This window comes from Erithacus rubecula, assembly GCF_903797595.1.
Source record: "Erithacus rubecula genome assembly, chromosome: 20".
In the NCBI taxonomy this organism is placed as follows: domain Eukaryota; kingdom Metazoa; phylum Chordata; class Aves; order Passeriformes; family Muscicapidae; genus Erithacus; species Erithacus rubecula.
The window spans coordinates 4354951-4458547 of record NC_136672.1 but is presented as its reverse complement, the minus strand read 5'-3'; the positions used below and the strand labels follow the sequence as shown (position 1 = coordinate 4458547).

At 51.9% G+C, this 103597-nt stretch overlaps 1 protein-coding gene across 2 annotated transcripts; it reads left to right on the top strand.

Moving 5' to 3' along the window:
- Window positions 1-11163: 11163 nt before the first annotated feature.
- MGAT5B (alpha-1,6-mannosylglycoprotein 6-beta-N-acetylglucosaminyltransferase B) lies at window positions 11164-79983 on the top strand. Of its 2 annotated transcripts, XM_079323417.1 has the most exons (17): window positions 11164-11366; window positions 17415-17527; window positions 37399-37543; window positions 48387-48499; window positions 49585-49658; window positions 51036-51206; window positions 51945-52109; window positions 52644-52813; window positions 61755-61886; window positions 62668-62801; window positions 64433-64563; window positions 66784-66939; window positions 67863-68009; window positions 69896-70012; window positions 76276-76350; window positions 76781-77055; window positions 79453-79983. In XM_079323417.1, exons 1-17 carry the CDS (start codon window positions 11299-11301, stop codon window positions 79649-79651), a joined length of 2385 nt encoding a protein of 794 aa, XP_079179543.1. In that variant the 5' UTR covers window positions 11164-11298; the 3' UTR covers window positions 79652-79983. The 2 variants fall into 2 exon arrangements, with proteins under 2 accessions (XP_079179543.1, XP_079179544.1); XM_079323418.1 differs by lacking the exon at window positions 67863-68009 and having other exon boundaries at window positions 79453-79653.
- The last annotated feature ends 23614 nt before the right edge of the window (window positions 79984-103597 follow it).

Genomic DNA, 103597 nt, shown 5'->3' with positions numbered 1-103597 from the left:
CTGAGGTGTAATTCCCACTCCAGCTCCCAGCACCCCTCGCTGACAGAAATTTCTAGATGGGAGCAAATGGTTGAGAATATCCAAGACTTCCATAAAATATGAATGCATGACAACATCTGCATAAATTATTCAAGACAATCAGGATGGGGGATATTTTCCTGGCAATTTCACAGGGGCTCCTGGGGCTTGATTGTCCCACCTGCAGGGTGCTGCCAAGCCCCCTAAGGCAGAAAGGGAAAATCCTGAGCATCCCAGGTCTCCCAGCTCCTCCCCTTGCTCTCCTCAAATTACAAACTGCTCTCCCTCCTGCCTCCATGTGCTTTCCCCCAGCTCCCAGTGCTATTAACACCTCTAATTAGAGCTGCTTATTGATGTACTGCTGTTTATCTAAGAGCAGCTGATCAAGGCAGAGGAGCTGTGGAGCAGAAGCACATCACAGCCTCCTGCAGCCTGCACAGCCAGCACAGCCCTCCTGGGGCTGGGGGACAGGGAGACAAAAATCCAGACAGGGAAAAGCAGGGCAGAACAAGGGTGGGGCTGGGCCTGGTCCCTGTGCTAGTTGCTCCAGGTCATGCTGGCATTTTCCTACAGGAGAAGGGTGTCCCTTGTGTCCCTGCCTGTAATTAGTGTTGTTCCTGACTGCCTTGTGTCAGGAAAACCCCATTGATTCTCCAAGGAGGAGGGGTTTTCTTCTTCCTTAGGAGTCAACCAGAGCAGATCCAGCACAGATGGATGGATGGATGGATTGGGGATGGATGGATGGATGGATGGATGGATGGATGATGGGTGGATGGATGGATGATGGGTGGATGGATGGATGGATGGATGGATGGATGGATGGATGGATGGATGGATGGATGGATTGGGGATGGATGGATGGATAGATTGGGGGTGGATGGATGGATGGATGATGGGTGGATGGATGGATTGGGGATGGATGGATGCATGGATGGATGGATGGATGGATGGATGGATGATGGGTAGATGGATGGATGGATGGATGGATTGGGGATGGATGGATGGATGGATGGATGGATGGATGGATGGATGGGGGATGGATGGATGGATGGATGGATGGATGGATGGATGGATGGATGGATGGATGGATGGATGGATGCTCACCACAGGACACTCATGAGCACAGGGACCATGTGGGTTTGAGCATTGAGGCAGGATCCAAACCCCCCAAATCAGCTGGACACAGGGTTTTACCCCACACTGGGGTGCTGGGAGGCACAATCCTGCTCTCCCCTCCCAGGACAGGGACTTGGAGGGGGCTGTGTGTCTGCACTCAATATAGCCACCCCCAAAGAGAGCATTTCCCCAGGCAGCATTCAGGCTGCTCCTGGTGCAGCAGAGAGAGGAAGGATTAGCAGAGCTCTGTGAGCACACACCCTTGCACTCTGCCAGCTGCACACCAGGCTGGGCAGTGACCTGTGTGTGCTGAGCCAGCTTTCCTGACTCCCTCACTTGGTTTGAACTGACATTTCCTGGGCTGCCAGAACTGGCAGGGGATGGTGGCACTTGGCTGCAGGACACAGGATTTGGTGTCCCTAAAGCCTGGCAGCCCCCTGGAATATCTAACCAGCCATCCCAGCCACAAGGTGGAGAGGCTGATGTGCTCCAGGAGTGCTTCCCTTCCCCCTTGCCATCAGGGTTTATTAATTCCTTGCTTGGTGAAGTCTCTATTAATAATGGCTGCAGGATCTGGCAGGGAAGCTGCGTAATGAGATCCTCTGCTGGCTGTTCCTGTGCTGCTGTGATTGTATTTGGAGGACAAAATTCTATGTGGATTAATTAAAATGAAAAAACAAAAGGGAGGGGAAAAAAAGCAGGGTTGTTTGAATTATTTACTAGTTTCCAGGAGACAAAGCAGTAATTGCAAGTGTCTTATTGCAGGTGTTTGGAGAGAGGATGCTCCCACCTCTGGGCTAGGAGCAGTCTGGTTATTTACTGGTGTGGAGGAGATTTATCAATCCTCTTTAAGACAAGTGCAGCTCCAACTGCTCCTCAGTTTGCTGATTCTGATTTTCTCCTTTTCCTTTTGGAAATTCAGAAGACAGAGGCTCTGAGAGAGCTTTGATGTGGGTAAATGTGGGAACAAGCTCTGCCAGCAGTGTGCTCTTTTCTCCTGAGCAAGGAAATGGAGAGTGAAAAGCCAAAACCATCCAGGGAAAAGCCACCACGTGTGTCACAGCTGAGCCAGGGCACTGGGGTGGCTTTGGCAGCATGTCCCAGCCCTGGGAAGGAGGGATGGTACAAAACCAGCTGCTCAAATTCTGGCTTCCTTCACAGACCCTCTGGATCAGCAGGATTTCAGGGAATTGCTCCCTCAGGAGAAGGGTGTCCCTTGTGTCCCTGCCTGTAATTAGTGTTGTCCCTTCCAGACTGCCTTGTGTCAGGAAAACCCCGTTGGTTCTCCAAGGAGGAGGGGTTTTCTTCTTCCTGAGAGGTCAACCAGAACAGATCCAGCATGGATGGATGGATGGATGGGTGGATGGATAAATGGATGATGGATAGGTAAATGGATGGGTGGATGGATGGATGAATGATGGATAGATAAATGGATGGATGGATGGATGGATGGATGGATGGATGGATGGATGGATGGATGGATGGATGGGTGGATGGATGGATAAATGGATGGGTGGATGATGGATGGATGGATGGATGGATGGATGGATGGATGGATGGATGGATGATGGATGGATTGGGGTGGTGATGGGTGGATGGATGGATGGATGGATGGTGGATGGATGGATGATGGATGGATGGATGGATGGATGATGGATGATGGATGGATGGATGGATGGATGGATGATGGATGGATGGATGGATGGATGGGTGGATGGATGGATAAATGGATGGATAAATGGATGGATGGACAAATGGATGGGTGGATGGAAGGATGGATGGATGGATGGGTGGATGATGGATGGATGCTTTCACTGCTCCTTTACTCAAGTGCTGCTCCCTTTGATTGCCTCCTCCATCTCTTTTCAATCCAGGGCCTCGGGAGCTGCCTAATTGATTTTGAAGGGAACAGGACTTGCTGGAAATTGAGTTTTGCATTCCTCCCTGCCTCTGTGACAGAGCACTTAGCAGCTCCAGCCTCAGCTCCTGCAGCACCTTCACCTTCCTGGCTTGTCTGTAGGAGAACTATAGAAAAGAAAGAAAATGAAGGAAGAGGTACAAAATTCCATTTAGCATATAAGGTGTGATCAATATTCCTTTGTCTCCATATTCAAATTGTGATCCTGCTGAGCAGAAACAAGTGGAGCTGCCTTGTTGGAGATGAGAAGTTAATCTTTAAAGCCTATAAAGATTTAGGGCAGTGTAATTGCTTTAATATTTGATGCTTAAGACTATTCAAACTTTAAATTTTTAACCGAAGGACCTGGATCCTTGGCAATGGAGATAATTCCAGATGAGGAGCAGTGACACCTTGGGAGAGAACCCGTGGTGCTGGGATGGGGACCCTCAGGAGGGACAGGGGACAGCTGGATTCTGCCTGTCCCCAAAAGCACCAGCAGTGAGTGGAGAAGGTGGAAAGGGGTGGGGTGGGAAGAGGAGCTGGTCTCTAGGACAAGGGGACCAGCCCTAATGGGGATCACAAAGCACAGCACCCCTTTCCCTCCCCTGCTGGATGGAGGCCAAAATTAAACCCCAATCTTTTCCACTGCTGTGATTTTACAGTGTTGTTACAGGAAGGGAGCACATTAGGGATGAGGTAGATCATTATGTGCTTATATTATCAGCAGTAAAGCAAAGTCTCTTAATTCCTAATTCCACCATTGTCTGACACATTTCTTTGTGAGTTTCTTATTCATCCATATTTTTTTCCCCTCTGTCTCCACTAATAGAAATTGCTTTGTTGTTAAACTCAATTTCACTCTTGACTGGATTGAAATATGCTTATTTCCTTTCTAAAATAATAATAATAAAATCTAAAATTATTTCCACTCATTGTATGTGAAAACTGAACATTTTTCTTCATGTAGTCTCTCAGGTTTGAATGTCTGAGGGTTTCAGAGGTTTATTTTCTACCAGTCTAATTGTGTGATCCCAGCCCACAGCTGGGGGGCTTTCCATTTATTTCATCATGAATTTGAATAACTCAGGACAGTTGAGGATTTCCTGGATTAATTTTGAAATCTCTTGGCAGTGTTGGGGCTGCAAAATGAGACTTCTGCCACTTTCAGCCTCCTGAATTTTGGGGTGTTCCTGGGTCCCTGGGTGAGTCCTTGTGGACACGGGAACCTGTTGAGGGGGGTTCAGCTCGCCCCTCTCCCCTCTTCCCAGCCCTGTGTAAAGCACCTTCCACCCTGAGCTCCAGCATGTCTCCATCCTGTGCATGGTGATGCCACCAGGCTTGTTCCACAGGGGTGGAATCCATCCTCATCCTCCTGGATGGACTCCCCGGGCCAGGGAGGCAGCACTTGCTGCAGGAGCTCAGGATAATGTGCTAACAGGGCTGGGAGGCTCCTGCAGAGGATTTTTCTTGTCCTTTCAATGCTAATCCAATGACTGGGCAATGTATTGTCCTCCTGGGACTGCACCGGGCTGGGAAATGTGCTCAGCTGAGTGTGACAGAGGCACAGGGGAGGCAAACCTGAAGTGGCAGCCTGGAGAAATCTGCCTGCAGAGGGACAGCTCCAGCCCTCGGGGCTCACTCTTTCCCTGACTTTTCCTGGCCCCTTTCCCAGTGAGGGCTCTCTGGGCTGTCCAGCCTCAAATAACCTCACCCACAGGAGGAAGGATGCTCTCTCCCCTTCAGGAGCAGTGCTTCAGCATTTGCCACCCTGCCCTGCTGCTCTCCTTTACCCTGGGCTCCATCCCTCCTCTGTGGCTCCATCCCTTCTCTCCCTCACAGTGAGGGAGTGCAGGAGCTGCCCCTTAATGCACTGCAGCCATCCCAATGCACCTCCCCTCTCTGCTGCACTCATCTTCCCCTCTCTTTAATTTTTAATTGCTGCTCGTGTTTCCTCTGAGCATCTCCCTTTGCAGCTGGGGCAGCCAGGAGCCTTTGTGACCGACAAGGCTGGTTCAGGTTTTCCTTTCACCTTTTGTGTTTGCTGCCCGGTGAAGCCGGGGTCGTTGCTGGGTTTAATTAACATAATGAGAAAAATGCACGAGTTTATTTAAGCAGGAAGAGAAAGGGAAAATCAGCTTCCCTGCTGCTCTCAGAACACATAATCCTATTGGGAGCTGAGAGTGATCCCTACAATGATTATTTTCCTCTGCTGAATTAGAGAATTAGCAGCTAATGGAAGTGAAGGATTCACAGTGCTGACAGGCTGGAAGAGCAGGAGATTCCCAAATTCCCCGTGCTGACAGCCCTGACAGCCCTGTGCTGGAGAATCCCGTGTTTTACAGCTCACACCTCACCTGGCTGTGCAATCCAGCAGGAGCCTGAGTGTCCTGGGCTGTGCTGCCAGCACTGGGGGCTGCAGCATCCCTGGGGTCCAAGGGCTGGAATGCTCCTCCTGCTGCCCAGTGGATGCTCCTGTGGCTGAGAGCCCATCCTGACTGCTGAGAGCTGCATCCAGCCCCCAACCCTGCTGGATCTGCCCTGGGAATGCTGCTGGCTCTGCCTTTAGGCAGTGCAGAAGTGCTGAACATCACCACTGGGCTCCCAGCTGCTGTCCCAGGGCAGGAGGGGACAGAGAGCAGTGTCTGCCTTGCCTGCCTTGCACCCCACTGAGACCTCAGCCATGCAGGGAACAGAGAATAACTCCAGGAAAGAGCTGCAGGGAGCAGAGAACAGTCCCAGTGAACACATCCAGAGACCAGAGAAGAGCTCCAGTGAACAGCTCTGGGGATCAGAGAACATTGAGAACAGCTCCAGAGAGCAGAGAACAGCTCCAGTGAACAGCTCTGGGGACCAGAGAACAGTCCCAGGAACCAGAAAACCTTGAGAGCAGTTCCAGGGACTGGAAAGCAGCTCCAGAGAACAGCTCCAGGGGTCAGAGAACATCTCCAGGGACCAAAGAACAGCTCCAGGGGTCAGAGAACATCTCCAGGGATGAGAGAGCAGCCCTGTGAACTGCAGAACTGCCCCAGAGAACAGCCCTGGGGAACAGAGAGCAGCCCCATGGAGCAGAGAACAGATTCTGGGACCCTCATGGTTGGTAAATCCCCCCAGGGCAGTGTCAGGTGCTCTCTCACTGCTGCCTGTCAGCTGAGCAGTGTTTGTGGATTTCAGGTGTTGAAGGGAAATGTTGCATCTTCTGCAGGCTGCAGTCGCAGGGACTTTAAGCTGGTGGATGGATCCTCACACCCACATTTAGTGCTCTGCAGCAGCAAGGCCACCCCTGCCCAGGGTGTTTGCTGGCTCCTCTTGGTCCCTTTCAGCATCCTCGGGCAGCTGAAAGGGGATTCCAAGGTGGCTTTAGGACACTGCCACCCCCTCCCTGCTCTTTGCCCAACGTTCTCTCCAAACAGCACCAGAGGAGCAAATTCAGGGTTTGTTTTGCAGCCCCTGGCCGGTGATGCTGAGAGGCAGAGGGGGTCGGAGCCTTTCTGCCCTGTTGCTACAGAGATGGGCAGAGGTGTGAATGCAGCAATTGAGGCTGAGCCAGAGTTGTTCCATGTCAATAAAGGAGCTCCCTGCCCAGCAATGTCGCCTGCGGGGGACAGAGAAGTTACGGTGACTAAGTGATCCTAATGCCCAAAGCATTTGGGCATTGCAGCTCCTGCAATCAAATTATCCCTCTTATCTCAAGGGCAAGACTGTGCTGGGGAGAGCTTAAGGAAGTGGCTTGTCACAGCACATTTCAGCTCCTCTGTCTGCTGTCATTCTCCCCCTCGGGGATCATTATTTTTCCATGAAGACCCAGCAGCTTGAGGATCGAGATGAAACATGGGCAGATCCCACCCCCAGGCTCTGGGCAGCACTGAAGGAGGGTCCTGGGCTGGAGTGGGGAGTCTCTGGAGGGTCCTGGGCTGTTTTGGATTCCCAGCTCACTCACCAAGAGCCAGCACAAACCTGTCACTGTGGCTGGTCAGTGATGAGTGTGTCTGTGACCTTTGCAGGAATGTATTTTAAGCTTTATTTCTGGTGGGTTACAGCCCCCCTGCATTTATAACTCCTTTCCTGCAGCTGTGGTGACCCAAACCATGAGGTTCTGTGCAGCCATGGGTAGGGAGCTTCAGGGTTTCACAGTTACAAGGATCAGCTGAAAATCCCCAAGGTCTTTTGCTGGGTGTCCTTAGGGTGACTTTATGACACTTGTATCCCCAGTTACCTGCTCTGTTTATGCTGGATATTGAGTTCTGCACTTTAAGGCTGGTTCTGAGAGCAAAGGGGACAGAAGAAATGCACAGTTTGTTTCAGAAACTGCCCTTGCTCCCCCACATTCCTGCTCCTGGACTGTGCCATGTCCATGTCTGCAGCATGGACAGACAGCAGGACAGAGTTCTCCTTTGCTTTTAGTTAGTTTTTTCAGCTAGCTGAGGCAGAGAAGTTACCTAGACTGTGGTTTTTCTTTTTTTTTTTGGAACTGTTCAGCCCTACTCTGGACTGAAAACACTGGAACCTCACACCTGTAGCACACCTGGCCTGGGATGTGGCATTTTCCAGCAGGAGGGTCTGAGCTGAGCTACACCCCATGACAAGGACTTTCTGAATTTCCCATCCCTTCAGAGCAATGAGATCTTCCACTGTTTAATATTATTAATTTTCTATGTTTGTGAGTACTTTGCTTATTAAATAAACAGTTTTTTCCACTTCTCTATAAGGACAGAGTGGGGTTTATGTCTCCTGAACCGATGAGGGGGAGGGACTGCTTGAATCTGCTTTCTAGAGGGACCCCATTTGGATGACTCCTCCCAAATTTGCCCCAAACCAGGACACTGGGCCAGTGGTGCAGGGTGAGTCCCATCTTCCAGAGGATGCTCTGGTGTCAGAGCTGGAACTTTGGCCCTGCCCCATTACAGGCAGAGCTGTGAAGCCTGGAGCCTGCACTGGAGATGCTCCTCTGGGTGGGCAGGGGCTCTAACTGGTGCAAAACTGGTTTCTTTTGGGCCAGCTGGCTGCTGAGCTGATTCTTCCCATTCCCTGCTGCTGCTGAATTTGGAATAACAAAAAATGTGTGTGTGTGTGTGTGTGTGTGTGTGTGCAGTATAACTTCAGCATATTGATTTTTGGGGCTATTGCTTCTCAGCTGCCGAAGAAGATAATTCACTGCTTTATTACCATCCTTGGATTTCAGATTTATCCCTCTAAACAGACAGAGAGCTGGTAGTTAATTAAGCTTTTGTTTCAAGCAGCAGCACAGGGAAAGGACTGGCTCTGCAGAGTTTCTCCTGGGGATGAGGGCCCTGGGGGGTGGGGAATGCCACATTCCCATCCCTGGACTGCTGGATCCTGCATGGTTGATCCTGGTGGGAATTGGGAGTGGCAGAAGTAACTCTGGCTGACACTCCCTGCTGACCCCAGCACCCTGCCAGGATGGGCATGGAGATTGACAAGAGCAGATTTCTAGATTTTATTTTATTTTATTTTATTTTATTTTATTTTATTTTATTTTATTTTATTTTATTTTATTTTATTTTATTTTATTTTATTTTATTTTATTTTAATTTTTATTTCCTGATCAGTGCTGCAGGAGGCACCTGGAGGAAGCCAAGGTGGCTGAGCTGCCTTTTGCCAGACCCTTCAGGAGCATTTTCCAGCCCAGGATCAGCTCTGGAAGGAGGAATGGGAACACACCATCTCTTCCCGGTCCCTTCTCCCCTCAATGTCACTCACCATTAATTATTAAATAATTAATGTGTGGTGCCTTGCCACACCTCAGACTTTTCCTGCTGGGAAGCCTTTGCCACTGAACCTATGGAAGAGCTGGATTGGTACAATCCAGAGCTTGTGGGATGCTCAAAAGGACCTTGGTGTTATCCTTCTGGAGGTCAGAGGGTCCCATCCCACAGAATTCAGCCCTCACAGGAGCCCTGGTCCCCCTGCTCTGCACTCTGGGGTGGTTCCCTGTCCCTGCCAGGCTCTAGGGAAGGCACAGCTGGATCCTGCACACCCCAGGCAGTGGCTTGGCTGCTCCACCACCCCGTGCATGCAGGGTTTGTGTGCATTAGGAAGGTTTCCAGCCCCGTGGAGCTCAGCTGATCTCAGAAAGAAGTTTTTAGAATTAAGAATTAAGGGCTCTGCCTCCTGCTGCCAGCTGGAGCCAGGCTCTGGAGGGCAGCACCAGATTTTGAGGTGGATTTACAGCTCCAGTGAGGACTAAGAAATCCAGTCAGAGCAGCTGGGAATGGAATGAACAGGCAGGAAATGGGGGGTAGCAGGACCCCCAGAGCACCTTCACCAGCCTGCTGCTCCCCTCCTTGCCCAATGGCCAGCTGAAGAATGCCAGGTGGTTTTTCCAGATGTCTCCAGCTGCACCTAAACTAGCAGGGGCTGAGCACCCAGCTGGTGTCTGGGGTCTGTCCATGCACTGGGGTGCCTGGCTGTGTCCATAAGGTCCCCACTGGATGGTTTTGGGTTTTCAGAGAAGGGTGTCCTTGCCAAGATGACCTGAGGGTTTGGCTTGCCAGCACTGGCTGCTGCTCCTGAGCCACAGCTCCTGCAAATCCCCAGTCTGTGCATCTGTCTGCCACGTCCTATTGTGATCCTCCCCAGACCTGGCATGGCAATTACTCCTTCCCTGTCACCTGCCCATGAAAAGTGTGGATGAACACAAAAACCTCTCTGCATTTAAAAAGTCCTGGAGAATGTGGCTTTGCCTCTCACTTCTGCTTAGAGAAAAGTGTTGTTTTATGAGGAGAAATTCTGGTTTGGGGTAAATTTCCAGCTGCTGTCCCTGAGCTTGCTTGTGGCTGGTGCTGTTGCAGCTTGTGCTCCCTAGAACTTTGCTGACCAAGGCCACCCCTGGTTTCCAGTGTGGAGAAGGGAGAAGGCAGAAGTTTGAGTATCTGGGATGTGATGGAAATGCACAATCTCAGCAGCATTTCCTCCTCATCAGCCCCACGGGCAAACCCTGGGATTGTGCACAACCCAGGTTAGTTTGTAGAGGGTGGGTGGCTGGTGCTGGGAAGGAGCTGCAATTGCTCAGCACTTGAGGAGCAGATCACTGAGCCAAGCCAGGCAGGTGGATCTGGAGAGAGATTTCTCTCTCTGGAGGAAAATGGGATGGAGAAAGGCTGGGGAAGACCATGGAGGGAGAGCATCCCACTGTGGGGAAGGCAAGGGACAGCTGTGCCCCAGTGTCACCCTGTGTTCTAGGGTACCCATGGTGGTATCCAGCACAAAGAGGGACAGCCAGCCATGGGGACAGCATGGTGTGAGGGGCCCTGTTGGCACCACAGCCCCCAGACCACGGCCTGACCCTGTCCTGTAGCCTGGCCAAGAGTGCAAATGGGGACAGCATTGCCCTTCCATTCATTCTGTGCTCACCCTGGGCTGCTGCATCCCTTCCCTCACCCCCAGTGGGCTGCACCCATTCTGGCTGGGGTTGGAAATGGGGCATCTCTGGGCTCTGTGCACACTTGGCTCCTTTAAGTCCCAACTTTTGGGAGGCTTTTAGTGCTTGTCACCTTTGACAGAAGAGTGGGAAACACCTCTGCTGAGCTCAGCAGTGCTTCTCCTGCCTCACGGCCCTTTCTTTGTCTCTCCAAGGACACCGCCCTGGTCCCTTTGGCAGCACCCTGGAATAGCTGGGGACTTTGGGGAGCCACATCGTGAGTCGTGACTGTGCCCCCCGAGAGAAAGCAGAGTGATGGGTGCGCAGAGCTGCAGCCTGGTGCTGTCAAACACTCCTTTCCCCACAAAGGGAGGTTTGCCCTGCTCAGATCGCACAGCAGCCGGGAACAGCGCTGGGTGCATCCCTGGTCTGACTGTCCCCGCCAAAGGGCCACCCCTGTCCCCGAGGTCCCCACGCCGCGGCTGTCACCTGCGCGGGGACGCTGCCGCCCTGTCCGCCCTACCCCGGCCATCCTCGCCCCAAAACGCCACCCCGCACCCCGGGGGGCTGCCCCCTGCCCCGAGCCCCCCCCGCGGGCCGGGTCGCCGCTAGATGGCAGCGGGAGCCCGGCGGAGGCTGCGGGCGGCGCGGGGCGGAGCGGAGCCGCAGCGCGGGGTGCGCGGAGCGGAGCGCAGCGGAGCCCAGAGCCCGGCCATGGGCTCGGCCGGCAGCGGGCAGGGGCGAGGGTAGGGCAGGGTAGGGCAGGGGGGCCGGGCCGGGTCCCCCCGGTGCCCCCGCCATGCGCCCCGCCCGCTGAGCCCCGCTCGCTGCCGCCCTCGCTGCCGCCGGGGGGTGCGGGGCCGCCCCCTGCCCGCAACTTCGAACGATGATCACTGTCAACGCGGATGGCAAGATAATGGTCAGAAGATGCCTCGTCACCTTGAGACCCTTTAGGTAAAGTTGGTGTTTCCTCCCGGCTCCGGTGCGGGGGGCTGCGGCGGGCCGGGCTCGGCGTGGCTGTCCGGGGTGCGCGTGTGGATCGAGCCCGGCTGGGCAGGGATGCAGGCAGGATGCAGGCAGGGATCCGGGGAGAATCCAGGCAGGGATCCAGGCAGGATCCAAGTAGGATACAGATAGGGATGCAGGCAGGATGCAGGCAGGGATGCAGGCAGGATGCAGGCAGGATCCAGGCAGGATCAAGGTAGGATCTAGGCAGGGATGCAGGCAGGGATGCAGGCAGCATCCAGGTGGGATCCAGGCAGGATCCAGGCAGGGATCTAGACAGGATCCAGGCAGATCCAGGCGGGGCTGTCCGCGGGGCAGCGTGCGGCTCCTGCGGCTCTCGCTGGCTGCCGGCTGCCGGCTCCCGGCTCACCCACAGCCGCTGTCTCCGGGGTTATCGCAGGGCTGCTCCCGCTGGCTCTTTTGGGTACCGTTCTTGGAGATGTCGATACTCGGCGGGATTTGGTTTAAGCCTGGGGATTTCAAAGCCCGCCCTGAACTGGCGGTGGGGCTGGGGTGGGTGACCAAACCTGAACCCGTCCGGCTCCAGCACACCCGTACCCACATATTGCTTTGCCGCTCGCTGTAACTCCCCGTTTTCGCTTCCCCTCTCCCGCCCTGGCTCTCCGGCTTCTTTGATTCACTGGGGATGCGCTTGGCTTGCTCTCGAGACACACGGGAGGTGTTGGCACTTACTTGTTTTTTCCATGGGGAGAGGGACCAAACCCCCTTAGAGACAGAGGGGAACGAGCCGGGGACGGGGCTCAGGGCGGGGTGAGCCCAGCCCGGCGGTTCCAGCGCTCCCGCTCTGTTCGGAGCTCTGGGGTCTCCGGAGGGATCTGCTCGCTGCCTTTGCTCAGCCCGGCGTGGAGAAGGACAGGCTGGGCTCGCACCGCTCGCCTGCACTCACTTAGAGATGCTGTCTGTCTGTCTGTCCTCGGGAGCGGCTCGGCTCTGCTTGCCTGGAGCGATTCCTGCTGCTGGATCCCTGGTGCTGGGGAACTTGTCCAGGGGATGCCACGAAGCGGTGGCCGAGGTGTGAGGGTTCCCCCAGCTCAGGCTGGCTCCAGGTGGAGCAGGGAGAGACACGAGAAGGGCACACTCACCCCGGGGAATGCTCTTTGCCTGCCTGTATGCTTTCTCAACGGAGTTTGAATTCCACAGTGAGGAAGTGACAGGCTGGAGCATCCCTGTGCCCTGGGTGTCATCCCTGGGACAGGGGAACCCCATCTCCAGCAGCGACCTGGGGTCAGGGTGGAAGGGCACAGGGAGTGCAGTTCAGGGTGATCACAGTCCCGTTGGGGTGAGGTGTGTGTGGATGAGGGGTTTGTGATGACTGGATGGTCTCTGTGTCCAGGCGAAGAACTTGCACTGTCCTGGCTGTGTGCCCTGGGCTGGATTCTGCTCTCCAACCAGTACAGACCAGTATTGGTGCCACTGGAACCAGTGGGTAATGTTGTTAACAGTCAGTTAACAGTCCTGTGCAAGGGCAGGAATTCCCAAGGCCCTCTCCTCACTGTCCCACAGTGTCCAGGACCTCTCCATGCTGCTGTGACCCCCCACACCACAGTCCTGTGTCACCTTGCCGCCAGCCCAGTGTGGGTGAGTGTTGGCACTGTCCAGCTCCAGCTGTAACCTTCTGCAAACAGCTCTGCTCCCCTAACAGCAGCACCCCACATGCTCAGCTGCTGTGGGTCAGGGATAACCTCCAGGAGTGGGAGAAGATCCTGGCAATCAGGGTGGGTCCTGTAAATCGGTTTCCTGCTGCTGGCTGGGCAAAGTCTCCTGCTCCAGGGAATCCCCTGGTGCAATCCCCTGCCTGATGTGGATTGCTGCCATCAGAGAGGTGCCATCGGCAAACAGCACACAGGAAACCTGATCCTGTGCACCAAAACATTTCATTAACCACCCTCCAGACACGCTTAGCAAAGCAATGCAGAGCCCTGAGCCTGCAGAGAGGGAAGGGGAGAGGGAGCACATCAGTCTGGAAAACCACAGCAATGTCCAAGGGTGGCTCTGACTCCATCTCAGCAGAAAAGGGGGTCTCATTTGTGGTGCTGCCAGATCTGGGCAAGGACCCAGCGAGGAGCCCTGGTCCAGCTCACCCAGCTCTTGGCTCTGTAGCTCTGTTTGCCAGCTGGAAAGCAAAGCCAGGCTGTCTGTGGGATGTAACAGTGATCAGTGAGAGTTCACCCTGGCCCCCTGCATGGATTACAGTGTCCATGGCTGAGCATCAGTTTGACAGCACCACAACCCTGTCAGGCTCTGATTAAAAAGGGTTTGAGGGACAGAAATCCTTTATTAACCTGGCTTCTGCTGGTAGGAACCATGGCTCAGCTTTTGGGAGTTGAAAACTTGTCTAATAAAAGATGTTACCTGACTCTGTGGCCCTTGGCTTCCCCCTGCACCTGTGCAGGAGCTGTGGGTCCCAGCTGGGTGATGTGTCACCATGAGCACAGTCCCAGTGTCCCATTCCCAGTGTCACAGTCCATCCTGCTGGGTGCTGCTGGCTTTCCTCCCCCCAGCCCAGCTCAGCACTCAGACCCTCCTGGTCACATCCAGCTTTCCCTTCCTTGGACCAAAAATCCATAAACAGGGGCATCACTTCCAATTTTCATGTAAGACTTGAGGAATTTTGCTTTCTTCTCTTTTGGGCACTGAGCCAGAGCCCAGAACTGTGAACATTTCAGTTTGGGGAGGATGTGGAGAGGGACTTGGCACCAGAAGTGTGCCTGAGCGATGAATTAAATGTGACATTGGATGACAGGCAAAGCCAGCATGCAGAAGAGATGGTATTTGGTCCTTGGAACTCCACTGTCTTCAGGGAGTTATTCTTGATTTTGGGGAAAAGGATCCGGTGCATTTGGACCATTTGGGATCTGATATATTTTACCTATTTTGTGATAAATTTGTTTTCTGTATAAGGAGTTTCCATTCAGTTGAGGCTGGGCCAGGAATTTTTATTCACCTGGAGAACAAGAGCAAAATAAAGGAGTTGGGGTTCTCAGGGTGGGAGTCAGCCCTGGACCCTCACTGCTCCCTGGAGCACTGCTCTGGGCTGGATCCACTGATCTTCTGAGAACAGCAATTCCAGTAAGGCTCCAATTCCTTGTTTTCTTTTTCTTTTTTTTTTCCTTTTTCTTTTTCTTTTTTAGAAAAAATGCATCTTGTATCTCCCCTACTCTCTCTGTAATCCAGTCAAAATGAAAAAGGTTTAGTTTCCTAGGGAGGTGGTAGAGCACAGATTACCTTTTCTCTCTTCCCTTCCCCTTTTTCTTTCTGCTCAGTGTTTAAGGATTCCTCCTTGCCAGACTATAATTATGAAGATTAAAAAGCATCAACAAGGTCTTGCATAACGATGAAGATGTTGTTGATAGGAGGTGTGAGCAGCAGGATCAGGTCTGAGTGTTTATTCAGATGATGCTTTGTTAAAATGCCCCTTGGGGGAGGGGGCTCCAGGACAGGGCCATGGTGGGTTTTGTGCCAGGAAGGACCCTGGGGTGCAGGACTTGGCTGGGCTTTGACCCCTTCAGCTTGTTTCTCCTGTGCCATGGCAGGCAGCGTTCCCTAAGGGCAAATTCAGCCCTCCAAAGCCAAGCTGGGTGCAGCAATCCCCTCCAGTGTGTTCCTGAGAGCTTTTCCCAGACCCAGCACTGCACTGGGCTCAGGCTGTGATAATGGCAGTGCACTGATGTCCCCAGATCACCCTCTCTCCATGCTATTTATGGGACACCACGCTGCTTTGCAGCATCAGGGACGCTCTGCTGCCTCCACAATCACCTCCCTGCTGGAGCTGGACCACAGCTCTCTGGAAACCCTCCTCCCAGGTCTGCTTTGGGCAGGGGGCTGAGTCTGTTTGTGTCTGTGTGCAGATTCCAGAGCTCGATGGTTCATCAGCATTATCTGCTGGGGAGGGGGTGGCTCTGCTCATGGGGGTCACCAGCTGTTCCCACAGCCAGGACTTTAGGGTGGGAGCATGGATTAGTGAGTGCACAGTGGTTTATAGATCTTGTAGAGACTGCTTTCCACCCCTCCAGGGGCAGCTCATTTGGAAATTAAAGGGACCTGAGCTAGTCCATGCCTGCACGGGGATGTTGGGCAGTTTTAGTGATGCTCCCCTCTCCCAGGTGGGTCAGCTCTCCCAGGCCAGCTCTGGCCTGGCTGTCAGGGAGTGTTTGTGCTGGTGCTGAGTCTGCTGCTGGCAGAGCTCAAGCCCAGAGTGTTGCTTTTCCCCTGGGTTAGGTGGAGGTGAGAAGGGGTGGGGAGCTGAGCTGAGCTGTGCTGCTTGTCCAGACCCCACAGCCAGGTGCTCCTGATGCCCTGGGGATGGGGCAGGGCTGGACCTTGGGGATGGGCAGGAGTTAGGGGCCTGTCTGCTGTGAGTGACAGAGCTGCCTGGATAGAGGCAGGGAGCTCGTGGGATCCCCAGGAGTCTCTCCAGGCAAGGGAAGCTTGGCCATGCTGTGCTGGGACAGCAGGGATCTGCCCTGGGAGCTCCTCCACTAGAACCCCCAGGGGAAACCCAGCCCTTCTTGAGCTGCTTGACCTGGTACTTGAGCTCTCCACAACATCTCCAGTCACTAATGAGGGCTTTGAAGCAGGTCACTTTATTTGTTAGCCCTCTCCTGCAGCAGATAATTGCTGGTGTGCTGGAGCCCAGAGCTGAAGGCTGGCTCCTACTCCTCTGCCTTTCTGCTATGTGGGAATGCTTAGGTGGAGAGCTGTGCGCTCCTTTGCACCTGGAAAAGCCTGGGTGGCTGTGCTGTGTCTGTGTGCAGCTCTGAGCCCTTGGAGGATGCTGTGAGCTTGTAAAGGGAGTTGGAGGCTGCTGTCCTCTGAGGTTGGCTTCCCTGTGGCTCAGGGATGCTGAGAGGCAGCGATGCCCCCGGGGGCTTCCTCAGCTCCCTGTCCCTCACAGGATTTACTTGTTGGAAGACAAACCTGTTGTTTCATGAGGCTGGCTGGGGCTTGTCTTTCCTCTGTGTGCTCCTTGAGGTTTCCCCTGGGTTTGGAGGCTGAGATCTCGCTCTGCTCTGTCACTCTGACACCTGGCAGTGCCTCTGCCAGGGCTTTTCCCCTGTGCCTGCTGGAGGCTGCTGCAGCTCCACCGAGTCTCAGGGAGGATGGCAGAGTCTCTGAGCAGTGGAAGGAGGCCAGACATCCATCCCTTGGCACAGAGCACTCTGCTCTGCTCTCCCTGGTGCACAACCAGGCTGCACAGAGCTCTTCCACCCCCAAAGGAGTGACTGGCTGAGCTGAGCAGAGCAGTGCTGGGAGCTCCTGCCCCTCGCTGGAGGTGATGTGCAGGTGACATCCTGCCCTGTGTGTCCCCTGGGAGCCATTCCCTGCCAGCCCTGGGATGAGTGCTGCTGGGGCAGGTCCCTCCTTGTCCCCCTGTGCACAGGGGACACAATGACAATGCCGGTGGCCTAGTTACAGGGGAACAAAAGGCTTTATTTAAAAAACTAAAAGGGTTTTTTTTAGATCCTTTGGGAGGAAGGGAAGGTAAAGGTCTCTCTTTATTCCTCTCTCCCAGAGGAGCCCAGGTATTGTTTATTGTGGTTTCTGTAGTCTGGGTTGCTGTTGGAGCATCCTTTGGGCAGTTGTGGCCTGGCTCAGCTCCCCCACTGAGGATGCAAATCCACCCTTGAGTGCAGTGGAGGATTGCTCAAGGCCTGCCCACTGGAGCAGCTGCAGGGATTTCAGAGGGGGTTCTCAGGCAAACCCCCTGCTCAGTGCCAGGGTTTGGGCAGAAGCATCCTGGGTCTGGCTGGGCTGGGCTGAGCTGCTGCTGGGGCTGGGGCTGCACAGATGCTCTCTGCCAGGGCTGGGGGGGGTGAGCCACAGGGATGGAGCTGGATTATCCCAGACACCCAGAGCCAAAGCCTCTGCTGCTGTGCAAAGGGATCACCCCAGGGGCAGGGGGTGGAGGGGCTGGCCCAGGAGGGAGGAGCTGGCTCCTCATCACACCTTGCTCCAGCTCTGCTTTCTCTCCCACAGGATTTTCGTGCTGGGCATTGGATTTTTCACCCTGTGCTTCCTGATGACCTCCCTGGGAGGGCAGTTCTCAGCCAAGCGCCTGGGGGACTCTCCCTTCACCATCCGCACCGAAGGTGAGCGCAGCGTGCCAGCCTGAGCAGGGACAGATCTGTGCCAGCCTGAGCAGGGACAGCTCTGTGCCAGCCTGAGCAGGGACAGATCTGTGCCAGCCTGTCCTGGGACAGCACTGTGCCAGCCTGAGCAGGGACAGCTCTGTGCCAGCCTGAGCAGGGTTGCTCTGTGCCAGCCTGAGCAGGGACAGCACTGTGCCAGCCTGAGCAGGGACAGATCTGTGCCAGCCTGACCTGGGACAGCTCTGTGCCAGCCTGAGCAGAGACAGATCTGTGCCAGCCTGAGCAGGGACAGATCTGTCAGCCTGACCTGGGACAGCACTGTGCCAGCCTGAGCAGGGACAGCACTGTGCCAGCCTGAGCAGGGACAGATCTGTGCCAGCCTGACCTGGGACAGCACTGTGCCAGCCTGAGCAGGGACAGATCTGTGCCAGCCTGAGCAGGGACAGCACTGTGCCAGCCTGACCTGGGACAGCACTGTGCCAGCCTGAGCAGGGACAGCTCTGTGCCAACCTGAGCAGGGACAGCTCTGTGCCAGCCTGAGCAGGGACAGATCTGTGCCAGCCTGACCTGGGACAGCTCTGTGCCAGCCTGAGCAGGGACAGCACTGTGCCAGCCTGAGCAGGGACAGATCTGTGCCAGCCTGTCCTGGGACAGCACTGTGCCAGCCTGAGCAGGGACAGATCTGTGCCAGCCTGTCCAGGGCTGCTCTGTGCCAGCCTGAGCAGGGACAGATCTGTGCCAGCCTGTCCAGGGCTGCTCTGTGCCAGCCTGCCCCATTCCCACAGGTCCTTCCTGTCCCTTTTCTGGGATTATCCAATGACTCCTGCCCAGCCTGTCCCACAGGGTGCTGCTCCATGGCCCAGCTGAGCTGATGGTGTTCAGGAGGAGGATGGGGCTTGGATCTTCCATTCCCACAGGTCCCTCCTGGCCCTTTTTTGGGATTTTCAGGATGGCTCAGGATCCTGCTGGCCTCTCTTGCCATGGCAGGGAAGCTCTGTGTGTGGCTCAAACCTGGCTGTTCTTACATCCAGAGGTGTGATGGTGGGGATGGATGCTGGGGTGTGGATGCTGATCCTGGCTGACAGCAGAAAATGGTGAAACAGTGGGATCAGCCCCTCAGCTGGCAGCACTGTGGGTTGTGTGGGCTGCCCCTGCTCTGACATGTGGAGGTTTTGGCTCAGGTGCTTGGAGTTCTCAGTGGGTTGGACACTTGTGCTCTGCAGGGAGTGGAAATTGCTCCTTAGGGAAAGGAAAATAAAAAGCCTTTGTGGCTTTATGCAGGTTTGTAGAAATGTAGAAGAGAAATATTGTAATTTTTAGCAAGTGTGTGTTATGTTGCATTTAACACCTCTTTTGGTGAGACATGCAGTCAGCTCAGGAGACACTTCTGTGGTGGGACATATCCCGCCCTTGCTCTGGGAGGACACTTCTGCTCTGGATTGAGCTTCCCTTGGCTTTTTCTCTGAGATTCCAGTCACCTGAAATGCACAGAGGGACCTGCCCAGCTTGAACTCCCCTGAGCAGGGTGAGATGGGCTTGGCCAGGCCACTGTGGTCTCCTCCTCCTCCTTACCAAAACCAAGGAAGCATCTGAGCTCCACAGACACACATAGGATGTGATTTTGGAGCATTAAATCCTTTCCTTGGGGTGCTGGAAGAAGTGCCAGCTGCTTCCCTGCAGGAGGAGAGGGATAAAGTGGTGGTCCCAGGAGCTGGATGGTGTCAAACTGCTTCCTCTTTCCAAGAGATGGATTTGCAGCCTGTGGCAGCTGATTTGTGTTTTCCCTATGGATAGAGGATGTGGTGGCTGATGTTTTTCCCTTCTGCTCCCATCACCAGCTCCATTCAGCCCTTTTCCCAGGACTGGTGTTTTCCTGCTGAGCTCAGCCTGGAGCAGGCTCAGTGTTTTTCAGTGTTTCTGCACTTGGCCAGTGTTCCCATGGGGAAGGTGTGTTTTGTGTTCCTGCCCCAAGACAAGCACACATTCCAGGATGGCTGATGAGTGAAGTCTGGTTTTAGGGGATTTCTTCCTTCTTGGGATAAGAAACAGCACGAGGAGAGTAGGCAGAAGCCCCCAGAGCACCTCCTTCTCCAAAACTTTCCAGACCTGGCTTTTGGGGAGATGGGTTATGGAAATACTGCTGGGTTTGAAATTAAATGTGTCACTGTTACAGCTGCCCTCTGTCCCAGAGGAGCCCCAGTGCCCCTGAAAAGTTTATAGAGAAAGAAAGGCAGAGACACTGATCACAGCTGGGGTGTGGCACAGGCTGTGCTGCAAAGTGCAGCAAAGGTTTCCAAAAACCTGCAGAATCACTGGGAGTCACCCCAGAGGGCTCCAAATTTGGGGTGAAATAATAGCAAAAAGGCCATTATTCAGCTCTTTACCCCTTTCTGGGTCCCTTGGAGTGGCTCTTCCCATCCTTATCCTTGTCATCAATTCAACCCAGACCTTTGCATCCTTGCCTGTCTCATTTGCTGGGAGCAGTGACAGCACAGCCCTGGAGCTGGGTCAAAACAAATCTCCTTTTTCAGGCCCTCACACCTCAAACCCTCCCCACTTAGGGGTTCAGGTGATTAAATCAGGCTGTGTAAATGGGTTCAGCCTCCTGCCTGACCCTCTTTGGCTCTGCTGAAGGCAGAGCACCAGCCTTGCTGCTTTGCTCCAAGGTGGTGCAGGCTGAATGTTGCTTCTGGTAATGCCTGACTGGTCTCATTTAAAGAAGAAAAGAAGTAAATTATAACCTAGATCCTCTAATTTTTCAAGGTTTTGGCCTCTTAGCTTTCTAACTGGGTAAGGCAAGTCCTGTTTTGTTAGAAAGCTCAAAAACTCGATGCAAATCCAATTTTTTCCTCATATTCAGTAGCTTTGCCAAACAAACTATTGCTTCCAGATGAATTGCTGCACATTTGGCTGTTGCTGTGCTGCTTATTGGGGAAGATGAGCTTCATTCATGGCCTCACACACTGGTTTTAAACACAAAGCATCCTCTCTCCTGCCTCTGGAGGAAGATGCTGGAGGAAGGTTGTGTTCTTTGTCCCCAAATCTTGGCAGGCGCACCCTGAGAGGCTTTTTGTCACTCTTTAACACCTGGTTCAGGTTTTTGAGGTTCAACCTTTGCTGTCACACTGGTTTGTAGGGGCTGGCTGTGCCCCAGGGTGATGAAGCTGTTCCCAGGAGGGAGTAACCCCCAAAGCAGAGTGGGACCAAGGCCACAGAGAATGTGCTGGCCAGGACCTGGCAGGGTCACCACAGACCTCCCTCTGTCACCTGTGTCCTGGTTTGGAGGGCAGGTATCTGCCAATAAAGGCAGGAGCATCTCTTCAAAATGGAGAATGTAAACCCCCTCCCTCCAAATTATTATAATTTTGAAATTAAGGGGCTCTCAGGCAAAGATATGGGAATTAGGAATAACAGTTCTTTACTAGGAAAATTAAAATAGAAATACAGCATTACAAGGAACAATCCCAACCCTGCCAGAGTCAGAATCCAAGCTGACACCCATCAGTCAGTCAGGGTGTTGGCAGCAGTCCCATTCAATGGTGGCTGCATCCTCCTGCAGGGGCAGATGTGGTTCAGCTGGAGCAGTGCTCCTGGAGAAGGTGCAGTTTCCTCTGAAGGTCCAGGGATGATGTGGAAAGGTCTGGCTTTCCTCTGGAATCCAGTGGAAAGAAGGTCCCTTGGGTCCAAAATTTCAGTTTTTATCTGAGGTAGGAAAGGCTTGGCTCCTCCCCTGGCTGGAGCATCTCCCAGTGGGATGATGTAATTTTATCAGTCATGCACTGGGACTCAATGGCCATGAACAGGAGAGATCTCCTGGATGAAGGGTGGGTCATGGGAAAGATAAAGATGATTGCCCCAGCTGGTTTAAAGATGGCCCATTAGCAGATAATATGTGCCAGGAGATCAGGGTCACTGCCACACCTGGCTGTAGTAGATGGAGACAGAATACACATTGCTGGGCACATCAACCCAGCACACTGGGAAAGGCTGTGGCTGTTGTAGGGAGGATGTGATGGCTGGAAGAGCCAGGTATCCCACCCATGGGAACGGCAGGGAGGGTGATGACTCCTGGGCAGTGCTGGGATGGGGAATCACAGCTCTGGGGAGGGGGAAACTCCATCCCTGCACATCTGAGAGCACACCCAGCTGGTGGGAGGCTGTGGGCAGCTGTGACCCCTCTGTTTGGAGCAGGAGGCTGAGGAAGGCACCCCAGAGGTGTCTCCTGGCTGAGGAGAGGTGGAACTCACGTGGAGCAGTGTGGAATGAACATCCAAGTGTGAAGGGTGGGAGCAGGAATGGATGTGCTGCTTATTAGTGCTGTGAATTCTCCAAAGGTCTGTTTGAATAACAAACTGGCATTTAATTAACATGTGTTCTGGATCCCAGGGAAACCCAGGAAATATTCCTGGCAGTTCTAGCTGCTGTTAAGCACACAAGGCTGGGCTGGAGGCGAGCTCAGAGGAGCTGGTTAATTGTGCTGGGCTGGCGAGCTCTGGGTGTGATGAGGAATCTGCACAAAGCTGGACAGGCTCGTGGCCAGTGGCTTGGGAAGAGTTCCTCGGTGTGTGGCCTCAGGTTTGCCATGCCAGACCTGAGTGTTTCCTGGGAATGGGCTCCTGGTGGGAAGGAGCCTGCTCCCTGCTCCACCTGCACTCCTGGAAGTGCCCTTTGGAGAATTATTAATTGATGAATGTTGATGGATCCCTGTGCTCTGGGGTGGGCTGCTCTGCAGTGGAGCTGGAGAATGAATGGAATGGGCTTGTGTTGAGTGAGTGTCAGCTCCTGCAGTCCTTGCTGGGCTGATCCCAGCTCTTGTGGCTCTTTGTGCTGCTCCTTGCTCCCACATGTCCAGCCACACTCAGCTCAGGACAAGCTGCCTGTGCCCTTCAGTGCTTGCAGGGTTGGGGTGGCTGCAGATAGCTTGAGGTTGTAAAAAATAATTTATTTTAAAATCATCTCCATCCAAAAAATCCTTTGGGTTGTGGGTGAATGCTAAAGTTCGTGATCCCTGGTCCAGCTTAGGCTGGGGCTGTTCCTGTTTCTCCCTGAGTGACTTGCCCAGCCCAGCCTTGAGCCTCAGCTATTGCAATTCAAAGGGAGGCATGAAAATGCCCCAGCCCTGCCCAGAGCTTTCCTGACTCCTGAACTGTGCAAGCAGCCAGTCATAACCAAAATAAACACAGATGTGAGGCAGGAGCATGAAAAGGAGAAATGGGTAATGTCACAGTCCAGGAGTTAATACCATTTAGAATTTGATTTTTGTATGTGAATACTTTTCTTGGAGATTCTCTCCAAAAGCCAAGTTTCTCGGTGTGTGCCAGAAATCATTCCTCAGATGGATTCTCTGCTTGATGATTCCCTGCAGTAGAGGCTTTGCATCTTAACAATAAATAAAAAAAACCTTCTGAAATGCAAGTTATTTTATCCTAATCCGCTGCTGTCAAGTAAACACAGACAAAGGTTCCTTTGTTTTGAAATGACCACTGAGAGAATTTGTTCTGCAAACAAAGATGTAGATAAAAAAGGGAAACAGAGAAGTCTATAAATTTTGAATGTGGGAGATGCTTTGGGAAAAGCTCTAAACTCAAGAGATTGAGTTTTCTGTGCCCTCTTCCTTCCTCTTATTTAGAATTTAATATGTTTGATGATCCTTTTTTTTCCCCCCAAGCAGCTTTCTTGTGGTTGTTTCACTGCTGGAGTCAGCAGGCAGGAGGCTGATGCTCAAAAAATACCAAATTCTGTAATCATGGTGCTGGGAGGGATTTGTCTGTGGTCCCTCAGCCCGTGGCTGTGCCCCAGGCTGGATTTGGTGAGATGTACATCCCGCTGGTGGAGTTGCTGCTGCAGGGGATTAGCAGGGGAAAATAGGTTATTAAGTGTTAAAACGGGATTAGACGTGGCTGGAATATTGCCTGCAACTGCTGTAGCTGGTTCAAAGGATCAAAAGCCTTTGGATCCCTCTTGCTGGTGATTCCTGCAGGGTTGGGTGTGAGGTGCTAGAGGAATTTGCTGCAAACCCAGGGGAGGTGTAGGACAGATCCTGATGGCTCTGCCCTCGTGCTGGGATGCTGGTTCTTGCCAGAGGGGTCTGATTTGATGGCAGCTGACCTTGCTGGGACTCTGAGAGCAGCATCTGCAGTGGTTCACAGGTGTCTGTGTGCTTGGGGTCCCTGCTGCAGCAGCAGTTCTGCTGCTGAGGCCCCTGAACCTGCTGCCTTTGGGAAGTGGGGGTTTGCTGAGCAGCTGGAGTTGTGTGTTTGCTGTTCCTATAACTCTCTTTTCACCCTGTTTTCAAGAGTTTCCTGCAGAGCTCAGCACCTGCCTTTTCCCACCACAAAGTGAGCTCCCAGCTGGTTTCCTGTGGCTAGACACAGCTGAACTCCTGTGCTGTGTTTCCTCCTCTGCTTTGGGAGCAGGATCAGTGGGAATGGGATGGAGGAAGGACAAGGGTGGGGGAGAGCTGATTTCAGAGCACAAGCTGGAAAAGAGAAGCAAGGAAGGGTGAAGCTCAGCCTCTGCAAGGCTGTGTCACCTTGTCCTAGGTTGCTGAGATGTGTTTTGGGGTCTGGTCTCAGGGCTGCAGGATATGGACCCTGATGGGTTATAAGCAGTTTGTGGGCTAGGACAGAGGTTTTCCCAGTCCCACAGCACTGGGACGTTGCAGCTGGGCCATGGTAACTCAGCCTGGAATCTCTCTGGAGGTGGGCAGTGCACCAGCCCCTGCAGGGATTCCTGTGCTCTGTGAGCCAGCAGAATTGCAGGTCACACAGAACAGCTCCTGCTGCAAAAAGATTTGGTTATTTACGTTCATTTTGGAGGGAGTAAAAAAAGAAAAAAAAAAAGGAAGCTTTCCCTTGCTGGCTTGGGGTGTTTTGTCCCACTGCAGACCATGGGGGAGATGAGCACTGGGGCTTCCTTGGGGTGTCACAATGGCTCTGGTTTGTCATGTTGGGTTACAGGGCTCTGCAGCCAGGGCATGCTGTGCTAGGGATGGTGTTTAACAGGAATCCTGCCCCATTCTCCTCAAACCCTCTCAGTATTCCAGCTCCTGCAGTGCTCTGCCTCTCCTGCTGCTGTCTTTGCTCCAGTTCCTGTAGTCTCACCTGCTTAAAGGGATTTCTTCCATCAGTGAACACAGAAGAGGAGAGAGGGAGATGTTTAGGGCTGTGCAGCACAGCTGTAAGCTTTGGTATTTGTGGCTTCTGTTTGCCTGCAGAGCAGGGATGTTGAGGAGGGGTGGGAATGGGGCTGAGATGATAGTGCTGAAGGTTGCTCAGGGTTTTGTAGGGCATTTTCACCATTTCAGAGCCACAGCACCGTGAAGCAATGGGATCTCTTGTTATTTCCATGCCTTGGATTGCTCCCTGAGGAGAGGAACAGAGAGGCCAAATAGAAATGTGAGAACCTACATGATCTCCTCGGAGGGGTCTTTGCTCCTGCTCCCGGCTCTGCTGCTTTTCCTTCTGCTCCAGCAGTGCCCCAGCTGGGTTAGCACGGCCAGGTAACATCACCATTTGTTCTCACAAAGGATGCAGAAAGGTCAAGCTCGGATTTGCTAACGATCAGAGTGAGCTTGAGCAGCTCTGGCATCCCCCCTGGCAGTCAGCTGTGCTGGGAGGGGAGGAGGAGGAAGAGGAGGAGGAGGAGACCTGTGTCCATGATCCTGACCCTCTCTCCTTGTGAGGGCTGACAGCAGAGGAGGCACAGCTTGCTTCAGCTCTATCCTGGCTGCACTGAGATGCTGCTCAGCCCAAGAGAGCTTTAAAATAAAACACAGATGTGTTCACTCTCCCTCTCTTTTGGGAAAGGTAATATTCAGGACCCATTTGCAAATTTGGGTTGCTGCCACTTGTGATTGATCTCAGTCTGCTTCTGGGCAGAGCACACAGTTCTGACAGGAGCTTGGGTGGAGCAGAATTTGGGCCAAAAGTTGCTTTGTGGCTTTGGGAACCCCTTTTGTTCCCTGCTCTGGCTGGGGGGAGCACCTGGGAGGGAGGGCTTGGACTGCTGCCTGCTGGAGACACACCTGTGGGTCCAGGGATGCTCGGGCTCCCTTTGCTTTCCAGAAGTCATGTGAGTTATAAATTTATCTTGCTGCCTTTAACGCTCAGCAGAGGTGACAGGAGAACCAGTTGTGAAGACTCGTGTGAGCAAATGACAGTGACAGCGGAGGGAGGGAGGGAGCCAGGCGGGCTCTGCTCAGCAAACTGGGCGCTAATTATTCCCATTTCCTTCCTGGGTGAGTTCTAAGCCTCTCGCGGGCTGCTGGTGTCGTGTTGATGCTGTCTGAGCAGCCCTGGGTGGCTGCAGTGCTGCTGGGCAGCCTGTCACTGATGCTGGAGTGTCTCGGGATGCTGCTCCAGCAGGAGGGATGAGCCTCCTCTCAGGGTGTGCTTGTTTACAACGCCCTCAAAGCAGGAGGATCCCCTCTCCCCTGCCCTGTCCCCCGTGGGTTGTTATCCAGGCTGTTTGCCCAGGTGTGGGGCACAGTGTGGTGTCACCCCCTCGGCACCAGCTGGGACCTGCAGGTCCTGCACGTCCCAGAGCTGCTGGGTTAGATCCTCCTGCAGCCTGTGGGTGCCAGCCAGGGGGAAGCCCTGTGGAGGAGTGTGCTGGGCAGCTCTTCAGTGCCTGGGGCTCTCTTCCAGCCTCTCTCATCCCTCCCTTCCAAAGCCACTCCATGGATCTCGGAGCAGCCAGCTGATGCTGTAAGAAGTTGTCTCCTTGGTGCCAAGTGGAGCTGGCTGCTGCTGGGAGCATCTCCTTGGTGAAGAGCTTTGCTGGGAGCTGATGGGCTTTTGATTTCTCCTGGAGCAGCAGGCTTGGCTCTGGAGCTGCCCTGGGAAGGCCAAGCTCTGGCAGCTCCCTCTGTTCTCTTCCCTCCTTGTCCAAGCATTGCTGGGGAGAAAGAAGTTAAGGTAGAGCCCAGATACAGGGTGAGGACTTTCTGCCCCAAACATTGGCTTTTGGCAGCTCCTGCTGGATGCTCAGCTGCCCCAAGGGCTCTTTGAGGGAGGTGACACAACACCCACGAGTGCCATCAGCTCCACTGTGCTGGGATTGCACCCCATGGCCAACACGGGGCCACCTGCAGGATTTTGGGAGCAGACCAGTGTTTTGCTTGGGTGGAGAAAATTCAGTCTGACTAAAAGCATAGTGGACTCTCCTTCTTCTGCTGGTGTCCCCCCTTCAGCCCCAAGCTTGCATCCATTGCTGTGTGCACTGTGCTCCCATCCTCAACCCACCCATGGAAAGGGAGTTTAAAGTAGAGGATTAAAACTTGACTGCCCCCATTAAATTGGTGTAGCAGGCAGGGAAATGAGAGCTGCTGAAATAATGAAAATAAAGGCATCCCTGGGGTTCCACATGCCACTGGGGGCTCCTGCCCTCTTGTGTGGGGATGTGCTGGGGGAGCAAATGCAGATTGGTGCTTTGCAGGGCACAGAGGGGTAAAGGGAAGTGTCAGGGCTGCTGCTGTAGTGGTGAAGGTTTAATCCACCCTGGGAAAATGTCTCTTCTTGAAGAAGTGCCTGTTTCATGCAATTACTGCTCAGAATTGAATGCCTGCAGGCTTAAAGAGAAGAAAAAAAAATTATGCCACCAAACTTACTGGAAAATGGAAGTGTGAATTCACACATTTTGAACTGGAGCAGCAGTGATGAGAGCAGGGAGGTGTGCTGGCCCCTTCCCTGCTGGCCCTGAGTCAGAGGAGGCAGGAGCAGCATCCTGCTGCCCTGGCACTCTGTTATCTCCATAAGCAGGGACACCCAGGGAATGATTAAATCAATTAATTGATTTTCTATAGCTCATAAGGAAGTCAGATGGCATTTCCATCAACTCGTGATGAGCCTACACCCCACCATGGCCAGGAGGAATGTTAATGGCTCTTTATTCTTTTATTACCCCTTTTCACTCCTAAATCAAAATTCATCCTGAGCCCGGGAGGCAGCAGGTACTTCAGAAAATAAAACTAGCACAGTGGGAACCATAGCAGCCTCTGTAAAAGCTGGGTTTTGCCATTGATTTATTTGTTTCACTGGCTTAAAGGGGAGAGCAGGGCTCAGTTCAGCTTGAGCAGAGATTAGCTGAGGCTCATCCTGCAGCTCTGCCCTTGCCCCCCAGCTCTGGGGCCCTGCTTTGGGCTCTGCTGCTGCTTGCAGCATCCAGCCCCTGGACTCGCTGGAGATTGATGGCTTTCGAGGAAGGGGGTGATTTATTTGCCCCTGGAAGCAGAGTGGCAGGATGCCCAGCAGTGTTTGGCCAATCTTTTTGGCTGAAGGAGAAAGGGTGATCATTTTGGAAGTGCTCAGTGAGTGAGCTGTGCTGTTTCTGAGGCTGAGCCTTTTGTGGGGCTGTGAGTGTGGCTGTGGCTGGAGGGTTGGAGTTGGGGCTGAGCCTCCTGGAGCCCTCCACTGGCTGGTTTTGGGCTGTGCCAGTGCTGGGTGCCACCTTCCTTTCCTGCCATCCATGGGGAACTCCTGGTAGTACAATTTTCCCTGGATGAGCCGTGGGGAGCATTTGGAGACACCTCTTGTCAACACCAAGAACCCAAGGGAAGGTTGCTCCCTGGCTCGTGGGTCTGTGGGGTCACTCTGGGGCTGTCCCTGTCCTGAGGGACCTGTGTGTGCTCCTTTTCACCTGAAACTGCAAGTCCAGGGTCCAGTTTGCCCCAGTCCCAACAGCACCCACCCCAGTGTGGGGCCCAGCCATGCTCCAGGAGCTCTGGTGACCTCTGGGCTCTGCCACAGCAGCTGCCCCCCATCCATCCCTGTGCTGGAGCCCTTGTGTTTTAGGAAGCAATTTAAAATCGATCTTAATCTTGTAATTTGGAAGCCTGTCCTGCAGTGTGAGGTGTTTGAAGCACTGCAGAATAGCTTAAAATGCAATTTAAAATAGTGCTGGCTGGAAATAGAGAAGCAGCTAAAAACTCCCTGCTGCTGCTTTAAAAAGAGAAAAAAATGAAAAGGGGATGAGAATGAGGAAGAAAGCTGCATTAAAAATGCATATTAAAACAAATAAAAGCTGAACTGCAGCATGTGTTGGGGTTGTGTGTATTCTTCTTTCCTTCCCCAGCTCCCCCAGCCCATTTCTGGGGGCTGTGGGGGAGAGGAGATGATCCAGCTCCTTTTACCTGCACTGATGGCTCGTGGCAGGACTGGTGGGACTGTCCCCATGTCCCACAGGGGACATCATGTCTCTGATGTGTGTGTGTGATGGGATAAGAAGCAATAAAAGTTGGGGGGGACAGCCCTGGGCTCTCCCTTGCAGCAATGAAAAGCTCCTGACTGTGAGTGTGAGTGTATTGTTAATTTTCCTGCGTTTTTATTTGTATGGAAACAGGGAGAATAGGGATCAGACGAGTTTGGGTGGAGCTGCAGGCTGTTCTACAGGTTTCCTTTGGGATGGGAGGGGCAGGGGGAGCTGGGTGGCTGGAAAAGCATCAGGAGCATCTGCAGGCTGAGCTCAGGGTCCTGCAGCTGAGGGAGGGAGGAACGAGACCCCAGAGCCAGCAGGGCTGGGACAGGGACACCTCAGGGGGGTTCTGTAACCAGCCTCCCCCAGGAAACCTTTTGTGGGGCATGGTGCCAGCAGGAGAACCTGCAGTGTGCAGGGTCTGCAGGAGGGAAGCAGGGATGCAGCTCCTGCTCCTGAGGCTGCTGGTGATGGACCCCAGGGCTGTGACAGGCTGGGAGGGAGATGGGCAGAGCAGTGCCTGGCCCTAGGGGTGGTGGGAGGCCTCCAGGAGAGGTTTCTGGGGCTCAGTGGGGCTTTTCCCACCTGCTGGTGCTGCTTTGGGCACAGCTGGGTCTGGCTCTCAGCATCACCTTTGTCCCCCTGCCCCATGGGCCCCAGGCACTGCTGGTGTGAGGGGCTGCAGGGATTTCTCCTGAGCCCAGGGCCAGGCTGCAATTGCTGCTGTGACAGCAGCAGGTCCTGCCTGGGGGGACTGTGGCAGTGTTGGAGCCTGTCCTGCAGGGCACAGAGGGTCTGGCAGGCTCTGCCTGCCCACAGTGCAGAGAGAGTGAGGGACAAGACCCCTGAGGCTGCACATTTACACAGCAGAGCACCAGGGATGATAAATCCAGCAGCAGGTGATAGCAGGCAGGTGGGACATAATCTACTCTAGCTGGCAGTGACTTAAAGCTGCCTAATTTCACAGACTGGCAGGGAGCTGCTTTGCTGGCAGGGCACAGAGCAGATCCATGGGGCAGCTGGAGCTCTGCTGGAGTGCCCACTTCAGAGCACCCTCTGAGCTGCCCCAGGGCACCCCAGCTCCAGGGCAGCTCCCTCTGTGCCTCTCTTCCTTGGGGCCACTGGATAAGCAGCTCTGTGTTTTCTCTGTATGACTTGAATGAATCTGTAGAATTTCAGTGGCAGATGTGGGTGGGAGCCCATGCTGGGGAATGGGTGTCCTCAGGGGTGCAGCCACTCTGTGGGACCCTGTCCATCCCTGGAGCAGCTTCTCCAAAGGGATGGAGACAGGAGGTGGCCACTGCTGCCAACCTGAGCCTGGCCTTGGGCTCTCTTGTCTCCAGTTAGCACCAGGTCTCTGGGCTGTGATTGCAATGGATTATGTGTCAGAGTTAGTCCTTGGCTAGTTGGCTCTTTGGTCTTTAATCTACTTGAATCAAAATCAATAGTGAAAGTAAATAGAGGAACATCAGAGGGGCAGACAATCAAAGGGCTGGGGCTTTGCTCCCTGGGAAAGTGTGAGTGTGCCAGGGGAGGATGGCATCCCTAGGACAGCCCTGGGTACCACCCCAGGGAGCTGGGCACTGAGCTCTGGGGCTGCCTCAACCCCACTGCAGATCCTCTGCAATAAATCTTTCCAGATTGTGCTGCCCTTTCGAGGGGTTTAAGTAGCCTGGAGTCATCCTTTAAAGGAGAAAACCAAAGTAAATTGTGCTTTAGATTGAAATTAATTCAGCTGGTATTTTCAATGGACATAGGTAATATCTCCCTGTCTCTGAGCCCCAGCACCAGCAGGGGATTTGCTGCTGGGGGATGGCCAGGGCTGTGACAGCTCTGGGAAGGGAGGGGACCAGCAGCCAACCAGCCAGGGTGTGGATATTGAGAATACAGTGTGGGATTGTGTTTAAATGTCAGGGAGATGCTTTGGGGCTGCTCATGGGTCTGTGGAGATGTGGGTTGAGGCACAGCCTTGGTCTCCCCACAGGAGGGCAAGAGAGGCTTTTGTTCCCCTTGAAACAACTTGGGTTTGGGTGGAAATGTGTATTTTCCCCCATCTGCTGAGCAGTGTGAGGCCCTGAGCAGGATGGGGCTGTGACCCAGGGAGAGGAGCTGCCATCAGGGAGGTTCCAGTCCCTCCAAGGGCTAAAGGGATGTGGTGGTTTAAGCCCAGATGGAAATGAAGCACCACATGGACACCCTGTCAACCCTCCTCCCCCATCTCTGTGGGATAACTAGAGTAAAACCTGTATGCTGAGAAAATAAAAGTTTATTAATTGAAAATAAAGGAAAATACATTAATAATGGTAAATTATAATGACAACAAAAAGGAAACAAGAGATGCACAGTGCAATTGCTCACCACCCACTGACTGATGCCAGAACCCCTTCCTCCTTCTTCCCCCACTTTATACCCTTACCATGATGTCACAGGGTCTGGAATATCCCTTTGGTCACTCTGGGTCCCCTCTCCTGGCTGTGCCACCTCCCAAGCACCCCCAGCTTCCTCACCAGCCTGGCAGAGTGAAAACCAGCAGAGGCCTTGGCTCTGTGTGAGCCCAGCTCAGCAGCAACAAAAACATCTCTGTAAAATCAACCCTGTGCTCAGCACAATTCCAAAGCACAGCCCCACACCAGCCACTGGGAAAAAATTAACTGTATACCAGCTGGAGCCAGCACAAGGGGAGCACCCCAAAGTGCTGTTTTTATTTTCCTGAGGGGTTTAACTCCTTTTGAACACCTCAGCCCTGTGTGAGAGGGTGACATCCTTCACACTCCACTCCTGCTTGGGAGGTGCTGGGTGGAGAGGGCTCCCAATGTGAGCAGTGGTGGAGGATGCTTAGGATGCCAAAACACAAGGAAAGACCTTCCTGTTGCTCCTTTCCCTGTGGCACTACCTGGGCATTGCCAGCCCCACTTCACATCACCCTCACTGGTCCCACTGCTCCTTTCTCAGCTGCTCCCCACTCCTGCATGGTCAGGCAATGGTAGAAACACAGAATATCCTGAGCTGGGAGGGATCCACAAGGATCACTGAGTAACACTGAGCCTCACCTTTGAATTCAGGTTGGCACACGCAGCAAAAATTCCCCTGAATGCTCATCCTGGCTCCTGTTCTGGAGATTCCAGTGGCGGGTTCTGCAGGGGTGATGCCTGCTCACGGCTGCTTTCACTCCAAGGAGGGATTTTAAAGACAAGTGCATCATTAGTGAATTCCCTTGGGTTTCAACCCATCCAAATTTGAGCATATTTGCTGTTGACTATTCCACTGGTTTCACACAGAAACTATTCCTTCTTCCACAAGACATCACCCTTAGGGGCTGCTTTCCTTTTTTTCCCCTGATTTCATCCAATTACTTAGCTGTGTGCTCTTCAGAAGCCCCATAAATAATTCTCCTCCCTCTGCTGTGTTTACCAGCGTGTCTTATGAAATCCAGTAAGATATGATTGATTGCAATCATTATTTCCTAGTGCTGCTATGAAAACCTCTGTCAGTTCAGTGATTGCCTGGAAAGCGTGGCTGCCACTCAGGAAAACTGTCAAAACCCTTTTATACTTTAACCAACTCCAATTAATCTGTCGGTGTGGTTTACTTGTATTTGCTGTCCCATCATTGCTGATTATCAGGGGAAATTAGAATATTTTTCCTTTCTAATTAGCAGCTTGGTGGCTTGGTTTTTTAAAAGAAAGTGGTTTTCAGTGCTGTTTAATTTTTTCAGAGCTATTTTACTGGGTTTTGGTGCTGTTAAGGTGGGTTTGGGTTTATCCTGGCTGCCTGCAGTGCTGTGGGTAAAGGCTCCTTGGGGATTGCATCACTGCCTTTAGGGAGAAGCTTGAGGATCTCCTCCATCCTCTGGATCCCTGTGCCTGGCTCAGGCAGCTGAGCAGCCCTGGGTGGGAGGCTGAGCCTCCGTTTCAGGTTAACAAATTAATCCTGGCTCTTGCATTTTTAAAAGAGTCGCTTCAGCACTTTTCCTCCTTTCTTCTGGTTTTAATGAGACACACTTTCCAAGAGATGTAATAATCATTGCCAAAAATGTCAGGTTGTTGTTAGCTTCCTTAAGCTGTGGAAAAACAACAACAACAACAACAAAGACCAGGAACAGAAAGAGAGAGGTGTTGATGCGGAAGAGCTTCGACTTCATCTCCAGTGCCAGGGGAGGGCTGGGGGAGATGTGTCCTGCCACAGCTCTGCTTTCTGGCAGGCTGCCCCAAAAGATCATACAGGAAAAGCTGGGATTTTTTTTTTTTTTAATTACTATTTTTAGTTAGTAATTTGGGATTGTTTAAATTTCTTTATTTGAGAAGGAATATCTCAGCTCACTGTTGCATCTTGCAGTGGCTGGACACCAGCTGGGAATTGGATGGTGGCAGTGGCAGGACGGGAGATCTCAGGGAAATGCAGGGAAGCCAGTGGAATTTCAGGGGCCAGGCTGGTGGAGGGTGCAGAGCTGGAGCTTTTGGCTCCAGTTGCTGCTGGCTCCTCTGGAATCCACAGGGAAATGGATTTGTGCCCTGGTGGGAATATCTTCATCCCTCATCAGTGGTTTGCAAGCAGAGCTGTCGTGTCAGCTGTGCTTCTGTGATGAAATCTTGGAGCAGGGATCCTTGCCAGGACTGCCAGGAATTCTCCATCTCCAGGATTTCCTGCCAGGAAATCTCCATCTCCGTTGCCTTCCCAGACACAATCCCTGTGTATTCCTAGCAAACTGTCACAACCTGACTCCCCCAAACTAGCTGGGACCAAATCCCCAGGCCAGGATGGATTCCACCCAAGGGAATCTGGTGGTTGTGGTTTCAGCTTTTCTGGTCAGCTTTAGGGGTTGGGTCAGGTCCTTTTCCTGAGCTCCAGCCTCACCCACTGCAGCACAGGAGCATCCAAGAGGGATCAGTAATCACTCAAAAACTGAGTTTAAGGTCTGACCTGCTGGCCATGCTGGGGTGTCAGAGCTGGAGCCAATTCTGAGTAGAAATCCCCATTTGGGGGATGATCAGTCCTGGGATGGACAGAGGGTGCTGGGAGCTGCAACCCATGAACACAGCCCAGCTGTGGGAGGGATGTCACTGGAATGAGCTCAGTTTATGTACAGTGGATTTTCTGATTTAAACCCATGTCAGTCCAGTTATATTTCCCTTGGCTGTGCCTTTTCCTGATTTGCTCAGCTGTGTTTGGGGCAGCCCTTGTCAAAAACGGCTGCAAGATTCCACTTTTTTTAACATCTTTTAATTGCAGGCTCAATAGTGCTGCTGCTCTTCAGTGGGACAGGCTGTGACTTTTATATCACCCAGGGGACAGGGTGACCCTGCTGGTGGGATGGGCACGGGTGGCTCCTGTATTTCCAAACCCACCCAGGAAGGTCTGGGGCTGCACAGGACCTTGAGCACCTGCTGATTCAAGCAGAACTCACTGACTTCTTGCCATGGAACCGAGGGAATATTTGGGGAAGAGCCCAGTTTCAGTCTCTATGAATGGTGGTTTGTCCTCTATTTTTTTTGAGGAATTACATTTGCTCTCAATGTTTCTTCTGTTTTGTTAGATAGCGTCAGGAAAAATAATGTGCTGCTGATAATGTCAGCCAAGAGTGGAAGGCAGCCTTTGGGGAGGTCTGGCTGGCCCAGTGTCAGCTCCTTGGAGGGGATGAGGGCTGGCTCACAGCCCTGTGTCCGTGTGCTGTGCATTGACAGCTGCAGTGTCACCTCAGAGCCCTGGTGAGAGCCTGGCACAGGAGTGAGGGGCTGCAGCCTCCACCTCAGCTCAGTGCCAGGGCAGCCTTCCCAACCAACCCCTGGCAGCTGTGGCTGAACAGTGAGTGGGTGAATTCCTGGGGGAGTGGGGATGGAGCTGGGGCTGCAGCTGTGCAGCAGCAGGAGCTGTCACGGTGCCCCTGATGCAACCATGGCCATACCCTGCTCTCATCTGAGCACACAAACCACCCAGACCCCTGTCCTGGTTTGAAGGACAGGTGTCTGCCAATAAAGGCAGAAGCTTCTCTTTGAAATGGAGAATGTAAACCCCCTCCCTCCAAGTTATTATGATTTTGAAATTAAGGGGCTCTCAGGAAAAGATATGGGAATTAGGAATAACAGTTCTTCACTAGGAAAATTAAAATAGAAATGCAGTATTACAAAGAACAATCCCAAACCCTGCCAGAGTCAGAATCCAAGCTGACACCCGTCAGTCAGTCAGGGTGGTGGCAGCAGTCCCATTCAATGGGGACTGCATCCTCCTGCAGGGGCAGATGTGGTTCAGCTGGAGCAGTGCTCCTGGAGAAGGTGCAGTTTCCTCTGAAGGTGCAGGGATGATGTGGAAAGGTCTGGCTTTCCTCTGGAATCCAGTGGAAGAGGCTGTTTTAGTGTTCCAAATCTCAGTTTTTCTCTGGGTAGGAAAGGCTTGGCTCCTCCCCTGGCTGGAGCATCTCCCAGTGGGATGATGTAATTTTATCAGTCATGCACTGGGACTCACTGGCCATGAACAGGAGATATCTCCTGGAGGGAGGATGGGCTGTGGGAAGATAAAGATGATTGCCCATCTGGTTTAAAGATGGCCCATTAGCAGATAATATGTGCCAGGAGATCAGGGTCACTGCCACACCCAGTTTTAAACAATGGCCCAATAACAGGAGGGAATTCCCACAGAGATAAGAATTGCTGCCACACCCAGTTTTTAACAATGGCCCATTAACAGGTGATACCTCCTGGATGAAGGCTGGGTCATGGAAAGATAAAGATGATTGCCCCAGCTGGTTTAAAGATGGCCCATTAGCAGATAATATGTGCCAGGAGATCAGGGTCACTGCCACACCCGGTTGCAGCAGATGGGGACAGAATACACATTGCTGGCCACACCCTGGATTGAAACCCAAGACACCCCCACACTGAGGCCTCCGTGCTGTTTCACGTGCTCAGCCAGCTCCTGTGGTGAGGAGAAGCCCATGCCAGGGCTGAACCTGGCACACAATGCCGTGATCCATCCCACTGCCCAGCCTGTGCCAGGGTAGGGGATCCCAAACTCCCTCTGGCTTTGCATCTGTTTGGAGTCTGTCCCTAAGTCCTGATAGTCACCCAATGGCCACACAGGGCATCCAGCAGCCACTCACCTTCCTGGTGCCACCCCCTGGCTCCTGCTGCTCCTAAATTAAATATGTGCTGCCTCTTGGAAAGCACATGTGAGTGGAACGGCAGAGATAAGCTAAATGGAAGAGGTTTAGGGGATTATGCACTGATTAAGTTATTACCAACGTGAAATGAGCTGAGCTGAGATGAAACAGGAGTTTTATTTTCTGTTCCCTGGCTCTGGGCTCAGGCTGCCTGTCACTAGATGGCAAATCAAGCTCCTGGATTCCCCTGTGCTTTCCATGTTAGCAGGTCAGTGCCATGCAAACCCATAGAAACAGTGTTAAATAGAGCTGGGAACTGGGGGCTTCCCTGTAGGGAGGGGATTGAGATGCAGCACTTGAGCTATTTCCACTGTGGGGTCACCCCGCCCATTGCAGATTTGGGCAGAAATTTTCTTCTTTTCTGTAACAGGAAAACCTGGTGTTGCTGGGAGGATATGTTGGGGGAAGACCACATTTTGATTACTATCCCATATTTTTCCTTAAGCAGGCTGCTGTCAAAGGCAGGATGCTGGGCTGGGTGGAGAATAAAAAATAGTGGTTCCAAATGAAAGGCTGTTTGAATGGTGCTTGGGAATAAAGTCAGGTTGCCATAAGCCCTTGGGACAGGCTGCATCAGGTGGATAAGTCAGGAATTCATTCCTGATGAGGGGGGTGGTTGAGATAACCATTGGCTATCCTGAGCTGGTGGAGCCCAACTGGATATGGGCAGGGATTTACCCTGCTGGAGCAGGAGAGTGGGGCTGTGGGGCAGAGGCAGGGAGGGGACATCGGGGACAGCAGGGCTCTGAGATGGTCCATACAGCACTGAGCCCAGCTGTGGGGCTGGGAGCAAAGGAGCACAGGCAGCTCTGGGGCTGGAGATGGGGCAGGGGGTGCCATGGCTGGGGTCTGTCAGTGCCAGCCATGGCTGTGTCTCTGTGCCTCTGGTGTGTCAGTACCAGCCATGGCTGTGTCTCTGTGTCTCTGGTGTGTCAGTACCAGCCATGGCTGTGTCTCTGTGTCTCTGGTGTGTCAGTGCCAGCCATGGCTGTGTCTCTGTGTCTCTGGTGTGTCAGTACCAGCCATGGCTGTGTCTCTGTGTCTCTGGTCTGTCAGTGCCAGCCATGGCTGTGTCTGTGTCTCTGGTGTCTCAGTACCAGCCATGGCTGTGTCTCTGTGTCTCTGGTGTGTCAGTGCCAGCCATGGCTGTGTCTGTGTCTCTGGTGTCTCAGTACCAGCCATGGCTGTGTCTCTGTGTCTCTGGTCTGTCAGTGCCAGCCATGGCTGTGTCTGTGTCTCTGGTGTCTCAGTACCAGCCATGGCTGTGTCTGTGTCTCTGGTGTGTCAGTACCAGCCATGGCTGTGTCTGTGTCTCTGGTGTGTCAGTACCAGCCATGGCTGAGTCTCTGTGTCTTTGGTGTGTCAGTACCAGCCACGGCTGTGTCTCTGTGTCTCTGGTGTGTCAGTGCCAGCCATGGCTGTGTCTCTGTGTCTTTGGTGTGTCAATACCAGCCATGGCTGTGTCTCTGTGTCTCTGCTGTGTCAGTAGCAGCCATGGTGTGTATCCCTGCTCTCTGTCCTGCAGTGATGGGTGCACTCGAGTCCCGAGGGCTGCTGCGGAGGATGAGCGACATGCTGGAGATGCTGATGAAGAGGATGGACATCCTGGCCAGGCTGGAGAACAGCACTGACTTCCACAGAGGGGATGAAGCACGATTCCCTCTGGACAGGTCAGTCAGGCCCTGTGGAGCAGTGCTGGGTGTGGGGACTCTGCAGGAGCAGAACACCCCCATGTGCTGAGCTGCTCTGTGGGGGTGTGGGGCCCAATGGGACATGGGGTGGAGGAGATCCCTTTTAGTCCCATTTGCCATGTCTGGAATCTTTTATTTTGGGATTTCTGAACCGACTGTGAGTTTTAGGATTAGTGGTCACAGCCCCATGCTTGCCAGAGTTCAGGGAGCATTTGCACTGTGCTCTCAGGCACACTGTGATTTTTGAGGCTGTCCTGTGCAGGGCCAGTAGCTGGACTCGGTGATCCTTGTGGGTCTCTTCTAACTCGGGATATTCTATGATTCTATGAGTTCCTGAAGCAGATAGAAGTGTGGCAGTGTCTGCACTGCTGTGCTGTGGTGCAGCTGGAGGTGGGACTTGCTGAGGGCTGGAGCAGCACCTGGTGTGTGGGATGTGCTCCCTGAGCTCAGGACTGTGGAGCTGCTGGTTCTTTGGAATCCAGGGCTAGCCTTGGAGTTGAGCAAGGCTTAAAATGTGCAGAAGGGCACAAAAAGATGCCCTGACTCCCTGTGATGCACATCTCAGCTGGCAGTGTGGGAGATGCCATCAGACCTTCCTGTTGTGGTACACTGATTCACTAAAAAGACATTTCCCTGTGCTCTGGGAGCCTTTAAACATTCACTGAAACCAATTTGAGTGTCAGGCCAAGAGCTGCACAAATGGTTACTGGTGGAGGGGAAGCAGAGATGAAAAACCACAGGGGCAGCACTTGGGACAAACCTGGCAGTGTGGAAAAGATGCCAGTGTGGATTTTGCTCAGGTGGAGCCTCGGGTGACACAGGAGAGGGGGATGGCAGGGATGTGACATGCAGGGGTCACCCTGCCCTGTTCTGTGCTGACAGCACAGGGGCTGTGGTGATCCTGCTGGATCCCACATCCCCACCTCCACCTTCTGCCACCTCTGTGCTTTTCCCCACTAACATCAGCATTCCCATCCCTCTCCCTTGCCTTCCTCACAAGCCTCTTTTGTGCCTGTAATGGAAAACAGAGTAAGTGAGCCTGTAATTAAAGGCTGAGCTCTGCCACAGTACCTGCACACCTGAGTTAGAGCTGCACAGGCAGCCTTGGAATGTGTGCTCCTGCCTTTTATGTAGCATCATTTCCAGCACTGAGAAAATATAATTTGCCTCAGCCATGGTAGGTGCTGGGGATTTTGTCATTCTGAGGCTGGCTGGTACCCAAGTGAATGAGATCAGCAATAATCCCAGAGAGGAGTGGACAGGACTATTACAGCCAGCCACTGGAAGGCACTTGCTCACATTTAACGATTTTCTTGGCCAATCTTGTGTTAAAAGAACCAGTCATTTCAGGTGATGGTTCTTTCTCTACACCAGCAGCCAAGAGATAAACTTAAAAGCATTTCTGAGGGCTGGCAGCAGTGGCTGTAGGTGGGGATTTGGTGTTTCAGATCTGCTGTGTGAGTGATGACCAGAGAGGGTGGGAGCTGATGGACCCACATGAAAAGAGCCTCAAGTTCTGTGTGTGTGTTCAGAGGGTCGAGATTACAGCTGTCTTAATTTTCAGGAACAGAGAGTCAGGGGCAATGGGTTTATCACCTTTTGCTCCTTATAAATCACCCCTAAAGAGAAATCAATTCACTTCACTTGATTCTGCATCCAAAGCCATCTGTCTCCTCCCCTTGTTCTCACCTGGCCTCTGAAGATCCAGTTCTGGTCACAGGGCAGAGCAGGAGTTTCTTGTGGGTGGGATTTTGCTGTGACAGCCCCTAATGAAGCACTGGCAGCATTTTCCAAAGCTGGGGAGCATTTCCTGAGTGCTCTTTCCTTCCTGCAGCCCTGGGTCTGGCTGAGGGCTGTGGCCACAGCAGATGTGGATGTGTTGGAAGTGTTACAGCTCTTCTGGGTCTCAGCAGGTCTGAGTGGCTCCACCTCTGCTGCCTCATCCAGGGTGACCTTTCTTGGCTTGTCCTGGTCCCTGCTGCCCTCTGAGGGTGCATGGGGCAGCTGGAAAGGCACAGAGCTGTTCTGCTTCGAGCAGAGCCTGGCTCTGTGCTGATCCCAAGGCTTTGGGTGCCCTCTGGAGCTGAGCAGAGCATCCCAGGGCAATCCAAAAGCAGCTGGAGTCTGGGTGCTGAGTCCCTGTCCTTTGAGATTAACCAGCTGCAGTGCTGGGGCACTGGGTGGGGTTGGGCACCTCCAGCAATTGGGGACCCAGCAGTGAGTCCTGAACCCAGAGCAGCCCCACAGAGACACTGGGGGCTGTTCCTCGTCAGGATTCCACCAAGGGCTTGTCTCCTTCCCTCCCTGTCTCTGTCTCTTTGATCACCAGTGACCGACTTGAGGCTGTCAGGGAAAGATAATACAATTAAAGGGTGCTAATTTCAAAGGGATTTTACTCTTCAAAGCGTCCCTGCTTGGCACGGCTGCTGTCTTCCTGCTCAGCGTGGGCTTTGCAGTTCCAGCTGCCCAAAACTGGATTAATCCTTGTTTTTACAAAGTGCTCTCCTGCTTAAGGCTGGATCTCCAGTGGAATCAGGAAGGCTGGGCTTTGCAGAGCCCCAGCTGAGGGGAAGGCTTTCCTGAGCTTTATGGAATAACCTGTGAGCACTGTGCCACTCCAGCAGAGGCTTGGGGTGGCTTTGCCCCTTGGAAAGTGCAAGGAAAATCTGTATATACAGGGGGAAATTAATGGCCTGTCTTGGAAACCCTCCCAGCTTCCCAAAATCCAAACTCTTTCTTGCTCCCTAGGAGCTGCCTGATCAAATATTCCACAGGTGCCTCCATTTCTTCCCTTTCATCCCCTTTCAATGCTTTAGATAAAACTCTCGAAAAACCCAAATATCCCACTCTAATTTTCTTCCCCTTAGAAGAGCTGCCCGAAGGTTTTGTGGGATGTCAGGCTGAGATAAGGGCACAGGCTGCACCTGTGAACCCCAGGTGTTGCTGGATTCCTTCTCCAACCCTGCCTGGGCTCCTGGCTGCCTGCATCCTGCCCGTGCTGGGAAGGGAGGGATGGATTAAGGATGGATTCCCTAACGAGGGCCAGCAGCCTGCCAGTCAGCTGCAGGAAAATCAATACTGCTGTTAATTGAATGCAACCCTCGTAAATCATGCGAGGGGAAGGAAATTAGTAGGAGTACTTATGGAAGCCTCCTGGAGAGCTGTTTACTGGGCAAGGGAAACATTAGTTTGCAGGGGAAGTGTTGATCTCTCTGAAAAGTGCTTGGGAGGGAGGGGAGGGGGTGTGAAGTGCTGCCCCAACTATAACCCAGCAGTACCGGGGGCTCCTTTTCCAGGAGCTGGGCTGCCCCTGCCCTCCTCATCCCACAGGGCTGGGCTCTGCAGCTCTGCTATCCCTGGTCATCCCTCTCCCCCACACGGTGGTTAGACTGCAAAGGGTGTTATTTGCTAACGACTGATTAATCTTCAAGCTTAATTACTGCCAAGGCTCAGTTAATTTCCACACACTTTAAGTATTTGTTCTTGTAATCATTACATGACTCCATATTCCCCCAGTAATTAAAAGTCTCGCAATATGACACTAAATGGATGATGTTCCTGCATCCTGCCAGCCTGGCTCTATTAATTCCTGAATTGTTGCTGGTGGTGAGCTGGCTACGGTGAAATCACTGCCAGATGCTGAGTTCTCCTGCTGCCCAGGTGAGCCTGGAGCAGCCTTGGACCCCTCTGTGGATTTCCTCCCCATCTCCTCAGCAAACAGAGGGGCTGCAGCAAGGGGAGGGGGTCAAAGCTGTTCAGAGCAGCCCAGGGAGGTCAGACCCATCCTGTGCTCCAGCCTGGCTTTGCTGGGAGCTGTTCTGCTGAGCTGGGCTCTGCTGCAAGAGCAGGGGTGCATCAGGAGGCAGGAGCCTTCCTCCCCAGCACTCACCTTCCTCACAGCCCAGTCCACCCTGGCAGAAGTGATGATTGTTTCTTGCCAGCTCCTGGGGATGTCTCCTGGCCCTGGATGATTTCAGTGTTACCCCTGTTAGGTGTAGGGACTCACTGCCAGTCTGGAGTCCCCACCAGGATCAGTAGGGACACAAATGGGGGAATCTAGGGCAGCTGGGATAAATTGCTTTTCTCTCTAAGGCAGAGCAGGGAGGTGGCTGTGTGCTGCTAGCAGGTGGCAGGGTCCATCCATGCATCCCACATTTCCAGAAGGGCTGTGGCCTCATGGAAGAGCCCCACAGCCCAATGGTGCTGGGATCACAGCAGGGTGACAGGGCAGGGGCCAAGGTATGCCCAGGCTACTCACACCCTCCCCTCCTGCTCCCAGCACCCCCTGCTCAATTTCCTGAACCTAATTCACCAACTGGCTTTGCCTTCTGGTTATTTTGTGTCTTTTTTATTTACTTTTTATTTAGTATATTTAATTTTTTTATTTTATTTTGTGCCAAAGCATTGACACACCAGGGGCTCCTTTATTACAGGGCTGGCAAATGAGGCTCATGTTTGGTGAATGAGGGCAAGTGCAGCCACAGGTGTTTTTGTGCCATGGTTGGTTTTGCTTGGGTGGCTGCACAGGGGCAGTGCTGGGGTACTGGTGATGTGGGGCTGCCTTTACCCCACAGGGACAATCAGAGCCTGTTAACCTCCATCAGATTCCCTGATTTTGGAGCAGCTGGGAGCAAACAGAGGGTTGGACCAGGGGCTTCCCAGCTTGGTGGCATGGACATGATGGAGAAAGTGTCTGGGGAGGGTGTAGTGCTGGCAGTGGGAACAAAATACCAGATATGCCAAAATACCCCTGCTAAAATTAAACAGCATGACCACCAAACACACAGCTGGCTGAGGAAATGGGGGGCTGAGGAATGGATCTTTCCCCAAAGATTCTGATGAAAACCAAGGTTTTGGTCTCACTTTTAAGCAGGTCCCTCTTAGTCAAGACTGAGGCTGGCAATGCCTTCCCAGCTCACTGAAGGTGGTTTGTTTCTCCCAGCCTGCACCAGGCTACTCAAGCCTGTAGATAAATATATCTGATTTATGCCCCAGAAAAGTGGTGATGCCATAACCCTGGTTTTTGTGATCCCTTGTGTTCCCATAAATAACCCACAGCTGCCTGGGCCTGTGGCTCAGCCCAGTTCTGCTCTGAGGGTCAGGAGGACAATGAAGGCTTGGGCTAGAGGCTTCAGCTTAGTGTTCTGCTTGGGTAAGATCTCAAAGCACTTTATAGCATTGATGAAATATTTTAATTAATGGTGTTGGCTATACTTTGCTGGCTCTGCTGGTGAGCTACAGGGTTTGGCTGGAAATCTGGTTTTCATCATTTTTTTAATGAAGTTTATTGCCAGCTCACTGAAATGTCAGTGCCCTCCCCTGGGGTGTGCAGCCTGGGCTTTGGGTTAGCTCAGGGTCTCTTAGAAAAGTATTTGTGTGAGAAATATCACCTACAATCAGCTGAAATGAAAATAAATGGAAGCACTTTAGTGAGTTAAATGCTCCTGTATTTATTATGTGATTTATTATGTAACTTGGTGTTGGAGCAGCTCAATCAGGGCTCTGCCCATGCATCATCTGGTATTTGCTTTGAGTGAGTTTCCAAGGAATGCTCCCATCCCAAGCCATGCTCTGGGATATTTTCCCAGGGTGAATTCCCAGTGAGCACAATCATGGCCAGAGTGAACTCAGCTCTTTGTTCAGGTGTTCTTGGAGGGGAGACCAAGCTGTTTGCATCACCCTGAGGTGAAAAACATTGGGATGCACAAAGACCCCAGAGCAGCCTGAGCCTCAGGGTGACCTGAGCCCTTGGGGCTCATTTCTCCTGGACATATCCCAGCTGCTGTAACAGGCAGCACCTCACCAGCTGCAGCAGGAAAGATCCTTTTCCCTTGGCCATCAGTGCTGCCTGTGGGATTTCAGCTCCCTGTCCTGGAGACTGTTGTGGGGCTGGATGTGATTTGTGTCCCCAGAGCAGTGAAACAGCAAAAGTTCAGCACCAGCCCTGCTGTTTCTGCTCTGCCTCTTGGGGCAAAAACTTAAAAAAATATTTAAAGAGTCAAATGGCAGCACAGACACTGGATGTGAGCAAGTGGAAATCCTTTGGTAAACTGCTCTGTGCAAATGCTGAATTTGTTGGTGTATTATCTTCAGAACATCTGCTTTTCTCCATCTGTATTGGTCTTCCCAAAGCCATGGCTTTCACAAGTTAATAGCAAGAAATATCGGATGAGCAAGCAAATATGTTTAGGGCTTGTATTATGAAGACAACACACAAAGAGAAAGAGATTCATCTTTTCATAATGCCACTTTTATAAAAGGCAATAAAAATACAGTGGCTTGTAAAGGGATAAACAGGCTGAAACCAAGCTGGTGCTGTGGAGCAGGGGACAAGAGAAAAGTGAAGGGAACCAAATTAATGCATAAAAAAGTGACAGAAAACCCAACCTCTGGCTATATTCTATGGCAAATGATCTGTCAGTGGGGAAAGATACATCTTAATAGCAGTTTTTGAAAGGAGATGAATACTGTATACAGAGCATTAGAAGGCACAGTGTGATCTGAATCTTAATCAACAGGAGGAAATATAAATCTGAAAATAATAAAGACGAAATCTATATTGATGGTTAGGAGTAAAAGTACTGTATTTGCTGTAGTAAACGGTTTTAAGGTCCCAGGGAAAAAATTGTTCTAGAAAAGCTGTGGTAATTTAGTGTAGTTTCAATAGCTGGCTCAGTGCCAGCCCATTTTGGTGACATTTAGCATGTCGCTGTGGAAAAATTTAAATAGCAGGAAGGGAAAAGGCAAAAAGCTGCTCCCTGGGCAGTGGTGGTGCTGGAAGAAATGAGATTTTTTTTTAACTGAGCTGGCCATCCTGGCTTGGATACAGCCACGTGGTGGGATATTCTTGCTTTCTGAGTTATCAGTAAGCAAAATAAACCACTCACCTTGTCCTTCCTGGTGTCTCCAGTTACTAACAACAAGGCATCAGACTCCTGCCAGGCACACAGAACCTTTTCACGTTGGAGATGCACCTTTAAACACCTTATTTTCTTGTCCCCTGCCTGGGTGACAAATCTCTGTGCTGATAGTTGATGTAACTTATGCTTAACCTGCTTGTCACCTCCTTAATGCCTTACACAAAATTTGCTGCTCCTGTGATGGCCTTGTTCCCCAGCAGACACAAACACTGTCAGCTCTCTGCTGGGAGTGAAATCCCCTGCCCAGAGGGTTTGGAGGCAGCCAGTTTCACATGCAAGGGTGAGGAGCGTGGGAGATCTCAAAGATCTTGTTTCAAAGAGATTTTTCTGCCTTCATCCCTCTCCTTTCATATGTTCCAAGAGTCATAGTGGACATTTTTAGTGTCACCTTCCAGTAATACTCTGTTTTGGGGAAGCCTCGTGATGCTCATGTGATGCCTGGCTTGTTTGGAGGACTGGATGTGATGCTCAGAAATACATTTTGCATCTAAGGGCTTGGAGGTGAAATCTTTGTGTTTGGGGAGCAGTTGTAGCTTCTCCAGAGCTGGGCAAGCTGGCACAGAGGCTGGGCCAGCTCCCTCACCCAGCACTGTGGCTGCCTGGCAGGATCAGGCTGGCTGCAGGGCTGAGCTGGGAGGAAACCATTTATTTAGGATAAGGATCTTGATTTTTGCTGTAGCATTTTTGTGGCTGTCCAGTGCTCAGCCCTGGCTGAGCTGAGGTCTGGGGGTCATCAGTGAGGAGGTGGGACTGAGGTTGCTGTTGGTTTTTGAGGCTCACCTGGTTGCTTGGGTGTTTGGGAGCAAGTGAGGATTGGGATGGATTCTGGGAGGAGGCAGAAGCCAGACTGTGGGTTAATCTAAGTGCACTGAAGGGTGAGAGCACTGCTGCTGTGCCTGTGGTCATCCTCTCTCCTTGCCATGAGTGATGGAGAAACCTGGGGAGCACCTTCACCGAGCCCACATCCTTTTCCTGTGGAAAACAGGAATTTGGGCTCACTGGCTCTAAATTCACTGCATTCATATGATGTTTCCTCCTAAATTACCCATTCCAGGTGTTTGCTGAGTGCCTCTGCATCCCCTGCAGGGTCTGATGGCTGCTTGCTGGTGGAAAAAGGGTTGCAGAAATGGGGGTTTGCGAGCTTTCAGACCAGGACAATTTTATCTCCTCAGAGCCATGCTGACAAGCAGAGCTTATCTCTGGTTGTTTTTGTGCCTGTATTTTCCCAGGGCCTCACGAGCAGCCTGCCTGCTGCAGCAGTTACAGCAGGATACCTGGGGTTTACTCTCTGCAAAGGTTGGAAGTGACTCGGGGGCAATGGTGTCCTCTGCATTTAATTATTATTTCTTAAAAGCCCAAGATCAGTGGCTCCCCGTGGAGATATGCAGCCTGAATATTGATGGTCGTAAACCATGCCAGAAGGAAAAATGTGAGCTGCTCGCTGCTGGCAAATGGACTTTAAATCAACAGCCGAAGCAGTGTCGGTTCATAAAACCAGGATTTTTTTAGCCTTGAGGACAGAGGTACTTTAAATCCCAGCCCTCGGGTTCACTGATCTGCTGGAGAACAAACATAAAACTTCAGCACGAAGGCCCTGACATCAGCACATATTTTTTGTGCCACGAGTGTTCAAGGTAGCCCTTTTGGTTTTGCTCACTGTGTGTGACATTCCCTTGTATTGTAACGACCTCGGTGGCAGCAGGAGGGGGAAAAACTTACGACCCAAATGCTGCAGAAGGGGAAATTATTTACTGGGAAAACTCGTTGAGACGTAGTGGCTGTTTGTGGTGGAAGTGAGAGGAGAGGTGTTGGAGAAAGAGTGTCCTGGTTTGAAGGACAGGTGTCTGCCAATAAAGGCAGTAGCTTCTCTTTGAAAGGGAGAATGTAAACCTCCTCCCTCCAAATTATTATAATATTGAAGTTAAGGGGCTCTCAGGCAAAGATATGGGAATTAGGAATAACAGTTCTTTACTAGGGAAATTAAAATAGAAATGCAGTATTACAAAGAACAATCCCAAACCCTGCCAGAGTCAGAATCCAAGCTGACACCCGTCAGTCAGTCAGGGTGTTGGCAGCAGTCCCATTCAATGGTGGCTGCATCCTCCTGCAGTGGCAGATGTGGTTCAGCTGGAGCAGTGCTCCTGGAGAAGGTGCAGTTTCCTCTGAAGCTCCAGGGATGATGTGGGAAGGTCTGGCTTTCCTCTGGAATCCAGTGGAAAGAAGGTCCCTTGGTGTCCAAAATTTCAGTTTTTATCTGAGGTAGGAAAGGCTTGGCTCCTGCCCTGGCTGGAGCATCTCCCAGTGGGATGATGTAATTTTATCAGTCATGCACTGGGACTCAATGACCATGAACAGGAGATATCTCCTGGAGGGAGGATGGGCTGTGGGAAGATAAAGATGATTGCCCCAGCTGGTTTAAAGATGGCCCATTAGCAGATAATATGTGCCAGGAGATCAGGGACACTGCCACACCCAGTTTTAAACAATGTCCCATTAACAGGAGGGAATTCCCACAGAGATAAGAATTGCTGCCACACCCAGTTTTTAACAATGGCCCATTAACAGGTGATACCTCCTGGATGAAGGGTGGATCATGGGAAGATAAAGATGGTTGCCCAGCTGGTTTAAAGATGGCCCATTAGCAGATGATAATATATGCCAGGAGATCAGGGTCACTGTCCCACCCGGCTGCAGCAGGTGGGGACAGAATACACATTGCTGACCACATCAACCCAAAACACCTCGTCAAGCCTGGCAGGGCTCCAATGCTGATGGATGGAGTTCTCTTTGCCTTTTTCCTGGCGATTCCAGGTTTTAATTGAGCCCCAGCCTCTGTACAGGGCTGTTTTCCTGTTCACACAAGGTGCTCCTTGGGTGAGTTCGATGGGGCCGTTCAGCCAGGGCAGTGTTGATTCCAGGCTGGATTCCATGGAAGCACGTGCAGCTCTCCAAGCTGCTGGGAACCTGACCTCAAGCCGTGGTGGAAGATGCCTGTGGGCTTTGTTGGGGCTGCAATGCCCAGCTCAGCCCTGGCTCCCTGTCCCTGCACACCCCTGGTTGCTGCCTCTTCTGGGGTCCTGCACTCACCTGAATCTCAGAATCACTGAGGCTGAAAAACACCTCTGGTATCCTCGAGTCCAACCTTTAACCCTGCACTGCCAAGCCCATCACTAACCCCTGTCCCTAAGAGCCACACCTGGAGGCTTTTGGGACACTACCAGGGTTGATGATTCCACTGCTTCCCTGGGCAGGCTGTTCCAATGCCTGGTCTCACTTTCAGTAAGGAAACGTTTCCTGATATCCAGTCTAAATCTCCCCAGGTACAACTTGGGGCTATTTTTTCTTGTCCTGTCACTTGTTCCTTAAAAGGGGAAACTGATCCCCACCTTTGGCTGGCTCAGGCACACATGTCCTGTGTGTTTTTCATCACTCTGCTCAGAGCTCACAAAGTTCCTCAGCCCTCCTCAGTTTAATCTTCTTTTCTCTGCATTTTTATTATTTTCCACCCTTTCCCCCCACCTCCCCTTAGCACAGCTTCATACTGCAAGGCCAATAATCATAGCAGAGGATTTTAAACCACAGCACATTGGAAATAAGAAAAAAACATTTTTTGCCAGTCTGTTTAGTAGTTTCCCCACATAAAATGCACAGGTGGATCCATGTTTAACAGCACACTGCAAAAAACAGCAGAGTATGTATAAAATACTGATTTAAACAGGTTTTCAATCAAACCTCCTGGAAAGCAGTGAGTTCTTTGCCTGTTAAATGCTGCACCAGGCATTCCCATGTTTCATCCTGGAGCTAGCTCAGCCTGCTGGCAGCTTCCAAGGGCACGGATTTCACTCTGAGTGTCACCACTGGGAGACATCAGGTTCTCAGGGTTAATTTGGTTTCTTTCCCAGGTTCCAGCCAGCAGCTGGGCTGATGGAGAGGATCCAGGCCATAGCTCAGAACGTGTCAGATATTGCAATAAAGGTGGATCAGATTCTCCGGAACAGCCTCCTCAATGGGAAAGGTGAGTGACCCTGGGGGTCCCCATGCCCCAAAACCCCTGTGTGTGCTTTGCTGTGCCCATGGGAAGATCCAACCATGACAAATTTGGTAAAAGTCCCAGAAATGAAGGCTGATCTTGAGGAAACTCGTGCCTACCAGGGGGCTGAGTGGTGACAAATCTGAATGGAATAAATGCCAGGGAATTAAATGCAAAATTAAAGGTGAGGAGCAGTGCCAGCACGAGCACCTGGATAGAAAAATTTGGTGGTTTGGATCCAAATTCACAGGGGCTGGGATCCAACAACATGAGAGACATTCCCATCCCACTGTGGCCCTGCTGGGAGGGCAGCTGGGCTCTGCAGATGTTTCCCCACAGGCCTGTGTGGTTCTTGGGGTTTAGGCAGAAGATCCTTTCACTGCCTCTTGCACCTCATGCTTTTCAATTATGGGCAAAGCAGGGCTTTGAGGAGGGGTGGTGGCTTTTATTGACCCAACCATGGAGGCAGAAAAGATCCTGATGCCTTTTTAGCCACTTTATGGCTTATTCTGGAACTCACCCTGGGGGCTGAGTCTTCTTCCAGCAGCTCAGCAAGTCAGTTTTTATTGCAAGTTTAGGCTGTCACACTTCCTTAGATCCTGCAGCCTGCTTACAAGAGTGGGGATAGGTGGAATTTGGGGTCTGGACCAGGCAGAGGGCACAGGGAAGTGCTGGAAATGGACCTGCTGAGATTTAGGGAAAGAGAACATTCCCAGCATTGAAGCAGGGTGGTTTTCTCTGTTTCTTCCCTGATTGGGAAAGGATGCTGAAGATGCATCACATCTTCATGTCCTGCTCCATCCAATGGGATGGGGCTGTCTGCCAGCCCAGCTGTGGCACCCATGAACATGCTTGGGGGCTGCCAGCCCCATCCCATCCCATCCCATCCCATCCCATCCCATCCCATCCCATCCCATCCCATCCCATCCCATCCCATCCCATCCCATCCCATCCCATCCCATCCCATCCCATCCCATCCCATCCCATCCCATCCCAATCTCCTCACAGCATTTCTAGCTGCTCCTCTGTCATGCCCCAGCTCTCCCCATGCCCAAATTGTCTCTCTGCAGTGATGGAAGGCAGGAGGGATCAGTGTGAGGTGCCCAGGGACCCCAAGTACCCCGACTGTGCTGGGAAGGTGGAGGTGAGTGGGGCTCCCTGTCTGGGAGAGGGTCTCCAGTGGGGATGGAAGCTGCTGGGAGGGGAAGGGCTCAAGGCAGTGACCCTGGGGGTTAAACTGGGAAGGACAATGGGAATGGGATGTTTTCCAGAATAAAATGTTTATTAATATTGGAAAGGTGCAGCCCATTGAAGGAGGAGGAGCAGAGCCAAGGTGTGCAAAGCAAAGCAGGGCTGTGCTTTGAAGAGAAAACACAAGGGAGGTGTCCAACCTTCTCTGGCAGCCTTTGCTACAGAAATGGGATTGTTTTCCCCCAATAATATCCTCACCAAATGCACCTTTAGCTGGAGAGGTCCAAAGCACTGAAGCCACAGAACCAGCTGTGAGGCCACCTCTGCCTGCATTAGTGTGGTTAGTGCCAGAAGCACAGTGAGGAGGAAGCTCTGTCCCATCATCTCTGAGTACCTGGAGCACTCCCTGGTGCCTGGGGAATAAGCCCAGCACTGCCCAGAGCAGCTCCTCGTTCAGTTTTCAGCACCTCCATCTCAAATGGGATGTCCTGCCTGACCCAGCCTGCTCTTCACTCAGGAATGCAGCCTGGCACTTGGCCCAGAGCATGATGGCTTTGTCAGAGAGCATATTTACATCAGCTAATTAAAAGCATTGCCTTTTCCCTCCCCTTCCCAACCTACTTTGAGCTCAGGCTTCTGCAGGGCTGAGTCTCCCTGGAAAGATGTTGAAGGGTATAAGAAAATGCTATGAGGGGCTCGATTTTTCACTTTCACGGGTGTTAGCCATCCTTTCCTTCCACCATTTGAGTAAATTCAGGATGTAATGCAATTGTGGAAGGCTGTAATCCCATCTCCCCTCCTGGTGATTGCTGTGCTTTACAGATTGGGCACAGCAACCTGTCCCTGAGCAGATTTGTTTTTGTAGTTGAATTAGGGAGAGGCTGGCAAGAGCCTTTGTGGGGGATGATAAATTGCTGCTCTGGTCCCTGGTTATTCTCCTCTGTGTGAAATCATCCCTGGGGACTGCTGGCAGATCTGTCCCTGCCCTGCTGCTGCAGGGGCAATGAGATCAGAGCTCCCCAGCAAAGCCAGCCACAAGAAACCCCTGTGCTGCATCATTTCCTGGGGATTAATGGCCGTGCCCCCAGGGCAGGCTGGAACCAGTGCTAAAAACCCAAGGAGCTGCCAGCAAACCCTCCTGGCTCTTCCTCTGCCTTGCATTCCCTGGAGGTGCCGCGTGGGTGAACATCAGCCCTGTGCACTGTGCAGCCCTTTTCCCACCCTTCCTTTGTACCTCCCAGGCAGAGAAAGGGGATGGAGAGCAGAGGTTCCCCCAGCAGGGGCAGCTGGCAGGGCTGGCACACCTGCAGCTGTTTGTTTGCCCTTGCAGTGGATGAGGGCCCGCTGGACCTCTGACCCCTGCTACGCGTTTTTTGGCGTGGATGGCACCGAGTGCTCCTTCCTCATCTACCTCAGCGAGGTGGAGTGGTTCTGTCCCCCCCTGCCCTGGAGGAACAGGACAGTGGCCGTGCCCTCCCCACCACCCAAGCCACGGGCACAGGTAAGGTGGGCCCAGCCTGGCTCCAGGATGCTCCATTGGTGTCAAGGCTGCTGGAAATAAACATCCAGTGTCAGCAGGGCTGTGATTCCTCTCTCGAGTTCTCACAGAATCACAGGATGGTTGGGCTTGGGAGGGATCTTTATGGGATATTTATATTATCTTGCAGTAGAACAGGTTGTTCCAAGCCCTGCCCAACCTGGCCTTGAATGTTTCAAGGGATGGAGCATCCACCAGCAGCTCTCTGTTTTATCACCCTCACCATGAAAAGTTTCCTCTTTACATCTAGTCTGACTCAACTCTCTTAGTTTAAAGCCATCCCTCCTTGTCTTGTTGCAGCATGCCTTGCTAGAATTTCTGTCCCTGTCTTGTAAGTAGTGAAAGGTTGCAAGAAGATCTCTCTGCAGCCTTCTCTTGTCCAGGCTGGACATGCCCAGCTCCCTCAGTCTGTCTCCACAGCAGAGATGCTCCATCCCTCTGGTCATTTCTGTGCCTCCCTTCACCCACTCCAGCGTGTCTCTGCCTTTCCTCTGCTGAGGAATCTGGGCTCTCACCAGAACTGGGTGTAGTGGGATCCCTCTGGGATTTGGGGCATGCAGTGGAGGAGCTGTGACAGCTCCAGGGGAGCAGGAAGGGCTCGGATCAGCCCTGCTGAGATGGACAAACCTCCCCCATGTGGCGGGGGCTCCTCCGGCAGCTGCTTTCCCTACACCCACCGTGCAGAGCATGCTCCTTCCCTAGGCAGCCTTCAGGAGGGACCTGGCTCGCCTGCTGGAGCTCATTGGCACGGGGAAGGAGTCCCTGAGCTTCATGAAGAAGAGGATCAGACACCTGGCACAGCAGTGGCTGCGGGCGGCGCGGCGCCTCGAGCAGCGGCTGGCGGGACGGCAGCGCCAGCAGAAACACGTACGGGCTGGGGCAGAGAGGGGACACTGAGCCTGGGACAGCTGGGAGGAAAAGTCATAGGGCTGGTCTGTTGTCCATGGACATGACCCCACTGGCATTTGGGGTGTGGCAGGACTGGTGTTGCTGAGCAATGGGGTGGAATTTGGAAATGGGTCCTGGTGGGTGGAGATGGTGTCCAGCTCCCACTGGTCTCCTCTGAGGGTCCTGGCTCTCCTGTTGGTGCTTTTGTTGTGCCTTTTCCTGCCCCTGTGTGCTGGGAAATCCAGCTCCAGCCTGAGGTTCAGACTGTGATGGACACAGAGAACATGAGCCAGGCCCTGGGATCTGACTGGCAGTCAGAGGGAGCTGCCAGGCTCTGACCATTGGGTCTGTGCTAACTGGACATGGGTCATTTGTCTGCACACCTAACTGAGCTCCCTGAGTAACTACAGCCTGCAAAGGAGCTGGGGGGAATCAGGGACCCTGAGTCATTCTGGGCTGGAGAACCCAACCTGTCCCTTTCCCCAGAGCTGACCCCTCTCCTTGTCTCTGCAGATCTTGATCCACATTGGCTTCCTGACAGAGGAGTCAGGGGACGTTTTCAGCCCACGGGTGCTGAAGGGAGGCCCTCTGGGTGAGATGGTGCAGTGGGCTGACATCCTGGCTGCCCTCTTCATGCTGGGACACAGCCTGAGGGTCACAGTCTCCCTGAAGGAGCTGCAGAGGTGGGTGCTGGCTTGCATCGAGGTCCTGGGTGAAAACACCAGGTCTGAAAAGGCTGGGGATGCTCTTTGCCCACCTGCATCTCAGACAGTGCTGCTGCTCGTGGCTAGGAGAGATCCCACCCTCCCACATCCCAGCAAAGTGGGAAGGACTGGTGCAAAGTGATGGATCTGATGTGGACAGATCTGGAGCAGGGCTCTGCCCTGTGGCTGCAGTGCTGGATGTGAGCAGGATGGTTCCCTGCTGCCAGCACACAGCATCACCTGACACCTGGCTGGGGCTGGCCATGGGAGCCCCCCTTTCCCAGCCCATTGCCCAGGGTGCTCCCTGCTGGGCTGGTGGCCATGTGGCTGCAGGATGCAGGAGTCCTGCAGGTCACTGGCTCTTCCCACCATGCATGGCTGCACTCAGCCCCTGGGGCTGTGCTGGTGCTGTCTGAGCAGTGACTGTGCTCCCTCCCTCCCTCTCCACCACAGGGCAAGAGCTGGGGTGGCTGCCAAGTGGAAGCTGCATCCCTTATCCTTGGTGGCCCCCAAGTTGTCCCTCCTCAGGAGATGCTGGGGGTGACCTGGGGAGAGATTTGCTGCTGGAGGCACTTCCCACAGAGGAATAGTAGGGTAGAACACAGGGTGAGAGTCTCCAAGAGGCACCAATATTAGATGGGAAAAGAGGGAGAAGCTAACAGTGGGCCCTGTTCCTCTCTGCTGGTGCTGTTCTGTTGTTACTGGGCTGGCAGTGCTGCCTTCTGTCATCTCATAAGGTTTGCTCCCCTCCTCTGAGACATCCCAAGTGGAGGGTGAGTACCAGGGAAATTGCAAATTAGATGGGTTATAAATCAAGAAGAGCCTGAAGCTGCCTCGAGGTCTGGGCAGGCTTTGGGAGATGCTAAACCAGCATGGCCACATAATGAGCCAAGCTGGAAAGGGAGTGAAAAAACCAACAACCCTGGAGAAAAAACAACAAAAAAAACCCCCAACCCAGCCCCTGCAGCATTCAGAATTCATGAATGGAATTAGCCCCTAACTAATTAACTAAAAAATAAAATAAAAAAAAATCCCGGTTCTAATGCAAGAGGCAGCATCCCCTCCAAGGGGTGGGAATGATGTGCTAAATAATACCTGTGCATTCAAGGATGAAAGGAGTTAATGGCTGGGAGGGCTGTGTTGTTGTTGTTGGTGGTGTGTGGTTTTGTTTGTGTTTTTAAACACGAACCTCCTGGTGGTTGTTCAGTGAGGGGAAGGAGCTGTTCTGTCTCACAGGGTGTTCCTGCAGCCCCGTTTCCCTCTGTGAGTGACTCTGGCGAGTATTTTGCTGTATCCCTGCAGTGTTTTGCCTTTGCCAGAAGCCTGGGAGCTTCCATGTCACTTGGAAGTGATGAGAACTCCTCTTCTGATGAGAATTTGGATGTGTCCTTTGGGATGCCTGGGAAGAGCTCTGTGCACACACCTAGCCCTGCTCTGTGTCCCAAAAACTCCCCAGCACCTGTGCTGTGCCTGGCTTTGGGGGTGCTTTAAACACTGGACACCACCCCATGTGCTCAGTTCTAATGGGCTGGGGTGAGGGCAGGCAGGAGTGGGGGATGTCCCCACGTCCCCTCTGTCCCTTTGGCTGGTCAGCACTGGCACCTTGGTGCAGCCCAGCCAGAGATGGGTTAATGTGGTGTCACCAGGGGGGCAGAGGTGCTGTGCCTGGGGAGGACTGAGTGTTGCCAGTGTCAGGAAAATTAATCCACAAACACCAGAGATTTATGTCCAAAAAGGAGACAGAGGAGACCTTTTGGCTTTATTCTAATAAAGGGAGAGGCCATGGGGCATTCCCCTGGGATCTCAAATTTTTGGAGGATGCAGCCTCCTTTTTTATCCTATTTTCCCAGCCAATTTCCCTCTCTCTTTCCCCATGGGCTGAGGTACTTGAGAGGCACAGACTTCCCAAACACCTGACACTTGAGATTCCCCTCTAATGTATAACCCTCCCTTTTAATTTTAACTCTTATAGAATTCATGGTTTCCCCCCATTGCTTCTTTCATCTTCCAATATCCAGTTTCATTTATCAGCAAACCTACAGTTTGTTTGTAATGGCAAATATATTTTCCCATTTATCAATCAGTGGAATCCATCCCATTATTTCTTTTATTTCTCAGTGCTAGTCTTACTTACCAGCAGATCTACAGCTGGTTTGTAAAGACAAATCCAACATTCCTCTCACCAGCAATCTGGTCCTTGCCTAAATCCCTGTCCCTGGGGAAGGGGCAGCCCAGGCACTCTGATCCCTTATTCCTCCTGCATCCTCCTGAAGCAGCAAAGATCTGTCCCTCTGTAAACTGGGCATGAATTTGTCCTCTCCCACTCTGGGTGTCTCTTGCTGACCTTGCAGCAGGACAGGCAGCAGTGCTGGGGTGGGTTTGGGGATATTTTGCTCCAGCAGTGTGAATTGTTGAATCCATCCTTGTGTATTTTTCTTTGGCAACCCCAGCTCTTTTCATGGCTGGGAGCTGTAGCTGCTCCCACCCAGCAAAGCCTCTACTGGGGCCCATAAATTATTCAGCACAGATTAACCTCTCTCCTGATTTGTTATTTTGTTGGGGTTTTTTTGTCTCTTCAAATTTCTGAGCTGATTTTTCTGTGTGTATCGATCATTGGCAAGGGATCACTGGAAGGTTTGCCTGCACACACTTCAGCCAGTGGTTATCTGAGAGCTGTTCATGATTAGCATCTGTATTGATTGCAATGCAGCAGTGCCTGGATTTGCTCTGGATTGGGTCAGGAATGCTGAGGATCAGGAGAATGAAGGAGAAGTAAGGCCCTGGTCTAAAAATCTGGTGATGGAGGGCTGGGGGTGAAAACATGTTGGGAGTGTGCCAGTGTGTGCTGGGCTCCCCTCCCTGCCCAGCAGAGAGGGGCAGGGGTGTCAAATGGCTCTTCCTGTGGTTTAGGGACCAGTGCTAGTCTGGAACAAAGATAAGGAGCTCAGGGAACCTGCAGCCCAGGCTTCATCCCCAGCTCAGCTGGGCACTGCCCAAACATCCCTGTGAGGTCTGAGATCACAGCCATAGTTTATTATTACCCAGTTTATTTGGGTTATCTTTTGCCCACTACAGACTCTAAAGATCTGTGAATTCCACTGCTGAGTCCTACCAGGGGCTATTTTTCCTCCTGTAGTTGAGCTAAGTGCAGGTGTTTGCTCTCCTTTGAACTCTCAGTGAATTTTTGAGCTGCTTCTGGTGCCTCTGGAGAGACAAAGGGTGAAACACAGGGTTATCTGTTCCCTTCCAACCCAAACCATTCCATGTTTCTTTGTGCATCTTCCCAGGAGGAGAATGAATCCCCGAGCTGGAGCAGGGAGCCAGGAGCTGTTTTCTCACTGAGATTTGTGCTGGGTGGGCAGCCAGCAGCATTTTGAGCCTTGTCTTGAAGCAGGGAGGGAAGAAACATCCCAAATCTGAATGCCAACACTTGATTATTTGCTGAAGACCCCGGTGCTGTGTTGGTAGCCCAAAAGTGCTTCCAGGGAGGTGAGAATCCAGGCCAGTGTTGGTGTAGGGGAGGAGTGGGAAGTGCCTGAAAGCTCTGAGCTGGGTTGTTAATGAGGCAGCTCATGAGTAGATGCTGGAAAATTACAAGCAGCACTTTGGAGCAATGGCTGTGCCCACAAAAAAAAAACTTTTCATAAGTGGAGGCTTTTCCTCTGGAGCACCCATTCCCTAGGGTCAGTGGGCAGCCTTTTTCCTGGAGAAGCAGCACAAGGGGCACTCCTGGAAGCTCCAGCTCCCACCCTCACCCTTGAGCCATGGGAGTGGTCATTTTGGAATGTCCAGCTGCTTTTCTGGGTAAGGGAGAAGCTGGGAGAGAAGGGGCTGCAGAGCTGTGAGCTGCTGGGGAGTTCAGAAAAGCACTGAAAGGTGCTTTTCTCAACAGTCCCCTCGAAATTAACTGCTCATAAAGCAGGACAGAAAGTCGAAGAAAATGGGATTTGATGCCTCTCGGGGTCAGGGCTTTACAAAGTGTTCCCAGAGCTTAATTGCTCCTGTGTCAAGTTCTGGACTCTTAAGTCTAGTCCTGGCAAAGTGCTGGATTTGAAGCACGTGCCTGTATCAGGTGCTGGCAGCCCTGTCCCTGCTGTGGTTTGGGTGCTGAGCCACCCTCCCTGTGCTGGGGATGGAGCCTGTGGTGGGACAAGCTCTGCCCCCACTCTCCTCTCAGAGCCTGGCACACAGCAAGAGCTGCAATTTCCCTGTGCTTTCCATGCTCACCGAGGTGTGCTCAGGCTGCAAAAAGGGCTGCTCAGATGGAAACACCATGTCCAGAAAGCACATTCCTAATGGTCTCCTGGCAGATAAAAACCATCTTTCTGTTTTGCATCTGTTCACATGAAAACCTGCACCATGCCCAGGCTCTGGCTTCACTCCCCTTGCCAGCTGGCAAAGCCAGTCCTGCTGTTGTGTGGGAGAGGAAGGAACTGCTTGTGGAAACAGCCAGAAGTGGCTGTTTCTGTGTGATCCTGGTGGAGCTGCATGCACAGGCTGTGGATTGATCAGCTCTGCACTGGTGGGGAGGAACCTTCAGCCTTTAAAGGAGCACCTGGTACTCGAGTCCAACCTGGCCTTGGATGCTCCCAGGGATGGGGCAGCCACAGCTTCTCTGGGTATTCTCTGCCAGGGGCTTACCACCCTCATAGGAGAGAATTTCTTCTTGTTTTGGAGCTGATGGGACAACAGGAGAAGAGCCCATCTGTCCCAGGGTCTCTCCAGGCACCACCAGCACACGAGTGCTCAGTTTCTGCTGCTCCCTGCAGGAATCCAAGTATTGATTTCTCCTTTCCAGGGAAGTTCCTTCATATTTGCTGAATCTGTGACCAGAAAGAAATGTTTGTTCTGGCACCCTCCCGTGCATCTCCAGGTCTTGGAAATAAATAAATGGATTACTGAACTCCCTCCTGGATAGGTAGGGCTGTGTCATAAATGATCAATGATGAGCCAGAGAAACTGTCCAAAACTTTCAAAAGTGAAACCATTGCAGGTGCTGAAATTGCTTGGAAATCCTCATTTCCAGTGAATGCTTATTCCAGCAGGGGGAAGAGCTGGGGGCAGAGGGCAGGCAGTAGGAAATTCATCCTGTGGGCTTGGATTTGCACTTGTTGCTTGTGATGGGGTTGTCACAGACCCCTGGGAGCTGCTCAGGCCTGGCTCTGGCACGTTTCATCCCTGGCTAACATTCCAGAGCCTGCTGGGCTCTTGCAGCCATGCAGAAGGTGAGGGAGCAGCAAGGACACGATCCTTGCTCTGTTCTCAGCCTTGCTGATGGCAGCAGATGTGGGCAGAGAAGATGTAATTAAATATAATACACAATATTGGCCCAGGCTGCCAGGAGATGCCCACGAGATCCATTTAGGGCTGGACTTCTCAGCACCAGGAGTGATAAAGCAGAAAGAAACATTGGGTTAATGTGAAAATAGGTCAATGGGATGTAAAGATAACCCTGCAGTCATCTGACTCCAGAGTGCCTGCACTGGAGGGGAGGGAGGGGATGCTCCCCTGGCTGATTAAAGTACCTCTGAGAGGAAAATAGCAGGACAAGAAGCTGCTGGAGATTTATTCTGGAGTAGGCACAGCTGGTGGAGGCAGCTGGCACAGAGGCGAGCGCGGCGCCCACTTGGATCCAGAGAGGAGCCAGGGCCCAGCTGATGCTCTGCCCTGGGATTTGGGATGGGAAGAGCCCCTGGAGCACCACCCACGGCTGATCTGGGGTTTGGGAGGTTTCCCCAGGGGCTGGGGTCGGGTGGTTTGCTCAGCAGATCCCCGGGCTGCGCTGGCGGCGTTTGCGCTCATCAATTTTATTTGCGTAATTTCAGGCGCCATTAATAGCACATGGCACGAGGAAAAATCAGGGAAATTGCACTCCAACCATGAGTGAAATTGGGTTTAGTAGAAAATTAGTTGACTTAACTGGCAAATGATGAAAGCCTGAATAAAGAATGTTTAAATAAGGAGGAATAAAAAAAAAAAAAAAAATCTCCCCCCGCCCCCATCTCAGAGGTGCAGGCTGGATTTGCATGAGTGGAATATTAAAATCAGTGTTCAGGGAGGATAAGGGGGGTAAATGAAGAGATGTTCTGCTCAAAGCCACTGCTATTCCAGCCAGGCAGCCATGGCACAGGGAGCATAAATGGATGTGGCAAGTCCTGAGCACCTGGAGAGGGGATGTGTGGCAGATTGCAGTGCTGATGGGAGCTGGGGGAGTCAGGCCTGCTCTCCCCAGCTGGTGGAAACTTTTTTGGAGGCTTCAGGATGAGTTACACTAATTGCTACCTCCTGCAGCCCCTCGTCAAGCTTGGTTAGGGCTTCCTTAAATTACAGATTATTTTGTAGTGCAGTGGCTTGTGTGACACGTACCAGCTAGAGGATGCTGTGTGCTGCAAGCACAGTGTAATGGTTTGGGGATTTTTAGTTAAATACAAGGTTTATGGATTGGTTCCACCACAGTGCAGGTTGGTGTAAATCACTGTTTGTCTGATGACTGAGGAAAAAGCAGTGCTGTGTGAGCAAATGTGTTGTTTAGAATTCCATCTCTACAGAATCCTGCCTTAAAAATTCCCCTTCAGCCTTCCCAGGAGGTTGAGTCTCCTTGGTGCCCTATTTATTGTACCGGGTGACTGTGGGAGGTGAGAGCCTTTCTATTCCTGCCATCTTCCCAATCAGTCCTGTCGTGTAAAATTGGGCATAAAAGTGACAAAACTGCAACCTGTTCCCCTTGCGGCGCCCCCAGCAAGGCTGCCCTGAGCTGATGCTGAGATTCCTTGTGACAAGAGCGATCAAGCAGCTGCAGAAGCAGCTCTTCATCTTAAATTGAAATTCTCTAGTTTTTTTCTGGCTTTAGCCAGCGAGGCTGTTGCACATTTACACGTTTTCTGGAGTCCCTGTCATGGTCAGGACTTTGGGGTGACCCCCTTCAGGGGTGTCAGGTTGGGATGGGGCTGGAAGAGGGATCTTGGTGCTCAAGGATTTGGACCACATCAGAGTTATAGAAAAGTCTGAGTTTAGAGGCACCTTTTAAAAGTCTTCTGGCCCAGACCCTTGCAATGACCAGGGCATCTTCCACCAGATCAGGTTCAGAAGAAGGGGGAGGTGTGGCCAAGAGCCCTTTATCATATTTCTAATGGTCAACAAATGTCTGGCTCTGCATGGCCCTTTCTGATGCTAGTGAGAGTCTGGAGAGTAAATACTTGTGATAATTGTGTTCCTTGGCTTGTTTCCTCTGGGACTGATAGGTGAAATGCTGAAAGGTTCAGCAAGCTGAGGACCTTGTGGAAGTGCTTCTCAGAGGATGGACCCTGGGGCTGTGGGTCCATCTGAGCTTCAGCTGAGGAACAGATAAACCCCAGGTAGGGCTGGAAAGGGAATTCTCAGATTCAGAAGGGAAAATGCAGAGAAATTAAGAGAACCAGTAAGAGAGGTCACAGAGAATGAAAGATTCAAAGTCTGGAAGTGTAAAATCTGACCAGAACTTTTATTCCTTAAAGAAGAGAAAATACCTACAGGCATGGCTGGGATAAATTCCCATCTCCAGATAGGGGTTCAGAGTAAGTGAAGAGCCCAGAAGAAAACAAAGACAGACGTCCTGGCAGGCAGGAGCTAAGGGTGAGATTTCACAGTGTCTGAGCTCAGACTTGTGAAACAAAACAGGAATTCCTCAGCCTTGTTGGAAGGACTGAGAATGAAACGGGACAACTGCGTGGTGGGAGTGAGACAGTCTGGGTGGACCAAATCAGCTCAGCAGCCTGGTTTTCCATGAGGATGCTGCTGCTTTTTGGGGTGTGAGTGGAATTATGAGGATGAGGAATTATCATCTTTAGGAGGAAAAACAAAATACAAGAGCATTGAAACTGCAGAGTGAATCAGCCTCTGAGCAAACTGGCACTGGGAAATCACAAGTACAAGCAACATGTATTTTTGAGAAACCTGCTGAAGCTGGAAGGTGTCAAAGGGTTTTTTTTTTTTCCTGAGATGGAGGAAAAATGGTCCAGACAAGCAGATGGGCTGTCAGGCTGACATCAGTGGTACACTTGGTAGAACAGCTTTGGAGACAGGGATTCATCAGTTCATAGAGGTAATTGGAAATGGAAGGAGACACACCACAGGTTTACCAGCCCTGTATCTTGCTGGATTAATCACATCTCACCCTGGCAGCAAGGTAACTGATGGTCTTGATAAAGAGATTGCAGTCAGTAGAGTTTATCTAGATTTTCATAATGCATTTTATCCACTGGAGGAGGGAAGAGGGGCTGAGTGTGGCTGTTTGTAAGGAACTGGCTGGAAACCCCCTGAGTGAGACCTAGGGCCAAGCTGCCACTGTTTTATGGAATTATTTCATAAATGGGACAAAAGTGAGAAATACAAATTAAATGTGCCCAACATCCAAGGACGGGCATTGTCAGCAGAGTCAGGGAGAAGCTGAGAGTGCCCTGGGATGTGGTGGCTAAGGACAGGAATTAGAGAAACATTCCAGGGTGTGCTGCGAGGGATGTGGAGCTGGGAACAGGGAGCTTTAGGCTCAGCTGGGAGCCTTGCAGGCAGAGAGGAGAGGAAAGATGTGGCTTGACAAGTCTGTCACTGGTGTGACTGCAATGAAGGTAAATGAAATCTGGTGTCTTCAACAAGAGAGGTGCCAGGGAGGGTGTGTGGTGACTGGGATGCTGGTGATCCCTGGCTGGGGATGCTGTGCCTCACAGTCCATGTGGGAGAAGCAGGAACTCAGCTGGAGCAGTACAAAGATGGGGAGGGACCAGGACTCTCCAGATCTTTGGCCTGGAAAATAAAAACTGGGGTGAGAGGAACCATCTGCCTCCCCCTCCATCAGAGAGGAGCTGTTGGATGGCTCCTGCTCAGTGCCCAGCAGGGAAAGGAGTGATGGTGCTGCTGGGGGCTGATCCCTCCTGCTTCTCCCCAGTCACTTAGGGGTTCCTCCAGGACGGGGGAACTGCCCCCTGACCAGCCCTCTGCCCTTCGACCTGATTTACACAGACTACCATGGCCTCCAGCAGATGAAGCAGCACATGGGGCTCTCCTTTAAGAAATACAGGTAAGCAAAGCCACTGCCTGCTCTTGTTCTTCATTTCATTAATTAGCAAGCAAAGACTAAAGCTGCTGACCAATGTAGGAGCCAGACCCTTTGATTTTAGGTTTGATTTTTGCCTGGCTGGTGCCTTTCTGTGTCCCCTGCTGCCACTGCAAGAGGCATTTGAGCCTCATGTATTTAGGATGAAACCTCATTAAAAGAGAGACAGTTGGAGAAAGACCAAACCCTGCATGTGGCTGCAGTGTGTTGATGTGTGCCAGGGGTGGGCACAGCGTGGAGGGGAGTGTGAGCTTGGGAATTTGTAAGGAGCCTTGCCTCTGGCTCCTTGAGCATCAAGATAAATGTCATCATCCCCTGGTACATCACCAGCCAGGAAAATCTGTGATTTAATTTAGTGCTGATAGACCCGCTATTTATTATGTTTTTTCCCATCTCTCCCACTATCCTACACAATTTTATTAGAGAGAAAAATGACAAGCTGCGTTATTGCTTTTATTATAAATGCATTTGCTCTCGCATTCAGCTGGTTTTGCTCTTCCCTTGCTTGTTGCTGCTCTTCTCTCCTCAGCCTCGTGCTGGTAGTGCCTGTCTCAGCATTCCCAGGATATTGGGAAAGGCATTAATAAGCATTTGGGAGGTTCATCATCCTGGCAGCTGTCGGGGTCCTGCAGAGTGAAATTGTCCAGCGGTGTTGGGAAGGGCTGCTTGGGGTGTGCTGCAGAGGAGAGGTGCAGAGGAGGCTCCTGGGGACAGCAGAGGTCCTGAGGCAGTGTCTGCTCTGCAGGTGCCGTGTGAGGGTCATCGACACGTTCGGGACAGAGCCAGCCTACAACCACGAGGAGTACGCCACGCTGCGCGGCTACCGCACCAACTGGGGCTACTGGAACCTGCAGCCAGCCCAGTTCATGACCATGTTCCGTGAGTGGGCCTGCCTGGACACCCTTTCACCCTAAAACGGAGGCATTTCTCTCCCAGTTTGAATTTGCGGGCCTTAGTGTTGATATCCCAGATATTCCAGAGCAGAGGCTAGACAGAGAATAAAGTGGGGATTTATTTAAAGCCTTTAACAGATCCACCTGGGGAGTGCAAAGCCTCACAGAGGCTACACCCAAGATGGAAAGCAGTCATGAGTTTTTCAGACTGAAATAAGTTTGGTCTATTTGCATATCAGGGATTAATCCTCCAGTTGCATCTTCAGGTAATGAAGTCACATTCCACCAGTTTGCTCCCTCCCAATTCACTTCTGTTTATACTTTTCAGGGCCTGAGGCAGAGGGTGTCTTTGGTTCTCAGGCCTGGAAGGATTGTTTAGTCTGACCAAAATGTGAAGAGAGCTTGTTAACACTCTATCTGGAGTTCAGAGTTATACCTATAAAGGTTTTGGTATCAAAACCAGTGAAAGACTCCAAGTCAGAAGTTAATAGGAAAAAAGAGAAAAATAAAGTGCATGCAATAGTATGAAAGAAAAAACACTGCCAGAGACAGAATATAACCTGACAGCCCATAGTCAGGGTGGTGGTAGCAGTACAAATGAAGTGATCTTGTTGAAGCAGTGATCCTGTAGAAAGGTCTGGTAGCTCTTGACCTCTGGAAACCAGTGGGTAAGGACAGCTATGTTGTTCCACATCTCAGTTTTTATGTAGGTAGGAAAGGCTTGGCTCCTCCCCCTGAGTGGAGCATCTCCCAGTAGGATTATGTAATTTTATCAGTCATGCACTGGGACTCAATGGCCATTAACAGGAGATATCTCCTGGAGGAAGGGTGGATTTTTGGAAAGATAAAGAACATTCTCCCAGCTGGTTTAACAGCTGGCCCATGAGCAGATAATATGTCCCATGGAGATGAGAATCACTGCCCCACCTGGTTTCAGCAGATGCTGATAGAATACAAACTTTTGGGCACGTCTTTACATTGTAACCTAGGACATACCCTAATGCAGGATCAGAAAAATATAAAAGCTAAAAACTTAAGGCATCAGTGGGGGCCTGCCAGGGTGGTTCTGGGGCTCTGAGATCCTCCAAGGTGATGCTCAGTCAGTCAGTCAGTGTTGTCCTCCCTGGCTCTGCTCCTGCTTCCCTCTGCCTGCAAGGAGCTCCTGCTGGGCCACAGAAAGTTCCAGGGAGAGAAACCAGGCTGGTCCAGCACAGGGCACAGCCAGCGGCTTCCAGTTGGGGTGGTGGTTGCTTGGTTTGATTTCAGCTGGGATTCCAAAGGTGAGGGCAGCTCAGGGATTGGGATTTGCCTGTGGCATGGATGGGAGATGTGCATGTCTGGAAGGAGCCCAGTGTCCCACTGGCTGCTGGGTGACTCAAGTGTTCCTTTTTCCTGGCTGGATAAAGCCCCTCTACCAGCCTTAAAAACACCTCAGTGTGCAGAGCTGCTCGAGTGGGTTCTGAAGTGGGCATTTAATGAGCTGTTTGGATAGGGACTCAACCTCCATTTCCTCCAAGCTCCAGCAAGGCTGGGCTCATCTCAGGCTGCACCCCCAACCCTGGGGACATCCCAAAAAACATCTGTCCAGCCCCTGTCTCCTTCCCTTGGTGCCCACAGCTCACACCCCTGACAACTCCTTCATGGGCTTCGTGTCGGAGGAGCTGAACCAGACAGAGAGGCAGCTCATCAAGGCCAACAAAGTGAGCAGCATGGCCGTGGTGTATGGCAAGGAGGCCAGCATCTGGAAGGTGGGTGTCCCTGGGGACAAGGACAGGCAGGGCTGGGAGGCAGCCCCAGCCTCACCCCGAGCTGTTGAGGTGCAGATCTGGGTGTGTTTGTGCAGCATCATCCTTGTCCCGGTCCTGGGGGAGTGATGTGACACATCCAGAGCCTCCACCAAACAGGGAGAGGCTGGTGGATGCCATTCCCTGCTCCTTGCTCTGGGTGATGCTTCCTCCCAGCAGGCTCTGAGGCTGAGGGTTTCCTATCGATGGTTTTATGTAATTAATTATAATGATTGCCACTAATTAATTGCAGTGATTGCTGCATTATGATGGGGATAGTTTGTGTCTGCTTTCAAGCACTCTGTGAAAAGGGGTTGTGCTCCCTGAGCCTGGAGCACCTGGGGGAGAGGGGTGGGGACTGCATGGGGACAGCCCCCAAAACATCCCCCTGCATCTCCAGAGGGGCTGTGCATTCCCCCCATCTAATCCACAGCTAGCAAGCTGCTTTTCCTTCCAGGGCTATAAAAAGGAGCTAATTCTCATTATCTGTTGATTTATTTCTATTTTTCCCTCTGTGCACCGCCTGGGGCTGCTCCAGTTGCAGGTACTGTACCACACCAGCTGCTGCTGGGCTTTGCCTCTGTGCCTCTTCTTAGGAGAGAAAAGGTTTTTGTCAGAGTTAACTTTGCCTTGATGTGGGCTTGGTCCTCTGGAGCTGCTGGGATTGATGTGGGTTGATGCAGTGGGGGCTGTTCCTCCTCACCTTCCCAGATTTCCTAATTAGTAGCTGCTAATTAGCAGGGATGCTCTTGGTGAGCCAGGATCCAGCCATGCCATCTCCTCTTTACTGGTGTTTGTGGGGTTGCCATCACTCCCCAGGTCTGAGGACAAATCCCCCCTGCCTCTGCCTGGCTCGGGGGCTCCCTAAAAGCCCTACTGAAACACACTAAATCTCATTTTAGGAGAACTGCAACATCTTGTTGATTTTTCTACCATTCCCCTGCCCTTTCTTATCCAGAAGTTTCCTTGGAGCTTGGTTAAGGTAATTTGGGAAGGCACTGAAGAGAGTTCAAACCCCAGAATGGACATTTCCCTCCACCCCGAGTGCTATAGGCATTTGCTGTTTTGAGTCAGAACTCACAAACAGCATCAGTTTTCCCCAAACTGCACATTTGGGGTCATTTATTCCTGGGTGAAGAGGCTGAGGCTGGACCTTGCTGGTTCCTTGAGGCCAGGCTGCCTGGCCTTTTCTTCCCATCTTGTACCTCTTCATGGAATAAAAAAGGGACTAGAGGAATTTTTCCTTATTTTGAGCGGTTTTGAGGTCTAGAAAGGCAAAGCCCACCTCCATCTTTTGGAGCCAGGTGCTTATTTACCAGCCTTGGACCAAACAGCCTCTCCAGAGCAGGATATTTTTGACATTTAGAAACATTTCATTAAACCTCCCTTCCTTTTATTTCTCATTTCCTACCCCTCTGAACTTCTCGCCTCTGGCTCACAATAGGAGTGGAAGTTTTAATAAGCTGGGAAAGCCTCAGAGCCTTGGAGAATTCCAGGGATCCATGGCTGAGGGCAGAAATATAACATTTGAGGAGGCTTTAAGGCAACATACAGAGTTTTCTCAAATTCCCATTTATAATTCCTTATTCCCCCTGGTCTTTGCTCTTTTGGGGCTGCTGCAGCACTGGAAAATCCAGCATCCATAGGATAGGCCCTTTGTGGTTTTTTCAAGCAAAAAAAAAATCCTGCAGTAGAGAAACTGTTAAAACAAAATGTTGCTTTGGAGCAAAAGGAGAGAAGCCTCCAAGAGAAGAAAATTGATTACCCCCTTCATTTTCCAGGTAGTGAAACAGGATTAAATCTGAATGAGAAAACCCTTGGAACTTGTTACTTGGAATAAGAGGCTATTAGCAAGCTCTGGTCTTTGTAGACTTCCTTCTGAACTCTCTGAAGCTTTAATTCAGCAGCTCCAGAGTGCAAGATGCCCTTGGAGGGACAGGGAAGGCAGGATGATCAGAGTGATGGATCCTGCAGCCACTCGGGCTCTCCAGGAGCCTGGGGCAGTCCAGGATGTGTTTCCAAGGAATGAGGAGGGCCTGGTGGGGATTTTGCAGTGCTGTGGGTCTGCCTGAAGCATGGCAGGTGCTCTGGGACAGCAGTTTGAGAGTTAAACCCCCCCATAACCATGGTGGGGAGGTCAGACCCATCCTTTGGTGTAGCACATGTGTCTGCCCTCCTCCCCAGGGCAAGGAGAAGTTCCTGGCCATCCTCAACAAGTACATGGAGATCCATGGCACGGTTTATTACGAGACACAGAGGCCGCCCGAGGTGCCGGCATTCGTGAAGAACCACGGGCTGCTGCCCCAGCACGAGTTCCAGCAGCTGCTGAGGAAGGCAAAGGTGGGTGAGGGCACCCCAGGAGCCTGTCCCCCCTTACCTGTGCTCCTCCCAGGCTGGCAGGCACTCCCAGCTGGGATAATTAACTCTCAGCCAGAATAATTAGGCAGGAAGGGAGCAGAGCACATTGCAGATCAAGATGTGTCTGATGAGTTTCTCCTTGCAGACTGTCCACAGGCAGAGCACAAAGTTTGCTCGTTAATTCATTTATTGCTGAGTGGGATTGGCTGCATTTTTTTTTTTTTTTTCACCTTATAGCAGTGATAAAAATAAACGAGATTGTTGGAGTCTGTGGGTGTGGGCACATCCCTGTCGCCTTCAGCTGGTGCCTGGGGAAAATATTCCTGATTTACTAACCCAAACAGCTTTGGCAAAACAACGTTGCTCCATGCAGGCCCAAAGAGATGGTTGTGAGCACCAACTCCTGGACACTCCATGGCTGTGCAAAGTGGGCTGTGGTTGATGGGAAAGGGGGAATTTTGAGCTCAGTTTGTTGAACCCCTTAGAGGCTTGGTGTGCAGGAGCAGACAGCAGAGATGGGTGCTGGTGGGTTTATCTGGGAGGGTTCCTGTTGCATTTTAGGGAAAAAGATAATGCAGCATAGTTCCTCATGCAATAGAAAAGCAAAAGAGAAAGAGCTTTATTTACAGAAACACTACACTTATATAGGGTAGTATGTGCAAAACAGAATAGAAAAGGCTCATTGGTTCAAGAAGGCAACACCTCTTTGAAATCATGCTTTCTGCAAAACAACACCAGACACTCTCACGGCTCTCAGCACCCTGCAGGTGTTGAATCATTGTTATAATTTGTTATCCTTGTGAAGGCTGAGAAAGGCAAGGCTTCAAGGCTGCTCTTTCCCTGGTTCCCAGCAGCAGTTTCCCCGAGTGGGGGATCCCTGTGCAGCGCTGTGTTTGTGCTTGCAGCTCTTCATTGGCTTTGGGTTCCCCTACGAGGGCCCGGCCCCGCTGGAGGCCATCGCCAACGGCTGCGTGTTCCTGCAGGCGCGCTTCCAGCCTCCCCACAGCTCCCTCAACCACGAGTTCTTCCGCGGGAAACCCACCTCCAGAGAGGCAAGTGCTATAAATGACACAAAACTCTTGATATCCAGCAAAATTTCAATGGATTTATTTTATATAGACGGGGCAATGCAGTGCTGGGGAGGCAGAGGGGTCTATGCTCCGTCAAACTTCGGTTTGCAGCTCCTTTTTATAGGATGGTTTTCTTGTAGTAATCAATAATTGTTATGTTTTTTGCTGTCATAATTTTGCCAGGTAAGCAGTGGTGGTCAAAAAAACATCTGTGAGATCTCTAGATGATATGAACTCTCTGGGAATTGTGATGTCAAGTCTCACAGATAACCATCTGGTCTTGGTAGATAAGGAATGGCATTAGTTGGGAAGTCTGGTCTTAGTAGATAGGCTGCAATTGATTACACAAAGGCAGGAAATCTGATTTTGCAAAATCTGTCGGGCTGTGGAAAAGCCTTGTTTTGCAAACTGGTATTAGATACAATTTATTTAGAAAACATAATATTCATAACAGGGGGATTTAAAACAGAATAATTTAATCATATATTTTCCTTTCTCTAGTGTCATGCTTCATTTCAGACATAAGTATTCTGGTTTATACAAACCCCAATACTTTTATGATTAACACGAGTATTTTATCAGTTATCACACAAGTGTGTTCTGGGGCCAGCCTGGGGAGGAGCAACTGCCACTTTGGGGTTTGGTTATTTTTGGCAAGATTTTCTCTGTGGATGTCTGTAGATGGGGTTTGCCATGGATAGAAGGGGCTCTGCTGTAGGTTTGGGGTTTCCAGGGTGGTGCAGGAGCAGACCCCCAGCTCCTTCCCCAGCAGCCCAGATCCACACACTGCTCCCAGCCCAGGTGGTGCTCCCCTGCTCTTCCTTTTGTCCCCCCAGAGGGACAGCAGGACCTACACACAGTGGCTGGGCTGTGAAATCCCTCCCAGGCTTGCCCATCACTGGGAATTCAATCTAAGTAGAGCAGGAACTCTTTAAAAGTTAAAGGCTTGAGAAAATTGCCTCTTTTATTATTAATAAAGTGGATAATGCAGAGCAAGGCTCCCTTGCCGAGCAGGGAGTGAGCTGGGGGGTGCAGCTGGACTGGGCTGTCCTTGCAGCCCCCAAATTCGGTGTTCACACCCATTCGGGTGGGGCTGGGGCTGTTAGTCAGCCTGGAGCCAGGGTGGCAGCCAGGGCAGGGCTGTGAAATGCCTCAGGGTTTTTGTGTGCTGAGGGGAAAGGGGTGATCAATCTGCTGGGAAAGAAATGAGGATGGGCAGTGATGAGGAGGATAAACCACACAGTTTTCCTCCTCCAGCTGGCAAGGGTTCAGCCCCCCTATGATGTTTTGTGGTGCCCCCAAAACACCTCCTGGGCTCAGCAACCTCTCTCTTCCCTTCCCAGAGATCAGGGCTGGAAAGGCACCTCAGGGCTGAAACAAAAGATCCCCAAAAACCACCTGGGTGGGCAGCCCAGGGAAGAGCAGGGATGTCAGTAGCTGTGGAGTACCAGTGTGTGGGCTGCCTGTGGTGCCAGGGTGATGCAGCTCCCAGTGCCAGACTTCCCCAGCATTCAGTGGCAATGCATTTTCACCCTGCCTTGTTCCTAGAGCTGGCAAACCTGGAAGTGTGGTGCCTTCACACTCCTTTCCTGCCTTTTTACCATCCCACAGAATGGCTCAGGTCAAGGTTAAGTTGTCCCTGTGTTACAGGATGGAGATATTCCATTCAGTGTTGTTGGGAATGGGGCATCCCAACCCAGTGGGAATTACAGCACATCATCCTGGGGCTGGGGAGTGCCTGCATTCAGAGGAAACTATTTCCAGCAGTGTGCTAAACCCCAGTGTGTCTGTGGGGCTGCTGCTCCTCTCTGCCATCCCAGCCATTCCAACAGGGATTGCAGAGTCCAGCTGGCACTGCTGTGTTTCAGGTGTCCTCCCAACACCCATATGCTGAGGACTTCATTGGGAAGCCCCATGTGTGGACTGTTGACTACAACAACTCTGAGGAGTTCGAAGCTGCCATCAAAACCATCATGAGGACACAGGTACAGCTTGGAGCAGTTTTGGGGTCACCTCCCTGGGTTTGGACAAGCAGCAGCAGATGTTGGAGCCTGGCTCTCTTTTTCAAACATTAATTTCTTTTCCTTTCTCCTTTGGATTTTTTTCCTGCAGCCCCAGGGGCACACCTTGCTTTGGCACTGAGCAGTGTAGGTGTTTCCCCAGGGCAGAGCTGTGCCTTTGAGGGATCCCCTGGTTCCCTGTGGGAAGCCTGGAGCAAGGAGAGGCTGAGAGAAGGTTTGGGAGCAGGAGGCTGAGGTTGCTGGAGGTGTAGAGCAGTTCTGGGAGCTGTGATAACAAAGATGAACCCAGACAGCCACAGCCCTCTGCAGCTCCTTTCCCCCATTTCACTGATCATTACCTTTGGATGGAGCAAATCAATGGGAATAACTTCAAGAATTGTCTCTGTGAGGGATGTGAGGAAGAGGAGAACCCCAGGGAAGGCAGCACTCCTGCTGTGCCCACTCTGGAAACACTCCCTCATGAATATTTACCTCCCACCCTGTGGCAGGAGCCTTTTAAGTTGTCCAAATTATTAAAGCCAGTTTTCGTGGAGGGGAGGAAAGTGCTGACAACCATTTTGCTGGCAATTTGCTTCAGCTGGAGTGAGCCCTCCCCTCTGGTGGACAGGGATGTGCTGTGGAACCCAGGCTCAGGGTTCAGGTGTGATGCTGGTCAGAGAAGGGTCATCTTTGCATTTCCCTGCATTAGAGGCTGCACTGCTGGTGCCTGTGGCCATTACCTGATTCAGGTAATGCTGTCACCCTGTGTCTCACCTCCTCAAGGGTGATCACTGCAGCTCTTCACCTCACACTCATTTTCTCTGTGAGTTTGTAAAGACTGACCAAGCCTGACTTAAGGAAAACAGTTGTTGTTTTGCACATTCATTCCCTTATCTCAATTAGAATTAAATTAAAAATAATGACATCCCTGCTGCTGTGCTGCCAGGGCAGCTGTCAGAGCTTGACCCTCCACCATCTGGGCTGGAGGAATTGCTGTGTGTGGGAGGCTGGGAGCTGTTTTGGGAGAGAGAAGGAAATTTTCAGTTTTTCCAGAAGAGAAGAAAGAAAATAGTGAAGCCTGGTGCTGCTGTGCTGCTAAAATGATTGAAGAAGGGTGAGACTGAGGATGGAGGGAGGGCTGTGCTGGTTCCTGGGCAGCTGTTGTGCTGCAGTGTTGACTGGATGTGCACCAGGTCATTTAGGTGTTTAATGATCTGGTTAAAAATTAAAGGGTTTTAGGGAAGGGTTTGGTGGGGTGATGGGCTCTGGGCAGGAGGAGCTGGTGTCCAGGACTGGGCACTCACTGGAGTGTGCTGCTGCTGTGCCCATCCCTGTTTTGCCCCCAATCAAGCTCTGTCTCAGCTCTCCTCCTCATTCCCACTCTGGCATCAGGACCCCACTCTGCAGTGCCCTCAAAGCATCCCAGGATCACCCTCACCTGCTGGAAGTCCTAAATTTGCCTCAGATGAACAGCCCCAGCACTGAGGTTTGCATTGTGACACGAGGTCACTCTGGAGAGGAGGGATTCCTTCCCACCAAGGAGTTAATCCACAATTCACCTCTCTGGGGTTTTAAAGATGTATAAATCCTCCCAGAGCAGAGCAGGGAGTGAGTGTGAATAACTTACAGCAGCCTGTCCCCCTGCTTCCTTTTTATCTTTTAAATAGAAAGGTCTGCTTTATTAGAGATGCTGTCAAGGTAATTAAGCCTAAAAATTGACCTACCTTACAGGTTTAAAAGCCTTATTATGGGCTTTGGCTCCAGGAGTCCATGGGTATCTTGTCTTAAAATATTGTTTGTTACAGCAGGAATTGAAAACAAGGGCATCAGCAGGAGGAGCAGCAGAAAGATGGTAGCTGGGCAATTTAGTGTTCCTGTTCCCAGCCTGTTACTGGAGTTTGGAGAAATTATTTTACTTTTTTTTTTTTTTCCCCTGAAGGCAAAATGGGGTGTTCCGTTATTGGCATATCTAATAAATTTGTCTGTGTTTCAGAATAACCACCATCAATTTATTTTTTTTCTGTCAAAACATTTCATTTCAGAATTACTGGAATGAAATAGTATGGTTTTGTTTCCCATCTGCCTGCCTTTGTTTGGAAATACCCTGCCAATTTACTGAAAGGAATGCTGGATCTGAAATGATGCATTTCCCTTTGATTCACCAACTCAGACAGATTGAACCTGAAACACAACATTTTCCCCCTCCCTGATGGGTAAAAACATTGGAAATTGAGAACTGACCTGAAATTTATTCTATTGAGGGATTTTTTTGTTGTCATATGACTGAAAAAATCACATATCCCACAGATGTTTTACATCTTCTGGGCCAGAACTCACTAAGACATTTTTGGGGATATGGGATCTTGTGGGAAGACTGGCTCTGCCATTGGGTGGAAGCTGTGCTGGGGACCAGGGGCTGGGAGCTGGGAGCCTGGCAGGGAATTTGGGAGCTGGTTCATTACTTGGCTGTAATTCTGGTGTGGTTGAGCTGACAAGCAGCTCGCCCTGCTTTGGTCTGAGGTGGATTTGGTGATTCTCAGCAATATTCCAGTGTCTCTGCAGCACCCCAGTTTCTCCTGCTGAGCCCAGGGCTGCAGCCTGGGGCAGGCTGTGCCATCCCACAGCTCCTGCTGGGCTGGCAGAGCTCCCCAGGCACAGGGCTGCCTGCTGGCTTTGTGCAAACAGAGCAGTTGGGATGCAGCCCTCGTCCCTCCCAACCTAGTTCTGCCTGAAAGAAACTTCTTCCTTCTGCAGGCAGAGCTGAATCATGCCTGGGACGTGGCTTGAGTTTGCAATCTGTGTTTTCTCCCCCAAGAACAGCCCTTGTGCTGCCCTCTCTCATCCTTTTGGAGGTGACACCTGTTCCAGGTCACCCTCCAGCTGCTGGGCAAGGTTTTTGGCAGGCTGTGTCTCTGCTGTTCATCTCACTTGGAGCACTTTGGGTTTCCCTGATGGTTTGCATCCCTCACCTATTTATAAGGAAAATTAAAACTAGGGAAGCACCAAACCCGTGTAGCCCAGAGATCAAATCTCAGCAGAGGGACAGGGGGCAGAAAGACAAATGGTGTCCCTTGGGAAAGGTGATGATGCAGGCTTGTCCCAGAGATGGATTCTCTCTGTTCTCCTGGGGTTAGAGGCTGGAAAAGGAGATAGGTTTGCAAGCACCACCATTTTCTGGGCCTTCAGCTTTTCCCATTGTCAAAACCAGTCCTCACACAAGCAATTTAATAGACCCAATATTCTGGTGTAGTGAAGGGAGAAGGCTTCATTATATTAAAGTCAAACATACAGGACTATAATGGAAAATTATACATTTCAGACTATGCCTGAAAGAGTGGCACATTAAACATCACAGTGAAAATAGCTGGTTAAAATGTTCCAGCCTGCTGTTACGTGCCAGCACAGAATTGCATTATTTCTCTACTTATTTGCCTGATGACGTTCAGATTTTTTTCTGCCCTGCTCTCTTTTCCTTTTGAATGAAGGAGACTTCATTCTCCCTTCCAGCTGGAGGCTCTAAACTCAGGGCTCTCTTGGTGGCATCCCCACAGGACACCAGTAACTCCCTGCTTGGCTGATGGGGAGAGCACTGGGGCTGGGAAGCTCTGGAGGAGGAAGGAAAGGATGGCAAAAGCCATTTACCAACCCCTCCATTCCCTCCCATGCCATCATTCTGCAGTGGGATGCAGTGATCCCCACCTCAGAACACCCCTCCTTCCTCCTCCTCCTCCTTGCCAGAGCTCTGGGGACACCCTCAGCTCCTGATGTGAGGAGTGCCATTAACAACGTGGCTGTTGAGAAGAGGCCGAGCCTGCCAGGTTTTAATTAAACAATTATCTTCTCAAAATTGGCATTTTCTCAGTCCTGAGTGCACGAGCTGATCCTAACAAAACCGTGGAGAGGGGGACAGAGGGAAGTGAGAGAGGCTGGAGCAGCAGAGGCTGCAGTGGACTCCAGCCCATTCCTCATGCCCAGGGATCCCACAGGACCCCTGGGAGCCTGTGGAGAGGTGGGATTGCAGCTGGAGCATCACCTCTGGATACATCTGCAGCACAAGGAGGGTTTGTGTAAAGTGCTGCAGCGTTTTGGGGGATGAATCTGTTTCTGGAATTATGTTTGCACCATGCCTGGCAAAAAGGGGGTCCTGGGAAAAGCACCCCATGAAAACAGTGGAGAGATGAGGCTGAGCACTGGTGATGCTGAGCAAGGTTTGTCTCTTCCAAACTGGAGCCAGGCAGCCCCAGCCTGGCTCTGAAACCAAGACAGGCAATTTTGCTTCGAGAGGCTCTGCCCCAGTTAACTGAGAGCCCATCAGGAATTCAGAGGCAGGATTGGTGCCTGTCACTGTGTCAGCCCTGATTAGTGTGCACATCTGTAATTAGATGAAGCAGCTGTGATCCCAGCCTGACTGAGATTTCAGGTGGGATATTTATGGCAGGGAGATGCCTTAGAGGGCTTTCAGCAGACGGAGCCTTTGAGCTTGGTTTTGACAGGTACTTCAAAAGGAATAGCTATTTGGAGGTGCAGAGCTCAGAAAATAGAAGCAGCAATGTTTTCTGGATTAATTATCTTTGGGTGGTTTTGCTTATAATCTTTCTGAATAAAACTCTGCAAAGATACACAAGTGGGAAGGAGGTCCCAGGACTGGCCCCCTTCCATGCCCCAATCCTGCACCTCATGATGTTTCCTCTCTGGAAAAAATAAGGGAGTGTAGAAAAATATGTCTTCCCCAGGGCAGAATGTTCCTTAAAAAATAATTTGTTCCAGAGGGAAGAGAGGCAGATCAATCACAGCCCTTGTGGCCGTGCTCTTCCCATGGGGAAAATCACTACAGACCTGGGAACAATGATCAGGCACTGGTCCTGCTGAGGGAAGGGAGCCTGCCTGTTCCTGCCTGTTCCTGGCTGCTCCTGGCTGTTCCTGCCTGCTTCTGCCTGTTCCTGCCTATTCCTGGCTGTTTCTGCCTATTCCTGACTGTTCCTGCCTACTCCTGGCTGCTCCTACCTGCTCCTGGCTGTTCCTGCCTATTCCTGGCTGTTCCTGCCTATTCCTGGCTGCTCCTACCTGCTCCTGGCTGCTCCTGCCTACTCCCGGCTGCTCTTGCCTATTCCTGGCTGTTCCTGCCTGCTCCTGGCTGCTCCTGCCTGCTCCTGGCTGTTCCTTCCTGCACCTGGCTGTTCCTGCCTATTCCTGGCTGCTCCTGCCTGCTCCTGCCTGCTCCTGCCTGCTCCTGCCTGCTCCTGGCTGTTCCTTCCTGCACCTGGCTGTTCCTGCCTCTTCTGCCTGCCCTAGAACCTGTGCCACCACGGTGCCAGGGACAAGCTCATGTGGGGACACTGCTGAGCCACCATGCAGAGGAGAGAGTTTACCCTGCTGGACCTGAGGTGATCCCCAGAACAGGGAGGACAGGCAGAGTGTAACTCACACTGAAAATATGCCATGGTTTGAGCAGTGCTGACTCTGTAAGTAGCAGTTCTGGATGTGGAGGTGCAGGGACAGTACTGATGTCCTTGTGGGAAGCAGAGTTTGCTCCATCCCAGTGCTCACCCAGCTCCTGCCTCCCTGCTCCATCCCAGGATGACCAAGCCCCTGGGACTGGCAGAGACAATGGCTTCCACCCCATCACAGCCACCTGCACTGGGCAGCAAACCCTCAGTGACAAGGCAGTGGGGAAAGGGAGATGTTTTTCCCTGGATTGTGCACAGCCAGTCCCAGCCCTGTCCTTTCCTGGCCAATTTTGTGGTCAGAGCCTGGACCTTCCTGTCTGAGTGGTCAGAGATGTGCTGAGGTCAGGGGAGCAGAGGATGCCAGATCAGCCCTGGGGCAGCACCAAGATGCTCTTGCTCTGGATTAGTTGGCATCTTTTCCAATTCTACTTCCCTTTGCTCCTCCCTTGCCCACAGCTGCAGAGTGTTTCTTGGGTTGAACCAGCTCATGCTTTAGTCTGAAGTGACCTATTGGATGATTTGATTTATAACTTGCTAAAAGCAGAGAAAAGGGAGACTAAAGTGGAACAGGATAATCTCATTTTCACCAGCAGGTTGAACCCAAAGTACTCCTCTCTCTTTATCACTTTATGGCTTGTGAGCTTTCTCCAGCCCTAGGATTCTTCCCTGCTTGCTTTGGTGAACAGACACCAAAAGAGTCGTGGCCTTTGGAGGGTGGGAGAGCCATGCCCAAGGTTCTGTCTCAGAGCAGGGCAAGGCTGTCCCCACCTGCTGCCTGTGCTCTGCTCTTGCCCTTCACAGGTGGACCCTTACCTGCCTTATGAGTACACCTGCGAGGGGATGCTGGAGCGGATCCACGCCTACATTCAGCACCAGGTTGGGGAGAATCCCTGTCCTCTCTGGGCAACACATCTCTGTCCTTGTGGCCAAGTTTCCCTTTTCTCCCTGGGGAGCATCCCTGTTGTCCCCTGGGCATTGTGCAGCCAGTGCCCTGATTTCAGAGAGCAGCAGGAGATGGGGCTGGGGGAGGTTTGTCATGGACCAGAGGTGCTGGGGGTTGGGGGAGGAAACGTGGTGGTGCTGGGGTGGGTCAGGTCCTTTCTGCTGCACAGAATAATGCAGCACTGGGAGAAGAAGAGGTGAGAGAAGAGGTTCATCTCCCACAGCAGATGTCACCTATGCATGCAGGTGACCTCAACCTGACGAGCAAAGTCATCATCCCAAGTGTCCTCCTGTCCCACCAGCAGCCTCCCTCTCCCTCTGTTAACCTCTCAGGGCACTGACCCCTTATCTTCTCTGCCACCAGGACTTCTGCACCGCGCCACCTGCTCCTCCATCTCCCAAGACCAAGAGTCCTGCTATGCAAAGCTCTCCCAGCCCGCTGGCCCTGTCCCCCAACTCCACCCACCTGGTGTGGTCCCCGGGGGCGGGCGGGGCGCCCCAGGCGTGGCCCCCCGTGGGCTCTCTGCAGGTGTGGCTGTCGGAGCCCCAGCACACGTGCACCGAGACGTGCCGCCGGCGCGGGCTGGTCTGCGAGCCCACCTTCTTCAGGTTCCTCAACAAGGAGGAGGTGTTCCTGCAGTGAGTTGGGGCATTCTCAGCGAGCTTGTGGGGGGCCACCTGCCAGGCAATGTTCCCTTTGCTGCCCCCATCCCCTGCACTTGTTTTTGTTGTATTTGGGATATAGGAGACCAGCAAAACGACATTGCAACAAAGATTTTAGTGTAATGGAGAAGCAAAAGAGAGCCTTTATTTGAAGAAACACTACACTTATATAGGGTAGTTCGTGGTAGCAAGCATAGACATGATCCAATTGGTGCAAGGGAGGTGACACCCTTACAGGAGAGGTGGCACCCTTGGTCACATAGCTCATGCACCCTGCAGGTGCATAATCATTGTTATAATTTCTTTCTCTTACGTTTTTCTTGAGCAGCATGAGAAATCTCAATACTACTTCCCTGGTCCCAGCAGTATCCAATGACATGTCCACATTTTGAAAATAAAAAAAAAAAAAAAAAGAAAAAATGTGTCTGTACTCCCCAGCAGGACCTTTTGCTAGGGAGGACAAACACATGCAGAAGACCTAAGGATACTAGATAAGACTGCAAATTTGTTGACTTTCTTTGCAAGAAATCCACTACCAAAGCACCATTTATAATACAATAATAAAATCTGCTACAGTTCCCCAGAAGTAAAATCTATCACCATTCTTAATACATTTCAAAAAAATCTGGCAAAAACTTCTCATGGAATCTAAAACAGTTAACTAAAATCCATCTCTAATACAATTTACTAGAAGCAAAATTCATTGTTATTTTAATACATTGTAAAACCCTGTCTAAAAACCTGAGAAAAGGTAATACAATTCTCCAGAACTAAAATCAATACAATTCACCAGAACTAAAATTCAAAATTGCCCGTTGATTTTAATAAAATCCATTACCAATTACTTGGCTTAAAACCCAAACATTTTCCTCGTGTTGTCCCTCCCAAAATCCCAGTGATGAGCAGGGCAAGGCAGAGCCCAGCAGCAACAGCAGCATTTCCAGGCATGGTTCTGCCCCTTTCCTCTCCACCTCCTGCATGCTCTCTCCCTTCCTCTCCTTTTTAATGTTTCTCTCTATAAAACTACATTTTGAACACGCAGTGGTGAAGTTTTAACAGAGGATAATCTGCCACTAGGCTGCTTGTTGCTCTCTGGACTGTTTAAGCGCAATTGTCGCCGGCGCTGCACGTCTCGCTGACATTTTATCTGATAAATTACAGATTTGGGATCTTTCACTCTTTCCCCCTGCACATCCTCCTCCAGACCTTAAAGAGAGCTGGCTCAGGGACTCCTCAGTTGAGAAGGGTTGGTGGGAGGGCAGTGCTGGTGCTGCTGTTCTGTCTGGGAGGGGATGGGTGTTAAAATCCACACTGGGTGTTTCTGCCGCTCCTCGGGGCTGTTGCTGTTGCCTGCCCCAGTTTTCTGGCTAATCCCAGCTAGCAGGGAGCATCTGGGCATTCACTGATCCCCTGTCCCTTCCAGGAATGTTGTCTGCAGTAAGAGGTGTGGACAGAGCTGTTGGTCAGCAAGGGGCTGTAAGAGAGGCATTGGACATCATGAGCTGGAAGGGACCCACAAGGATCAATGAGTCCAACTCCTGAGATTTGGGTTTTGTGGGTGATTCTGTGGGTTGGGGCAATCTCTAGGCTGCAGGGTTGAGTTGCCAGGGTCTCCCCTCCCTGTGTTGGGCTGGTGAGCAGCACTCAGGTGTAGCCAAGGGGTGTCAAACAAAGACCAGCAAAGATCTGCCCCACCCTTAGCAAAGGAACCTCCCCAGGAACAACAAAAACCCTTCAGTGACCCCCCAGCAGGCCACTCACTGACCTTGATTTACCAAAATAAGAGTATTGGCCTAATACTGCTACTCAACTCTACAAAAGACTCTCTAACAATTTAAAGTTACAAAGTGTGTGTTTATTCAGTGTGAGGTAATCCTCTAATACGCACTGCAAAATCACAGGTGATCACAAATTGTATTTATTGGCAAAGGATTCAAACAAATACATATTCATAATAACAGCCCCTCCCACCCCCCGCTTCCTATGGTAATTAGCTGGAATAGCTATTAAGCATGAGTGATTGACTTCTTAAATTAAGTGTGGGGTCGTTTTAATGGGGATGGGTCTTAAAAGGAGGAAGTAAGGCGAATCTTCCTCACGCTAAACTCTTGACCTTTTCTATCAATGGCAATACAAATGATTTCTGGGGATAGTCCGATTTTCCAAAGAATGGGTTTCTGGTTGCACTGCCTATATTTTTTTGGATCCACCCACTAGTTTCCTCTTTCCCCACTGTCTGTTGACAGCCAACCAATTATTTAACTTTCAGATAACTACCCCCTTCTAACTCTTAACTCTTTCCAGCTAGCTAACTAAAACCCCTAATTTTCCGCGACGAGCGTTTCAACCTGCCCACCTTTCCTTGTCCCCCAGGCTCAGCGTGGCGTGCGACAGCACCGAGCTGGAGATGAACCACCTGTACCCGGCGGTGGCGCAGCACGTCCGCGAGTGCTACCTGCAGAAGGAGCCGCTGCTCTTCAGCTGCGCCGGCTACAACACCAAGTACCGGCGCCTCTGCCCCTGCCGCGATTTCCGCCCGGGACAGGTGGCTCTGTGCAGGGACTGCTTGTGACACGGCGTTTCCTCGGAGCTGGCAGACTCTGGGGGGGTGTTTTGTCCACCAGCCGGCTGGGAATGACCCGTGTTCTGAGCTTTTGGGGTTGTTTTCTTCCCGAGGAGCATCGTGCGAACCCACCTGGACCTGGTGGCACTGGGATGGGGTGGTGGGTAGAGAGGGGTTGGGGACATCCTTCACCTTCTCTGCCAAAGGGACAAGCCACCAGCAGACTGCAGTTTCAGGGTTTTCATCTTCTTCAAGCATCCTAAGTTGGTTTATTTATTGATTTTTTTTTTTTTTTAACCCTCACCCTGACAAGTGGTAAATTAAAGGGGAATCCACACCCAGCCCTTCTGTGGGAGTTCTTGGGCAGAGCTGCACTGGGGGGACAGGGGTGATGCTGGTGGCTGTTGTGGATGTGGAGCTGGGGGAGGACAAAGCACAAGGAGAGTGCCTGGGTGAGATGGAAACATTGGGGGTTTCACCCCTGGTACCCCCAGAAGAGCCAGTGTGGGCTGGACAGTGAAGGGTGGGATGGGGCTGGGGTGACCTCCTGGGAATGCTGCTGGTCCCTGGGCAGGGCAGAGGTGCCCAAAGTCGTCCCCCCAGGCCCCAGGCTGCTCTTCACCCTGCAGAGAGCTGAACATCCCCCCAGGGATGATTGGATGTGATGGGGAGGGCACAGGGGCTGCTCAGGATGAAGGTGAGTGGGCAGAGGGGAGGATGAGCTGCAGCACCCAAAAGAAATTCCTGGTGGGCACTGATTGAGGCAGAGCAGCTGAAGAGCAGCATCCTGACTCTGTGTGCCCCAGATGTGCCAGCACAGCAAGGGCTGAGCTCCAAGCTACCATCTTCCATAGAACTCTTTGCTTCTTCACCTTTTCCTAGGGCTGTTCCTCTTGCTTTGGGGATGCTTTCCCCCCTCCTGGCATGTCCCCTGGCTGGGTTGATGCTGGCTGAGTTGGCCTGGTTTGTTTTTCTAGGGTTGCTCACCAGGGCAAGGTGTTGCTGTAAGGTTGGTGCTCAGTCCTGCTGCTGCTTGCAAGATTGAATGGGGAGATTCCTGCATGCCATGAAACGTGTGGCTGGAAAATCAGGGGCTGGAAAATCAGGGGCTGGAAAATCCTTCTCAGCCCTTCCCTGTGTGGAATTGCCCCTGGCCTGGCTGGTGAGGGAGGCTGTGGGGCAGCAGCCTGACCTGGCACTGTCACTGCAGGATCCCTGGCAGGATTGTCCCCTCTGGCTCACAGTGGCTGATGGAGAGCAGTGGCAGGATGAGTGCATGAGGTCTGCCCTGTGGCCACTCACTGGAGCTGTGCCACCCCCTGGCACCTCCAGCCTGTCCTCCCTGACCCACATTTTGGGAGGAACTCCCATTCCTTCAGCTGTGCTGCCCTCACCATATCCCTGCTGTGTCACCACAGGGTGCTGTGTCCTCTGGGCACCCCCATGGCACCCCCTGGCCACATCCTGCCCTGGATGATCTGGAGTCATTATCCCAGAGCAATTCATCATCCTCAGCTCCAAACTGCGTGGGCAGCCTCCATCCTGCCTGTGACGCCAGCCCAGGGGAAGGATTGATTAAGTAATTTTTGTGTCTTGCAACCAGCATGTGTCTAAATAAAAGCAGCACGAGCCTCTCTGTGCAGAGCTGAGCAGCAGCACCTCTCCACAGCACCTTTCATCTCAGCCTCAGAGCATCCCCAACACACACTGCTGCCAGTGCTGGGAGAGGCAGGGGGGTCTGCCAGCAGGAACCACCAGCAGTTCACTTCCCAGGGTTGTAAAAAACAAATAAAAACGGATTTCATAGGAGATCTAAGCAAGTTTTAAAGACCAAGAGGCTCGGGATGCCTCGTGAGGCAGTGCTTGTTACACATCAGCTCCCTGGGCAGCTTTTTCCACTGTTTCTGCTCAGCTGCTTTTAAAATAGCCTTCACCTTTCAGCAGTGCAGCGCTGCCTCCCACTGCAGAGAGCCCCAATTATCCCCTGGCAGGAGCATTTTTCTCCAGGCTGAAATAAAAGGTGGCTGGCTCACCCTTGCTGCTGTCATGGGGAATAATGATCTGTCTGGAACCTTGCTGGATCTCAAGTCAGCCTGTAAATTTGGGTGATGGAGCTGAGTGAGGCTCTGCTATTGCCTGTCATGTTTCTGCCCCATTAGTGGGCACTGAGTCCTGCTCGGGGCTGCCAGGGGGAAAAGCTTCTCCCTTGGCCTGTTGGTGATGGATATTAGATGTATTAGGGAGCAGGGTGTGGGTGCTGGGGCAGCCCCTGCTGCCTCATCCCACTTGCCTTGCTCTGTAAAATACCATGCTGGGGCAAGCTGGGGGCTGGGCTGCTTTGGGAATGCCAGTGCTGGGTGTTAACATCATTTTTGGGTGCAGAATTGGCATAAAAATATTTGTTATGTGAGGGGTGTGTGTGTGCCAGGGGCATGGAAGGTCTCGAGGCTGCTCTCCATGGCCAGGACACATTTCCATTTGGAGGGGAGATCTGAGGACACAAATATCAAATTCACAATTTATTAAGCAGGACCATGAAAGAGATTTGAAGGGAAGCAGAGCCACTGCCATATGAAAGAGGTTCTAATTCCCACAGCTAATTGCAAAGAATAAATCCCCAGTCGAGAGGGGGAAAATAAAGGGAAATGGTGTCAAAACTATGAATAAACCCAAACAAAATGAAAGGAGGAGTTGTCAGCTGGTGCTGCTGGATGGGACAGTTTGTTTAACAGCCAGAGTGGGCACATGGGGAGCCCCTGGGGTCCCCTCAGGGTGGGGTTGGGCATTTGATGCCATCTCTGGTGGCATCCAGCCAGCACAGCCTCCTAGAACGTCTTGGATTTTTTTCCTAACCTGTTTTCTGGCAGCTGTGAAACCAGGACAGGCGTGTCAAAAGAATGATATTGTTCTGGAAATCCATTTTCCTTACCTAGAAATGAAGCCAGGGGCGATTTATGTTTCTGAGCCTCACTCTTTTTCTAAGCAATTCCACCCAGAACTTTCTTTATGGAGTTGATTGGGGTTTGTTTCCCCCCCGTTTTTCATGTTGCCGTTATCAAACCCTTTCCCTGCCGGTGCTGGGGGGAGGATGGTGGTCCTGCCCTGGTGTCCCCTCTCAGCATCCCGAGCATCTCTCCCTGCCCTGCGGAGCCAGCCCGGAGCAGCGCTCGGGGCTGGGAATCCCAGCCAGGGCAGCTCACGGAGCTGCTCCGCTCTTATCTCTCATCTTTATTAGCCAATGTGAAAGGAGCTTTTCCCTCCTGATCCTCCGCTTATCAGCGCCTGGGTGAAACGGCGAATCGCATCCCTGATGTGGACGGTCCGGGCAGGAGAAACCCATTTATTTCCCCTAAGGGGTTTATCAGCAGATCGAGGAGCTGCTGAAGATGTAAGCAGCGCGGTTATTTCCCCCGGTGATGGATCTTGCTGCCACACAGCCCCCGAGCCTGGCAGGGATGGCTGATGGACCCTGCTCGGTGCTGCTGCCTCATGTATTTCAAGGTCTTGCTTTAATTGAGTCCTGTCTCCCTCATGTCAGGGATTTTTCCTTCTTTTCTTTTTTATTTTTCTCTTTTTTAATATTATTCCCCCCCCCCCTTTAGGTTGACTTTCCCAAAATAAACGAATGCATTTAATCTCCTGTCCCCTTCCCTCATCTCTCCCTCCCTGTGGCAAATCCAGAGCTGTAAAGAAGGTGAACAAATTGAAAATCTGTCCTCAGACTTACTGGGTGAAGAGAGCAGCAAAACCTTCTGCCTTTTTTTTTTTTTTTCCTTTTTTTTTCTTTCTTTTTCATCCTTTATTTTATTTTATCTTGTAGAAGGGACGTGGATTGAGCTTTTCAGAGCTGTGGGGCTGAGCATTCCCGTTTTTATCAGTTCCAGCAGCAGTGCCCAGTGACACTCACCGTGCCTCGTTAGTGGAAAGCCATTAAAACTCGGGATCGATCTTTTCTCGGGAGAGATAAGGCCCATTCAATATGATTCCCCGAGGGAGGCAGAGAAATACCAAGAGCCATGCCCAAAGCAGAGCAGAAATGCTGAGGGAGCACTTTGTCCTGGCAGAGCCTGGGGAGGGGACAGATGTGACATCCCCCAGCCCAGGGAGTGTGGAGGCTGAGCCAGGACACAATCCAGGTCCTCTGGAGAGGGGGGAAATTAAATTTGGGGAGGATGGGAGAGAAGGGGATGTTTGGGGGGATTTGGTGGCTCTGTGGGGTTTGGCATCCAGCCAGGGCTTCTTGATGTCACTGCTGGCTGCAAAAGGCATCAGGAGGGCAAAAAGAAATGAATGAATGAAGTGTCCATTGCCAAGCCCTGGCTGCTGGCTCTGTAATGCCAGAGGAGAGGGGCTGTGGGTGTTCAGCCCATCCTCTTCATCTCTGAGGGCTCCCACCACCCTTCTGGAACTGAGGTTTAACAGAGACCTGTTTCTAACAGGAGAGAAGTTTGTTTTTAGTGTAGAGAGAGCTGCCAGAGGTATCAGCTTCTCTCCAAATATAAAGCAGAAAACAGGAAATAACGATCTGCCCTAATTTAGTGCCTTTCATCTAAGGATTCAAAGCATCTGACAGCATCACTAAGAAATAAGGGAAGACTTCACAACCTGCATGGAAATGCAGCCACTCCAGAGCTTTGTGTGCAGCTTCTGCTGAATGTTGCATTGCAACCCCTCACTCTGCAGCCTCAATTCCTCCCCAGATTCCCCCAGTTTGCCATCGCTGGGACCTGGAAATTCAGCCTGGGAATGAGTGATGTTCTTGCAGCTTGACACCCTGCACAGCTGGCTCAGAGCCACCGAGCGTGGAGGAGTGTTTATTTAATGAATTAATTGAATTAATTAATTTTCAGGAGAGTGCTGAGAAAAATAATGGGGAGCTCCAGCAGCTCTGCCAGCTGTCTGGCTGTGTGCAGCAGTGGGAGCAGGGCAGGATCCACAGGTGGAGCAGGGAGCACAGCAGCCTGGGCAGTCTGGGGCAGATGGGAGCCACACAATCATGGAATGCTTTGGGCTGAAGGGACCTTTAAAGCTCATCTCATTCCACCCTCTGCCATGGGCAGGACACCTTTCACTATCCCAGGTTGCTCCAAACCTTGTCCAACCTGGCCTTGAGCATTTCCAGGGGTGGGGCAGCCACAGCTTCTCTGGGAACTGTGCCAGGGCCTCACCACCCTCACTATAATTAAATTTTCCTTATATTCAGTCTGAAATTACCCTGTTTCAGTTTAAAACCATCACACCTTGTCTTGTCACAACAGCTCCTGCTAAAAAGTCTGTGCCCATCTTTCCTATCAGTTCATTTTAGGCTCTGGAAAAGCTCTGAGCTCTCCCTGGAGCCTTCTCCTCTCCAGATGAGCATCCCCAGCTCTGCCAGCCTGGCTGCAGAGCAGAGGGGCTCCAGCCCTGGAGCATCTCTGTGATCTCTGGACCTCAGGAACCCACCCATGTCCCCCTACAGAAGCTGTAGGTGGGGAGATCCTGGTCTGCACTTCCAGCAAAGCTTTCCTCAGGGAAAGGCACCCTGGGCTGCCCTGGCTGCTGCACAGAGCCTGGGCACTGCAGCTGCTGCTTCTCCCTTTCCTGGCATTCCCAATCCTGCCCATGGAGCCCCTGGGTCTGGTTTGCCCCGTGTCCCTCACTCTCACCAAGGCTGGCACACCAGGATTTCCTTGCATGGTCTGCCCTGGAAACAAAGGAGGATGTTCCACCAGATTTACCTGCGAGGTTCCTCAGCCACCAGACCCTCAGGGCATCAGCAGGAAGATGCTCCTTGGCTGTCCCCAGGCTCTTGTGACATTCCTGCCCCTCTGCAAAGGCTCCTTCAGGTTTGGCACTGAGGTGCTCATAAAAAAAAGTTTGTAAAAAAAAAAAAGCTGGGATGCAACAGATTTCCATACTTAATTAACTCACCAGATTAGTCCCAATTAGGAGTTGTAAATGGGGTTATAGTGGTTAGTCATCTTTCCCCCCAAGCCACGACTGTACTATCTCTCTTAACTGCATTATAAAGGGGACAGTGCAGTGTCCATGACACCAGAGCTGCCATCCAGGCATCCCCTGAGGGTGGGGATGGGGTCTGGGCCCCTCCACCTGCTCCTCCCAGGGTGGGGAATAGGTGAATGGACACCACTGTGTGACCCAGTGTCCCCCGATGAATTTCATCATCACCACCCTGTGAATTTGGCTGCTCCTGCTCCTGTTTGGGCAGGTTCCTACCAGAAAACCAAAGTGCAGGGACATTTCAGGGACTTCCCCACTGCTGCTTTGTGCTGCAAAGTTCCTGACTGAAAACATCTGCTTGTCCTTCATTTTCTGGCAGTGCCAGGTTGGCCTCAGCAGGGTATGGAGCAGCCCTTTCCTCCTGCTTTGTTCTGGATCACAGGAGGGGCTCTGGACCCAACAGATTCCAGGGCCAGCTCAGGATTGTGTCCAGCCCTGCTTCAAACCCTCCTTGCTTCACTCCTGCTCCCTAAATCTCTTCCCTGCACCCCTCTCCTGCTCATGAAACTCCTGTGGGAGCATCCCAGCTTTTGCTGTTACCTTGAGGGCTTTGCTTCCAGAACCATGGGGTGTAAAATCCCCACACCTGCCTGACTCCTTCCCAGGCACTGGGAAAGATGCTGCCAATGCTCTATGGAAAATCAGCCAGGAGGCTGAAAGATGAACTCCTGGAGAGGCTTCTCCCCAAATGGCTCCCAGCATGGCCAAAAGGGAATTTTGGATTCCCGGTGTCCTGGATGCATCAAAGCAGTCAGACAAAGCTCCATTAAATACCCCAGAAAGGACAAATTCACTGACAAGATCACAGTGCCAGTATTCAGCAGCACAGAAAATAGAGGATTATGCTCCTTACATTTGGCTCAGCATCATCCAAAGCTGCAGAGAATTGTGCACCACAGATCCCAGGGTTATCTTCCTTGGAAGCCTGTTCTGCTGCAGAGGAAGGGCAGTGCTCCTCCTCCTCCTCCTCCTCTGGCCACCCCCACACAGGCAGAGCCTTCTCACCTGCCCACCCCCAGCTCCTCCATCACCCACCAGGGGCTCAGCCAGTTTTGTAGCTGCTATTTTGGCTGGGTGTTTTTGTTGTAAGTGTTGTTGAACAGGAAAAATAAAAACTCGAGGCCCCTGGTGGTATTTTTAGCCCCATATCAGTGAGTTGCTCAAAAGCCTCAGCAGGACTGTAAAATAAAATTAATCTGCATCTGCTGTGCGTCACTTTTACAAAGCTTGTCTCCTTCTGCTGCCACGGGGATGGTTTGCAACCCTCAGCTTGGGAGGGAGCCAAGGAGCTGCCAGGCAGCCCCAGAACAGCAGGGATGGGGGTGAGGGGTGGGCAGAGGGAAGGAAAGTGGATTCTCATGAGGCTGTGCCTCATCCGGCTGCTCAGTCACCCCACAGGCACTGTGGGTTGGACTGGTTTGCTGGCTGGAGGAAACTGGGGGAAACTGGGAGCCCCTGGCATGCAGGATGGGGAGCAAGAAGAGTTATTGCCATGGAGACTGATGAGGGTTAGAAACTGGCTGCCAGGGAATCCAGTTTGGGAGTTTATGGGGGTTCCCACTGGATAGGACAGCCCAATGCTTCGGAGCAGGGCTGAGCCCCACTGCATACCCCCATGGGCTATCAGGGGCCAAACTGGAGCAACAAGTCCCCAAACTGGGGAACAGAGCAGCCCAAACTGGAGCACTGTGGTGGGGACAGAGCTGCTGGATATTTCTGGGCTCTCAGCCACAAAACCTGCCAGCAGCCAGGCTGGGAATGGCACAGGAACACTGAAACAACCCAGGGTGGAATTGCAGCACGAGGCATCTCCTGAGAGGAGGCTGGGAGGGAAGGGCAGGGATGGGGTGAGGGTCAGAGGGGGCTGGGAGGGAAGGGCAGGGCTGGGGTGAGGGTCAGAGGAGCAGCAGGAGGGATGGAGGATGCTCTTGGTGATGGGAACAGCTCTGAGCTGCTCTTCCTCCCCACTCAAAACCAGCAAAGCATCTCCTGTTTGGGTTTGTGTTTGTTTCGCTTCCTGAAATAAGACTTTGGGAACACAGGAGAGGCCACCACGCCCCCAGGCTGAGTCTCTGCATTTCAAGAGTGGTTTTTCACCCTTCCCACGGGCCATGCTCCCTGTGCCATGCAGTTCCAAGCACTCCAGGATGCCTCTGGCCCTTCCAGTTTGCTCCTGGCTGGCACAGGTGGGGTGGTCGGGTCTGAGTCCCCTGCTGGGGTCACCTGCCCAGCACCCCCAACCCAGGAGAAGAAGCTCTGGGTCCCTTCCCCTTTTTCCCCACATCCAGCTGTGGCTCCCTGCCTGCAGCTGGCACAGGGATCCAACATGTGCAGCTTTGAGCAGCAACCCAGGGCTGGTGATTCTCCAGCCTGTCCTCCCCATTCCATGGCCATGGAAACACCCTATAATTCCCAGCCCTTTATTCCCTGATGTGTTCCCTTGCTCTGGGATGGGGGAATTGCCCCATATCAGGGCATCCTCCCACCCCAGACATGCCCTGTGGGGCCAGCAGATGTTCTGGCTGTAAATCCCAAGACTATCTCCCCTTGGGATGGGATGAATTGATGGCAGAGGGATGGGAGCTCAGGAGATTTAGGGGAGGAGAGGAGGTTTCCTCACAGCTGTGGTACTAAAACCACCTTTCTGTCCCTGTTCCCTGTTCCCAGGGGTCTGGACACTGTAGGATGGGGCCAGCCTGGCCCCCAGTGAGCCCATTCCATGGTGCAGGCAGGGTGGGAGCAGTTGGAGCCCATGAAGTGTTGATAGAGGTGAGATTTGGGCTGTGCTGCTGCGGGGGGGGGGGGGGGGGGGGGAGGGCTCTGGGGTCACCCTGGGATGGTTTTGGGGCCTGAGGCTCCTCTGGGAGTTGGTATCCCCACCCTGTGCCCTGAGGGGAGGCTTGGGGGTGTTGGCAGCTACAGGTCTGGGGGCTCTCTTCTCAGGGAGGCAGGGCTGGCTCATGACCCAGAACCCCAAATCTGTCCCCAGGTGGATTGGGGGGCTGTGCCTCCCCCAGTGCTGGGCTGGTGCCCAAGAGCTCAGCTTGCCCTTGCTGGAGTCAAACACAGCTCTCATGTTCACTGTAACCTCAGGATGCCCTTTAATTTTTAATGCTTCAATAAAACAGTAATTACAAACACTGGAATTGGTGTTTTTTAAGCAGAAAGTATTAACTTCCCAGGGTTTAATTATTCAACAGAAATCAAGGAAAGTGGGGCTGGATCCTGCTGGCTCCCTTGGCTTCTCCTGGTCCCCATCTGTTCTGCAGGGAGGAGGGCTGGGGACAGGACAGAGCCCATCCTTGCTGCCCCAGGGCTCCCCAGTGCCCCAAAAATCCAGGGCAGAGGTGTAGGGGTGCACCAATGGGCTGGGCTGGGTCAGGGTGAGGAGAGCTCTGGGGGGCTGAAGGAATCCCCCCTAAGTGCCTCCTTCTCTATTCCCTGCAGGATTGCCAGTCAAGGATTTGCAGGATCACAGCTCTCTGGGAGGCTGATGCCACTGGGCTCTGTGCATTTACCCCAGTGGGGATCCCAGGGCAGGTGACAGCTCAGGAGGTGACACCCGAGCCTGCAGCCATCCCCTGGCCAGGGGGGACTCAGGAGCTCCCAGTCCTTGTTTTCTGCAGGTTTCTGCAGTTTTCTGCAGCCTGGGTTTTGCTCTGAGCTCCCCGGGAAGGTTTCAGGCTTGATTTTAATTACTCTGCCCCAGCAGGGTGTAGTTTAAACACCTGTGGTGGGGAATGGTCTGTGGAGGCCAGGGGAGCTCCCAGGATGCTGGAATGCTGCAAAGCAGCTGCAGCTTTGCAGAGTCTGTGGAATTGGGCTGATTTTGGACCCCACCCTGCATGGGGTCACAGTGGGGCTGGGAAAACCTCGATGGAGGAAGGCAAGGGGATAAAATATCCTAAAATATAGGAGTGTGGGGGTTTGGGGGTGCTTGTGCTGGGATAGGACCCGTTGGGGTTTTCCAGTTTCCTGCACCCACCTCAGCCCTTCTCCCACACCCACAAAGCCCCTTTTCTGTACAAGGCACCTTTTGTACCATCCCATCCCAAGCCATGGCTTCAGGAGCTGGGGCTGGATGGTGATTTAGGGAGCCACGTCTGCTGGAAAAGCAAGTTGTTCTTGTTAATATGAATAGTTAATAACCTCATTGGTGAGCAAACCTGACTGCAGTGAGGGGGTGAGAGGAGAGCCAGGGCTCCTCTGAGGTGGGAATGGCTTTGTCATTTTGGGGGATGAGTTGAAGTGAGTGGGGTGGGGATGATGGCTCTGCTGATGAGGTGCTGGGGGTGGGGAAGGAACGTGGGCTCATTTGCAAGGGAAATGAAATTATCACCTGCTCTGTCTGCTGTCCTCACAGCACAGAGCCTGATGAGCTCTGCAGGGAGGGGGCTGGGATGGCCACGAGAGCACCTGGGGTGGGGGCTCTCTGCAGGAGCAAAGCCTCACACAGGGAGCAGCTGCAGCCCCACGAGGGGTCTGGGGTGATCCCCTGCAGCTCCCTGAGGGGTCTGGGGTGACCCCCTGCCCACACTGAGAGATCTGGGGTGAGCCCCTGACCATCCTGAGGGGTCTGGGGTGATCCCTGCCCACACTGAGAGATCTGGGGTGGTCCCCTGCAGCTCCCTGAGGGGTCCGGGGTGACCCCCTGCCCATGGCCTCGTTGTCCCCTTTGCCTCACCTTGCCCTGCCCAGGCTGTATGCAGGGGAGGTCACAGCCCTGCAGGAGATGGTGCTGGTCCAGGTGGGATCTCCACTGAAGCACTGAACCCTGGTCACACAGATTCATGTCCCCAAGAGGGTCTCATCACATGGGATGGTGGCTTTGGCACCTGCTGGGAATGTGGGGGGCTTCTGCAGCAGAACCTGCCCTTGGGGCACAGGGCAGTGCCCCCTGCCAGGGACAGGGTGTAACCAGCTCCCTGCCCGAGCTGGGGGTGCTGCTCTTCCATAATGCAAATATTTTCTTATTGCCATCCCATAAAGAGGCCATCAGTGGTTCCCAGATGGGAGCACGACTCCCTGATCTCTGTTTCTCAGGGTGATCTCTTCTGGCCTGGAAAGAGAAGGGAATTGGGTTTAAAGAGGAGCAGGGGAGAGGGAAGGGGTGATTTATCTGTCTCACTCCATGAGTTGTGGCAGTGCTGGCCTGGTGAGAGACCTGGCTGCTCCCTGCCAGCTCCAGAGAGAGTTCACAGCTCTGTCACCCAGCACTTGGAGCCTTTTATTCAGGTCTAACTTTGATTTAACTTCACTAGATTATAAAGAACTAAAAGTCATTCCAAGGCGCTTCATTCAGAGGGGAAAAAAATATGCCAAAAATGGGGTAGTTTGATGTTGTCAGAATGATTTTCCACTCCTTCAAAATAATCTCACAAAACTGACCCAGATTTTACAAGGCACTCCAACTTTCAAAGTCCTGCCTGCCTGTGCTGGAGATGGGTCTGTAAAATATATATATATATATTTTTTTTTTTTTTCCATTCTCCATCAGTAATTCCACAGAACCTGTGCCTTGCCTCATTCCTGTGGGATCCCATGCTTTGTGGGAAGCACAATCCAGCCTCGTGGTTCATCCCATTGTGACAGCAATTCCCTGCCCCAGGTGGAAGAGCCTTGGTTTCAGGGAGGCTCAGGGTGGCTCAGTGTGGGTGGAGATGAGCAGGGGGTGAACAGTAATTGGTGATCTTGTGCTCTGGAGCAGCAGGAGGGCTGTGAGCTCCCGTTTGGGAGAGGCTGGTTAGCAGGCTGATGGAGAGGCTGGGTTAATTGCTGCTGCCTTGTTTATTCACTTGATTGCTTGGGTGCTGCAGAAGGAGGAAAAGGCAGCCCTGGGCTGAGTATCTGGAGAACAAGCAGGGCTGGCTGGCTCTGTGCTGGCCAATTTTCACAAGTTAATGATGGTTGTGGATGGTCTGGGTGATCATCCTGGGCTTCTGCAGCTGGGGGGTGCAGGAGGGGGGAGTTGTGGGGAGCTGTAAATGGGAATGGTGAAGGGCTGGGGCATGTCCAGGCTGCTCTGTGCTCCACTCCCCACCTGGGCTGTGTCCTGCTTGTGTGAGTCCAAGCACTGCCTCCCTAATGCAGATGGAGTACCAAGGGGACTTTTGACAATGCCATGGGGTGACAGGACAAGGGGGAATGGCTTCAGTTCCAGAGGGCAGGGAGGGATGGGATTTGGGAAGGAATTGTTCCTATGGGGTTGGGGACACCCTGGCACAGAGCAGCTGTGGCTGCCCCATCTCTGGAAGTGTCCAAGCCCAGTTGGACAGAGCTTGGAGCACCCTGGGACAGTGGGAGGTGTCCCTGCCCATGGCAGGGGGTGGAATGGGATGAGCTTTAGGCTCCCTTCCAACCCAAACCACTCTGTGACTCTGAAAGGATTCTGCCTTCAGCAGATAAACAGGCATGGATGTTTCCAAAGGAGATTGCTGTAGGCAGGTGCAAAGTAGGCAGCTACCTTCCAAAAACAGGGAAGAGAGAGGAAGATAAAGAGGAGCCAGATGAAAGCAGGGACTGTGCCAAAAGTGCCTTCTATTTATGATCACACAAGGCCAACAATAATCCCCACAGCTACGAGCACATAAAAATTGATTCTCTCCTGAAGAGATTGATGGATTCGTGGTCAGGACATTTTCTCTGATCCTGCTGCCCTCGACATAGCTGGAATTATGGAGATGGTGTCTGTTGCTCTGTAGAGGTCTAAACAGCTTCTCAGAAAGCAACACCTTTCAGTTCCGACCTGGGGTGCTGGAAAGCTGCTGTAAATAAGGGAAATGCCTCCTGCAGCTGCTGGGCTGTGCATGCACAGTGAGCAGCTGGGGCTCAGGCTCTTCACCCTGCCCCAAACCCCAGCCTGAGGTGAGCAGGTGAGCTCACCCCACACACCCCTCTGCCCCTGCTCAAACCTCAGAGAGGTGACACTGATGGGGTCACATTCCACCCGAGGCCAGCACAGAGTGTGTGATGCAGGCCCTGTGAGGCTGAAGGCTCTCTCACTCTCTCCCTGTGGGAGGGAAGAAGGGCTGAGCATTTCCAGAGCCTCCATCTCCCTCCCCAGCTCTTCCCAAGCTCATCCTGAGATGTCAGCTGGAAAACTCCTTCACTTCTTTATTTAAAAAAAACCCCCAGCTTTAAAAGCCACGGTGTTGGAAACCACTTTGTTTCCCACAAGTGGCAGGAAGCTACCAAACAAAGCCCATTTATTTTTCACAGCCTCATCCCTGCAGCTATTAGATCTCTGCACTCCTGAATTCCAGGGAAGTTTGCTGGGCAGTGCCAGGCCCTGTGAGCAAAGAGCAAATGCTGCAATATCCCTGTGAGCACTTTGTGCCCTGTGTCTCCCATCTGGGGAACAAGCAGCTTTAGGTGTGCTCACAAGGCCCTTCTGCACAGCTGTGATGCACAGGGTGTGTTACATAAATGCTGCAAAGGGATCCCAGTGCTGGGAGGGATGGGCTGGCAGGGATGTGCAAAGAGAATCGATGCCAGGCTTTCTAACAGCCACACAGGTATTGAGCAGAGCTTCTGAAGGGCCCTTCAGGCAGCAGTGGGCTCCCTCTGTGTGATGTGAGGGGTTTGCTGTGCTCAGAGCCTCTCTGGGGTTTGACTTGCTGTGCCCAGGGTGGTTCTGCCAGCTGCAGTGGGAGCTTGGGCTGGGCACTGGTGCAGATTCTGTGTCCTGCACTCCCTGGTGGGATTCCTTCACCTCTGGTGTTCGTGCTGCCTCCACCATCCCCTCGTGTTCCCCGGGAGAGAGCACCCCAGCACTGTGATGAAAGGGCAGGGAAGGCAGGAAACAGGGAGAGGAGCCCCCAGGGTCAGCTGGAAGCAGCTCAGAGCCAGGAGAGGTGCAAAATGAGGTAACCTGAGCATGGGCAGGGATTCACATTCAGAAATCCCAGTGGTACGTGTCCCTGTTGCTTTGAGTCCCTGCCAGCTCAGTGGGGGCTCTCCAGCTCTGCACAGTGGGTGGGATGGCACCATCCCATGCTGTCCCCACGCTGCCCTCAAGGATCCCTTCCTGTGCCCAGGGACCCTCCAAATCTGCCCTCAGGTGGGGGGAAGGCAGGCAGCCTTGATCTCCTCTTTGACCCAAATCCAGGCTCCTTGAGCAGTGCTGAGCTTGCTCTGTGAGCCATGCACACAGCCCCTTCCTTGGGGGTTCCTGTTGCCCTTGCCAAGATTTCCTGGCTGGAAAATGCTGCTGTTCTTCTGCTCCCTCCCTGCAGCAGTGGTGAGCAGTCCCTGCAGAACATCCCCACAGAGGGATCACATCCAGCTGCCCTTTGGCTCTGTGCTCTTGGGACCTGCTGGGAGGCACAAAGCAGCTGCAAGAGGGAAATGCCAGGGAGCCCCAGGCAGCCTTGGGCTTTAAAATGCTGTGTTTGCTCATCCCCTGGTATCCCCCTGCTCAGAGCAAGCCCTTCTGTTGCTGAGCAGAATCCCACACAAATCCTTTGGTATAAAGCTGCTTCCCAGAGGGGCTTTAGCAAACACTGGATGGAGTCTGGTGACGCCTGCCCTGGCTCCCAGTGCATCCCAGCTCCAAGGAGCCCTGTGTTTTCATCTGCCCTCCAGGAGCAGCTCTGTCAGGGGTGAGCAGAGGTCACCCTTGGCTCAGTGCTCCCTGCCAGGCTGGCAAACAGGCTCTTGCTCCCAGTTTAACCTCCCCCTCCTCCCTACAAACAGAGAAACTCTTTTCCCTTCACCTCCAGCCCCTCCCCAGCCCTGGCTGCCAGATGGCAGCAGGCAGAGGGGTTCTGCCCCTCTCTGTGCCAGTGGGACAGGACTGCACGGCTGCAGGGGAGGGGCAGCTTTTCCCAAACCTCTCTCCAGTGCCTTGCACCATCTGCAGCTCGAGCCCAGGGGCTGGGCCAGTTGCTCAAGGCTCTGCCTGAATGAGCAGCATCCTTCCCAAGTGTAAAATTGGAAGCAAAGGGGAACTGGATCAGAGGCAATGGGGTTGTGTGAACGTGCTGCCTCCCCTGCATGCAGCCAGGGCTCCTCTCCTGAGGACTGCCTCTCTTCTCCATCTCCTTTCCCTTTTCCCAATGTCTTTTGATGGGTGTTAAAAGCAGCCTGGCCTCAGAAGATGCTGCACAGATTAGCAGGTGCTGTAAGTTACCTGCTGCAGGAGCCCTGGCACGGATGTTTGCTGCCTGCAAAAGATGTTTTACTCATTTTCTTGGGGGCTGTTGCAGCTTCACAGGATTTTGATGGACCAGGGAAAGTTCAGCAGCTGTGAATCCTGGTGGGATGGCTGCTGGTCCCAACATCACTGCCCTCAGAAGGAAGGGGACACAGGGGGGTCCTGCCCATCACCTTCCCCTTGGGCTTGAGCTCATGGCTCACAGCTCTGGGGATGTTCCTGTGTGCTGTCACCCTGTGTCACATGAGGCCACCAGGTCAGGTCCACCCAGAGTGGGCAAATCTGGGATTGGGACAATCCCAACAAAGTCCCCCTTGTCTTATTTCCAGAAGGAAATAATCCAATTTGCCCCACTTGTTAAAATTGGATTAATTTTTGAACAGCCTTTTCAAACTGGAATATGAGGGAAAGCATCCTGAGCTTTCCCTGAGCAGGGAGTGCTCAGGAAATGTTGTGTGTAATGTGGTGAAAGCTGAGAGCTGCCCTCCCTGGAGCTCAGCTCCTCTCTGTGAGCAGCAGAGGGACCAGCCCCTGTGCTGCAGAGAGCATGGGGAGCCCTTCCCTGCTGTTCTCCCAGTTTTAAATGAAAGCTGGGATGCTGCAGGAGGCAGTGATGGTGCTCATGGCAGTGTGCAAAGTGCTGGTTTGGCAGCTCCCACAGGATCCCCTGCTTGAGGGTTGGGACCCATCACAGGAGGAAAAACAAAATCATGTCTGTGTCAAAAGCAAGAACTGAATCTGCTCTGCTGATTTCCCAGGTGAGATCTCTGCCAATGTTTAAAAAGGATAAATGAGACGACCTGGATAATTACAGACCTGTCAGCTCCACTTCGATCCCGGGCAAACTGATGGAGTGGCTGATGTGGGAATTGATTAATAAAGAATTAAAAGAGAATAACATCAGTAAATGAAAGGAAAGGCCTTGGTGTCTATCAGGTTGAAAGCAGTAGGATTTGCAGGAGCAGCTTCCTGTGGCAGAGCTGCCTGCCTTGGAGAGAGTGGGTTTGTGTGAGGTGTTTCACTTGGAGCACAGAGTGTGACCAGCCCAGCAGGGCCACAGCTGGATGTCACTGATCCCTGTGCCTGTATCTCCATGGGTTGGGTTGGTGTGGCCAGCAATGTGTATCTGTCCCCATCTGCTGCAGCCGGGTGTGGCAGTGACCCTGATCTCCTGGCACATATTATCTGCTAATGGGCCATCTTTAAACCAGCTGGGCAATCATCTTCATCTTTCTCATGACCTAGCCTTCATCCAGGAGGTATCACCTGTTAATGGGCCATTGTTAAAAACTGGGTGTGGCAGCAATTCTTATCTCTGTGAGAATTCCCTCCTGTTAATGGGCCATTGTTTAAAACTGGGTGTGGCAGTGACCCTGATCTCCTGGCATATATTATCTGCTAATGGGTCATCTTTAAACCAGCTGGGCAATCATCTTTATCTTTCCACAGCTCATCCTCCCTCCAGGAGATATCTCCTGTTCATGGTCATTGAGTTCCAGTGCATGACTGATAAAATTACATAATCCCACTGGGAGATGCTCCAGCCAGGGCAGGAGCCAAGCCTTTCCTACCCAGATAAAAACTGAGATTTTGGACACCAAGGAACCTTCTTTCCACTGGATTCCAGAGGAAAGCCAGACCTTCCCACACCATCCCTGCACCTTCAGAGGAAGCTGCACCTTCTTCAGGAGCACTGCTCCAGCTGAACCACGTCTGCCACTGCAGGAGGATGCAGCCACCATTGAATGGCACTGCTGCCAACACCCTGACTGACTGACTGTGTCAGCTTGGATTCTGACTCTGGCACTGTATTAGGATTGTTCATTGTAATACTGTATTTCTATTTTAATTTTCTAGTAAAGAACTGTTATTCCTAATTCCCACATCTTTGCCTTAGAGCCCCTTAATTTCAAAATTATAATAATATTTTGGAGGGAGGAGGTTTACATTCTCCATTTCAAAGAGAAGCTTTATTGGCAGACACCTCTCCTCCAAACCAGGATACTACATCCCATCCCAGCCTCACCTGTGCCCTGTGGACAAGCTGAGCTCCTTGCAACATTACCATATCCCCCTGGCCATGTGGACAGGTGAGCAGGGCACAGCAAACACCAGTAAAACGTGTTCCTGCCCTGTTTGCTCCAGCACTGTGTATCCCCCGTGCTGCTGTGGCTCCTGGCAGGTGGGGAGGGATGCCAGCACCGTGCAGGATCCATCCCTGCAGTGCCTGCCTGCTTCTGCAGTTGCCATAGGAACAGACGGAGGCTGTTAGAGCATCGCAGTGGGGTGCGTGTCTAGGTCATGCTGTGGAGCAGGCAACCATTTTATAGTGATAATAAATTCAGGGAATTGGGAATTTGGCCGAAGTAGCACGCAAGGAGAGGGCTTGAAAAGGCAGAATGGAGATAAATGAATGAAAATAATTTTATGACAAATGGCCACGCGTTGTGCTAGACCTGACTGAAATCCTTCTCTGGAGTTCAGGCGAGAGGAGCTGGGAACACAAATTGTAAGGAATTATTTGTCCCTGAAGCCTGAAGATAGAAAGGCAAAGGCAGCACCTGAAAATGTTTAGGGACTATTGGATTTCAAACCCCTTCATTATCGTCAGTCCCTGCACTGTCTGGCTGTGAATTAGTGCTGGCCAAAGATTTCCCATCCCTCCATTTGCATGACAGGAGCCAGAGAGGCTCCAAATCATCAGAGATGAGAGCTGGCCAAGCAGAGACAACCCTGTGAAGGTCATCAAGAACCTGCTGGAGGTGTCACACAGGGGGATGGGGGCAGATGGCCTGGTGAGCTCTGCAGGGCCCTGAAGGTGTCCCCAAGCAGGGCTGGGGGCTCTGGGGTGTCCCCTGGGATCCTGGGGAGCTCTTGGCTCAGCTGATGGGAGCAGGATTCTGGACTCTCACCCACCTGCTCATGCATCCCTGGTGTTCTCCTGCACTTTGGTGTGGAGCTGCTCTCCTGCTCCAGCCCAGGACTCTGTGTGGGTGCTTCCCACCATCCTGGCACATTCCCTCCCTTTCATGCCAGACCCATGTGCTGTGCAGCATCTTCCTGGCTTTTTTCCCCCACGAGGCAGAAGCAAAAACTCTGCCAAAATATTCTTTGCTGACAGAGTCCGACCCATCCATGTTCACAGCAGCTTTACACACCCAGTTTCTACTGCAGGAGTGTGGCAGCAGGAGCACATGTGGGCAGTGGCTGTGGGAGGGGGTGGCAGGTCACTGACCCATGGCAGCAGTGTATTTGGACACCCTAAAGAGCTGAGGGGCTGAAAATGGGTGGGATCAGACATATCAGGCAATCTTAGTGTTTTCCCAGCCCTGGAGCTGTGGGTAAATGCAAATCCCCTGTTTGCCCCAGCCTGGCACTGCTGGCACAGCACACTGAGCCCTGGGAAGCCCACACAGGTGTCCCCTCCCCCAAACCCTCTGCATCCTTCCCCTCTTTGAGCTGAGATTTGAAACTCATTTTGTGTCACCGTGTCCTGGTGGCTTTGAGCTGCAGAATCTCTCACGCTGATTTAACCACCTTGTTATGTCAAACAAGTTTGGGTTATTTTGGGATGGCTGAAGGGTGCCAATTTGTACCTCCTGGCAGCACAAGGCCCATGCTTTGCCTTAGCACTTGTTCTTGGCAAGACAAAGAAAGCTGTGAGCTGGTGCCTCATACAGCAAACAAGGCTCATGTGGGACCTGGGACATCTGCTGCTGGTGCTGCTGCTTTCAGCTGATGCCCAGCTTGGTTTAAGAAGGCAATGGGAAGAAAGGGATTGAACAGGGATGTGGCCAGAGCCCAAGTCAGGCAGGCACCAAAAGCTGCAGCATCCCCTTGAGCAGAGACCTGGCTGTGGGCTCTGCTCCCTCCTGGGGGTGCAAAGGGGCCTCTGACCCCTCCCAGACACCAAATCTGCTCCAGCAGAAGGAATTAGACTGTCCTCATGCTTCCACTGTCCCCTCCACAGCCCAGGCTGCCAGGCACCTTCCCTGGGGGCAGGAGGATGATGGGGACAGGGGATGAAGCTCAGGTGCTCAGGTCTCCTTTTGGAACCATGTTAAGGGGCAAATGGAGGGGTCAGGGCAGGCACAGCTCTGCGTGGTCCCACTGCATTCACTGGGCTTCAAATGGGGCTGGAGACTGGCTCTGCCTGCCTGGGGAGGCCCTGGGGTCAGCACAGAGCCTGGGGCACACGGGGACATGGTGGCCCTGTCACCTGGGAGGCTCTGGAGCAGTCCTATGCCAGCCATGGAACCAGCAAGGTTGGAAGAGACCTCTGAGACCCTCGTGTCCCAGGGTAAACCCAGCAGATGCTCAGCTCCTGGAGCCAGCCTGGCTGTTGGGATGATGGGGAGGTGTTTTTAGGATTTCTCTCTCTGGCTCGGGTGACGTGCTCAGAGATTGCCTCTCCCCTACACCCAGCATCTGCCAAAGCTGTTGGGATGCAGCAATCAATGCCAAGGCAGGAGCTGTGTCACACATGGGGGGGAGCTGAAGTGTCCCCCTTCCCAAGCAGCTGTCACCAGGGAGCCCTGGGGTCTCTCAGGGCAGATCCCCTCTGAATGCTCCAGCCTCTTCCCAGCAGGTGCTGGGAGCTTTCCCCAAACAGACAAAACCATGGGGCACCTCACACTGCTCCCACCCAGCCCTTTCCTTGGAGCAGCAGAGGGAAGGGGAATGTTTGCTCTATTTTGGGATCTCTGTGCTCTGGAAAGCTTCTCCAACTGCACAGAGTGTCTGCCGCTATTTTGAGGTCCCTTTCCTTCCCTGCCATCCCCAGAGGCTCCTCACTGAGCAGTGGAATAGAAAACAACACATTATTGCTGCATTTTGCTGAGCTTCTCTGTTTCACATGGAGGATGCTCTGGCTGGCTGGGTGTGCTCTGGAAGCGACTCAAAGCCAGACATGCCAGGAAGGAATTGGATTTTTTCCTGAGTGTCTTCCCAGAATGCTGCCACAGCCAGTGGGGAGGTGCCCCACTATGACCCTGCATGCCTCTGGGCTGCCCCAGGACCTGCTACAATCCAGAATTATCTCTTCAGACTTCTCTCCATCCGCTCCAAAGGAACTCCTCCTCCTCAAGGGCAGCAGGGGTCACCACAGGAGCCTGGCATGGAGGGATGTGAAGCCTTCATTGCTCCAGAGCTGTGGGAACCCCCCAGGTGGTGGCAAATCCAGGTGCTGGGTGGTCTTGGCATGAGTGATTCAGTGGGGCTTTGGGATCCTGCATCCCTGGGTGATCCTAGCAGGGATGGCAGCAGGGAGGTGGATCCATCTCCCACCCTGGAGGGATGGATTTCCAGCTGGGACACAGCTGCTGCCCCTTCTGGCCTCACTGTGTGTGTGGCAAGGATCTCCCTACTTGGCAGGATCCCTGTTAACATTTTCCAGAAAAACCTGCATATCCTTCCCATAAAAACCTCGGGAAGGGGTTGGTTTGGTGGCTGCAGGGGGCCAGGATCCCTCTCCCCACTCCAGGGCTCTGTGCCACCCACCAGTGCTGAACATCACAGGATGAGCAGCAAAACAGAGCATCAGCCATGAGCCTGCTGCTTTTTTCATCTCCCCAAATCCCCTTTCTCTCCCTGACCCTGACATTCAGGAACCCAAGAGTCTTCCCAAACACATGGTGCTTGATGGAGCTGGGACTGGGGAGGGTTGAGTGACCTGGGCACCTTTGAGCTCCGGTCATTTGGATTTTTTAATCCATTCTAGGCACTTGTAATTTAGGTTTTTTTTTAATCCATGAGAGTTCAGCACCATCCTGAAGCCCCTGCCACTGTCCCACCACTTCCAGCTGCATCCCTCAGGATGCTGCCCACCCTTCCCAAGCTTTTCCTGGGGTGGAAGGAGTTAAAAGCTTGAAAACTCCAGAGATGAATAATTTCAGCCACCTCTTTTAATGATGATTTGAATGAGCAAAGCAGAAAGCTTGGTTTAAATTACCAGCTTTTAATCTTGTTTCTCATTTGTGTGTTTTATTTATTCCCATAATTTGATTCTTTATTGGTAACCACCAACCTGCAGCTTTGGTTCTTTTAAAACTCCTCTGTTTTGCTAAGCAGAAGAAAACACTTTGTATGTGGGAGGTTACTTAAGCAATTATGTAGCTTAATGTACATTTACAGCAACTCTTTGTGTTTGCATTTTATTATGTTATAGGGAATGATGCATTTCTTCTTTATGATATCATTATTAAGTTTGGACTCACACCGTGTGCCATGGTCTATTTGGATGGAAATTGGTTTTCAATTTAAAATACCCAAAAACCAGTATCAAAAATGGGTTTTATTAGTTAAATAAAACCATTTAATATGTGCTAGGCACAGATGTAAAAATTAGCTTATCTGAGCATTCATTTAAAGCTGATTTCCTAAACAAGATAAGCATCATCCACCAGGAGAGAGCTGAGTGCTTTGTTCCCACTTTTCACATTCTTTATGGTTTTAAAATTAATATAATACTTAGGATTTATTTGCAGGCAAGAAAAGGCAAAGGACCTTTGCCACTTTTCCTCATCCCAAATTCCTAGGGTTTGCAATGACTAAGTTACTGGGAAATGTTAATGCAGAAGGAATTTATTTTTCCTGCAGTTTTGGAGGGTAGGGATGCTGGGAGGAGCTGGATCCACCCCTTCAGCCACCAAAAATTCCATGGTTTTAGAGCTTCTATATAGAGATGACAGCACCCATGAAGTTTTTATACAAACTGTTTAAATTACAGGAGGGTATGTCTCAACAACAAGCTCAATTTTTAATTAAAAAAAAACCCAACAAAACAAAACAGAAAAACACTCAGAAACTGGAAACACACAAAGAATAAAGGTGTAGAGCTGTGGCAGAGCAGGCAGGGAGCACTTCAGCCCCCAATCTTTCCAGGCACAGAGAATTATTATTATTTGCCTTGCCACAGCACTGAGTCCAGTCCATAACTTCTCGTTCTCCTTGCCTGGAAGGGGAATTTTTCCCCATTTGCAGGTCAGAGCCGACAGTAATTGCCCACTACTGCCTGCTCAGGGTTCTCACTGTAACAATCCCACACAAAATAAATGGCCCTGTGCTGTTATCAGCAGTTTTCTGCCATCAGCAGTTCTCTGCCCAGCAGATCTGGAGGGTTTTGTTATCTCAAGGAAAAGAATTGCACGGATTGCACATAAACAAGGACAGGGCCATGCTAATAAAGATAATGGATTATGTGCATCATGCCAATAAAGGCACCCCAGGGTGGGTGAAATCTCCTTTTTGGAGAGGCTGGAGCTGCTTCAGGGCTCATCCTGCAGTGGCTGATGCTGGAATGGGCTCTGGCTGGGGGGAATTATTCCCAGGGATGCGATTTTGGAGAGCTCAGGGATGCCAGAGCAGCAGCCCCGGTGCCCATCATGGGCTGGGGGAGTTTTGGGAGCTGCTGGTGGGTCTGGCTGCTGAGGCACCATCTGCCTCCCTCCCTGGGCATTGCTCCCACTGCAAAAATTTCATCATGAGAAAAGGCAAAAGAAGGAAAACAGGAAAACAAGGCCCTTCTGTGCCTCTGTTCTGCAGCAACTGGCAGTGGTTTTATGTGTGTATATCACCAGTGCTGCTCTATGGGCTCCAGTCCTACTGGCATCATTTTTTTTTTTAAAATTCCTTTTCCAGAGTAATTGCTGTTTGTTTTGTCATCTCTCAGTGGACAATTACAGTTCAAAAACAAGAGTGCCTTTGAAGACTGTGGCAGGCGAGGCTTCATTAACACACTATTAATGCTCCATCGAAACTCACTTGAACTCCACCTGCCTGGGGCCTGGGACAGAAAAATCTGGCTTTGCAAAGCGAGGACTATTTGATCTATTTAAAATACTCACAGTATGGTCTCCTGGATACATTTCAACGTCAGCAGTTTGGGAGGCTGAAATATCTCCTGTAGGGTTGTGCTGTTACTTATAATTAAAATAAAAAATTCATCGCGAAGAATAATCCTCTCTTTTATTTTTTTTTTTTTTTTCTCCCTGGAGAAGGGAAAGAGAGAGACAAATCTGAATCTGGTTTGTCTCAGGATGAGGTCCTTTACCTGGGATTAAAGTATGAAGAACAGAACAATTTTCAAACAAGCAGCCAGCTCCCCAGCCAGGAAGAGCTGGGGTCACCCCACCAAGCCTGACAGAGATTTGATCCTTTTGGGAGTGTACTGGGAGAATTTCCAGGGCCTGATGGTGCAGTGATGTCAGGTGTGAGAAGAGCTGTTAAAAATAAAAAAGAAAGAAAATCGGGAAGTTTCCTGCTTAGCTCATTTTTATAATTTTTACTGAAAGGGAAGCTCTGGTAAATCAGGGGTTTGTGGTGCTCACCACCCATCTGTCCATTCATCCATCTGATGTTACTCTGGTGTTTCATTGCTCATCAGGAATGTTCTTCCTTAATTAATATGATCCATCATCCATGAATGAGGCTGTTTGCTGGGCCCTGCTCCTGACTCTGCTCCCAGCAGGGTTTGGGAAGGTTCCACCACCCAGGCTCAGAGCTCAATAATCACCTCTACTAAAGATGCAAATGTGGCTCTGGATTCATGTCCCAGGGCACAGAGATTTTCCTAAAGGGAAGGAAGAGCTTTCTTTCTGTTGTGCTGATGCCTTAAGTTTTTAAGCTTTTATATTTTTCAAATCCTGTACTGCATTAGTGCATAACTCTGAACTTCCTATAAAGTGTTAATTACTGTCTTCAAATTTTGGTCAGATGAAACAATCCCTCTAGGCCTGAGATTCAAGGACACCCTACAGCATCAGGCTCTGAAAAATAAAAACAAAAGTGAATTGGGGAGAAGC

Bases quoted from the DNA above. Each gene is read 5' to 3' on its own strand.
- MGAT5B (XM_079323417.1), top strand. From the start codon at position 11,299: ATGATCACTGTCAACGCGGATGGCAAGATAATGGTCAGAAGATGCCTC. The intron at 51,207-51,944 runs GTAAGGTGGGCC...CTCCTTCCCTAG, and splicing joins CACCCAAGCCACGGGCACAG to GCAGCCTTCAGGAGGGACCT. The intron at 64,564-66,783 runs GTGGGTGTCCCT...CCTCCTCCCCAG, and splicing joins AGGAGGCCAGCATCTGGAAG to GGCAAGGAGAAGTTCCTGGC.